Below are 142721 nucleotides of genomic sequence, written 5' to 3'. Positions count from 1 at the left end.
AAGATGGAAACACAAAATCCTCTTCTGCGTTTGAGATGAGGCCTGTTTTGGACCACTTCACTGTCATGGTAAACTGGGAAATTTTGTTAATGGGTAAAACGACAGAAGATCAGTGGGAGATGTTCAAAAATGAATTTTATGTGCTATAGAACCAGTTTATCCTAAGGGGGAAGAGCTTTATTTGCCAAAAAATAAACAGCCCTATATGACTAAAGAGATAAGAGCCAACATAAAACTAAAGAAAAAACATGCAAAAAAAAGCACAGATCTTGATAGTAAGAGCAAAAAAGACAGATTATGAAAAGAAATTTGCATAGGATATCAAAATTAACACAAAAACTGTTACAATTATATTAGTAAAATGAGGTAGTTGGGAGCATTGTGCGCCCTTTGAAAACTGATATTTTCAATTAACATGAGGAAACGGTGGGCATGTTGAATAATTACTTTGCACCAGTATTTGGAGTAAAGGAAGAGGTTAGCATTCCAGATATGGCAAGGAAACTAAAATTGAATCAGGGACAGGTATCCTCCAAAATTAATTTAAGCAAAACATCTCATGAGAAAATTAATGGCACTAAAGATGGCACAAATTCCCAGGACCAGAGAAATTCCATCCCAGGGTTTTAAAGGAAGGAAATAAGAACATTGTAAATGCCCTAACTAAAATCCTCTCTTTTTTAAAGTTTCAGGAACCGTTCCTTTAAATTGGAACATTGCACATGCCACTCTGCTATTTAAAAAGGTGAGAGAGGGAAACCTGGTAATTATAGACCAGTAAGCCAAACATCTGTTGTCAGGAAACTACTAGAGTCTATAATTAAGGATAAGGTGACTAAACACCTTGAACATTTTTTGTTGATCAGAGAGAGCCAACATGAATTTGTAAAGAGATCATGTCCAATTAATTTGATTGAATTTTTTTGAAGAGGTGACTAAAGTGGTGGACAGGGAAATGTCTATGGATGTTGTATATATGGAATTGCAAGTGGGCATTGATGAAGTCCCTCATAAAAGCTCTGAAGAAGAGTCATGCGGACTCAAAGTGTCAACTCTGTTTCTCTCTCCACAGATGCAGCCAAAACTGCTGAGTTTTTCCAGCAATTTCTGTTTTTAGCTCAAGACTGTTAGCTAAAGTTGAAATCATGGAATTAAAGGAAAATTATTGACCTGCTTAAGACATTTGCAAAGTGGCAGAAGTAGGGATAATGGGCAGGTTCTCGAATTGGCAGGATGTGACTTGTAGTGTTCTGCAGGGATCTGTGTTGGTGACTCAACCATTCACCGTATTTATTAATAATTAAATGGTAGGATAGAAAGCCACATATCCAAATCACCGATTACACAAAGATATGTGGCATAGTAAGCAGTGTAGATGGAAGCATAGAATTACAATGAGATATTAATAGATTAAGCTGAATGGCAAAACTGTGGCAAATGTAAGGTCATTCACTTTGGACCTAAAACGGATGGAACAAAGTACTTTCTAAATGGTGAAAAGCTAGAGATAGTGGAGGTCCAAAGAGACTTGGGTGTCCAGGTATGTAGATCATTAAGATTTCATGAACAGGCACAGAAAATAATCAAATATATTTAAACAACTAGAATACAAGGGGTAGAAATTATGCTACACCTCTTGCTAGAACACACATCGAGTGCTGTGAGCAGTTCTAGGTACCACACTTTGACAGTGGAGAGAGTGCAGCTTATATTTACCAGAATGATACCTGGACTCCAAGGGTTGAGGAGAGATTACCCAAATTAGCTTTGTATTCCCCGCAATTTAGAAGATGAAGAAAGAGGGATTTAATTGAAGTTTTCAAGTTATTAAGGGGAACAGATAGGATACATGGAAAGAAACTATTTCTGCTAGTTGAGAAGTCTAGCACTAGGGGGCATAGTCTAAAAATTAGAGCCAGTCCTTTCAGGAGTGAAATTAGGAAGGCTGCATCTATTGACACTTCAACACTAGGGGGTGCACTTCCCACACATCCTGTTATTTCCCCATTCTTGCAAGCAAACACCAGCAAAGCACAAATGCATTATATTTCCCTGCAATGAGGCGAGACGACCTTGCAGGCAGTCAAATCCATCTTCTGATTCTAGAGTTAACCTCCAGAGCTTTCACTCCGACAGATACCTGGGTGGCCTTGGAGAGGACACACAATGCACTGCTATGCCAGATAGGGTGACCAGACATCCCGGTTTTGTCAAGGCAGTTTGGGTTTTCACTAAGTGTTCCGGTGTCCAACAGTTTTCTCTGGATTGCTCAAATGTCCTGTTTTCAGTTCCCGAGTCCCTTCCCCTTTTACTCACTGATGCTCAGTTTGGGTTCTGCCAGGGCTGCTCAGCTCCTGACCTCTTTACAAATTTGTTCATATTCAAACATGGACAAAAGAGCTGAATTCAAGAGGTGAGGTGAGAGTGACTGCCCTTGACATCAAGACAGCATTGAACCGAGTGTAGCATCACAGAGCCCTGGAAAAACTGGATGGGAATCAGTGGAAAATTCTCTGCTGGTTGGAGTCACACCTAGCACAAAGGAAGATGATTGTGGTTGTTGGAGGTCAATCATCTCAGTTCCAGGACATGACTGCAGGAGTTCCTCAGGGTAGTGCCCTAGGCCCAACCATCTTCAGCTGCTTCATCAATGACCCTCCCTCCATCATAAGGTCAGAAGTGGGGATGTTCAGCACCACTCGGACACTGAGGCAGTCCATGTCCAAATGTAGCAAGACCTGAACAACATTCAGGCTTGGGCTGAGAAGTGGCAAGTAACATTTGTGCCACACAAGTGGCGGTAATGACCATCTCCAACAAGAGAGAATCCAACCATTTCCCCTTGACATTCAATGGCATTACCATCGCTGAATCCCCCACTATCAACATCTTAGGAGTTATCATTGACCAGAAACTGAACTGGACTAGCCACATAAATACTGTGGCTACAGAGGAGGTCAGAGGCTAGGAATCCTGCAGTGAGTAACTCACTTCCTGACTCCCAAAGCCTGTCCACCATCTATAAGGCACAAGTCAGGGGTGTGATGGAATCCTGTTCACTTGCCTGGATGAGTCTAGCTCCAACAACCTAACCTAACAACCTAAGAAGCTTGACATCATCCAGTACAAAGCAGCTCGCTTGGTTGGCACCTCATCCACCACTATAAACATTCACCCCTCCATCACTGATAAACAATGGCAGCAGTGTGTACCATCTACAAGATGCACTGCAGCAACTCACCAAGGCTCTTTCAGAAGCACCTTCTAAACCCACAACCTCTACCTCCTAGAAGGATAAGGGCAGCAGACGCATGTGAACATCACCATCTGCAATTTCCCCTCCAAGCCATCCACTATCCTGACTTGGAACTATATCACCGTTCCTCCATTGTCACTGGGTCAAAATCCTGGAACTCTCTAACAGCACTGTGGAGGTACCTACACCACATGGTCTGCAACAGTTCAAGAAGGCAGCTCACCACCACCTTCTCAAGAGAAATTAGGGATGGACAATAAATGCTGGCCTAGCCAGCAACACCCAAGTCCCATGAATGAAAAAAAATATAAAACCTGCCCCTCGCGTTCCATTTCTTATCCTTCAGTAGCACATCCACGACAGTTGAACATAACTTTTTTCTAAGAGTAGCTTCCTTTAAATTGTAAATTGTTAAAAAAGCCAGACTGACATCCAGAAATTGACAAATCAGCAGGCCTGTAACAAAAGTCTTCGGCTTCAGATCATGTGAGGGAGCTTCGTCCAATCAGAGAGCTGCGGCAGTTTCAAACCCAGGGAGGTGTTGTTAGTTACCAGGAACAGATGCCAGCTACAGAGAGATACCAGTTCAAACACACAAACACTGGCACCATGAGCCAGGCCCAGTCAGTGGAGAAAGAGGACAGGAGACCAATGCACAAGATGAAATCCTTAGCACCTTCCAGCAGTATGCTAGGGCAGGTGGACAGCAGCAGCCTGTGAGTGAGTAAGAGCCGGGGTGGGAGCGGTAGCCAATTCTGAGCATAGAGGCTGCGGTAAAGGCCTGTACAAGGCTGCACTGCCCTTCGATAAAAACAAAAAACTGCAGATGCTGGAAATCCAAAACAAAAAATAAAAAATACCTGGAAAAACTCAGCAGGTCTAGCAGCATCGGTGGAGAAGAGTACAGTTGACGTTTCGAGTCCTCATGACCCTTCAACAGAACTGAACTGAACAGAAGTTCTGTTGAAGGGTCATGAAGACTCGAAACGTCAACTGTACTCTTCTCTGCCGATGCTGCCAGACCTGCTGAGTTTTTCCAGGTATTTTTTATTTTTTGTTTTGCACTGCCCTTCACTGATTCCTCTCCACCCCCTTTGCAACCCCCACCCTCTCACTTTAAATGCAATTACATTAATACCGATCTCATGATATAACTGCACCCTAAAATTATAATACCAAAAATCAGCTAAACGTAATGCAAGCATTAACAGTTATGTCAGTCTGGTCGCAAGCTTTTCCCTGTTTTGATTATTACGTGACTATTTATGCCAATCGAGCTGTCATCACATGACCTCCTACCTTCAACTGCCCCTCCCCAGACTCCTGCCATTGGTTGCCCAACATGTCAAACATCACAGAGCCCACCTTACCAAGGCTTTTCGAGCTGCCCAGTTATGAATTCTGATAATCTGATCATCCTAGAGGCCTTCAGATAAGTGAATTAGGAAGTGCTTCTACACACAAAAGGTATTAGAAGTTTGGAACTCTCTTCCACAAACAGCAATTGATGCGAAATCGATTGTTAACTTTAAATCTGAGATTGGTAGAATGTTGTTAACCAAAGGTATTGAGGGATATGGGATAAAGGTACATGGAGTTAGGTCACAAATCAACCATGATCTCGTTAAATAGTGAAACAAGCTCGAGAGGCTAAATGGTGTACTCCTGTTCATATGTTCTTATCTTCCTAGGGTGCTGCAGAAAAAGATTTACTTTAAATCCAATCCATGCAGCATGTGACTTGAGAGCACCTGATGGTGACAGGGCACAGAGTATTAAAGTGTTCACACATCCTTTCCTTTAAGAAAGGAGCTTTAAGAAATAACTTGCCTTAGGACCTCACAAAGTAATCACAGGACATCACAAAGTGCTTTACAGCCTATGAAGTACTTTTGAAGTCACTGTTGTAATTTGGAAAAATGTGGCAGTCAATTTGTGCTCAGGAAACTCCCTTGCTTTCCTTTTAAATAGTGCCATCGGAACAGTGTAGAGGGAGATAAAATCTATATCTGTTGATGAAAATTCCCACCTCAATTCATTCATTTCCAGGAGATATGGTGAAACTCATTGCCACCACCGATCTTCCCTTTCTCCTTTAAGTGTTACCTTGGCTCAATAGCTAGAACTCTCAACCCCAAGTCAAAAGGTTGTGGGTTCAATTCCTGCTCAAAGACTTGAGCACAAAATCTAAGCTGATATTCCAATGCAAATACCCAGGGAGTGCTCCACTGTTGGAGGTGTGTCTTTTAGATGTGAAGTTTAAGTGAGGCCACTTTCAGGTGGAAATAAAAGATCCCATGGTACGAGTCAAAAAAAGAGCAGGATGGTTCTCCCTGTTATCCTGGCCAATATTTGTTTCCCAACCAACACTTGAAACAGATGGCAAAAACAAAATATCGAATATCTGAAATAGAAACAGAAAATGTTGGAAACATTCAGCAGGTCAGGCAACATTTGTGGAGAGAGAAAAACAGTTAACATTTCTAAAACAAATTAGCTGATCATTTTTGTTTTGCTGTTTCTTTGAGACTGCTGTGTGTATATGGGTCACACTCCACCCTGCTCTCATGCCCACATGTCCGTCCTTGGCCTGCTGCATTGTTCCAGTGAAGTTCAACGCAAACTGGAGGAACAGCACCTCATCTTCCGACTAGGCACTTTACAGTCTTCCGAACTGAATATTGAGTTCAACAATTTTAGGTCATGAACTCTCTCCTCCATCCCCAACCCCTTTTTTTCCCAATAATTTATATAGTTTTTTTCCCCACCTATTTCTATTATTTTTAAATGTATTTCCATCCATTGTTTTATCTCTACTTTTTAGCCTATTTTGATCCCTTCCCTTCACCCCACCCCACCCCCACTAGGGCTATCTGCACCTTGCTTGTCTTGCTTTCTAACCTTAATTAGCACATTCCTTAGGTAATATCACCACCTTCAACACCTCTTTGTCCTTTTGTCTATGACATCTTTTGGCTATCTCCACCTATCACTGGCCCTCTATCCAGCTCTACTTGTCCCACCCCCCTTAAACCAGCTTATATTTCACCTCTTTTCTATTTTTACTTAGTTCTGTTGAAGAGTCATACGGACTCGAAACATTAACTGTGTTCCTCTCCACAGATGCTGCCAGACCTGCTGAGTTTTTCCAGGTATTTTTATTTTTGTTTTGGATTTCCAGCATCCACAGTTTTTTGCTTTTATCGTGTGTATATGGGTGTTTATTTCATTTAGTTATTTATGTTTATTTATGTTGTGTTTCCCTACATAATAACAGTGAATACATTTCAAAAATTGATGCTATATAAATGCAATTCTTTCTTTTATTGCTCAATAATAGGAATAATGTATTTAATGTGCAAAAATGACAGTTTTCAACTTCAAATTCCATAATACAGCTCAAAATAAACACCCTTTTATCATTCAGACCTGCAAATTGGAATTTATAATTGTATTAACTCATAAGCAAAGTGTAGCGAAAATATCAATTAGTTAGAGGTAAACTCTCCATTAATAGGGCAGGAACAGGTGAGCTTTTAAGAATATTAGTATAATTTTACATTGCTTTTGTTTATAGTTGAGACAAAACTATAATATGGAAAGGATGGGTGGAATTTTCCATTCTGGAGACTAAGTGCGCTGGCGCTGGGGAAGTCGGCATGACTCCTGCTGGGTGGCTTGTCGCGGTAGATCATCCAAGTTTTAGCTCATTATTTATACATAAACGAGCAGCTCGTCAAATCTCGTGGTAGGGTGAGCTAGGATTCGTCCTCCCTGTCATTACCTCATGGGGTTGAAGGTCCGACTGCCATATTTAAACTGCACTCAGACACACATTCATTCTCTGCAGCCCAGGACTTGTTGCAGCAAGTGATGCCCCTGGGAAGAAACAAGCCCTCTGACTCTCAAATTCAGTCTGGAGAGACTCCTCCAGGAAGTTCAGGACTGGCAGGAGGCCCTCTACTCTCATGATGGAAACCAGCAGTCCACCAACCTCACCACGCAGGTTTGGGAGGAGGTCACCAGGGAGGTCAGCGCCGGTGGACCTCAGGAGAGGATCGCCCTGCAGTGCAGGAAGACGATGAATGATCTCATCTGCTCCATCAGGGTAAGGCATCCTTTTCCTCAATCTCAACTCACACTCTCATAAGGCCATCAGGCATTCACAGGGTTATAGTCAACTGGGATCTCACACACTATCAGCACAAGGGACATAGGAAAGTTGTGGTGCAGAAAGAGGCCATTCAGCCTATCGTGTTTGCGCCAGCCAAAGAGGAAAAAGAAACTAGCCGCTCATTTTAATGCTGACGTCCAGCATACCAATTGCCTTCCCAATTATTTGCTGTACTGGGATGCTAACTCTTTGTGTGCCTTATATGAGTACACCTAAGTGCCTCTGAACATCAACTTTTACAAGTTCAATGCTGATTCTCTCACACACACTGATTCTCTCACACATACTTCAATATCATAATCTCCTGTGACATCCTGCACAAGTCACATCTTCAGCCCTTACTGGGGACCACTCACCGCACACAGCTGGCATGCATGCTTATGATCTGTTCTTGCATCCGTGCTGCTCATAGTCTATCCATCTGTCTTTATGCAGGACAAGATCGCCCACTACAAGAGGGAGAGATCCCAGCTGGAGGAGGATGCCAGAGTTGAAGCACTCACCTCCTTCGAGGAGCTGGCTGGTGAGGACAGGGACCATTCCTGCACTGAAAGTGAGATCGGCATCTCCCAAGAAGCCAGTGAGGGTCCACCCACCTGCGGACACTGAGTGCTCTTTAATGTAGGTGATTGTCTAGCCAATCACTAATTATCTCTTCTCTCTATTATAGCCACCAGCAAGAAAAAGTGGAGGGACACTGCCAGCCAGCCCATAAACCCCACCACTAGAGCACCTTGGATGAGAAAGCTGAGGAAGCATCCGAAGAAGACCCGTCAATACGTTAACCTGCACCCTCCACCAGCACAGAGGCACACACCTCGGTGGGTCCGAGTTCTAGAGCAGGCTTGGGGTCACCAACTGATAAGCACAGCACAGAAACGGCTCCATAGCAGGTGGAGGCACTGACAGCCAAGTTCTCCGACACTCGGAGGACTGCTGGAGGCCAGGTCCCTGCCAAGTCCGACTCCAATGATGAGCCTCTGGAATCGGCACTCAGGGAGATGTTGGAGTTCCAAAGACAGGCAGAGGCATGGCAGGCAGGGTTGTCCGAGGCTGTCAGCAGATTAGAACGGAGGATGGGGGAGTCCATCCATGCTCTGTCTGATGTCATGACTCTGGCATGTGAGTGCATCAAGGTCACCACTGGAAGGGTGGTGTTCGCCATGGAGACCCTGGTCCAGCAGTACCTGCACACCATCGCTGTCGCCATGAGTGGGATCCATCAGTGGCCAGGCGAGAGGGGGACTGGGCACCTCAACCTCCCTGCAGGTGCTCCTTCTCCTCAAGGAATCAGGGAGGGGCCATCAGGCACCCACAGGCCAGACACCCCAGGGGCCTCAGCACAGGACACTCCAAGGGTGTGCAGCTGCCCCTGAGCAGGAGACCCTGATTAGGCTGGGGCCCTCTAGGCCTCAGGCCTCCAGATGATATTGTTTAAGTGATCTCAAACAACAGGGTGTAGCAGTCAGCAGGCTGCCTCCACCTCTGCTGCAGATGTTGGGGGATGCACCTAGATGTAGAGGTAGGATTAGAAAAATAAAGAAGTATTGAGAGAACAATGGTGGCATGGGTGTTCACTCACTGTGTATACTTTGCACATGTGTAAATATATTTTGCTTTTCTGCCTCAAAGTCTCAGTTCCAAGATCACCCAAGTGTAACTTATGCCACCCCTCCTCAAGTATCTCCCATCATGTCCCTCAGGTCTATGATGTCTTGCTCAATCTCAGCTCAGTCAGTCGCCTTTATGTCCACAGGAGCGACACGAAGAAAGCCAGTTGCTATATGAACATGATGATTGGGCAATTTGTATGTAAGACTAGCGTCAAAGGATCATATAATATGACCTCATGAATATAGATTTTGGAAAGTTTTTTGTATCCTAATGCTGCTGCACTGAACTCTGTTCTCTGTGGATGTTATAGGTTTTAATGGCGATCCACCTTGGCGTCATCCCAACCAAGTTAATTTTTTGTTGGCCTCCATGTAATGACTCAGGTTTGGGTATGGGTTAAAATTTAAGTAATTGCCAGGGACCTTAGTCTTTCATGCCAGCCTGCAACAATAAGCCATGACCGTTTTACAGCTAAACATTACCCCTATAATAGTTCCCACTCTCCACCTGCATGGTGCAGAACAATGGACCTAGTTAGCACTGGATAGCTCTTGAAATCTCTGCTAGACGGCCATGACTATGTGATGTTATAGGTGTGTGCCTGGCCTCATGATGTCGGCCTATTACATGTGAGAATGCTGTTCTGCACCTGAAGGTCTGGCTAGTGTGACTTGACATAATCCCTATGCTAGCTCTCATAAGGACAATCAACATGGTTATCTGATTGTGACAGTGCCATCAGAGTCCTCGGCTTCCTCATACATATCTCAATCTGCTAGAATGCAAATGTGGAGGCCTTTAATGGGATGAGAGTGAAGCTCCAGTACATCTGCTATGTGGTCTTTAGTATCAACTGAGTTACTAAGTAATTCGTAAATGTGTCGTAAATAGACCACATCACTCCTAGATGCCATGGCAACACTGGACATGAACTTGGGAAGCTCCCGATGAAGGTAGGGTCATCCTGACAAAGGCAGGGTCATGAGTGCTTGTCAATGATCAGACAATGATACGGCCTAGGCTCTCTGTGCACATAAAGGTAACCTGAGTCACAGGCTTGCATCCATGAATGACAGTAACAGATCACAGCATCCTGAAGAGCGATCTCATGCTCGGGACTCAGTATCAGGGTGAGGCCAGAACATTATTCATGTAGAGAGATGGCCTTTGGAGAGATGCGTTGTCCGCATTTAGATCAGCACTCAGAAGGTCAATCAATAACCGGTGATTGATGATTGTCCTCCTTGAGGTACCTTGCAATGCTCCAGGCATACTGCCACAAGTGCATTCATGTTTGCAGTGCTGTTTCTGTTTCTTGAAAGCTGCCATAAGCAGTGAAATGTTGGTGTGATGCTTGAAAGGATTGCACCATGTCTATTTGCTTCACAGTGAGCACTGGTGGAGTTCTTGTCCCATTACAGGACGGCCACATGCTCCAGCGGCTGCCTAGCCTTCCAAGGATGAGACCATCTCAACACAAGATTGTGGCTGCTCATTCTGAAATTTATGTCTTTCACTGAGATGTTGAGGATGACAAAGAAGGTGTTAATGTCTATCCTGCATTGAAGGGGCAGGTGCAATGGGCTCGTATGAGCTAGTCTTCTTCATTGCCTTGGAACCTTGTCACTATAAGGGTCACATGGGCATGTCTGCTACGTCTGGTCCATGCAATAGTCACTTCCTGTGGAGCGTCATCATCCTCGCCCTCTTTAATGTCATCCCTTTCGGTGATCCCCCTTATCAGAGGAGATATGCTGCTTCTCCATTTCTCCATGTGGCAACTCATCCCCCTTTGGAGCACCAGGTTGTGTAGAGCTCAGCTAACCACAATGATGCAGGACACCCTCTAGGGAGAGTACTACAGTGCGCCACCTAACTTGTCCAGACATCTGAAACGCATTTTCAACGTGCAAATGGTCTGTTCAAACAGGGATCGTGTTGCAGAATGAGCTGCATTGTACCTCCCCTCTAAAGCACTCTGTGGCTGCCGAATGGGCGTCATTAGTCATGTTTTTTGCGGATAGCCTTTATAACTGATGAGTCAACCCTGAATGTGCTGAGGGCTCTCGAAGATCTGTGGCACCTGTGAGTGACTCATGATGTAAGAATTGTACGAGCTCCCAGGGTATCTCGCACAGACCTGCATAATCTGCTTCTGGTGGCTACAGATCAGCTGCATGTTGAGAGAGTGGAAACCTTTTCTATTGATAAATCTTTGTGGCTGCTGCCAGGGAGCATGTCTCTGTGGAAGAATAGTTGAGAGAAATGATTGCATCTCACCCTACAATGATCAGCTTCCATCGGCAAGCTAGGGAGTTATTGTGAAGCCTTTGGGCTGCCCTCTGTCAGGAAGATATAATAATTTTCATAATATTATTGGAATTTATTGTAAAGTAGAATAGAGTCTGTGTCTATGTCTGTGTGTGTGTGTGTGTGTGTGTGTGTGTGAGAGAGAGTGAGGCTTAATTGAATTAAAGGCAGCTGGTCTGAAGCTTTGATGTATCAGAAGGTAAACTAGGTTTGAAATGTCAAGTAGGCAAACATAGGACTAAAGGGAACATCTGCATTTTTAAATAAACCAGACTAGCTTGGATTCAAAGGAGGGGTGAAATGTTGCACCTAGCCAGGAGAAGCTAAGAAACAGTGTATCTATTTTTCCCAAAGATTACTGGTAAAATTGGTACTATGAGAGATTTTTATTATTAGAAAGGTAAAATCCAAAGGCATAGCGAAACAATGGGAATTTGGATTCAAAGGGGAAAATATGGATAAAGGAGAGAAGGTTGTGTGCAAGGGAAGGCATTCTAAGATCTAACAACTGTGAAAAGTCTCTAGCATCTAAGCCTCAAGCTGCTGTCTACAAAGAGCTAAAGTTAAGAAAACTCACTTTGAATTCGACTGTTTCAGGGTATTGTGTGTTACTTTGCCTGGGCCTTTTAAAATGTATGTGTCTTACTGTTGCCTTAACAAAATTATAACTGGGGATTTAGAAGTCATCATAGTAGTAATTTGTAGATCTATGTATGTACTTAAAATCATTTCTTCTATTAATAAAATCTATTAATAATGGTTTAATTTAGTTTTGTAAGAAACCTATGGTGGTCTTATTTCTACTGAATTCAAGGCATGCATCTCAAAAAAATACAAATTGCAAAACAGTTGTGGCGGTTGTTTCAAGTTTCCCCCTGGAACTTGAGCAGCTCAGCATTTACCATTGAATGTGCCATAACACCTCATTACAGACATTCCATTCCCAGACCCTCCCTTGCAGCTGAAGCACATCTTGAAGGATCACAGTATCTGAGTACTCCACAACCCCCCACACCCCTGCCACCACTGCCCCAGGCATGACAGCACATTCACAAAGATAGCTGGATCTGGATGAGTACAGCCAGGCACTATGAACCTCAGTCAGGGCACCATCAGGCTGCCTCCTTTGGGGTGGACTAGAGCCCAGCCTTGAACTAATAACTGCAATCATTGAGCCACATATACCCTAAACCTCACAACTGCAATATGTAGGCTTGTCTGGAGCATGTTGCATATGTACTGTAGCCATGACCCCTTAATAGTTTGATCCTTTTACCTTTTCACATTCCTCTGTGAGGGACAAATGCTCAATCATACCAAATCTACATTTGGCCCAAGTCCTAATGGATTCTCGCAAGAATGTGCACGATGACTTAAGGTGCCAAAATCCTTTATCTGGCATTTGGCTCTTTCTAACATGTCTAGCTTAACCTTACTCTCCATGTCCTGAAGTGGTAATTATTAGGGTGCCCCTTCAATTGGCCCAAAAGTGCAGTAGTCGACTCCTTCCACAAGCCCTCAGACTCCTGCCCGGTGATTTTTTTCCAATTTATTTTTCAACTGCGTCATTCCATCAGCTGTCAAGATGGTGCTGCTCCAATTTTGAGACCAGCTTCCAACACTGTCCCAATGTCACCATTCTAGTGGCTCCTATCATCCTCAAAACTCATCATGTGCAAGTTTCCCCCCCTCCGATCACTCTCCTGCCTCCCCCTTTAACCCTGAGCCCATCATTATTGTAGTCAATATCCCTGTCCTTCCCCCTAAACTGTGTACTGTGGATGTCCACATGCCCCATGTTGACCTCACCCCTCACCATCTTGAGGCCCTGTGCCCAGTGACATACTGGGATTCCAGCCATGAGGCCATTGACTACCCATTCCTTACATACCAGTTCCCCATTTACAGGCTGCAGATTCCTTCCCTTCCTGTGACAATGCCATCTGCCGCCCAGTACCAAGCCACCAATGCCCAGGACGTAAATGTGTGAGGGACTGACCACATCCTGTACATCACGCTGTGCATGACTGACACACCACAGACAGGCCCTTCCCCTCCTTGGGGAGGGTCCAAGAGATGTATGCCAGGCCTAGCACTGTAGCATGGTCCGCATTGCCCAGGGCTCCCTAATATTTCTGACTCCGACACTGTGCTGCGAACTTCCCCAGGACTGCCTTAATTTTTGGTCCTGACTGTATGGTCTGCACTGCCCCAGGACTGCCTTTAAATCCAGGCCCCGACACTGTCCTAGGACAGGACAGCCTCTTCCTTTAACCCTCACCGCTGCCCACCATACACCACGCCTGTGCCCACCCCTCCCCACCCATGTCATGTATCTCTTTCCACCCTTTCCCTCCTGGGGGGCGCCAGTCACCCCACCACCACCCACCACCTCAGTCATGCACCTCTATCTACCCCTTTCCTCTCGGGCTCCAGTAACCATCTCCCCACCACTTAGTCATGTGCCTCTGTCCGCCCCTTCTCTTGCCTCTGACCCATCACCCCCCCCAGTCAAGTGTGTGTCTTCCACCCCACTTCCTGCTGGTCTTGCTTAAGCAGCCTTGGCATGGAATCGGAGCAGCTACGAGAACAGCGTAGTGAAAGATAGGCAAACTCTGCATGTACAAACCTTGAAGTCACTAGTGAAGTGCAATTCACCAGGTGCATGCCCATGCATATCCGGTCAGACTGATCTAATTATCCGCTGGTGGGGCAATTAGATTTGGAATGCGAACGTAATTCTGGTGAGCTGGGTTTTTAATGAGCATTTATGAGATGCAAAGGGATGCAAATGCGGTTCCTGACATGGAGCGGTGGGAAATTCAACCCGCCAACCTGTAAGTCCGGAGGGGAAAATTCCAACTTATTTTCTCTGCTGGCAGAATACTGACTTTTACCATCACTCCAATTTTTATCCCCCACCCACCACGATTCCTGGAAATCCCAACCAAAAAATCTAAATCTTGAAAAAGCCTGTCTTTTCCCTGTCATGTTCTCATCAGTGGCATTGGGAAAGGCTTTTAAGAAAAGCTTTTGAAATACAAATTTTTGTCACTGCATTATATCACCACATGAGTGCATGCATCAAAGGTTGTTTTACAACAGAGCATGAGTTTGGAGAGGAATAATAGAAACTAACAGTTTGGTGTGGCGCCTCTCCTACATGTTTGGCAAACCATTTGAAACAAGCTGGTAGTTGTAAAACATGAGATAACGCTGTATTCGGTAGGATGAGAATCATACACCAAAACAGCATAAGACAAAAGCCATGGTTTACTCAGTTAGAAAGAAGGAAAGAAAGCTGCATTCATGACCCCTGAGATGTGAACAAGCCTAGTGGTGCCATCTTCATTCTTTAAATTAAATCTATGCACAGTAGGATTTGGACTAACTTGGGCTATTCCATATGATTGGTTAGGGTGTTTAAGACAATAATAAAAGAAGTGAATTACCAAATATATTACCGTCCTTAGATGTACAAATTTATTTAAAGGATGAAGAAGGAATTATCAAACAAAACCCTCCATCAATAAGACAAAAACAGGTAAATTCCCCATCAATAGGACAGTCACAGGGTCTTTAACTGTCAATTTACCTATCAATAAAACCGCAACAGGTAAACTGACAGATAAACGCCCCATCAATAGAACAGTAGTAGGAAAATTGACAGGTAAATTTCCCATCAATAACACCTGTTATGATATGGCAGGTGGTATTTGCCAGGTTGACCAAGTCCACATGGGAAACTTGGCCACGTTATCACAACGGGTTTGCAATTTGTAATTATTATGAGATGTGTGCACAGAATTCAGAAGTAATAAGTCCACTAACACCTTTAGAGATTTTACAAATTAAATTAAATATTTATTAACAAAAGAAAAGCAAAAACACATACACAAGATTACAATTACATGGTTACTTAATATTACAGCAATTCCCAAAATTCCTAGTTAACCAGAATCCCAACTACACACCCACTTTAAGGCAACAGTCCAAAATAGATTTTAAATTTACACTGACAAGCCAGCAAGGTTACCACAAGCACCCACTTGACAGTGGAATTCCAAAGGCTTTTAACACAACTTTGGTTACTGGAACAGCAGACTTCTGCAAAGTGGCTAGAGGCTTTTCCCCAGTCTGTTTCACATGGTGTATCTTTCAGATCTTACACGGCCACACCCCATTGCCTTCCAAATCTTCTTTAAATATATTTTTCCTTCTTTGATTGGTAAATCCCATTGTTCCCACATGTCTTTGGAATTTACTTTTCCCATAATATAAAAACCTTTTAATGTTGTCATTATGGCCAGCCCTTTTGGGAAAAATCAGCGTAATAACCTGCCTTATTTATCTTGTTATTTATAAACATCCTATCACGTCCATTTGAAAACAAAATACATCTCCACTTATCATAAAATGCAAATTTCCTGCACACCCTATCTGCTGAGACTTCACCCTAGTTCACTCATTAGCATTTCACATGCCCTTTTACACCTAATTCTTTCGATATTTTCAACCTTGTAGTCTATCCGTCTCTAATTTAATTAAATCAGCCACACAGACAAAACCATCCACACACACCCACAAACATTTTACAATACCCCACAATAATATGAAAAGCATGAGTTTTGTGACACATCATATTAGGTAAACTGACTGGTTAATTCCCCACAAATAGGACAATAACAGAAAATCTCACAGGTAAACTCCCCATCATTAGGACAGTAATAGGTAAACTCTCCATCACTAGAACAGTAACAGGTAAACTGACAGGTAAACACTTCATCAACAATACCATATTAGGTAAACTGACCAGTTAATTCTCCATCAATAGGACAATATACAAAAAGTACCTGAGAAAGAGGTACAATAGGACAATAATAGGAAAACTGACAAGTAAGCTCCCTATCAATAGGTCAGTAATAGGTAAACTCAGAGGTATACACATCCCCATCAATGGAACAGTAACAAGTGAATTCACAGGTAAACTCCTCCCTATCAATGGAACAATAACAGGTAAACTCACAGATAAACTCATCCTCAATAGGACTGTAACAGGTAAACTGACGGTAAACTCCCCCTCCATAGGACAGTAACAGGTGATGGGAGGCAAGCTCCCATCAATAGGGCAGTAATAGGTAAACTCAGAGGTATACTCCTTCCATTTGCATGCCTCTAAGACATGAAAGAGATCATCAACTGTTAAATCAAACATTTTTTTTTGTTTATTTAAAAAGTGGACTTTGCTGAACCAAAAGGTGCAGGTCACATGATTCAGAAGTTGGCTACAGTTTCTGGAAATTTCCAACAGCAGTTACAGGAAAAAAGCTCAATCCTCATCCTTGTGGAATCTCACACCTTGCATTGTGAGGACACATTACAATCAACAAAACCAGGGACAAGCAGGTGATCTGTTTCTCCAGCCTGGTCCTATTACAAAGGGGAAACCATTGAAACTCATTATACTTGTAGAGGCACTAAAAGCCACCATTTATCACCTAAGGTGAATGATGGATTTTGACCAGAGGCATAAAAACTGCTCATTAGCCTGCAATTGACTCAGTAATGGGCAACGTCACATGACATAAGCTTCTGGCCTTTTCAATGTTTTAACATTACATGTTCAGACTCACAATTCAGTCTGCTGTTTAAACTCCAACCTGCAAACATCAAAGCAGGAATACAGGCTAACCAACAGTCTGCAACAATGGGGAGGTGGTGGGGTAGTGGAATTGTCACTGCACTAGTAATTGAGAGATCCAGGGTTGTACTCTGGGGGACCCCGATTTGAATCCCACCACAGCAGATGGTGGAAGTAAAAGTCTAATGATGACCATGAAGCCAATGTTGATTGTCATAAAAACTCATCTGATTCACTAATGTCCTTTAGGGAAATCTGCTGTCCTTACCTAGTCTGGTCAACATGTGACTCCAAATTCACAACAATGTGATTGACTCTTAACTGCCCTCTGAAATGATCTAGCAAGCCACTCACTGCTACAGAAAATTGGATAAGGAATGAAATTGGATGGACAAGCTGGCATTGACTTAGGCATCGACAATGGCAAACTCAGCCTTGTCAACCCTACAAAGTCCTCCTTACTAACATCTGGGGGCTAGTGCCAAAATTGGGAGAGCTGTCTCACAGACTAGTCAAGCAACAGCCTGACATAGTCATCCCCATGGAATCATATCTTACAGATAATTTCCCAGACACCACCATCACCATCCCTGGGTATGTCCTGTCCCACCGGCAGGACAGACCCAGCAGAGGTGGCGGCACAGTGATATACAGTCAGGAGGGTGTCCTCAACATCAATTCCAGACCCCATGAAGTCTCATGGCATCAGCTCAAACATGGGCAAGGAAACCTCCTGCTTATTATCATCTATTGTGCACCCCAGCTGATGAATCAGTACCTCTCCATGTTGAACACCACTTGGAGAAAGCACTGAGGGTGCCAAGGGAACAGAATTTTCTCTGGGTGGGGAATTTCAATGTCCATCACCAAGAGTGGTTTGGTAGCACCACTACTGACCGAGTTGGCCAGGTCCTAAAGGACATAGCTGCTAGACTGGCTCTGTGGCAGGTGGTGAGGAAACTGACAAGAGGTAAAAATATACTTGACCTTATCCTCACCAACCTGCCTGCCGCAGATGCATCTGTCCATGGCAGTATCGGTAGGAGTGACCACCGCAAAGTCCTTGTGGAGACGATGTCCCATCTTCACATTGAGGGTACTCTCTATCGTATTGTGTGGCATCATCACTGTGCTAAATAGGTTAGATTTTGAACAGATCTAGCAATTCAAGACTGGGCATCCATGAGGCGCTGTGGGCTATTAGCAGCAGCAGAATTGTATACGACCACAATCTGTAACCTCATAGCCTGGCACATCCCCCACTCTACCAATACCACCAAGCCAGGGGATCAACCCTGGTTCAATGAAGAGTGCAGGAGGGCCATGCCAGGAGCAGCGCCAGGCATAGCTAAGAATGACATGTCAACCTGGTGAAGCTACAACACAGGATTACTTGCATGCCAAACAGCATAAGCAGCAAGCGATAGACACAGCAAAGTGATTCTACAACCAACAGATCAGATCTAAGCTCTGCAGTCTTGCCACACCCAGTGGTGAATGGTAGTGGACAATTAAATAACTCACTGGAGGAAGAGGCTCCACAAATATTCCAATCCTCAATGATGGAGGAGCCCAGCACCTCAGTACAAAAGATAAAGCTGAAGAACTTGCAACAATCTTCAGCCAGAAATGCCAAGTGGATGATTCACCTCGGCTTTCTCCGGAGGTCCACAGCATCACAGATGCTAGTCTTCAGCCAATTTAATTCACTCCACACAATATTAAGAAAGGGCTGAAGGCACTGGATACAGCAAAGGCTATGGGCCTGACAATATTCCAGCATTAGTACTGAAAACTCCAAAGCTTGCTGCGCCCCTAGCCAAGCTGATCCAGTACAGCTACAACATTGACACCTATCCAGCAATGTGGAAAATTGCCCAGGTATGTCCTGTACACAAAAAGCAGAACAAATCCAACCCGGCCAATTACTGCCCCATGAGTCTACTCTTGATCATCAGTAAAGTGATGGAAGGGGTCATCAACAGCACTACCAAGCGGCATTTGCTTAGCAATAACCTGTCTACTAATGCTTAGTTTGGGTTCCGCCAGGGTCACTCAGCTGCTGACCAAGAGTCTTGGTTCAAATGTGAACAAAACAGTTGAACCCCAGAGGTGAGGTGAGAGTGACTGCGCTTGACATCAAGAAGCCCTGGAAAATCTGGAGTCAATGGGAGTCAGGGGGAAAGCTCTCCGCTGGTTGGAGTCATACCTAGCACAAAGGAAGATAGTTGTTGTTGTTGGAGGTCAATCATCTCAGTTCCAGGACATTACCGCAGGAGTTCCTCAGGGTAGTGTCCTAGTCCCGACCATCTTCAGCTGCTTCATCAATGACCTTCCTTCCATCTTATGGTCAGAAGTGGGGATGTTCGCTGATGATTGCACAATGTTCAGCACCATTTGCAACTCCTCAGATATTGAAGCAGTCCAAATGCAGCAAAACCTGGATAATATCCAAGCTTGGGCCAACAAGTGGCAAGTAACATTCATACCACACAAATGCCAGGCAATGACCATCTCCAACAAGAGAGAATCTAATCATCAGCCCATGACATTCAATGGTATTACCATTACTGAATCCCCCACTATCAACATCCTGGGCATTACCATTGACTAGAACCTGAAGTGGACTAGCCATATACTCTGGCTACAAGAGCAGGTCAGAGGCTCAGAATCCTGCAGTGATGAACCCACCTCCTGACTCCCCAAAGCCTGTCCACCATTTACAAGGCCCAAGTCTGGAGTGTATTGGAATACTCTCCACTTGCCTGGATGAGTGCAGCTCCAACAACACTCAAGAAGCTTGACACCATCCAGGACAAAGCAACCCGCTTGATTGGTACCCCATCCACAAACATTCATTTCCTCCACCACTGACGCACAGTAGCAGCAGTGTGTACCATATACAAAATACACAGTAAAAACTCATCAAGGCTCTTTGGACAGCACCTTCCAAACCCATGACTGCTACCATCTGGAAGGACAAGGGCAGCAGATACATGGGAACACTACCACCTGGAAGTTTCCTCCAAGCCACTCACCATCCTGACTTGGGAAGATATCGCCATTCTTTCACTGTCGCTGGGTCAAAATCCTGGAACCCCCTCCCTAACAGCACTGTGGGTGTACCTATACCACATGGACCGCAGTGGTTCAAGAAGGCAGCTCACCACCACCTGCTCAAGGGCAATTAGGGATGGGCAATAAATGCTGGCCTAGCCACATCCCGTGAATGAATAAAAAAAAACAAGTCTAAGCCTCCTCGAATTTTGTTTCTCTGGAAGATTCCTGCCATTGTCTGCCAAGTAGACCAAGCCTCTGTACAGCAACCTCATCTTGCTGTATCACTATCAACTTTAACGGAATTCTGCAAAATCCTGCTTCAGTTAGCTGAACTGTAGCTCCTCTGTGAGGGAACCCTCACTGGATTCTGACATTCTGGACTTTGGCAATCACGTGAACTGATATCCACATCTGTGATGCCTTTTCTTTAAGTTGTTCATAGTTGTAAAAACTGTTCTTTCCTATCTTCGTATTGTGTGCTTTTGTGTATGAATGAAGTTGCAACCATTTCCTGGGTTTGAATATGTGAATAAACTTTACTTCTGATTTAACTCTAAAGAGAGTTTACTGCAAGTCACTTTAAAAAATTGACTTCACAAAACATAAGGTTTGGGGAAATGCACCATAGCCTATTTCAAAAATTAAAACACCTCTACTTATGGACAGCTGGTGAGAAAATAAAGGAGTTCAGTTTTACCTCCCTCCACTGTCTGTAACACCATCAATGGAACAGTAACAGGTGAATTCTCAGGTAAATAGGCAGTAAGAGGTAAACTCACATATAATCTCATCCCCGTCAATGGATCAGTAGGAGGTAAACTCACAGGTAAAACCCTCCCCATAAATGGCACAGTAACAGGTAAACTCACAGGAAAACTGCCCATCAATAGGACAGTATCAGGTAAACTGACAGGTAAACTTTCCCTCAATAGTCTAGTATCAGGTAAACTTGTAGGAAAAGCCCCTATCAGTAGTAACTGTAACAGGCAAATTCCCCCTGAATAGGGCAGTAACACGTAAACTTACAGGTAAACTTCCTACCGGTAGGAAATAACTGATAAACTCACAGGTAAGCTCCCCATCTGTAGGACAGTTACAGGTAAACTCTCAATCAATAGGCTGCAACAGGTGAACTCACAGTTAAATTCCCCATCAATAGGACAGTAACAGGTAAACCCCCCCCATCAGTAGGGTAATAACTGATAAATTCACAGGTAAACTCTCCATCAGTAAGACAGCAATAGGTGAATCTCCATTATTAGGACAGTAAAGAAAAACTCACAGCAAAACTCTCCATCAGCAGGATAATAACAGATAAAACTCGTAGGTACAGTCCCCATCACTATGAAGTAACAGGTAAACCTCTCACCAGTAGGACAATAACAGCTAAAGACCCCATCAACAGCTCAGTTAGATGAACTCACCATTACACTCCCTGTCAGCAGGACAGTAACAGGTAAAATTACAGGTTGCCAATAGGACACTTTTACAGGTGAAGTCAGCTCAGCTCCGCGCAGTTCAGTTTGGCGGTTGCCTCCCGCGGTGCGCGCGCCTCCGACTTGCGCCGCGGTGAGGTCACTGGCGGCGCGGGCGAGCCGGCAGGCGGCGCGCGAGGGCCGCGCTTCCAGTTTTGGGCCGTTTGGCCTCGGGCGGCGGTGTGTCCCTGACTGGCGCGCACCCCGGGGCAGGAGGACCATGAAGGAGACGGAGGGTCTGCGGTACCGCCGGCTACAGCCGCCGCAGGTCATCTCGGACGAGTCGCGGGACGCCGAGACCAAGCACGTGAGGTAAACGGCCTGAACCGGGGTCCGGGATTGTCGTGGCCATTCCTGGCCATGTCACCGGAGCTTCGAGGCAGTGACCGTGTTGAGAGCCCCATGTCTGGGCTATTGCCCCTGTCTATTCGGGCGAGGGGGGCAAGGCTAATAGGATGGACGCAGCCAGTACATTCTGTTGCGGGTGGGGTTTTTAATAGGTTTCGTGCAATGGAGAATCCTGTTCAGTTGTTGTTGTTGCTGGCGGAGATACATGTGGTGGGGAGGTTAATATTTTTTTTCCTTATTCTTTCGTGGGGAAGCGGGTGTCGCATTTGTTGCCCATCCCCAATTTGCCCTTGGACTGAGTGGCCATTCCAGAGGGCAGTTAACCTGGAATCACAGGGCCAGGTGAGAACCAGTGGATTCCCTTCCCTAAAGAGGCATTAATGAACCAAATGGTTTTTTTTTTTAACAACATCATTGATCTAGGATCTAAAGACTAGCTTTCAATTCCAGATTTATTAATTGAATTCAAATCCCACAAGCTGCCGTGTTGGGATTTGAGCCCAGGACCCCCAAACCATTCGGCTGGGCCTTTGGATTACTCATCCAGTGACATAACCACTACACCATCTCCCCATATTTTATGTTTGCAGTGTATTGATTGACACTCAATGATGCATGTTGTTTGGGGGGGTGGAATATGTTATTCTTTTGTGAGATGTGAGTGTCGGGTGTTTGTCACTCAATGCTAATTGATTTTGAGAAGGCGGTGATAGGAAGTTGTCTTCTTGCACAGCTGCAGTCCATCTAGCGGTGGATACACCAACAGTGCTGTTCAGGAGTTTCAGAATTGTGACCCGGCGTCACTGATGGAATGGTGATTACAGTTCCAGGTCAGGATATTGGAGTTCCCACACATCTCCTGCCCTTGCCCTTCTAGGTCGTAGGTGTTGTGGAAGGATCCTTAGGGAGTTCCTGCGGTGCATCTTGTAGGTGATGCACACTTTTGCACTGTGTCGATGGGGTGCCAATCAAGCAGGCTGCTTTGTCTTGTGTTGTGTCAAGCACCTTAATCTATGGAGCTGCACTCATTCAGGCAAGGGGCGAGTATTCCATCACACTCCTGACTTGTGCCATGTAGATGGTGGACAGGCTTTGGGGAGTCAGGAGGGCAAGTTACTTGCTGCAGAATTCCCAGCCTCTGATCTGTTGTTGTAGCCACTGTATTTATGTAGCTAGTTAAGTTAGGTTTCTGGTCAGTGGTAACTTACTGGGATGCTGATGATGGTTAATATGGTTCATGTTAGGGGATTTGTTAATGGGTTGTATGCAATGCTGCATCTTTCCCAGCCATGTAATATCTTGTTCAGTGTAGAAATTGCATGTAGTCTACAAATGTTCTCCTAAAATGGGACCTAATTTCTATAATATAAATAGCAAATCCTGGAAATATTTAGTTCATGCACGATCTGTGAAGAGAGAAATGGAGTTAATGCTTCAAGTCAGTCCGACCTTTCGTCAGAATTGCAAAAGGGTAGATGTAACCAGTTTTAAGCAATATAGGGGTAATGAAAGAACAAAAGGGAAGGTCTGATAGGGTGGAAGACAGGAAAAATTGAATGACAAAAGGGATGATGGTGTAAGGCAAAAAGAAGTGGTGAAGGGACAAGTAAAGAAACAAGAGAATTGATCTAGAGGAGCTGTAAATGGCAGCAGCAGAATTATTACTAGTACGTGCTGTCTGAAAAAAGGGAGTAGCTATTCTCTTCTGAAATTGCTGCACTCTGTTGAGTCTCACAGGCTCTGAAATGCACATTTGAAAGACATGTTCACCAAGGTTCCGCTGAGCCTCATTGGAACAACGTAGGAGGCTGAGGACGAAGAGTGAAATGGAGAATTGAAGTGATAAGTGTCCGGAAGCTCAGAGCCAGCTTTGTGAACTGAATGGAAGTGTTCAACAAAACAGTCACCCAATCTATGTTTGTTCTTCCCAGTGTAGAGGCCATGTCGCAAGCACTGATTTACGATAAAAATTGAAGAAGTACAATTGCTGTTTTACCTGGAAGGAGTGTTTGGAGCCCTGGATGATGGGATAGGAGGCAGTGAAAGGGCAGGTGTCTCATCTCCAGCATGTGCCTGGGAAGGTGCTGTTGGATAGTGACTGAACAGTGGACCAAGGTGTTGTAAAGGGAATGGTCCCTTCGGAATGCTGAAAGGACATATATAGTATATCAATATATCTAGCTTCATTTTGCTATTTATTGTGCAAAACATAATAAATGAAATGTTCCTTCACTGTCGCTGGGTCAAAATCCTGGAACTCTCTAACAGCACTATGGGTGTACCTACACCACATGGACTGCAGCAGTTCAAGAAGGCAGCTCACCACCATCTTGGAGGCCAATTAGGGATGGGCAATAAATGTTGGCTTAGCCAGCAATGCCCACATTCCATGAAAGAATAAAAAAAAAATTTAAAATAAGAAATAGGAGTAGGAATAGGTTTACGGCCCTTAAAGCTTGCTCCACCAATTAGTAAAATCATTAATCTTCTCTCTCAACTCTATGCTCCTGCACTATCCACACATCCCTTTATCTCCTTAGTATCAAAAAAATTTATTGATCTCTATCCTCAGTATATTTGATGACTGAGCATCCACAGTTCTGTGGTAGAGAATTCCAGACTCTTGACCTTTGAGTGAAGAAATTTTACTTAGCCCCTAGTCTCAGAATAAGGAGTCAGACATTGTGCCTCCTACTTCTAGCCTCCCCAAGCATGGGAAACATCCTCTCAGCAGCCACAGGATATTGTTATTGGAGTTCTTTGGGACACTCCTGGATCAAACCATTTTCAGCTACTTTATCAATGACTTTCCCTTCATCATCAGGTTAGAAGTGGGGCTGCTTGCTGATGATTGAACAGTGCTCAGTTCCATTTGCAACTCCTCCAGATAATGAAGCAGCCCCTACCTGCATACAGCAAGACCAGGACAATACTCAGGCTTGGGTTGATAAGTGGCAAGTAACAATTCACATGTGCCAGGCAATGACCATCTTCAAGAAAGAATCTAACCACCTCATGACATCGACGCTGTTTGCCACTCCGAGGAAGTTATGGCTCAATATGATTCTCCAAGTGCTGTTACCACATCACGCTAGTAATTGACTCTTGCATTTTACCAACTACTTCTGACAGCCTTACTAGCTGATAAGTTCCCTGTTTTCTCTCCCTCTTTTCCCGAACTATGGGGTGTGTTTGCTATCCTCCAATCCATGGGGACCAATCTAGAATCTGGGGAATTCTGGAAGATCAAAACTAATGTATCGACTAACTCTGTAGCTACTCTTAATATCCTAGGATGCAGGAGATTTGTTGACTTTAAGTCCCATTAATATCTCCACCACTATTTCTTTGCTAATAACAATATCCTTAAGCTCTTCGTTTCATTAGACCTTGGTTTGCCACTGTTTCCAGAATGTGGTCTGTGTTTCTATTGAAGCCAGATACAAAGTATTCTTTTAATGTCTCTGCCATTTCCTTAACTCTCATTATAATTTCTCCTATCTCTGTCTCTAAGGGACCCGCATTTGCTTTCTTTAATTGCTCTTCCTTTTTACTTATCTATAGATGCTTTTTCAGTCTGTATTTATGTCTCTTGCTAGTTTACCCTCATTCTCTTTTCACCTTCTTTATCAATATCTTAGTCATCTTTTCATGAATTCTACATATGTCCCAAAGCTCAAGATTACTATTTTTGGCAATGTCATAAGCCTCTTCCTTTAATAGCATCTTTAACTTCTCTGGTTAGCCACAGTAGTATCACTTTTCCCACGGGGTTTTTATTCCATAAAGAAATATATATACCAGTATTTTATTTCTAGATTTTTAAAACTGATTTCAAATTCTCAAATGGCCATGATTGGATTTTATTCTACATTACTATTCCTATAATGAACTACTGTGCTATCATATGTTGATACAAGGGTACATTTAAGGTTGAAAGAAACAGAAATGGTGGCATTGATTGTGTGGATTTAAAATGGAGATTTCGGAAGCGGAATGTCCTGTTTTTTAAAAAATAAAGATTTGCATTGATATATTTGTGACCACAGGAGATCCCAAAGCTTTACAGCCAATGAATTGTACTCATTATTGTAATGTGGCAGCCAATTTGTGCACAACAAGCTGTCACCAACCACAGTGTGATAGTGAGTAGATAATCTGTTCTGGTGGTGTTAATTGAGGGGTGACAATTGGCCAGGAGCCCTATTCTTTGAAAAGTATCACGGGATCTTTTACAGCTGTGTGAGAGGTCAGGTGGGTTGATGTTTAATGTCTCATCCAAAAGCATAGCTGACAGATAAGGATCAAAGTAATTATTAGTAATTTAAAAGTAAATGATTAAGACCTATTATGGGTTCGTTGTGTTGCTTGCCATGTCTTACCAAATGGCATATCCAGTGTTAACATTCTACCTCAAAAAGGACAACAATTACTTGCATTTTTAATGTAGTAAAATGTCCATTGGTGCTTCAAAGGAGCAATATCAGACAGGTTTTACACCAAGTTGCTTGAGATATTAGGACAGGTGATCAAAAGCTTGGTCAAAGAGTTAAATTTTAATGAACATCTTAAAAGAAAAGTTTAGGGAGGGAATTCCATAGCTTGGGGCTTTGATAGGTGAATTTATGGTTACTAATGGAAGGGACAAAGGGAATTGGGAATGCTCGTGAGGCCCGTATTGGAAGACAGCTTTTTTTCTCCAGTTCAAAATAGATTAAGCTAAGGAAAGGTAAGGGTTCTAGTTTTTATTTAAAGTACATAAATTATTTAACTTTTTTTTACTGTATTTAACTTAAAGTAATTTTAACTTAACTTAAAGTAACTTAAAGTTATTTTATTCAACTAGAGGCATGGCAGGGCAGCTCAGTCCTGTATTATGTACCGCCTGCAACATGTGGGAAGTCCTAGATGCTCCTTGCGCTCTGACCGACCACGTGTGCAGGAAGTGCCGCCAGCTGCAGCTGCTTGAGCTCCAAGTTTCGGAGCTTGAGTGGCAGCTGGAGGCACAGAGGTGTATCCGCGAGGCTGAGTTTTTTTAGACGTGGTCACCCCACAGTTTACGGAAGTGCAGATAGAGAGGGAATCGGTGACCATCAGTCAGAAGAAAGGTGTCAGGCAGGTAGTCAGGAAATCCCCAAGGTGCATCTCGCTCGAGAAGCGTTTTTCTGTGTTGGAAAAAGGTGAGAGTGACGGTTCCTCTGGGGAGTGCAGCAACGCCCATGACACTGTGAGTGGTTGAGCTGCGTGGGGTGGGGGGGGCGGGTGGCAGGGAAGGAAGAGGGGAAGATCAATAGTGGTAGGAGAGTCGATAGTAAAGGGAACAGACAGGCGTTTCTGCGGCTGTAGACGTGACTCCAGGATGGTATGTTGCCTTGCTGGTGCCAGGGTCAAGGATGTCACTGAATGGCTGCAGGGCATTCTGAAGGGGGAGGGCAAACAGATGGAGATCATGGTACATATTGGTACCAATGACATAGGTAGAAAGAGGGATGAGGTCTTGCAAGCAGAAACTATGGAGGTAGGAAACAGATTACAAAACAGGACCTCAAAGGTAGTAATCTCTGGATTACTTCTGGTGCCCTGCGCTAGTAAGTATAGAAATAGGTGGTTAGTCTAGATGAATGCGTGGCTGGAGAAATGGTGCAGGAGGGAGGGCTTTAGATTTCTGGGACATTGGGACCATTTCTGGGGGCAGTGGGATCTGTACAATGCGGACGGGTTGCACCTGAACTGGTATGGGACCAAAATCCTTGCAGGGAGGTTTGCTCGTGTTGTTGGGGAGGGTTTAAACTAACTTGGTAGGGGGGTGGGATCCTGAGAGGAGGTTCAGCAGAGGGAGATGCACAGCCAAAATTAGAAGAGAGAGTAACTGAGTCTGGAAGGCATAGAAATTATAGGCCAGTTAAGGCACAAGGGAGCTTGGCAAGGTTGGATGCTATTTATTTTAATGCAAGGAGTCTGACGAATAAGGCAGATGAATTGAGGGCACAAATTAACACATGGACGTATGATGTCATTGCTGTCACAGAGACATGGTTGAGAGAGGGACAGGATTGGCAGCTCAATATTCCAGGATATAGGGTCTTCATGTGAGACAGGGAAGGAGGTAAAAGAGGAGGGGGTATCGCAATATTGATCAAGGAATCAATTACAACAGTAAGGAGGAATGACATTTTAGAAGGCTCCTCAAATGAAGCCGTATGGGTAGAACTTAAAAACAAAAAAGGAGCAATCACATTGCTGGGAGTGTACTATAGGCCCCCAAGCAGCCAGGGAGAAATAGAAGAGCAGATATGTAGCCAAATTTCAGAGAAGTGTAAAAATAATAGGGTAGTAATAGTGGGGGATTTCAACTTCCCCAACATTAACTGGGTTAGTCATAGGGTGATAGGTTTAGAGGGAGCGGAATTCTTAAAATGCATCCAGGAGAGTTTTTTAAGCCAGTACGTAGAAGGTCCTACAAGAGAGGGGGCAGTCCTGGACTTAATTTTAGGGAATGAAGCGGGGCAAGTGGTAGAGGTATCAGTGGGGGAGCATTTTGCAGATAGTGATTATAACTGTTAGATTCAAGGTTGTTATGGAAAAGGACAAGGATGGGCCAGAAATCAGTGTTGTTCTAAATTGGGGGAAGGCCAATTTTAATATGATCAGATGTGATTGGCCAGAGTGGACTGAGAGCAGCTACTTTTAGATAAATCTGCATCAGAGCAGTGGGACTCATTCAAGAAGGAAATAGGGAGAGTATAGGGCCAACATATTCCAGTAAAGACAAAGGGTGGGACCAACAAATCCAGGGAACCCTGGATGTCGAGGGATATACAGGATTGGATAAAGAGAAGGGAGGCTTATGGCAGACACAGAGAGCTCAAAACAGCAGAAGCCCTAGAGGAATATAGAATGTGTAAGGGGGAACTTAAAAAGGGAGTTAGGAGAGCAAAAAGGGGGCATGAAAAAAAATTGGCAGGTAAAATAAAGGAAAGTCCAAAGTTATTTTACAAGTACATTAAGAGTAGGAGGATAACTAGGGAAAGAGTAGGACCCATTAAGGACCATAGTGGTAATTTGTGTGTGGAGCCGGAAGACGTAGGTAGGGTTCTAAATGAATACTTTGTGTCGGTGTTCACAAGTGAGACGGATGACGTGGGTATGGAAATCAGGCAGAAGGACTGTGATATAATTAAAGAAATTAGGAGAGAAAAGGAGGAAGTTCTAAGTGGCCTGGCAGGCTTAAAAGTAGATAAGTCTCCAGGCCCGGATGAAATGTATCCCAGGCTGTTGAGTGAGGCAAGGGAGGAGATGGCATGGGCGCTGGCAATAATTTTCAATACCTCTCTGGCCACAGGAAAGGTGCCAGAGGACTGGAGGACAGCCAATGTGGTACCATTATTCAAGAAGGGAGGAAGGGATAAACCAGGGAACTACAAGCCAGTCAGTCTAACCTCAGTGGTGGGGAAATTATTGAAAGCAATTCTGAGGGACAGAATTGATCTACACTTGGATAGGCAGGGATTAATCAAGAACAGTCAGCATGGTTTTGTTAAGGGGAGATCATGTCTGACCAATTTGATTGAATTTTTCGAAGAGGTGACCAAGTGTGTAGATGAGGGCAATGCATTTGACATAGTCTACTTGGACTTCAGCAAGGCTTTTGATAAGGTCCCGCATGGGAGACTGATAACGAAGGCAAGAGCCCATGGGATCCAAGGCAATTTGGCAAATTGGATCCAGAATTGGCTGAGTGGCAGGAAGCAGAGGGTGATGGTCGAGGAGTGTTTTTGTGACTGGTTGCCTGTATCCATTGGGGCTCCACAGGGATCGGTGTTGGGTCCCTTGCTGTTTGTGGTATATATAAACGATTTAGACTTGAATGTAGGAGGGTTGATCAGTAAGTTCGCAGATGACACGAAAATTGGTGGGGTGGTAAATAGTGAGGAGGATAGCCTTAGATTACAGGAGGATATAGACGGGCTGGTCAGATGGGTTGATCAGTGGCAAATGAAATTTAATCCGGATAAGTGTGAGGTGATGCACTTGGGCAGGACAAACAAGGCACAGGAATACAAGATGAATGGTAGGCCCTGGGAAATACCGAGGATCAGGGGGACCTTGGTGTGCATGTCCACCAGTCCCTTAAGGTAGTGGTACAGGTAGATAAGGTGATTAAGAAGGCATATGGGTCTACTTGCCTTTATTAGCCAAGGCATAGAATATAAGAACAGGGAGGTTACGCTGGAACTGTATAAAACGCTGGTTAGGCCACAGCTAGAGTATTGCGTGCAGTTCTGGAATCCGCATTATAGGAAGGATGTGATTGCACGAGAAAGGCTGCAGAGGCGATTTACCAGGATGTTGCCTGGGCTGGAGAGTTTTCGTTATGAGGAGAGATTGGATAGACTGGGGTTATTTTCCCTGGAGCAGAGGAGATTGAGTGGGGACATGATTGAGGTGTATAAAATTATGAGGAGCATAGATAGGGTAGACAGGCAGTAACTTTTCCCCTTGGTGAAGGGATCAATAACCAGGGGGCATAGATTTAAGGTAAGGGGCAGGAGGTTTAGAGGGGATGTGAAGAAGAATTTTTTCACCCAGAGGGTGGTGGGAATCTGGAACCCGCTGCCAGAAAGGATGTTAGAGGCAGAAACCCTCATAACATTTAAGTAGTATTTGGATGTTCATTTGCGATGCCATGGCATACAAGGCTATGGGCCTAGTGCTGGAAAATGGGATTAGAATAGTTAGATACTTGTTTGACCGGCACAGACTCAATGAGCCGCAGGACTTTTTTCTGTGCTGTCGACCTCTGAGTTCTCTTTGAGATATAAAGGGTTGGAGGAGTTTGCAGACAGAGTGGAATGGGACCATGAAAGGATTTGAACACACGGATGAGAATTTTAAAGTTGAGACATTGCTACATTTTGAGCCAATATAGGTCAGTGAGCACCACATGAAGATACACATCAGCTCCCCTTAAGCCTACATTTTAAAATACCATAGATTTTTTTATCTATACAGAATTTTTGCCTTCCTCTGTAGGGATTGACTGCATTTAATACATTTTCATGATAGAATTCATGATGGTTGGATTATCTTGTATAATGCACATATTTCCTAAAATCATCACTGGAAAGTTACTTGAAAAGATGATGCAAAATAATTCTCCCTTCCTATACGATCTACAATAACCATTGCAAGTTCCTGAATATGTTTCTCTTTTAGTGCATACAGTGGGAAAGTTTTCCGGATAACCTTGACGACACTCATTGTGACAGTTCTGGCCCCATTGCTGGTGGCAACACTATTGCTGCAGTCGCCAATAAACCCTGAGCCTTTCAGGTAAGAATGTAATTGCCCCGGATCAGATGCTGATATTGTAGCCAGTAAGCTCCAATTGTACACAGCCAGCTGGAATAGGTAATGACATTACTTATGTTTCATTCACATGAATATGTTAAAAATACATCTGTGGGGTTCCCTGGTGCTTTACTGATACTGAGCCTTAATTACCAGAGATGGTAGGGTATAAGTGGTGTCAGTATTCCACAACTAGGGAGGAGACAGTATCATCCTTGGATCTTACTGCTTATCACTGTCCATGGATCTTTGCTGAAAAGTGAGCACATCACTATGGCAGCTGAGAGTATGGTTGGCCTGTGAATCCAATGTGGTGGAGCAGCCTGCCAATTCTTGCTGCTTGGACTTGAATATGGAGAAATGGCTGTGAGGAAACATTACTGGAGAGCTGCTGGTCAATGGAACCATTATCAGAATGAAGCAGCTCCTTCAGGAGAGTAGGTCTGAGAAGAAGAAATAAACAAAATAGCATGTTTCACCTGGAGAAAGCATCAAGTTGAGTGAGCCAGCAGTGTGCATGAAGGAAAATGCTAAAATGAAGGAAAAACATTTACAGGCAGTTAGCTGGGTTTGAAAAGAATTTAGTGTATAAAATGGAACACACGTGGTACTAAAATAGCATAATATTTGGTGCATTGCAAAATAAGGTCAGAACAAAGATCAGTGCTAACTAATATAGAGCATTAGTCGCAAAAGCAGTGTTGATGTAGGAGTACATGTACAGAGAGTGTAGGAGGTTTATAAAATACGCGTAGAATCATAGTGAAGGTCTACTTAGTGAAAATCTATTTGCAAAACAAAATTGATATAGGAACAGAGTTGAGAGGCAGCAAAGATGATTTCAGATTTTTTAGGGAAAATGAAGCTATATTCTTTCTTGAAGGAAGATGTGGGGTGATGAGATGTGATCCAAGTTTTTCAATATTGAAGAGAATCAAGTTTTAGTATCACTTTATACAAACTCAGAATGGGAGAATGAGAGAAGCTGTTTAGAAGTTAAAGTATGAATTTTATAATTTAACTACTTTAATTATGCTTGTCAACCAATAGAATAGGCTACTGCCTAGTAAAATGAAAAGGGTTCATATATTTGAGGTATTGAAAATGATTGAAGGATTTGATTGAGTAAATAGAGAAATTATTTCACCTGGTGGATGATTCCAGAACAAGGAGGCATAACCTTGAAATTAAAGCTAGAACGTTCAAACGTAATGTCAGTGAGCAGTCGCATAAAAAGAGTAGTGGAAATCTGCGTAAATGTGATGTCATTTACACAATTGTTTAAGTTTCAGTAGAAACCTAAATTTGCAAAAGTGAGCTGTTTCTAGTAATTGCTGTGATGACTACAGACTCTGCTAAATATGGCAATTCCACTAATGCAATTCAAGTGTATTTGCTATTTATATACCGCTGTACTTTTTTTTAAACAATTCTTTCTTTTTTAAACAAAGAATTGTTTAAAAAACGGAAGTTTAAATCTTTCTAGTTGATTCAGTAACATAGGGCAGGATCTTTAGGGTGGGGGGGGCGGGGCCCGCTCGCTGATGCGGGATGACGTCGGGCGGTACTTCCAATGTCACCCCGCGTCGTTTCAATTTTCAGGTCGGCAGGAGCGCAGCCGAATCAGCTGTGCGCCTGCCAACCTGTCAACGGCCTATTGAGGCCATTGACAAAGTACTTAATGTAATTCATAGACCTGCCCATCCAACCTTAAGGTTGGCGGGCAGGCCGGGAGCCCTGGCGGGCTTAAGAAAAAGCGTGAAACTTCATCCATGGGTGGGATGAGGTTTCATGAGGGTTTTAAAATTTTTAATAAAGGTTTGACTGAAATTGATGGACATGTCCCAACTCATGTGACAATGTCACATGAGGGGACATGTCAGGGAAATTTTGCATTTGTCTCTAACGTTTTTAAATTTGGAGCTGATCTCCCTGAGGTTGCACTTAGCCTCAGGGAGATCAGTGCACTCTCGGTTGAGGGAATCTCCCCCTGCCCGCATAGGGAGCGTGCTGGTGGATGTCATGCTAGGCCCGCCCACGTAAAATGGTGCACCCCCGATCGGGGGAGCTGATCGAAGGCGCTCCTGCCCGTGTCCTCTCCTGCAACTCCTCCCTCCCCCACCCCCTTTACGGGGGGAAAGATTCTTCCCATAGTCAGTTGCATCAAAGTTTGTTTGTCCTTCAAGTAATCCCTCTACTTCAGGCTATTTAGCTTCATGTTTGCTTTTTGTTCTGCAGTTACAAGGAACCTCCCCTGCTAACTGGTCCTTTGGAACCTAACCTTAAGCTGAGACAGGCTGAGCACTTGTTTGAGGACCAGCTGATTGGACCAGAATCTGTTGCACACCTTGGAGGTATGGACTCACCTTGCATAATTAAAAATTAAAACTGGTTATAGGGAGGAAAAGTTCTAAAGTATAGGAAGTAAATTCTTTCCATTATTACTCTTCAGGTCAATGTGGCCCTGGTTACTATAGAATCAAAAATCATACGGCACTGAGAGGCCATTCAGTCCATCATGCTTATGCCAATGCTTAACAAGAGTTATCTAGTTCGTCACATTCCCCTATTCTTTCCTCACAGCCCTGCAACTGTTTCCTTTTCAAGTACAAATCCATTTTCTTTTGAGCATTTCTATTAAATCTGATTTCACCACTCTTTCAGGCAGTGCATTCCAAATTATAACAACTTGCTGCATAAAAGAAAAATTCTCATCCTCCCCCACACCCCCGTTCATTTTCCAAAAATAAACTTGTATCCTCTGTCAGTGAGCCTGCTGCCAGTGAAAACAATTTCTCCCTATCAAAACCCTTTATAATTTTGAACCCCTCTATTAAACCTCCCTTAAAATTCTCCCTTCTAAATAGAACAATCCCAACTTCCCTAGCCCTCATTTCTGGTACCATTCTAGTAAATCTCTTCTGTGTTGTCTCCAAGTTCACGTTAGACAAGACAGAACCAGATAGTTTATTCTCGCATTGTTACTCCATAGTGATTTCTGTTGAAGGAGTGATGACAGCAGGATAGGTCTTTCAGATGTGATATAGGGCAGCAAACAGAATTTCACAATTGATTGAACTGTGGGGAAGTGCTTTGTGTATAATTTTTGGACATGGTTTAATCTGCTTTGGATGAAAAGTCTTAAACTTTACGATATAGTTACATGTGTCAGCTATAGGGAGCACTACAGTTTTGGGAGTCAGAGGCTCTAGGTTCGGGACCACTCCACAGACTTGAGCATGCAATCTAGGTGACACTTCAATGTAGCACTTGAGCAAGTGCTGCACTGTCAGGCACTGTCACACCTAAGCTCATCTCGGGTGGAAGTAAAAGATCTGATGGCTCTAATCAAAAATAAGGGAGATTTCTCTCTAGTGTCATGGCCAATGTTTATCCCTCAACCAACCTCACTAAAAGTAGATTATCTGAGAATTATCACATTGCTTTTTGTGGAGCTGTTTTGCAAAAATTGCCTGACATGCCTCCCTACGTTACAGCAGTGACATCACTTCAAAATTATTTTGTTTGCTGTAAAGCGTTTTGGGGCATCCTGAAGTTGTGAAAGCCACTATATTAAAGCAAGTTCTTTGTGTCTAAGCTACTTCTGAAGATTAGTGTAGAGAAGGAGGCCTTTCAGTCTATTGAATCCATGTTGGCTCTCTGTCATGTAAATAAGTAAATGTAAAGTAAAACCATAAGGTGTAATGATAGCACAGATTAAGGGAACTAATACTGGGACAGAATCTGTTTCAGAAATAAAAGGTTTTGTTGCGGTATTGGAGAAATGTTCCCCATCAATTTTCCTGCCTTTCTCTGCTTTTATCAGAGAATCTCTTCTGTCTTCTGTTTAGGAAACAGGAATAGCTGAGCTAATGCTACATCATGACTATCAGCTGCTGAGACTGGAGCAGATTCTTTGGTTTAGAGGTCCCTACTCATTTTTGTTTACAAGATTTCATAAATTAGTTATAAAATTTAAAATAAGTGCTGCCTTTCATAATCTAGTCTTGCCGCTGTCCATAACCTGGATTTTATGGATCATTCCCCATTATGCTTTTTTTTTAAAGTAAGGATGTTTTTTTAAAGATATTGATTGATTGTTATATTCCAAGCTGTTTAACTACAATAGACAAGCAGATATGAGGATTGGAATGTTATTCCATTTGCCTGAGGTGTGCAAATTATAAAATATAATGTAATTTATTTACTGTATCTAATTATGTATTTTATACATAATCAAAACATGCAAAAGCACTAACCATCATATTAAATTACAACTGTAGGATGCTAACCAATTTTTGCATATTTCATTGAATCACAGCACAGAAGGAGGCCACTTAACCCATCATGTCATGTTGCTTTCTGAAAGAATAATTAACTTATTAACTAACTCTAGCTTTTTCTCCATAGCCCTGCATTTTTTTCCTTTTCAAGTATTTATCCTATTTCCTTTTGAAAATGCATTTTGCTTTTTAAGCTTGGTGAAATGAGGGATTAAGTGTCTGGCTCATTCGTGCAGTTAAACTGCTAGATTTCACTTGTATTAACAGTTGTCTTGCAATTATCTTGAAAACATCTAAATTTTGCAACCTAGGTTACCATGGCAATTCTTCCTTCCAGCTGTTGCCCATGGGATTATGACCTAAAGGAGAAGAGATGGAGATAGAAAATCAATGCGCTTTGAAAAGAGAGTCAGTCAATAAGCTAACTGAAACATTAACGTCCTGAATTGTAGATTGGTTGGATCTAGAAAAAGTAAAGAAGCTACAAGAAGAGGAAGTTTTGTGGGAGGCCACCTAATGCTGACAAGGCTCATATTTGCTCTCATAGCCCATTGACTTGTTAGGTCACTTATGAGGATATGAGTAGTCAAACACAGGCTAGACTGGTGTTACATGTAAGTCAAAAGGGTGCACGTTCCCTTCCCTGAAGGACATTAATGAACTAGCTGGGTTTTTGCGACAGCTTTCATTTGGCAGCTGCTAGCCCACAATTGCCAGCTTTATTGAATTTAATTTCATAGCTTTTTTTTATTTGCTTTCATTCCTTCCTTTCTCTGATTAATTTTTACTATGTACTTTTTGTTTTTCTCTCTCCCCTTCTTTCTATCTCTTTCTCACCAGTTTGTTTTTTTCACCCTCTTTGTTTTTCTGCGACTATGGCTGGGGAGCTATATCAGCACTAAGACTTTAGCAAGTTGGCAGGGGGCAGAGATTTTACTATTTGTCCTAATGGACAGGGTGAGCTTGCCATTTCCTGCTTAATTATTAAGCACAATGAGCTGACTTGTGCAGAGCTGAGGCAGACACAAAGTTTGAGAGGCTGAAGCTTTCTTAAAACTGAAGACTTCCTCCCCCTACCCCTCCAAAAGAAAGATCCACATTTATATAACAATGGAATTCTCATCCATTCTGATGAGGTCATCAATCTGAAACATTAATTCTGCAGATTCTGCCTTATCTAAGCATATTTTTGTTTTTACTTCTGAATTCTCTGTTTAATTTATGGTCACCATCTTATATTGGTTTTTCTTTATTCTTTCATGGATGTGGGCACCGCTGGCTAGACCAGCATTTATTGCCCATCCATAATTGCCATTGAGAAGGTGCTGGTGAGCTGCCTTTTTGAGCCACTGCAGTCTGTGATGTAGGTACATCCACAGTGCTATTAGGGAGGGAGTTCCAGGATTTTGAGCCAGTGATGGCGAAGGAATGGCGATATAGTTCCAAGTCAGATGGTGAGTGGCTTGGAGGGAAACTTGCAGATGGTGGTGTTCCCCTGCATCTATTGCCCTTGTCCTTTTAGCTAGTAGAGGTTGTGGATTTGGAAGGTGCTGTTGAAGGATCCTTGGTGAATTCCTGCAGTGCATCTTGTAGACAGTACACACTGCTAGCCACCATACATCAGTGGTGGAAGGAATGAATGTTTAAGGTGGTGGATGGGCTGCTAATCATGTGGGCTGCTTTGTCCTGATGGTGTCAAGTTTCTTGCGTGTTGTTGGAGCTGCAGTCATCCAGGCAAGTGGAAAGTATTCCATCACACTCCTGACTTTTGTGCCTTGTAGATGGTGGACAAATTTTAGGGAGTCAGGAGGGTGAGTTACCTCCAGTTTTGTTGTTCCCCACAAATGGGAGCACTCTTTGCGCCTACTGTTATCAAAACCTTTCTAATTTTAAATGACCTCTATTAGGTCACCCTATAGCCTTTTATTTTCAAGAGAAGGGAGAACCAGCCTGTTTATCCTTTATAACCTCACATTCTAATACCTTCCTTGTAAATTTTTTTTGCACTCCCTCCAGTGACTTGCTATCCTTTTATAATATTGCCACAGGAATGGTAAACACTGTGGTCTAACCATGGTTCGATACAAGTTCAGTATTACCGCTCTACTCAATTCTATGCCTTGAGAAATAAACTGTAATGCTTGGTTTGTTTTTCAAAAGCCTTATTAACCGACTGCACTCCTTTTAGTGATCTGTGTACTCTCAGAACCTTTAACTCTTTTGACCAATTTAGTTTTATTTTCCAAATAATGCTGTTAATTGTATCAATTAAGGTTAAGTACATGAGGACATGACATCAGAAGAGGAGATTAGAAATGATATAACCGCATTTAAAATAAAGAGGAATATTTAATTAACTAATGGCACTAAAAAAGATAAAACACGTATTTTGAAAAGAATCTAGAGGACATAGCAGAGACTGCTGTTTACAATACTCAATAATTTGTTAGAAGAGGGCAAATTGTGCTAGAGAAATAGCATATGGCTAACCTTATATCTATAATTAAAAAGGGAGATAGAATGTTCCAGAGAAATATAGAACAGTTAACATTGGTGGCAGGAAAAATAATGGAATTCCTAATAAAGAAAATTTTTAAAAACCTAGAAACCAAAAATATAATCATGATTACTCAGCATAGATTTCAAAACAGAAAACCTTGTTTAACCAATCTCTTAATTCTTTGAAGAGGTAGAAGAGAGAGTTGACAATGGTCATACAATAGATGTAATATATCTCAATTTCCAAAAGGCCTTCAATAAGGTGCTGCTTAGAGACTAACAAGATCTGAACATGTGGAGTCAGGGGACAGGTAGCAGAATGGATAGCTAGCTGGCTGCAGGACAGAAAGCAGAGAGTAGGCATAAAGGTAGCTATTAAGAGAGCCAGAAGGTAGAAATGGGGTTCCACAATGATTCCTACCAGGGCCACTGTTGCTCACAATTTATTTATGATCTAGACTTTGGGATCAAAAATACAATTCTCTCAACTGGCAGATGAAATCAATTTTTATTGATAGGATGGTTGATACGGAGGACTGCAAAAGAAAGATTGTCCAGCACTGTATTTTAATCTGTTCCAATCTTATGAGCAATCTTTCTTTTAACCCTGTGTTTGCTACACCAGGAATTATGAAAGCCCTTTGTATGGCATTAATAATTAATGCTGATTTAGAGTCAGTTTAGTGATATATACTGTGCTTAACTTGAGCTAAATTGACACACTACTTAAATTTATTAGGCATAGGATCTTTTCAACTGATGGTGAGGAAAGGAACATTCATCCCACTCGTACTAGCCATACCTGAGTTGGCAGCGATCTTGCCTCTGAGGCAAAAGGTCATGGGCTAAAGTCCCACTCCAAGGACTTGAGTACAAAATCCAAGCTGACATTTCAGTGCAGTACTGAGGGAGTACTGCAGTGTCAGAGGTAGTCTATTTAAAGAAGTGTAAAAAGATTTCTCCTAGTTATGATCATTATTCATCCCTCAACCAATGTCTAAAAACACATTACCTGCCATTATCACATTGTTTTCTTTGGGAACTCGTGCGTTAATTGGTTGCTGTCTTTCCCTACATTACAACAGTGATGTACTTTTAAAAGTACATAGACTGTAAAGAACTTTAGGAATTCTTGAGGTCATGAACCTCAAATCCAAGTCTTTCTTTTATTTTTTATTAAAATTAAAGCTGAAGAATTGAATGATTGGGTTTCTAGTTTTGCTTTTTTCTAGGAAGTTCTTGAGTGAAGCTTGTTTGTAACTGATTTCTGTATGTGGGATCTCTGCAGATGTGATATTCACTGGTACGGCTGATGGACAGATTCTGAAAATAAGTGATGGGCAAATACACACCCTGGCAAGGATAGGCAAACTTCCTTGTGGTAAGGAACATGCAAAAATTAGCGCTTTTCTTGATACAGTTTAGGAGTAGCTTTTACATCAAACTGAGCTTAGTCAGGTGGTCCTGCAGTAATAGACCCAATATTTAACAAAATTGTCACTTATTCAAATAGCTTTATTTTCTGTTCTCTTTAGCCTCAACTTCTACTGTGTTAAATTGAACTGCAAAGTTGCTACTAAGTGCAAGTTGGGTTAACCTTGGAAAAAATCAATAGATATTCATGTCTAAATTAAAAATTGTGATTTGAGAATGTTTCATTCCTTCTCTCGCTTCCTTTACCACCTTGCTCTCCACTTGTGCTTCAAAAGCCACCACCCCCCTGCCATATCCTCCACACTCTCTCGATGTTACTGAAACCTTTTTCTTGCACCCAGGAACAAGAGAAGATGAACCAACCTGTGGAAGACCTTTGGGTATCCGTGTTGGACCTAATGGGACTCTGTATGTGGCTGATGCTTACTATGGGCTATTCGAAGTTAATCCAGTCACAGGTAGAGTATTTTAATTACCTGAAAAGTAACTGACCACCGAGGATGTGCAAGATTTCCATCTATTTGAGGTATGTTGCTTTCTAATGAGAGTGAGCATAACTTGGAGACCAAGAGATTGGAATGAGCTGTCTGTTCTTAGACTATAGACATAAGTTTCTGGAGTGGGACTTGAACCCATAACCTAGTGGCATGGGTGCCAGCAGTTGAGCCATGGCTGACATTTTTTGGCACTGCTTCTGAATCAAATGCAGTTAGAACACCTCTGTCTGTGTGCCCTATGGTGCAACTAGCTGGATCCAGGGCAATCTCACCAGCCTAATCGCCCTCTGTTTCCTCTTCTGTTCTAAGGAGCACAGAGTGAAGTCCCTCACTTGCACTGATTCCAATTGATCCCTGTATAAAATGGCCCCCATGATTACTTGGCTCCACAGTGAAATTTTTTGTGGGTTTATTTTTGCTGTTACCATCTACTTTTCCACCTCCCTTTTACTCATTTTCCAAGATGCTGCCCATGGCCATGTTCAAAAGATGGAGACCTGTGGAGGTGGAAAAGTAGATGGCAAGAATAAACCCCTGAAAAATGTTACCTGTTTTAATAGCACCTGTAATATATGTGAGCTGCTTCTATTGAACTGACTTTTGCTTTCATTGTGGAGCCAAGTAACCATGGGGGTCATTTTAAATAAGAATCAATTGGAATCAGTGTAAATGAGACTGGAATGAAAGAAAATTGGATGCAAACTATTGCCATTTCCATTGCTGCCTCTTTAGCATGATGTTATGCTCTCCATAACCGGATGGAGCTCCTGCTGATCACAAAGAAATGGGCAGGTAGTAAATCTGTCTTTCGAGATTCTCACCTGGTTTCCCACTGCTGTCCACCTGATTAGCAGCACAAAATTGGGTGCACAATTGCTGTAAGGTCCAGGCAAAATATAAAGAAACAAAAGAGGGAATCGGAAGTTCTAGCAAGAGCTCCACAAGTTTGTGGGCATAAATACAGCAAAGGATTGAAATCTTATAAACCAATTGGCAATTGTAAGTATGACAATTTAAAAGTCCAATCAGGAGGCACAATTTTTGGCGGGCAAGAATTAAAGACTTAAGTTGAGGTCAGTTTAGGCCCGTGAGATTTGAAATGATTCAGTGTAGTTCAAAGCGTTTAACTTTTTCTGTGGGGCAATGGGATAGAAGGATAGGGGTGGAGGGGGGTCAGGTGTTGGGATGGAATAGAGGAGGAGGGGAGAAACCAACAATTTCACTGTCTGATATTAGATTCCAATTTTTTTTTTCATTTACAGGATGTGGGCATCATTGGCTAGGCCAGCATTTATTGCCCATCCCTAATTGCTCTCGAGAAGGTGGTGGTGAGCTGCCTTCTTGAACCGCTGCAGCCCACTTGTAGATACACTGGCAGTGCTGTTAGGGAGGGAGTTCCAGGAATTTGACCCACTGACAGTGAAGGAACGGGCGATATTTGACTGGTGAACTTGCACTGTAGTATCTGCAATCCTGTTGCAGAGAAGTAAAAAGCCCAAGCCCCGTCACCAGATTGTGCTGAATAGAAATAAATGAATTGCAACATCCTCTCAGATATTTGGCTGTTTGCTGAAATGATAAGTCTCTGCTGGGCAGAGCCTGTGTACACCGTGCCAGCCATTCCATGTGTTGTTTCTTACACTTGTGATGGTGAGTGGTTTACAAGTTGTAAACCATTGTCTCATTAATTGTACTGTTTGTATGAAAGGGCTTATACTGAATATGCTGTATATTCTGAACTGTACAGATTCAAACAAAATTATTAGCACAAATGGGTCATTCAGCCCACCATGTCAATGCTGACGAAGCTTCCCATTCTATTTATCTTATCCTGTTGACATATCCTTCCATTCCTTTTGCTCTCATACTTACCTTTTATTTTTTTAAACTACTTGTTAATTCTAAAGAGCTCAATATTATAAAATGTTTACTTAAAAATGAATGTGGGTTCATTTTGCTATAGCAGCTTGATGAAAGTCTCCACTGAAAAATAGATGTTTAGAATTTAAATATCCACAAAGTGGAGGATGCGGTCCTCTGAGATCTTTAGCTAAATTGGCCTGCTTATATGTCATAGTTCCAATTATGGTCAGCACTTGCCTTTTCTATGTTTAATAATTTCAGGTGAAATGGAAATGCTGGTCTCTGCTCAGAAGGTTATCCAAGGCAAGAGAATGGCCTTTGTGAATGACCTCACTATCACACAAGATGGCAGAAAGATCTACTTCACAGACTCCAGCAGCAAGTGGCAGAGGAGAGATTATCGATACCTGGTTATGGAGGGCACTGCTGATGGACGGTAATGATTTTGGATTCAAATCACAGTTTTTATTGCTAGTTTGGAGTTGTGGTATTATTAACAAGTGGAAAGTTTTCTTTTTGTTTAGCATCTTTTCCTTTTAGCCCTCTCTCCTGGGTGCACTGGTTTGTGCTGGATATCCTCTACTATCTAGCCAAATGTACTTGCACAAACTTAGTGGGTGTAAACTAATTTATTAAGGAAGCATCATAGCCAAGTCTGACCTTCACAAAAGTGCCCTTTCTAATAGGGATTGCTGACTAGTCAGAATCTTTGCTTTTTCTCCATTATCCCTCTTTAGGAATAATGAGACATAATTGAAACGCACAGGCCAGTGATTGAAACTTGGAGCCTTCTTGGTCGCTATGATTCTGTGCCATAGAGGACACTGCACTTATTGGCTAACTATCCTCCTGTTCCTTTTTTCCTTCCAGTATGCAAGACTTTTCACTTACCTGCATTGAATTTCTGCTGTAATTGTACCCACATGCAAATAGAATCCCAGAATTACATACTCGTTACAGCTCAAAAAGAGGCTGTTCAGACCATTGTGTTTGCATCAGCTCTCCGAATGAACAATTCACCTTGTGCCATTCCCTGGCTTTCTGCCTGTAGCCCTGCACATTATACATTTTCAGATAACAGTCTAATTCCCTTTTGAATTCGTTGATTGAACCTGCCTCCACCTCACTTTCAGGCAGTGCATTCCAGACCTTAAACCATTCGCTGCGTGAAAAGGTTTTACCTTATGTTGGTTTTGCTTCTTTTGCCAATAACTTTAAATCTGTGCCCTCTTGTTCTCGATCCTTTCACAAGTGGGAACAGTTTCTCTCTATCTACTCTGTCTAGATCCCTTATGATTTTGAGTACCTCTATCAAATTTCCTCTCAGTCTTCTCCAAAACTGTTCCAACTTTTCCAATCTATCTTCATAACTGAAGTTCCTCGTCCCTGGAACCATTTTTGTGAATCTTTTCTGCACTTTCTCCAATGCCTTCACATCTTTCCTAAAGTGTGGTGCCCAGAACTGGACACAACACTCCAGCTGATGCCAAACTAGTGTCTTTTACAAGTTCAACATAACCTCCTTGCTCTTGTACTCTATGCCCCTTTAATAAAGCTAGGATACCGTAAGCTTTATTAATCACGCTGTCAACCTGTTCTGCCACCTTCAATGACTTATGCACATGTACCATACACACACCCTCTGCTCCTCCACACCCTTTAGAGTTGCACTCTATGCTCTTCCCACCAAAATAAAGCACTTATTGTCAAAGTCCTTCTATAACATCTTGTCTATTTCATCAGACTACTGTATATAGCTCCCTTCTCTCCTATTTGGTTATTATCTATGAACTTTACCAGTTTGCATTGCGTTTCTAAATACATGTTGTTTATTTAGATCATAAACAAGGGCCCCAGTATCTGCGTCTGATGAACTCCATTTAGCCAAGTCTGACCTCTCTCCCTCTGCTTTTGTAGCTATGCTCATTTCTAGATCCCTTTTGCCCTTCTAATCACCTTTTACCATTTTCTTGATAGCTCCTATATCCTAAGTGTTTTCCCTCATCTTTCTCCTTATAAACTTCCTGGACTTGTTTTTCCATTACATCAATGTTTTACTAATTATCCAGATTCTAATTTGGTTAACTTCAAAACGTGCTTTCATTTTGTCAAGGTTTTGACTTTTTAAATTGTCAAGGACTCAAATCCCATACCAGTAAAAGGGGGAAGAAATATAACATGACCAATGGTACAAAATGGTACTAACCACACCAGGTTCCAGCACTCCCTGGAGAGGGATTGGTGATTGTTTTGATCTGTGATGTATTTGCTTACATTTTGTCCATCACACAGCTGCATTGGTGTACAGGCCCTACTGCATATATCTGGCACCTTCATGCAAAAGTGAGGGTAGCACTATTACTGTATTGTACTATGTAATGATGTTCCTTCTGTGTAGTGAGCTTTTGCCCAATTGTTTCCAGAACCACTTTGAACTGCAGTTTTATTTATGCATTCGGTGTTTAGTATGAACTATAACTTCATCATTTTGAGGGGATTAGAAGGGCCTGTGAACAAAGGGGAACATATGTTTCATCTTGCATCCAATGCATCTTACAAGGTGTGAGCTGGTGAGTAAGCACAGCTATTTCTGCTGAAATAAACTGAGCGCTTGAGAGGTTACAACTGCCAAATTTGAAAATGACCTTAACAGGTATAAATAATGATTATTGCTTTTTAGCCAACATAAACAAATGAATATTTTAAGTAGCGGTGACTGGATTAGTTTGCAAATCTTTCTGCCCTTCTCTTCTCCCTGTCTAACTTTTGGTTTGTGATGTGGGAAGAATGAAAATACCAACAGACTGAAGTTAGTAATTAGATAGTTCTCAGGTTTTTTTCTCACCGTTTTTAGTCTCTTTTGAAATATTCTTAAACTGTTAATAATCCTGTGCCTCTTATTGCAGATTAATGGAATATGACACAGTAACAAAACAAGTGGAGGTACTAATGGATGACCTAAGATTTGCAAACGGAGTCCAGCTCTCTCCAGCTGAGGACTATGTACTAGTTTCGGAAACCACCATGGCTAGAATTAGAAGGTGGGAGTAAATTGCTGTGTATAAATAATGTATGTGTGAACAAGCCTATTGATGGATTAAGGGTATAATTGCAACTCAGTGTTATTGAAAGCAAATCTATCATATTCCTTTAAAATGCTCCCTGCATATTCTCTGCAATCTCCACAAACTCTATTACTCCAAATAAAATACACTCCGTATTGTGGAAAAGCTGATTACTGGACCTAAACAGATAGTGAGAGATACGATAGTAAGAGAACTTTGCATTTGCCCATTTTCCAAGATTGGCTGGTTGACCTAGTAAAGAAAAAATATCTGTAGAAATTACAGAGCCGCATAGTGGCTACAAGATGATAATCTGTTTGGAACATAGGAGCATGAGTAGGCTGTTTAGCTCCTCAAACCTGTTCCACCATTCACTGAGATCATGGCTGATCTATGATCTAACCCCATATTCATTAATACCTTTGGCTAACAAAAAGTTATCAGTCTCAGATTTAAATTTAACAATTGACCTAGCATCAGTTGTTGTTTGCAGAACAGTTCTAAACTTCTATCATTTTTTTAAATGTGAAAGTGTTTCTTAACTTCATTCCTAAAACTTATTCTATACTCTCTAGTCCTAGACTCCTCAATAGTGGAAACAGTTTCTCTCTGGATCTTATCTGCTCCCCTTAATATCTTAAACTTCAATTTACATTGCCTACATTGAAATTCACATGAGGTAGTTTTGCCCATTCATTTCATCTTTTAGTATACCTTTGTAATTTGATGCTTCCATCTACACTCCTTACATTGCCATCTGTCTTTGTCATTGGCAAATTTTGAATATGTGGCTTTTTATCCCATCATCTAAGTTGTTGATAAATACAGTGAATAGTTGAGGCCCCAACACTGATCCTTGTGGGATGTCACTCATCATATCTTCTTGCCAATTGGTGTACCAGTCCATTATCTCTACCTCTGTCTCCGGCTGCTCACCAATTACCTAAACAAGTCAATAATTTGCCTTTGGTTCCTTCAGTTTCAACTTTAGCTTACGGTCTCTTCTGAGGGACTTCATTAAAGGCCTTCTGGAAATCCATATGAATTACATCCATAGACACTCCCCTGTCACAGCTTCAAAAAAAATTCAATCAGAGTGATTAGGCATGACCTACTCTTTACAATTCCATGATAGTGCTCTCTGATCAGCTGAAAATTCTCACTAATCTCAGTCACTTATTCTTAATTATAGACTCCGTTAATTTTCTGAAAAAAAAGCTGATAGGCTAACTGGTCCTTCATCCCCTGGTTTCTCCCTCTCGCCTTTCTTAAATTGCAGAGTGATATGCACAATCTTCCAATCTCGAGGAATGGTTCCTGAATCTTGAATTTTAGAAGATTATAGTTAGGGCACCTGTGATGTTCTTGCCTACTTCCTTTAAAACCCTGGGGATTTGTTACTCTTCTTTGCCAATACTTTATTAATTACTGTTAAGTTGTTTCTTTTGCTCCCTACTCCTGATTTTACATTAGCTTCTTTGGTATGTCCACCATGCTAATCTCTTCCTTTACTGTAAATACTGATATAAATTAATGATTCAACATGTCCACCATTTCCTTATTTTCAATGACAGCATTACTGTTATAAGTTTTCAAGGGGCCTGCTTTGCTCCTGATCACACTCGTTACCTAATATAATTGTAAAAAATATTTGTGTTGATTTTGATAGCCTTCTAAGTTTCTTTTTGTACCTCTTACTATCTGTTTTGTCTCCCTTGCTGTTCTAAATATCTTTCTAATTCCCCAGGATCTGTGCTTTTTTTTGGTTTTATGTTGTCTCTTATCTCTAATCATCCATGGTTGGTGTTTTTGGCAGGTAGAGCTCTTGCCTCTTAGAGTATCATCTCATTCTGAATAATAAATTCTTTATTGAACACCTCCCACTGATCTTCTGTTAATTTACCCATTATCAGATTTGCAGTTTACTGTGGACAGTCCTTGCATCATCACATTGAATTCAGCCTTCCTTAAATCTAGAATCTTGATAGCTGTTGCACATTTCACCCTTTCAAACATTCTGTTGAACTTGATAATATAATAAATAATCATTATTAGATAAATATTCCTGCACTATTAGGCTGTTAATGAAGTCTGACTCACTATTCATTGCTAAATCTACATGACATACCTCTTTGTTGGTTCTAGGACATATTGTTGCAGGGAGCAATCCTGGATGCACTTAAGAAATGTACTACTTTTCTGACGTGCCAGTCTGCTTATCTCAAATCAGTAAAAATGTTAAAATCCCCCATGAAAACTACGCTGCCTTTGCTGCACACTTGTCTAATCTTGTCTTTTATGCAAGTTACCACTTCACAGCTCCTACCAGGGGGGGTCTATGCACAACTCCTGCTCCAGTCTCAAATCCTTTTATATTTATTCTACCCATAAAGCCTTCATTTCCTGCTTACCTCTCTTATTGTAGAAGTAATTTCATCTTTAACTATTGAGGCTACTCAGCCCCTTTATTTTTTTCCCTATCTTTTCTGCTATATTTAATACCCCATTCTGTGTTAATAGAATCTAAGCCTAGGACCTCCAACAATTTCTTCAAGCAAGATTCCTTTCTGTAAAACAGCCCAAAAATTGGTGACATGCGTCAGCCCATTTTACCTTAGCGATCTTTTTTCTCTCTAGCATTTCTTTTTTGCTAGTAAAGTCAATCCTTAACCTTTTCTCAGTCACGCTTTGTTGAATGTACATTATCACACAGAGAATGGTTAGCCACATAACAGTCAATGGGCAAACTTTTCTCTGAATGCCCCTTGTTTGGGATTTCCCGCAAAATGTTTGACAAGTAAAATCCCATCTCTATTGCTTTACGAGAGCCAGTGTTTTTGCTGCGAAGGTGCCCTTAAAGACCCTTTTTTATTTTCTTTGCTTCCTAGGCCAATGGACAAGGTTTATTCTTTCCCACCGAGAATATGATAAACCCTACTGTAATAGAATGTCCATCTAGAAGATTGGCATGTGAAGCATTACTAAAAATGGCTAACTTCATATCTTCATGATCACCCAAAGCTGGAAACTTAAGTGCACTTTTCTCTAAATTTAATGTTTTATTTGCTCTCAGAGCCTTCTCAACTGTAGCATGTTTTATCATAGTACCCAGTTCCAATACGTCATAACTAGCATCGCATCTAGTCTGAGTGCACAACCAGTTCAACTGTCCAATCAAACTTCTTAACTGGTCTATTTCTTTTTTGGATGCAGGATCCTCTTTTTGTGAGGACCTGACCTGATTTATTGGGATGCAATTGACTTTTCAAAATAAGACTCTTGATTTTGGTCAGTCCCGACTTACTCTTCTTAACGTCTAACCTTATATATTTAAAGCCGCCCAAAGCCTGACTTCCAATCTTGAACTCCTTAACTTTATCTCTTGCTCACTGGTTAAATTCTGCAGAACCTCCCCACAGAAGACCATCAATGTGCATCATAAAGATGTCTGCGAGTTTCTCCTTATGATACCAGTAGAACATTTCTGGGTCTGCTTTTAGCTGAGTACAACCTGTTTTCAACAGGATGAACCTAACTAAGAGAAACCTCACCCTTGATACATCATTCAACCCATAAACACACTTGTTTAATTTCCACAGTTTCCCTTCTATATCTCCAGCTTCTTTAGGTAGTTTTAAATACACTTCCCTTTGAAATTTCTCACCCTGCAAAAATGCAGTTTTTATATAAGTTGATTTACATTCCCAGGAATATGTTACTAAAAGTGCTAAGAAAATCTTCAAGTTCACTTTTCCTGCAGTGGGGGAAAGTCTACTCTGACATCTTGATCACCAAGTCTCTCTTCAAAACCCCAATCCACTAGTCTGGCATTAACCTTTTATGTGCCATCAGCAAGTACCTTTTTCTGTGCATATCCACTGTTTGATAAAGCTGGCTGTCCCCTATTTGGTAATTCATTGTATGCACCAAATTCTTCCCAACTCTTTTTGTTTGGTATCCTTTATCAACTTACCTCCTAATTTGTTAGTAGCCACTGAAACTTCTCAATCATAAGGGCTTCTAATTCTCATGGTATTCCTAGCCTGTTGTATGGTCTTTGTTCTTGTCAAGCTACGACCTCTACTCGCTCTCCTATCTCTTTCTGGACTATTGCTACTCTTTCTGTCCGTTCTACAATCAGAGTTCCTTTTGCAAGTCCATGAACTTTTCCTAGGGTGGTGATCACTTAACAGGCCTACTTTCAGAACTTGCACTGCATTTTCTGACCTTCCACATTTTTACCTCGTTTTGGACCTTCAGGATCTTACCTCCTGTCCCTCATCTTGCACAGTCAGCCGGTGTTTGTATTTGCCTGTGGCTTTTCCTGCTCTCCTTGTATTGGTGGCATCCCTCCATTCACTGGCCCCTACTGGCTCTGTTACTATAGTGCCAACTTTAGGTAATTATCCTTCAGGATAAATAGCTTGCACTTCGGTATCGCTTTGTCCATATTCAGTCAGCCTCTACCTGCCATAATCTCCTCATAATTGTCCAACATATGTGTATGTAAAGTGCATGGTGCCTCTTCACTTTCTATTACCTGTTCAGATTCTGTAAATGTACAACCAGTGCCAGTTGGGCTCGAAGAATGTACCCCTAACAGTTTGATTGCCATGTTGTAAAATTACTGTTTTCCCATCACTGCCTATAGTTTACCTGGGCGTTTGCACTCTTCCTGTCCTTCTCTTTTGAAATATATCATGTCCCCTGGATTAAAATTTATTTCTGATGGTCTTATGTGGTACTGTAAGGTCCGTCAAACTTTCTCTAAAACCTCAGCCTTGATTAATGCCCTCCATTCATGCAGGACATTCGAGTGCTCAGAAAAAATTGAACTAGTCATAGTCCCTTTCAAGGCTGGGGGATGATCCCACATCACCCTAGGTATTTTTGGATTTCTCCCGTAAACTAATTGATAGGGACTGTAACCCCCCCAACCATTTGAAGTGAATTCTTTGCATGGACTGCCCACGCCAGGGCAGAAGTCAGTTTGCAGCTTGGTTGTTCTGCTAAGATTTTGTGACACATCTCCTCAATTACGGTGTGATTTCTTTCACAAACCCCATTACTAAAGGAACTTTCTGCTGCTCTGTTCATTACTACAATGTTCATGTTTTCACACATACTTTTAAATTCTTCATTGGCAAATTTCCCCTGTTGTCAGCTAGGAATTTAGCTGATACTCCCAGTCCAGTTCCTATCCATTTTTCCACAATTACCTTTTTGTCTTTACTATTTTTACTGTTGACAGACTGAATACAGTTGCCATGTCTATGAAGTGTAAGAGAAAAATGTTTTTGTCCTTATCCCATAATGACAAGTCCATTACTACAATTTCATTAAAGTCTCTTGCTAATGAGGGACTCACTCTGAACGGTGGTGGTGACCTATATATTTTTTTCACAAATATCGCATTCTTACTGATTTCATATAGTGATATTCATCATCCATTACCCCTGAATCGTTTAGTAAGATTTTTAACCTATGACAAGATGGATGGGCAAACTGCTGATGTAGTTTTAGAACATTTTGCCTTTTTTCCTTTAAACTCCTACCCCCGATGTCATCAACACTTTAACATCGTGTTTAGAAGTGTTAGGTCTTGTTAAGGGGATACAATAATGTCCCAATTGCATAAACTGTAATTCTATAGATTTCTAAAAAGCAATTGCTTTATCTTCCATATCTAATTTCATTTGAGCCTTTTTCATAGACGGCTTAATCAACAGTAAGGATATTTCATTGGATGTGACATCTGTGCAGATCAAATGTTTTACCCAGGCTATTTTGCACGGAATCACCACTCTCTTTCGTGACTCCTAATGTGTTTTTGTCCCTAAACCTGAAGTAAAACTTTCATATTCCTTAGCCTTACTTCTGTCTTTACTACTTAGAGAATCCAGGTAACACTTTAAACAGTCCGCTCCACATACTGTGGATGTGTACCCAGCACAATTGAATGAGTCCGCATAGAACATCCATTACCAGACTAAAGTTTTTGGTAACCAGTAGAATTCCTTCTGACTGATCAGTATCGCCATCTTCCCCTTCCGAGCCTTCCATGACGTTCTATCACATAATGATATTTCGGGTCACACTTGAAAGATTTGTGGACCATTCTTCGGTTATTCCTGGGGTTCATTCTCCTGCCATAGTTACCCAATTCTTGTTATGTGTTAGAGCTAGCTGAAGGGTCCCCATTCTCATTCCTTTTGTTTGTGGTCCTTCTTATGCAGTGATTCCTGTGCCCCATATCTAAATGCTGCCAGCATTAAATCTTCCATCTTTTGTGTTACCGTTGAAGGTCCCATTGGTGCCATGAAAATGGCAAAAAAAAAAGAATGTTTCCCCAGAAATTTTTTTAAAGCTTCAGGCATCTGCTCCAAAAGCACATCTCTTTCTGAGAATCTAACTCCAGTCAAGTCCAATATCCATGTTTGATATTTCAACACAATCCAACAATGTGAAAACAAGCACTGAATAAGGGATTGCCAAATAGAATTTCTGCAATCTTGTATATGACCTGTTAAATTCCATGATATATTCTTCTATGGAATAACCGTCCATCCTTCTAAATTTATCAAAGTCTGACCATGCCTCTTATGCATTTAACAGACCATCTTTCTTATAAATTTTGTACATAAATTTTAACAGTTTATCTAAACCTTCCTCTATGTCCAATTGATGAGCCTCTAGCTCCAAAAATACTTTGTACCTGACCGTGCATCTGTTGGGAAATGAAAATGCCAAGGCCATACCTTGCTTTTTCTTTTGTAACAACTTAACCCATGTTTGCATATCCACTTCATTCTTCCATTGGTCATAAGGTTCAGCTTCACAGAACAACGGTGAAAAATCATTTCCTGATACTATACTCGGTTTCAGTCATTCTTCTCCAAAGTAACTCCAATTACAACCTTCTGCTTGAAAATAAGTCTTGGTTTATAATCTTCACCTTTAGGCCAACCATTCTCTGCAACCAATGGGATCCAAGCCAGTTGTTGAAGTCGAAACCAAGGCACAGAGCTTATCTTTACTGAGAGAGTTTATTGACATTGTTCAGTCTCACAGCTTCCTCACACCCCAGTGTCCCAGCTGTCCCCATTTATAGCTCTTTTTCTCTCCATAGCGTTTCTAAGCAGCCAGTAATTAAGGTAAACACATACATCCCTTCCAATCCATCAGTTAGGGAGGTGGAAGAGGGTTGTGGGTTCATGTCCCACTCCCGGAAACCAAGAACTGTGATTGTACTCGAAAAGAGTTGCAATCTGTGACTGTTGATAACTCGAAAGAGTATCAGCGTGGCCTCCCCCACAGAGGGAGCTCCACCACCTCCCCACCCCAAAATTGTCCTGAAGCATTTCAATGCTCCTTCTATCCCCATTTATACTCTTTCGAGTTATCAACAGTCACAGATTGCAACTCTGAGTACAATCACAGTTCTTGGTTTTCCGGGAGTGGGACATGAACCCACAACCCTCTGATTCAAAGGCGAGGGTGCTATGAACTGAGCCACAGCACAAAGTACTTAATTAAACAATGCCCTTCACCTGTGTATCCGAACAATATAAATAACAAACCATTAACATCCTGACTGTCTTGCAGCTATGCCTCAGTAATGGCTGCCATATCATATCCTCCAAGTTGAATTTGCACCTGAAATTCATTCAATTTGTTCCTTATGCTTTGTACTTGTATCCAAAGAGCGCTTTTTTTGGTCCACACACACTAACCTGTCTTTTTGCTCTAATGACTTCCTTACATGATTCTTATTTCTCTTTCCTGGTTTAATTATTTTACATCTTTAGATTTACTCTTACCTATAGTGCCTAAAACACAATTTCTAACTGGTACTCCACTCTTTTCCATTTCATTTATTTTTGAACTATCATTTATACTACCTTACCACCCAAACCCTTCACCCATTTACAAGTTTAAAGCCCTCGTGACAGCCCTATTTATCCTTTCCGCTAGGACAGTAATTCCAGTATGGTTCATGTGGAACTCATCCCAACTGTACAATTCATTCCTGTTCCAATGCTGGTGACAATAGGACTCCTTTCTCCGACACCATTCCACTCTCTTTCAGCCATGTGTTCAGGTCCCTAATCTGTTTATCCCTACATCAATTTGCACATGGTTAATAATCCAAAGATTGTAACTCTTAATGTCCTGTGCTTTAATTTAGCTCGTAGTTGCTGGTACTCTCCAAACATAACCTCTTGCCTACTCTTCCCCTATGTTGTTGGTTCCAGCACAGTACTCCCCCCCCCGCGCCCTCAGTTTTCCGCCCCCCCACCCCGCACCGTGGTCATATTCCTGCTGGCAAGGTAGCCTTGATATATATTCTGGCTGTCCTTCCAATAGTATTTATCCTTAACCTCACAGGTAGTATGTTCATTGTTCTTGTTGGATAGGATCAGTTTCTGTGGGTCCTCGTTCTCTATCTCACCTAGGTTCTTCCTTTCCACACTATCACAGCAACTCCATTCTGAATCTGCAACTCTGAGGGGTGATCAAGTCAGGAGTAAACTGTCTAGATGCTTCTCCCCTTCCCTTATGAGTCATAGTATCTCCAATTCGCACCCCAGTTTAGTGACTGAGCCAGAGAGATTCAAGACGGAGACATTTACTGCAGTTTCCGATGATGTTGAGATTATCCCAAGATCTTCCTTTGGGGAGGTTCATTATCAGCCAGGTAGGGCAACAACAAATAAGGGAAGGGGAAAAGCTGTGAAAGAAATAACCTTTTTTGGGTGTTTAAATATATTACGTTTGAAATTGACAGGGAAGAAAAGACCAGCCAGCCCATCAAGCCCTCCCACAGCATGATGGTTGAAGCATTATAACTTAATATTTCCGACCTCCCCAACACCCACACAGCCATATAATTTTCTAGGAAAGGCAAAAATTCAGAGAAAATTCTCGGGGCCAATGTGGGACAAAATACTGTGGAAAATTCCCCTCTGACCCCACCTCCCCCCCACCTCAGGCAATCCAAATTAGAGATCAGATGGAACATTTCTATACCAATACCTACCTCACTGCAGATTAGGGAAAAGTACAAATCCAATCCTATTGCCAGAAATAAAATGTTTGAAATTAATAGGATAGCATGAGTGGGGGAGGAGAGAGAGGAGGAAAACTAGAGGTTTACCTTGAAAAATGCTTGAGTAAGTAAATGGGTTTCATAACTTTGTGAAGCTTGATGAATCACTTTGCCAGAATTTGTCATGTTTTCCATATCTAATCTCAGACCCATAATCCTGTGACAAAGGTACATCGACTATTTGTTTTCATTAAGTGAAATTTGTTTTAAGCAGTAGTTTTACATCTGGGAAAGGATTGGCTCTTTCCAGTAGAGAGCAGTGTGACACCTCTGCTGGCAATTGTTGATGTTTTGTCGGTTGTCCTTGTAATAAGTAGTTTGCTGTGTGATGTCCTACTCTTTTCCCATTAAAGGACAACTCATAAACCTATTTATTTAAAAACAGGTGTTGCTATTAAGCAACCAAAATCAGTAATTTCCTGCCAATCATTTGAGGTGAACCAAGGAGACGAAAGACTTTAATTTGCCCATTGCTGCCATGATCTGAGTACAAAATTAGGCCCTAAACTGGGGCAAGCACCTGAAGCTGCAACTTGCTGTGCTCTCTGTTCTTGTATTGCCCTGGCAGGACTGCCAGTCTGCTTAACCACAAGAATAATTAGATATTAATTGGCAAGCTGGTGCTTGTAGATTTGCATCATTAGTGAGCAGGAATAATTTTAACAACATTATATGTTTACACAACACTAGCAGCACTCAGTGCACATGGGTTGATGTGTTTCCATTGCTGTTTTTATAATTTATGGGAACCTTTCATTGTGTTGGCATTGATTTCATCATACTTTATGATGTGGATACCCCACATGTGTCATGTGTCTTTAGAACATATGAATATTACAGTTCGTCCATTGATTTTACAGAACAGAAACAGGCCATTTGCCATTTGGCCCAACAGGTCTGTGATGTGTTTATGCTTCACACTTTAAGTTAATTTCTGAATGCTTCTTTGCATCACCTTCAAAGTAACCCCAGGTTAAGTATAGCACAAAGCCAAAAAGAGAACTGCTTTGACTCTTCCCTAATGATGTCTTAACTTCAACTTGAGAATCTTTATGTAGTGTTTTTTTTAATTATTTGGCTCCAGGAGTTTGTTCTTAGAGCTAGTTTAATTCCAGATGAAGCACAGTTTTTTGGTTTGAGACTGGTCAAAATTTTTCACAAAGGTGTCACCCTTGGCTCAGTGGTAACACTCTTGTCTCTGAGTCAGAGGCTGTGGATTCAAGACCCACCCTAAAGGCTTGAGCACATTAATTTAGGCAAAGCGCTGCAGTTCTTCCTGTGTCCTGACCAATGTTTATCCAACATAATCCAGCATTACTAAAACAGCGTATCTGGTTATTATCATATTGCTGTATGTGGGACCTTGCTTTCATGCAAATTAGTTATGTTTTTCTACCTTGCAGTAGTGACTATAATTCAAAAAAATGTAATTGGCTATAAGTGCTTTGAACCTTGTGATAGACACTATAGAATTGCAAAAGCAATATATTGCGGATGTTGGAAATCTGAAATTAAAACGGAGAAAATGCTGGAAACACTCAGCAGATCAGACAGCACCCATGGAGAGAGAAACAGTTAACGTGTCAGGTCAATGACTTTTCATCAGAATTGGAAAAAGATAGAAATGCAACAGGTTTTATACAAATATAGAGACAGGAAAAGAGGGCAGGAAAGAACAAAAGAGAAGGTCTGTGAGTGAAGGACAGGAGAGATTAAATGAAAAAGAGGATGATGGTGCAAGACAAAAGGAGATAGTAATGGGACAAGTAAACAAACAAAAGATATGGCTGGAGGAATTGTGGATGAGAAAAGCAGGACCATCACCAACTGCTGCTGTCCAAAAAAAAAACTGAGCAGTGGTTATGATCTGAAATTGTTGAACTCGGTGTTGAGACCAGTAGGCTGTAAAGTGTCAAACTGAAAGATGACTTGCAGTTCCTCTGGCTTATGTTGAGCTTCGTTGGAAGAGTGTAGAAGGTAGAGGGCAGAAAGTCAGTGTAGGAGTGATGCAGAGAATTAGAATGACATACGTCTGGAAGGTTTGCTAGTTTGCTGTGACCCCTTGAGTATAAGAGTCACCTTTCTCTAGTGTAGGATATTTATATCTCACCCTAGTCTAGAACAGATAAATGGGTAGTTAATATTAAATTGCAAGTGGGGAATAATAGTGACTATAGGCAGAAGTGAATGGATTGATTTAATCGGGTGAGAAGATCCTTTAAAAAGGACTAAGACCCAGTAACGAGAGAATTGATATTTATATTGTGCTTCTAACAATCTCAGTATATCCCAACGAGCTTTACAGCTAATGAAAGTTCATACATTTGAAGCGTAGTCACCGTTGTCAGAAACGCAGCAACCACTTTGCACACAGCAGTGTACCATCTGTTTTACTAATGTTGATTGAGGGAGAAATATTTGCAGGACACTAGGGAAAATAACCCTGCTTTTCTTTGAAATAGTGCCTTGGGATCTTTTACATCCACCTGAGATGGCAGAGAGAGCCTTGGCTTAACATCTCATTCGAAAGACAGGACCCCCGGCAGTGCAGAACTTCCTCAGTACTGCACTGAACTGTCAACCTAGATTAAGTGCTCAAGTTTCTGAATTGGGCCTTGAATCCATGAACTGACTCAGGTGGTAGTGTCACCAACTGAGCTGTGGCTGTTACAAGGTGGAAAGTAATGTTAGCTGGTTACTAAGATACTGCTTCATTTAAATTCTGTATCTTTTCCAGGTATCACATCTCTGGATTAAGAAAAGGAGGACATGATATATTCTTTGACAATCTTCCTGGTTTCCCCGACAATATCCGTCCAAGTAGCTCAGGAGGCTATTGGGTAGGCATGTCAGCACTGCGTCCGAATCCTGGCTTTTCTATATTGGATTTCCTAGCTCCAAGGCCTTGGCTTAAAAATTTGATTTTCAAGGTAAGAAATGCTTCAGCTTAAGACCTCTAATCAACAATGGACCAAGAGATCTATAATAAGAGAAGGGTACAGGACTTCCAGATGCTGCTACTTGGTTCAGATGTGTTTATCAAATCTGTGCAGTACTATGGGACATTTTAGCTGACCTAGTTCTAAATTTTGGTCCCCAATTTGACAGCCCTGTAAAGAGACATCCATAATTATCTTCATTTTTGAAATGCTGTAACACTATTATTCCTTGCTCTTGCTCAATCATTTGTACAATATCAGATTGCTATTATCCTATATTCACACCACTGTTACTCCACCCTGAGTACTTCTGATACTTGCAGGTGGTTTTTTACTGTGAACTGTAGCTGATCCAAACTAATTTGACTTTGTTTGAGACTATGCAACAGTTTAGTGCACTGTTTCGATGGCTACGCATTACTGAATAACTTCACTGTGGAATTCCCCTTTCGTCTGTGGCTGCAGTTTCTAAGCACACCCCCCACCCCCCACCCTCACGCCGGCCAAACATTGGTAAAGGCAGTTAAACAAAACTCAGGTTAGTTTTTGGTGGTAGTTGGATTTTGGCTGTTTATGAAATTGTATTTGCAGCTGCTTTTGTTTTTAATGATCCTGTTTGAAGCTTTTTGCCAGGCATTTTTTTGTTTAACAATCGGCTCCCCTTCTTGTCCTTTTCAATGAATCCCTTCATCCTGTCCAAACTTCCACTGCTTAGACATCTGTGGATATATAGATAATGTCAATGCCAAAATTTGCTTGACCCAGAACTAGGCTATGAGCCTTGTTTGGATGGCTTGCAATGGATCTACCCCTGCATTTATACACCCTCCAATGTTAGCTCAATTCTTTCTTCTGCCTTCCCTGTGTTTTTTCTTAGAAAGGGAAAAGCTAACCCAGTTTCCGAGGAATGCTGAGTCCAATACCAATTGATGGTAACAAAATCCTCTGCTTCAGTATTGTTACTCCGATGCTTGATGCATTTTTTGATTTTCAGACCATTGCAAATTTCCAACAAATCTTCATGCCTTTTGACATAACTGAGAAGATGGGCTGTCCAAACAAGTCACTTCTAACTATGTCATTCAAATCAATCGCATGCTGTGGCATAAATGCCTATGCCCAGTAGTCCTATGTTACTGTGCATCATTGCTTCACTCTGTAAATCAGTTCTGCAAACGTGGATGGTGGTTTTTTATCTGCTGGAGAATTACTTTAAAAATAAATGACAACTTAAGGATAAGATTGAATTTAATATTGTTTTGAAATACTAGATACTTGGGAATGATGTTTTCAGGCTCTTCCTAGAAAATTCCTTTGAAGAATGCAGCAACAAATGTGTCCCTACTTAGAAACAAAACTGCTACAAATGGACTTCTGAAAGAGTTAAGATAGACCTTTGTCACAGTTGAACAGTCATCTCTAATTCAAGATCAAGTTCTTTATGCCATAATTAGGAGCAGCTTTTTGTTCAGTTTAGCAATGGGGAATACAGCTTATAAGATGGTTTTAGTGGTGGGCTTGAATTTATTTCAAAAATCCTTCACGATCCTGCCCTTTCACCTCTTGAGACCTGTGAACTGGATTGCAATGTAAATTGGGGAAGGTTGACTCCATAATGATTGAGCACTGCCTGTGAGAATTAATTCTTGAATCTGTTTTCAGCAGATATTAGCCTGCCAGCCTCCATAAGCTTGAGCTTTTCCAAAATTCTGATGCCCATATCCTAACATGCACTAAATCCTGTATGAAGAATCATCTTGGACCCACTGCAGTATTTTGCTTTTATTATTATGTACCAAATCCTGTTCACTTGTCACCCCTGTGCTTGCTGATCTACGTTTGGCTCAAATTTTAAAATTCTTATCCGTTTTCATTGGACATGGCCTTGCCCATCCCTACCTCTCCAACTTCCTCTACCTGTACAACTCTCTGAAATAGCTATGCTGCTCCAATTCTGGGCTCACGTGCATCCTTTATTTTCATTACGATGCTCAGTCGTATTTTGCTATCTAGGCTTTAATGTCTGGAATTCTCTCCTTTAAACCTTTCTGCCTGTCTACCTCAATCTTCTTTAAAACACTCAGTAAAACATGAAATAAGAACAAAAAATGCTGGTAAAACCCACAGGTCTGGCAGCATCCGTGGAGAGGGAAACATTAACTGTGTTTCTCTCCATAGATGCTGCCAAACCCTGCAGAGTTTTTCCAGCATTTTTTGTTATTATTTCAGATTCCCAGCAGCCGCAGTATTTTGCCCAAGCTGTTTGTCATCTATGCTAATATCGCAAGTGACTCGGTGTCAGATCTTATTTGGTGATGCTTCTGTGCAGCTCCTTGGGATGCTTAACTACATTGGACAAAGGAACGTAGGACTTAGGAGCAGGAGTAGGCCATGTACTCTTCGAGCCTGCCCTGCTGCCATTCAGTAAGATCATGCCTGATCTGGTTATGGTCCCAGCTCCACTTTCCTGTCTGCCTCCCCCACCCCACCCCCATAACCCCTGACCCCCATGTCTGTCAAAATTCTACCGAACATCGTCTTGAATAAATTTAAAGACCAAGCCTCCACTACTTTCTGGTGAAGAGAGTTCCACAGACAAACGACCCTCTGAGAGGAAAACATTCTCATCTCTGTCTTAAAAAGGAAACCTCTTATTCTTAAACCATGCCCCCAGGTTTTAGTCTCCCTCACAAGAGGAAAAAACACCCTCCGAGTATCCATCCTATCAAGTCCGCTCAAGATCTTACATGTTTCAATGAGATCACCTCTCATTTTTCTAAACTCCAATGGTTATAGGCCCAATCTTTTCAACCTTTCTTCATTAGGTAAGCCCTTCGTCCCAGGAATGAGTCGAGTGAACCTTCTCTGAACTGCTTCTAAAGCAGTTTTTTTTTTCAAATTAAGAAACCAAAACTGTACACAGTACTCCAGATGTGGTCTCACCAAGGCCCAGTACAACTGTAGTAAAACTTCCCCACTTTTATATTCTATTCCTCTTGCAATAAACGCCAGCATTCCATTTACCTTCCTAATCACTTGTTGTACCTGCATAAGAACCTTGTGATTCATGTACCAGGACACCGAGAACCTTCTGTATCACTGAGTTTTGAAATCTTTCTCCATTTAAATAGTACACTGCTTTTCTATTCTTCCTACTAAAGTGGAGAAGTTCACATTTCCCCATGTTGTACTCAATCTGCCAAATTTTTGCCCACTTACTTAACCTGTCTGTAACCTTTTGCAGACTCTCTACCTCCTCTTGACAATTTACTTTCCTACCTATCCTGGTGTCAACGGAAAATGTAGTTGCCATGCATTTGGTTCCTTCATCCAAGTCATTGATTGTAAAAAGTTGAGGACGCAACATTGATCCTTGTGGCACTCCGCTAGTTACACCTTGCCAACCTGAAAAAGACCCATTTATCCCTACTCTCTGCTTCCTGTTAGCTAACCAATCTTTTATCCATGCTAATATGTTAGCCCCTACACATGTGCTCTTATCAAAGGTTACTAAACAAGATGTGGCATCTTATCAAATGCCTTTTGGAAATCAAGTGCACCACATCTACCAGTTCCCCTTCGTCCATCTTGAATATTACTTTGTCAAAAAACTCTAATAGATTAATTAAACACGGCTCTGCCTGATCACATGATTTTTAAGTATCCTGCTATAGCCTCTTTAATAATGGATTCTAGCACTTTCTCTATGACAAATGTTAGGCTGACTGGCCTATAGATTCCTGCTTTCTGTCTCCCTCCTTCCTTGAATAAAGGTATTACATTTGCTATTTTCCAATCCGCTGGGTCAGTTCCAGAATCTGAGGCATATTGGAAGATTGCAACTAATGCATCTGCTGTCTGTGCCACTACTTCATTTTAAGATCCTTGGATGTAGGCAGTCCAGTCCTGGGGACTTGTCAGCCTTTACGTCTAATAGCTTTCCTAACACCTTTCCCCTGGTGATTGTGATTGTTTTGAGTTCATCCTTCCCTACTAAAATGCAAGTTGTTGCTAGGATGAGGTAAATTGTAGGCAGCAGCTGTGAGGACACTTGGAAGGACTCTGGAGAGTCCATGAAGTTATAATCAAGTTTTGTTTTTATTTTAAAGGTTTTAAGTCCATTTTGATGAATTCAACACTTGTGCTTCATTGTCATTGATTTTTGTCTGCCTTAGCACTTAACCTGCACAGGGATTGATTTCAATTTAACATTTGTTTTCACAGATCCAAGTGTTTAATTTTCAGGTCTCACATATTGAGTTGTTGCAAATGCCTCAGCTTCTGCAATTCACATATTCCCAACTGGCGTTAATATTTTGATGTAATGGATATCTTGGGGAAAATTTACTTTAATTTTAGAACTTTATTTTTGAAATAGTGAGAGAGCCAGGATGAGAACCTAAGATGTCTTGATCGTCCCTTATATCAATTATACAATTCTAGCTTTAATAAAGCTGTCCGAAAAGGATTTGTATTCGCAAGAGTTGGCCATTGTTTAACCTCGAAGTCTGCTACTAACTGTCCTCAATATGTGACTTTCTGATGTGTGAATATTCTTCAAACAGGTGCATTAACACCTTCATGTTCCACTTTACTTAAACAGGCTGATTGGTATCTTGTCCATGTGATAAAGTACTGGCCCACATTTGTGTGTTGTCCCCTAGGCCCATCATGGCTCTTGTCTTAACACAATCAGTTCCTCCACGCTTTTGTGTTTCCTTTTGCCTGAAATGACCCTGGATAAACTTTCCACTTCTATCCTAATTCCAACACCATTTTGCTGTTTGTAGCCTGTTTGAACACCAAATCTTAGGAGACTCCAGCACATCTCAAACTTCAATCAAAATATTTGGTTTCATTGGAGCATAAGATATTTATATATCAATCCCGTCTCTGGCTACCAAATGATTAACTTTTAGAGTAAATGCTAGTTGTGAAAAATAAGTAATTATTTTAATATCATGTCACTTCAAAACAAATCTTTCGATATAAGCTTTTTCTTTTGGAAGCCTTTTGTTGTAAATGTAGACATTTTTTCTATGACAGAGACTGAAAATGCTAGAAATACTCAGGTCTGACAGTGTCTGTGGAGAGAAACTAGAGTACTAGTGAATTAGTTTCAGGTTGGTGACCAGTTGTCAGAACTGGGAGTGCTTAACATATCTGGCAGTTTTTAAGCAAAGCAGGTAAAAGGGAGGAAAGAACAAATGGGGAGGTTTGTGATGGAGTAGAAGAGATTAATAATAAAAGGGATGACAGTGCTAGGCAATAAGAGATGGCAAGTGGGACAAGTAAAGAACCAAAAGATGCATTTGGAACCAACAACTGCTTTGTCACTGTTTTCCTACCTTGCTGTTGTATTTCTAAGCACTGTTCTGACAAACGGTCACTGACTTGAAATGTTGGCCAGAATTTTACCAGCCCAGGGTGGTGGCTTAAGAAGTGGGGGAATGGACGGTGAAATGCTGGCAAGCTGCATCACTTCCAAGCTGACGACTCTGAGCTGTACCACTTCTAATGTCAGTATATTCTTCCCAAAGTATGATGCCCAGAAATGAAAGCAATACGATCTACTCAGAACTTTGTACACCTGTACCAGAGCTATAACTCCTTTAAATTCCAGTCCCCTTGAGATAAAAGGCAACATTCTATTAGCTTTTTAATTTTTTTTTCCTGTTTGCTATCTTTTTGTGACTTCTGTATTTAGATCTATAAATCTCTTGCACCACAATTACCTCGCTTCTCACCATTTTGAGAATAATCTATCTTTCTCGGGTTCAGTAAGGATGACCTTGCATTTCCCCACATTGAACTCCATGTACCACAATGTTGTCCATTCACTTAATATATCAATGTCCTTTGCAACTTTCTGCACTTTCCAGTAGGGGTTCCTGGAAAAGTTTAAGAAAGGGAAACTGGCTTACTTAACCCCTCACAACACAATCCTTCAGGTGAATGGGGTGGCAGAGAATGGGTGTATTTTGTGGAGTGTGTGATGGTAAGACTTGCCAGTGCTACAGCTGAAATGAGTTAAATCGTATGGAACAGTGCATGGACTCCTCTCCCCCCCCCCCCCCCCCCCCACCCCAACAATGCGCTCCCTGTGCGGGCAGGGGTGGGGGGGGATTCCCTAAGCCGAGAGTGTGCTCTTTTGCGCATGTACGTGAAAGAGCAGCCTCAGGGAGATCAGTGCCAAATTCAAAAATGTTAAAAATAGAAAAATAAAATTTCCCTGACATGTCCCCTCACTGTCACATGAGTTGGGACATGTCCATCACTTTTAATTAAACTTTTATTAAATTTTTAAAAACCTACATGAAACCTCATCCCACCCGTGGATGAGGTTTCATGCTTTTTCTGAAGCCCGCCAGGGCTCCCGACCTGCCCACCAACCTTAAGGTTGGACGGGCAGGCCCTTTAACTAGTGCAACTACTTTTTAAATGGCCGACTGGGAAATCCTGCGCATACTTTCTGAAATGGTGCAGAGTTATAAGGAAGTGAGTTTGCATTTACTTAATGCCTATTGCAGCCTCAATGGCTCAGATTTTCAGCAATGAAGTATCTTTTTTGAAGTATAATCATTGTAGTTATGTAGGAAACAATGAATTTGCACAGAGCAAGGTCCCACAAATTGATAATGAGCAGATAATCTGTTTGTGAATTGGTTGGGGCTAAATATTGACCAGGATCTCCCCTGCTCTTTGCCCTCTCTTTGAGAGGGCAGAGACGGCCTCAGCTTAACATTTTATTCGAAAGGAGATTTGTATTTGCAAGAGTTGGCCATTGCTTGCAAATTTATTTCATAGTAAGTACTACTTTCTTTTTGACCTTGAAACTTGCTACTAACTGTCTTTGATATGTGACCTACTGAGGTGTGAATATTCTTCAAACTGGTGCATTAACACCTTCAGGTTCCACTTATCCCCTTAAATTAAACTCTCTCACTGCAGTATTGACAGGGTGCTGCAATGAGAATATCAGCCTGGAATATAGGCTCAAGTCTCTGGAATAGGTGAATCCAAATCCTTTTCACTCCAAGGCGAGAGTGCTACTACTGACGCACAGTTAACACAGCTATACAGCTTGAGCTAGTTCCAGCTTCGATCCATTCTGTGCTCTGAGTTAACTATATGCTGGGGCTGCATTGAGAATGCTAGATTTAACTTCTAAATCTCAAAAGTTAAGAATTGATCAGAGTTGCATCTTCTGATTGAGGCCTGGGGCACTCTGAAGTGCACGTGAGGTTATCATCAGAGGGCCCTGGAACTGTACCCGAGAATAAGCTCTAACCCAGGCTTGTCCAAATTTTTTGCTTGGGGAGCCACATTTCCATTTTTCTCTCTCTCTCTCTCTCTCTCTCTCGAGGGTCAGATGAGGACATTTTGGAAGGATAAGGTTTGGCACAACAGTAAACCGAATTTTTTTTTTAAAGTTGTACTCAGAAAAGAAAAAATTGCTGAGTGAAAGTAAAGCAATGTCAAAGCAAGAAATTGATATTTTTAATAAACAGTAATTAATAAAAATGACCAGAATGAGGGGTTCAGTGTGTGTGTGCCAGGCCTACTCCCAGTCTCGGGGTGCTCATTCACTCACCCATTGTGTGAGTGTGTGTTGGTGTGTGGTGCTGAGTGAGTGAGAAACCCGAGACTGGGAGTGAGGAAGACAAGCGCACACTGTCGTTCCCACACGTCCGTCCACCTTCCCATTAGCGTGCCTGCTGGCCCGCCCCTTTCGCATGCCGGACAGCGCCCACCCTTCCCTCAAAACCTGCTGATCAGCTATTGGAGGGAAGAACAAGCCCGTCATTGGATGAGCAGGCACGCAGCATTTTTTCAAAATTCTAGAATGTCTTCAGCCGTCGAGCCCAAAGACGTGGCTTTCTGGATTAAAATGCCTTGGGGGCCTCATCCGGCCCGCAGGCTGGAGGTTGGACACACATGTTCTAACCCTTAGCAGTAAAGTGGGAGGCGTTGCTCCATTGGCAAGGGAATTTTAGGGTTAGAAATTGAAGAAAAATTATAATTGGTCAACTTACAAATGTGTTTTATTTTAATTGGGTGGTTACATCCTTGACCCTGAGGCTCAACTTAGAGTTTGATCTGTTGATATTCAGCAAGAATGGATTGGTGGGGAAATGCTGGAATTCGATCAAAATTGGTTCTATATTTCTATTTTTGTTCAGTCCCACGTTCATGTGTCTAATTTATTTATTCATTGGTCCCAGCTATTACACAATTTTATTTACATGAAATCCATTTGAGAGGAGAGGCCGTTATCTTCTGTTTTTTTTCTCTTGCAAAATGCTTAACAGTAATTATGAAGTTCCAGTTTATGGTCTTTGTACCCTTTTTAGCTGTTCAGTCAGGAGATGACCATGAAGTTTGTGCCCAAGTATGGCCTTGTACTGGAGCTGAATGAGGATGGATCCATCAGGAGGAGCTTCCATGATCCTCATGGAGTGGTGGTGCCCGCAGTTAGTGAGGCAGACGAGCATGACGGATACCTGTACCTTGGTTCCTACTACTCCCCTTTTCTCAGCCGGCTGAATCTCAACGAGGTTTAACATCGTAGTGTGGATTGAAGAGATTTCTGCTGAAGGTCATTCTACAAAAGCTAATTTAGAACATCCCGCCAACTGATATATAAACAAAACGTATTTGGAAAGGTTACCATGCTTTGAAGATCATAAACATGAATGTTCAAAATTTAATTTTTCTTGAGTTTGTCCTTCGAGATCAACAGGCTTCCTTGATGGATTGTTAAACCTGACAATGAGGAAGGATTTATTGGTCTGTTAATTATCAACCAGTTCATCGCTCTGAAGTTAGGTTAATAAAAGTTGATAGAATTAATACATTGCACTAAGCCTATAATTGTACCTATTTTAAAAGTGTAGCAATCATATAAACCAATTTTGTGAATTTACACGATGAACATTATGGACTTGGAAATTTACTGTTTAAGCGTTGAACTGCAGTGTTTGTAGTTTTAGTAATTCTTCTGCTTAATAATGTGACAGGTTTTAGGCTCAGTTCAATTGAGCATTGGATTTAGTTCAGTTACAGAGGATACATGTGGGTCATGCTTCATGGATTTTTAAATTTAGGAAAGACACCAGGAACTTGTTGACTGTGGGGAAAGATAGAATTAATGATTTGCATTCCAAATGGTGGCTCAGTGTTAATGGGCTGATATTGGTTGATAACCAGTCCTATCTGTTAACCTTCCAGTACTTTTCTCCACTTTAGTGTAGTTTCAGGGATTAGAGATTTGGAAAAATATTCCCTCATTTTCCTGCCCACTGCCACATGATTGCAAACATGTGGAACAGACTAGCAATGAAGATAAATTATTCATAGCTAATTGATGTCTTTAAACCGTTTTGAGATGCTATCATACTAAATTGTTTTTTCCAGCGAGGTTTCATGTTTCTTGAAATAGGGATCCGCGGGTGATGGGTGAGATAGAATTTACATCAAACTATGCTGATTTGATGGACTAAATGGGATTTTCTCTTACCAAAATTTGCCTCTATGTACTGCTGTTTTGATCGCAGCATTCAGGCTACCTCAGATTGATAAAGACGTACAGGTACAGAAGCTGTCATTTCAGGTTCCTACGAGTTGGGCTGCTAAATGTTCTAATTTTGCAAGTGGTCGCAGCTATCACTGTTGTAGACAGCGGTGGGTCAGACTGGTGGCTGTTCTCCATTCGGACACTGGCTTGTCGTCTTGCTGCTTATTGTTTTCAAAATGAAGTTGAAAAATTCTTGAAACTGTTGCAAACCTGTTCTGTCAGCAGTACTGCTGGTCATGTGCACAGAAGAATGAATGAAAAGTGAACTTGCTGATAACATTTTTCGATTGCATGACTGGGTATAAGCAAGTCATGGTATGGTGTGATACTGCATTATAAATTGGATCTGAATGTGTTTTATTTGTCTACCAGAATATCTGTACTGAAGATGGATGGACTTGTTGTGGCTTATCGTTTAGTTATTGTCAATGTATAAATTACAGCCTGATGCTGAGAGGAAAGATCACTAACCACATTCCCAAATGATTTAAATCAAGTTCTCCAGTCTGTCTCTGTAAGACAGTTGGTGTGACATTGCAGGATTGTATTTCTAGTCATTAAGATGTTCCAGACATCTAGATTTATAAGACTGCAGCATGTTTGTTTTACATTGCTCATTAAAAAGAATGACCATGCAGAAATGAGGAACTTCTTTTTCTTCAGTGTTTCATTTTTTGTTTAATAATGTAGCACTAATTGTTGCATCTTGTTTGTGGAATGCCAGGATGTAATGACAGCCCCACAATTCCAGGTACCTGCGGACATAATTTCAGCAGAGGAGCAGAATCCATTAGGGGCCTCCTGTCATTTTGGCATCACTCAAAATCTGACTGAGAATTGGTTGGAACATTTCTATACCATCCCACCTCAGGGCATGACATTAATGTTCCCGGTGGGATTCCAGGCTTCCTCACAAAACCTTATATTGCTGTGTGAAACAAGTGTCTGCCATAGCTCAGTACTACTCTCATTGTTCTGAATTAGAAGGTTGTGATTTCAAGTCCCATTTCAGACACTTGAGTACATAATCTAGGCTGATACTCCACCATTACTGACTGAAGGACTATAGTCCGAAAAAGCTGAAATACTCTGGCAGCATCTGCGGAGGTAAAAACAGAATTAATGTTTCAAGTTGTGACCACTCGTCAGAGCTGTCAGATGTAGAATCATAGGATAGAATCATAGAATGGCCTATCATGTCTGCGCCAATCAAAAAATGAGCCACTCCGCCTAATCCAACTTTTCCAGCATTTGGTCTGTAGCCCTGCAGGTCATGGCACTTCAGGTGCTCATCCAAACATCCTTTAAATGAGCTGAGGGTTTCTGTAAGTGGGCAGAGACGGAACAAGGGAAAAAATAGTCGAGGTAGGGAGAAATCAGTTCTCTGGGGCGGGAACAGGCTGAAACAATGGGTCTACCAGGGCAGTCTTGGGAATGAGGAAGAAGTGGGATGTTCTTGGATGGGGTTTGAGAGGTTAGAGGATACGTAGGGAAGATCTCCAGAGGAGATGAGGTCAGGGATAATTTGGGAAAAGATGGATTGATATTTGGTGGTGGGGTTCTGATTCATTGGGAAGGAGGAGGAGATGTCAGAGTTAGCTTCTGCGAGGTAGCGGTTGGTTCACCAAACAACAGCACTACCCTTGCAGGCAGGTTTATTGTCAATGTTAGTATTGGACCTGAGAGAATGAAGTGCTGCAAATTCAGAGGGTGATAGATTAGAATGAGTGATGGAGCAGAAAAATTAAGACAGCGAATGTCACAATAGCAGTTCTCAATGGAAAGGTTTGGAAAAGGTAAGAGGCCAGACAGAGGGGTGCAGGTGGAAGACAAATTGGAAGACAAGAAAGGGTCTGCTGTGCAGGGTAAAGACTTGCCAAAGAAGTAGGCATGAAGGCAACGGAAGAACAACTCACTGGCTTGCAGCGATTGTCATTCATTGAGATGGCATAAGCAGAGGCCTTTGGTGAAGACTTAGTTCAGGACTAGAAAGGGGAAAGTCAAGGATGATCATGAAATGGCGAGGGTCAGATTGGAAGAAGGGATAGGGTTAGACGAAAGTGAAGAAGGACAATCCAGTGCAGTGTTGGTATCTATGAGTTGACCAGGCTTGTGATCCTTAATGCCTGAGAGGAAATGTTTTATGTTAAAGCGCCAGGTGAAGTGAAAGATGAAATGGAGTTGTGGACCAGGACAGCTTTGAGATGGTGAGCTGATGCTGCTGAAGAGGAGGTTGAGAGGGTACATGTGGTAGCATAGGCGACGGAGCAGTGGTTCAAGGAACGTTCAATATCGTGTAGGTATCTGTAACTGGGTGGAAACGTGAAGGTTAGAATTCCAGTTATAATTCACGTAGAACAAGTCTGAGCTGGAAATAGTTGCTGAGGAAAGAGGTGGCTATGAAAACAAGTTTTGTCTGATACGTGATCAAACACGAGAAGAAGTAGAAAACAACGAAGATCAACAAAGTAAAAGCTACCAATGAAAATCCTGTTGGAGAGAAGAGCAGAAGCTTTTCGGGAGGTGGGTGGGCATTCCTAGAAAAGAAGTGACAGTGAATTAAAGCTAATACAAGAGCAAAGTGCTGGAAATCTGAAATACAAACAAAGTGCCGGAAGTACTCAGCAGGCTGGGCCTCAGCTGTGGAGAGAGAAACGGACAAGGGGTTCACAGACCTGAAAGGTTAATGCCATTTCCTACTCCACAGATGTTGCCAGACCAGCTGAGAATTTACAGCATTTTCTGTGTTTATTTCAGATTTCCAGCAGTTACAGTACTTTGTGAAGTAGTGTCAGACATGCTGTCTTTCAGATGAAATGGTAAACCAAAGCCCTATCTTCCCCCTCTGGTGAACGTGAAGCATCTGGAACTACTACATCTGGAGGAAGAGCAGAGGAGTCCTGCCTGGTATCCTGGCTGACATTTATCTCTTGACCAACATCACAAAAAGATTATCTGGTCATTATCTCAGCTTTTGACCACAGGATGTCTGAAAGCACTTTACAGCCACTTTTGAACTGTGGTTACTATTGTAGGGAACATCACAGTCAATTTTTGCACCACACCATCAAATAGCAATGAGATGTGTTTCCAAACCCACATAATGTGATTGACTCTTAATTACCCTCACTCAGTTACTTTGCCATCTTTTTGGGGCAACTAGGGATGAGTAATAAATAGCAAACTTTCCAGTGACTCCCACATCCAATAATGAGTAAAGTAGCAGCTTTTAAAATGCAAGTTGTAGTGATGGCAGAATAGTGATAACATTGGCCCAGGAAAGATGTTTTCTTATTCTCGGGATCTGAGCGTCACTGGTGTTACTCATCCCTACTTGTCCTTGAACTGAGTGGTTTGCAAGGCTACTTAAGAGGGCAGTTAAGAGTCACACACACATTGCTCTGGGTCTGGAATCACGTAGGCCAGACTAGGTAAGAGGCTACCCTGATGATGTTTTTATGATGTAATTATTATTAATGAAACTAGCATTTTTTTTCCAGATTTATTAATTGAATTTAAATTTCCCCAGCTGCTTTGGTGAGATTTGAACAACTAAGACAGGCTTCTGGATTTCTAGTCCAGTAACATTACCAGTATGCAACCATCCACTGCTACTCACCTCCCTTTGATGCTGAACAGTTAGAAGGCCTTTTGCAGGAACAGCACCAAAGATCAGGGGGTGGGTGGGAGGCCATATTTGTGGGTGAGACTAATTCTGTGGAGCCTTTCCCAAACTTGAAATGCCTGGGGATTAGGGTTGCCACTCCTCCAGGATTAGTCTGGAGTCTCCAGGAATTGAAGATCAGTCTCTAGTACAATGCTGTGTGCAACCCTGGAGAAAAATCATTTGGGATAATTGCTGTTAAAGTTCAGAGGGGAAGTGAAAAATCTGAGGCAGAGAATGAGAAACTGGCAGCCCACATGAAAGGGGGTCCAAAAGTTTTCTATAGGCATATAAATAGTAGAAGGGTAGTAAGCGGTGGGGTAATTAGGGACCAAAAAGACACATGGAGCAGAGGGCATGGCAGAGGGGCGTGGCTTCTGCGTGAATTCCCTCTGCTGTTGTCTCCAAGATTTCCTGCGCTGAGTGAGTTTGGAAGGATCCTCCATCGAAAAATTGCCCAGGAAAACTGGAGGAAGGTAATTGGGTATTATTTTGTCTGATCATTCCGACCTTGATCGGAAGATTTGGGCCATTGTTCCACAAAGTAACAGGTGGGCCTCACCTATTCACCATTGAAGGCTTACAGATATATCATTGACAGAAGTCTTGAATTAGAATCATAAAATAGTTACAAAAGGAAAATGGGCCATTCGGATTGATGAGTCCATGTGGGCCCCCTGTAGGAGCAATTTAGCAAGTCTCACTCCCCTGCCCTTTCCCTGTAACCCTGCAATTTTTTTTTTCTCTTCAGTTGCTTATCCAGTTCCTTTTTGAAAGCCATGATTGAATCTGCTTGCACTGTTTTCGTGCAGTGAATTGCAGATCCTAACCACTCACTGTGTAAATATGTCTTTCCGCATGTCACTTTTGGTTCTTTTGCCAATCTCTTTAATCTGTGAACTCTGGTTTTGACCCTCTGCAAACTGGAAGAGTTTCTCTCTATCCACATTGTTCATCTCTCTTGTTTTTGAACTCCTCTATCAAATCTCCCCTGAAACTTTTCTAAGGTGAACAATCCCAGCATCTCCAATCTATTCACTTAGTCAAAACCCCTCATTCCTGGAATAATTCTTGTAATTTTTTTCTGCACCCTCTCTAAATCCTTCCTATCCTTCCTAAAGTCCGCTGCCTAGATTTGAACACAATAGTTCGGCCTCAATTGGAATAAGTTCATGTTTCATAAAGGTTCGTCATAATTTCCTTGTTTTTGTGCTCTATATGCTTCCATTTATAAAGAATGCCCCTTTAACCACTTTTTAAAACTTACCTACCACCTTCAATGATTTGTGCACATATAACTCCTCCAAGGTCTTTGTTTCTGCACCCCCTTTAGAATTGTATCTCATTCTATATCGCCTTTCCCTGTTCGCTCTTCCTAAATGTATAATTTCATTTTTAAAAAATTTAATCAGCCATGTGTCCTCCCATTCCGCCAGCCTCTCTTTGTCAGTTTAAAGTCTAACTGTCCAACACTACCCTCCTCACAGTATTTCTAAATTCTGCGTCATCTGCAAATTTTGAAATTGTGCCTTGTACACCCAAGTGTCATTAATGTATAATCAAGATAAGTGGGTATACTGACCTCTGGGGAACTCTACTGTATACCTGCCACCAGTCTGAAAAGCAACTATTCACCACTACTGTTTTCTGTCACTCAGTCAACTTTGTATTCACACTGGCGCTGTCCCTTTTATTCCATGGGCTTCAACTTTAGCAAATGCTTTTTGGAAGTGCATACAGACCAAATCAACCAGATTTACCTCATTAAGCCTCCTTGTTACCTCATCAAAAACTCAATAAAGTTAGTTAAACACAATTTGCTTTTAACAAAGGCATGCTGACTTTCCTTAATCCAAATGACAGTTAATTTTGTCCTGGATTATCATTCCTAAAAACTTTCCCATTCATTGAGGTTAAACTGACTGGTTTGTGGTTGTTGGGCATTTGCAATTCTCTAGTCCTCTGGCACGGACCCTGAATCCACCCTTACTTCCCTCAGTATCCTAGAATGCAATCCATCTGATCCTGGTGACTTATCAACTTTAACGACAGCTAAGCTTCCTTCACTGCCCTGGGTGAAAATCCTGGAACTCCCTCCCTAACTGTACTATGTATGTACCTGAACCACACAGACTGCAGAGGTTCAAAAAGGCAGCTCACTACCACCTTTGCAAGGGCAATTAGGGATGGGTGATAAATGCTGGCCTAGCTAGCAATGCCCACAGCCCATGAGTGAATTAAAAAAAAATACCTCCACTTGATTAATTTTTAGCCCATCCAATGTCTCAACTACCTCCTCTTTCACTATGACCTTGGCAGCATCATCTTTGGTAAAGTACACATTTCATACCTAAGCCATGCCCTCTGCTCCATGTGTCTTTTTGGTCCCTAATTACCCCACCTCTTACTACCTTTCTACTATTTATATGCCTATTGGAGACTTTTGGACCCCCTTTCATGTGAGCTGCCAGTTTCTTATTCTCTGCCTCAGATTTTTCACTTCTCCTCTAAACTTTCTACATTTAGCCTGGTTCTCAATTGTATACCAATCTGGCGCCTGTCATACATACCCTTTATCTGGTTAATTTTACACTCTATCACTTTCTTATCCAGCAAGCTCTGCCCTACCTTATCCCATGGTGGTATTTTACTGTGATTGTACCTGAACTATCTTCTCTTTAAAGGAAACCCATTGTTCTGTAACAGGTTTGCTTGCCAATATTTGATTCCAATTTACCTGGGAAGGATCCATTCACAACGCACTGAAATTGACCATTCTCCAATAAAATATATTTTACTCTAGATTGCTCTTTGTCCTTTTCACTAGCTTATCTAAACTTTATGAAACTATGATCAATTGGCTTTGGGTTTCTTTTTTTGTGCGTCTCCTTTGTATTCAAGTGTTAACAACAGAGGAAGGGTAGGTTTTTAAAAATTCATTATGGGGTGTGGGCACCGCTGGCTAGGCCAGCATTATTGCCCATCCTTAATTGCCCTCGAGAAGGTGGTGGTCAGCTGCCTTCTTGAGCTGCTGCAGCCCCTGTGGTGTAGGTACACCCACACTGCTGTTAGGGAGGGAGTTCCAGGATTTTGACTCAGCGACAGTGAAGGAACGGTGATATATTTCCAAGTCAGGATGATGTGTGACTTGGAGGGGAATTTCCAGTTAGTGGTATTCCCATGTATCTGCTGCCCTTGCCCTTTTAAATGGTAGCGGTCGTGGGTTTGGAAGGTGCTGCCTAATGGAAGGTGCTGCCTAAGGAGCCTTGTCAGTTTCTGCAGTGCATCTTGTACATGGTACACACTGCTGCCACAGTGTGTCAGTGGTTGAGGGAGTGAATGTTTGTGGAAGGGTTGCCAATCAAGCTGGCTGCTTTGTCCTGGATGGTGTCAAGCTTCTTGAGTGTTGGAGTGGAGAGTATTCCATCACACTCCTGACTTGTGGCATGTAGATGGTGGACAGGCTTTGGGAAGTCAGGAGGCGAGTTACTCGCCGCAGGACTCCTAGCCTTTGATCTGCTCTTGTAGCCACAGTATTTATGTGACTCATCCCATTCAGTGAATGGTAACCCCCAGGATGTTGATAGTGGGGGAATTCAGTGATGGTAATGCCATTGAATGTCAAGGGGCAATGGTTAGACTCTCTCTTGTTGGAGATTGTCATTGCCTGGTACTTGTGTGGTGCAAAACTTACTTGCCACTTGTCAGCGTAAGCTTGGATATTGTCCAGGTCTTGCTGCATTTGGACATAGACTGCTTCAACATCTGAGGACTCATGAATGCTGCGGAGCATTCTGCAATAATCAGCGAACATCCCCACTTCTGACCTTATGATGAAAGGAAGGTCATTGATGAAGCAGTTGAAGATGGTTGGGCCTAGGACACTACCATGAGGGACTCCTGCAGTAATGTCCTGGAACTGAGATGATTGACCTCCAACAACCTCAACCATCTTCCTTTGCGTTAGGTATGACTCCAACCTGCGGAGAGTTTTCCCCCTGATTCCCATTGACTCCAGTTTTGCTAGGGCTCTTTGATGCCACACCTGGTCAAATGCTGCCTTGATGTCAAGGGCAGTCACTCTTATCTCACCTCTGGAGTTCAGCTTTTTTGTCCATGTTTGAACCAAGGGTGTAATGAGGTCATAAGCTGAGTGACCCTGGTGGAACCCAAGCTGAGCATCAGTAGGCAGGTTACTGCTAAGCAAGTGTTGTTGATAGCACTGTTGATGACCCCTTCCATTTCTTCACTGATGATCAAAAGTAAATTGATGGGCGGTAATTGGCTGGGTTGGATTTGTCCTTTTTGTGTACAGGACATACCTAGGCAATTTTCCACATTGCCGGGCAGATGTTAGTGTTGTAGCTGTACTGGAACAGCTTGGCTAGGAGCACAAGTCTTCTGTGCTAATGCCAGAATATTGTCAGGGCCCATAGCCTTCTCAGTATCCAGGGCCCTCAGCCATTTCTTGATATCACGTGGACTGAATCAAATTGGCTGAAGACTGGCATCTGTGATGCTGGGGACCTCCAGAGGAGGCTGAGGTGGATCATCCACTTGGCACTTCTGGCTGAAGATTGTTGCGAATGCTTCAGCTTTATATTTTGCACTGGTGTGCTGGGCTCCTCCATCATTGAGGATGGGGATATCTGTGGAGCCTCCTCCTCCAGTGAGTTGTTTAATTGTCCACCACCATTCATGACTGGATGTGGCAGGACTACAGAGCTTAGATCTGACCTGTTGGTTGTGGAATTGCTTGGCTCTGTCTATCACTTGTTGCTACGACACAAGTAGCATTCTGTTATAGCTTCACCAGGTTGACCCCTTTTTTTTAAGGTAAGCCTGGTGCTGCTCCTGGCATATCCTCCTGAACTCTTCATTGAACCAGGATTGATCCCCCGGCTTGATGGTAATGGTAGAGTGGGGGATATGCTGGGCCATGAGGTTACAGATTGTGGTTGTATACAATTCTGCTGCTGCTAACAGCCCACAGTGCCTCATGGTTGCCCAGTCTTGAGTTGCTAGATCTGTTTGAAACCCATCCCATTTAGCATAGTGATAATGCCACACAACACAATGGAGGGTTTCCTCAATGTGAAGATGAGACTTTGTCTCCACAAGGACTGTGTGATGGTCACTCCTACTGATACTGTCATGGACAGATGCACCTGCAGTGGGCAGGTTGGTGAGGATGAGGTCAAGTATGTTTTTCCCTCTTGTTGGTTCCCTCACCACTTGCCGCAGACCCACTCTAGCAGCTATGTCCTTTAGGTACATCGGGGTGAGTCCAACAGAAGATGGGGCAAGCACATATGTGCCAGATAGAGCTTTCTTAAGCTACGTTGATGACATTACACATAAAATAAATGAGTTACAATTATGTAGGATCTCAGGATGTCCCAAAGCACTTGAGCCAAGGAAGTACTTTTGAAACGTACTCACTAGGAATGGGCAATAAATGCTGGCCCAGCCAGCAAAGCCCACATCCTGTGAATGAATAAAAAAAAACTGTTGTAATTTGGAAAATGTGACAGCCAACAAGAACTCATTATATAGTGGCTTTAAAGTAGTAAGTCATCCCAAAGTGCTTCACAGAAGTGTTATCAGACAAAATTTGATACTAAACCACAAGGTGTTATTAGGACAGGTGAATAAAAACTTGGTCAGAGAGTTAAGTTTCAAGGAACTTCTTAAAGAAAGAGATGTCTAGGTGGGAATTCAAGCACTTAGGGCCTACACACCTGAAAGCATAGCCATCAGGGGTGGACCGAAGGAAATGGGGCACAGTGGCAGATAGCCGAAAAGTGATAGAGATGGATAATGTATAGTTCATATATAACTTGTTGCCACCTTGTATTAGGCACTGCAAAACAAAAAGAATGCTTTGTTTCTGGACATTATAAGACGCAACTGGATGATCTTATTTCTTTCCCTCCCAAATGTGGCTTTGAATTACTGAAGTGAGCTCTAACTGCAGGATTAAATGAAGGCTTAAGTGACATGAAGCAAAGATCATCAAATTAACCTTGGATTTGTTTAGATGGTTTCAGTGCATGTGTTGAATTCAATGCAAATTGCTCATGGTAGGAAGAGGCCACTCTCTTTCCTTTAAGAACCTTCACCTATGTGGCCCACTGGACTAACAAGGGCGATTAGTGCTTGCAGGGAATGGCAGTCAGGTTACCACTAATGCAAACAATTTTTTTGGTCAATTTCAAGGCGATTGAAGATGAGCTGGGTGGCTATGATCTCTGAAGACACACTCCCTGCAAGTACAGCATTGCAACCGTTTTAAAAATTCACCACTGGATAGAGACATATCTCTGCCTCAGCAATACAAAGCTCGATTTACTGCTTAATGATTCCATTCAAACGACACTACAGTCAATCAGCCTTTAATTAATTTTATTCAATTTATAGTAGTAAAACACATAATCAACTCATTGGAAATTCTTGCACTTGTTCAGAAGAAGCAACACCCTCAGTTCTTGGAAGAAAATGAGAAAAGCTCTTGAAACACTCAACTAGAAAAGCTAATTCCAACTTTCATAATAAAGTAAGAGCTTGCATTTACTGAGTGTTTCACAACCTCAGGATGTTCCAAAGTGCTTTACAGTCATTGAAGTGTCACTCCTGTTATAATATGGAAACATAGCAGTCAATTTGGGCACAGCAAGGTTCCACAAACAGCAACATGGTGAACAGAGAACAAAAACAAAAATACCTGGAAAAACTTAGCAGGTCTGATAGCATCCGCGGAGAGGAATACAGTTGACATTTTGAGTCAACTGTATTCCTCTCCGCAGATGCTGTCAGACCTGCTGAGATTTTCCAGGTATTTTTGTTTTTGTTTCAGATTTCCAGCATCCACAGTATTTTGCTTTTATCTTGGTGAACAGATAATCTGTTTTAGTGATGTTGATTGAGGGATAAATGCTTGAAGGACATCAGGAAGCATTCCGCTCCCCTTCTTCAAAATAGGAGCATTGGATCTTTTAAAACCATGCAATAGGACAGACAAGCCTCAGTTTCATTTTTCACCTGAACCACGGTCGCTCTGATGATGCATCTCCCTGCAGTGCGACTTGAACCCACAACCTACAGATTCAGAGGCAAGAGGGTGTCATCACTGAGCCATGGCTAACACCTTATGAATAGCTTCATGAACCTTTGTAACTTTACCAGCTTTGAAAACTCCATGTAAGTAAAAGAGAGCATATCCAAAAATATTGAGCATACACAGGGCCAGTCAGCTTCGGGTAACAGAAAGGCAGCCCAATGCTCAGATGTATCCTTTAAAGATCTTGAATGAATTGTGCATTTCCAGGGGCAGAAATTCCTCTTGGGTGGTAGCATAAGACTATATTTGATACTACCAGATCATACAAGCAGCCACATGTGCATAGCTTTTGTTGACTGTTACTTCTGGCTTAATGGGTGACACTTCTGTCTCAGAGACGGACAGTTGTGGGTACAATTCCCAATCCAGGCGTTTGAGAACATAATCCAGGTTGACACTCCCAGTGCAGTATTGAGTGCTGCATTGTTAGAGGTGCTGTCTTTCAGACGAGATGTTAAACTGAGGCCTCGCCTGCCCTCTTAGATTGATGTTAAAGATCCTTTATCTTTATTTTGAAGAAGAACAGGCCCGCAGATTACTTGATCGTTTTCGCATTGCTGTTCAGGAGACTGCACAAATTGGTTGCCACAATTCTGATGATACAACAGTGGCTACATTTAAAAAGCCCTTTCTTGCAATGTAATGCCCTTTGGGATACCCTGAGCTTGTGAAATAAATGCAATTATTTTTTATTTAACACTGCTATTAACCCATTTGAAATAAGGCGATTAATATAATTAAAGCAAGGAACGCTATTGCAAAAACTGAATGCACTGCTTCCAATACCAGCAGATATATTCTCCAAGGTCCTCCAAGGAGGAGCTCTTCATGAATTGTGCAGGAAACTGGATCTTCTCCTCAACACTTCAGACAGCAAAGAGAAAGTGTGAAATAGGAGAGTATCCCTGTAGAAAGCCTTCAAACCGTGGGCCAGGGAAGGAGAAAACAGTCCTAGAGATTTCACTGGCAATTTAGAGCAATCACTTTCCAACTCTGTTTCCAAGAAGCAATCCAGACTTCAAAATGACAAGTCAATCTCTAAAAAAGAGAAGTACAAGGTTAGTGGGAGACAGTGCAAGAACAGTAATAAGCTGCCATGGAATGAAATTACAAAAACATCAATTTTATGGAACATTGCAATACGTATAAGTGTACAACATGGAAGATTACAATTTGGTCTATCATGTCAGTTTTAGCTTTTTGAAAGAACTTTCAAATTAGTCCCACTCCCATGTACTCAGTAGCAATTAACGCTGTGAAAGCTTCCATGGTTGAGCATGGTGGTGACAACACCAACTGCCATATTGCACTGTGCAGGGGTAACTCTGCACAATGAATGCCAGATATGGATTAATGCTAATACAACCATTAACAACAAAAAAACCCCCAGAGCAAGGTGCAGAACGTCCTTTATCAAGTTCGACCATAAGGGCTGAAAAACACCGAGGAGCTGGAGGCATGAAATTTAAAATTAATGAAATGCAAAATGAAGGAAATACAAAGTTAGCCACTTGAATTTCAATTTTATTTGTACCTCAAGTAGAAATATACCTCAATTGCAGTGTATAATATCTGTGCAAGTACTGTCCAATAAACCCTTGAAACACTCAAAATTACAGAAATATTTAATTACTGAGTATGAAATATAGAGGACAAACAATGTTTGTTTTTTTCATGTGAAAGGCTAAGGAAGTGGTCAGTACTAACACGGAAATGAAATCCACAATTACCACCAGTATAAAGCTTGTAGTCCCATTCTACTGGGTGGTGCAGAAAATTGATTGAAAAAGAAGCATATGATTGCTGATGAGTTGATAATGCCAATGGCCTTCAAAATCGTAAGGGAAATGTTTGGAGAGCAGGAGGCAGGCCAAGCAACTGGAACAGTTATCAATGTTAAATGACCCTGTCAAACGACAGTTTTGCAATGTATTGACTGTCTTTGTAACAATGACTTGTTATGCAACTTGATAAATCCACACGAGGCATTTCTAAAATGTCCCATTTACTCACCTACACTTGATACTTGTGGACTAAAGCAATAAAACAAGACTTCTTGTTTTGCAAAGAGCTCAACAAAGTCTAATGACTTATTCAAGTTGTTAGATGATTTCATAACTTCAGTGGCACACAGCTGAACAAATTGCATTGGGGTCTGCACTGATGGTGCTGCAGCAGTAATTAGAAAGCATCTGGAGTTGTGCAAAATAAAAGCCAGTACACCTTGAGCTATTTGGAACATTGCTTTTTACACCAAGAGGCGTTTGCTGTAAAAGATATTGAACCAGGTTTTCAAAGTGTTTTCAATACAGCGGTAACACTCGTTAATTTTATTAAACCAGGGCAACAAATTCCAGCCAGCTCCCAGGCGGCAGAGGTGGAGGCAGCGGGATGGGCTGGTAAAATAGCAGGCAGGCAAGTCAGGACAGCACCCCGTCATTATCCTGCCACCAGGAAAGATTTCAAAGGCCTGCTGTGAGGTGGCTAGTCTCCCCACTTTATGGAGGCAGGTAGCCGATTAACATAATTAAGGCCCTAATTAAGGGTCGTCATACGGGGCTGTCAGCATTTTGCTGACAGTGGAACAGCCCCCCTCCCCCGCAGGGTGTCGAGGCCCCCAGCTTCATGGACGTGGCCTCCTTGCAGCAGCCTAGAGTGTGTGAGGGTGGGGTGGTGGTATCAGACTCAGAGGTTCCACAGTCTGTAGTTGTGGCCCCTCCGGCCCAAACGATTCCTTACGGATGGGTTTCCCCTCTGTCCTGCAGGGCATTTGGCCTCCTAAATTAAAGTGTTATTTTTCTATAGACCTGGCTTGAAGGTGCCTCCACTTGCACCCCCCCCCCCATCCACTTAAACCCCCCTAAAACCCTCGTCCCTCCACACCCCAAGGTCTCTTGCCTACCTCAGAAGTGAGCGCCTCTCCCTGTGATGCTGCTGAGGCTTAAGAGCTTCTGGTCCTTTAATTAGGCAGCATCAGGAGCCTGCCTGTCATCCTTCTTAACTGAAGGCTGCCAGTGGTGAAAATCACTGAAACAGCCTTGCTGCCTGCCAGTACGGGCTCACAACCAGCTTTTTGACTCATTGTTGGGGTCCCGAGGCCCATGTTAGAATTCAGTCCCATGCATTTTGCTGCACTTTGTGAGGAAGTGAGTGAGAGCACAATTCCTTGTTCATGCATACAGAGGTGAGGTGGCCATCTCAAGGCAGAATGCTTATCTGTATTTTTCATTTCAGGGAAGGGGTGCGCGCTTTCTTAGCTGGTAAGAAACCTGAACTTGACAAAGTGATGAAAGAGTGAGCTGAGGTTGATTAAACTATGTTCCTTACAGACATGTTCAATTAAATTACTCTGCTGAATAAAACTGCAAAATTGGAGAACTTTTTACCTGGTGTGAAAAAAATTGATACATTCAAAAAGAAAATAAGTTTAGAAAGTACTTTTCTTTAAGGGGGTGGGAAGAGGGCGGATAATGGATAAGTTTGAGCTCTTATATTCTTTGATATGGGGGAGGTGGTGGCGTTGTGGTATTGTCACTGGACTAGTAATCCAGAGACCCAGGGTAATATTCTGGGGACCCGGGTTTGAATCTCGCCATGGCAGATGGTGGAATTTGAATTCAATAAAAATCTGGAAGTAAAAGTTTGATGACCACCATGAAACCATTACTGGTTGGTTCACTAAAGTCCTTTAGAGAAGGAAATCTGCTGTGCTCACCTGGTCTGGCCTACATGTGACTCCAGATGCACAGCAATGTGGTTGACTCTTAAAAATTCCCCTCCGATTTAAGGATGGGCAATAAACGCTGGCCTAGCCAGCGATGCCCACATCCCACGAATGAATAAAAAAACTTCAAGAAAAAGCATTGATTTTGACATCATCAAACCATAGCTGGCAGTACTAGTCAACGCTTATTTTCCAGAACTCACAACAGAACAATCTTGCAGGCTACAAACCCCCTTAGTGAGAATTCTCATCAAAGTGTCGCATCAAAGCGATTTGAAGACTCCATTGATAGTTTATCAATCAGCTCCCTCAGAAGTTCAGTAAAATGCTGCTGGTGACATTTTGATGTGAGTGCTCCAATGAATACAGCACTGTTTCTTCTGCAGTGCTGAAGGTGTTGGACCCATTTAATACAACCTCTACTTTTGCAAAGCTGGATTTTCAGCAATGACAAAGAAAACAAAATACTAAGCCAGGATGAATATTGAGCATGACATGAATGTGCAAGTGCTTGTTGGAGATACTCCCACACCTTGACAGAATTAGCACCAGGAACAAATTTCACTTTATGCAAGTCAAACTAAAATATGTTTAATTGTACAAATTATTTTTAGTACAAAAATGTCTTACTGGGGTCTGCAGAATTTTTAAGCGATGTTGGAGGGGTGGGGTTCTCAGAAGCATACAGGTTCAGAGCCCCTGCTCTAGCTCACCTACTGTTAATTTTGGGCTTCATTTTAAAAATAAAAGCGAATATCTGGACTCCCATAAAAAGTTCAGCTAAATTCCAGATCCTGGCACGGATAATTTTAAGGTGTCACCTTTTATTGTCCGTGATCAAATATATTTGTATGTGGAAGTGTGTATTTCTTACCCTAGGAGTGATTGCGTCAATTTTAAATAACCTAGCAGCAAGCTTTTTGTATTTAAAAAAGGAAAAAAGTTATTTATTTTTCCCACACCCTTTGCCCTAAAGGTTAATAAAATAATGACACTTCCTCACACATAAAATTAGTTACAGGTGAAGATAACAGCAGTAATTATAAAAATGGAATTTAACTCAATGTATGTTTTGGTGCAGGCCTGTTGTTTCGCAGTTGCATTGTTACATTGCAATGAAGGCTTTGAAACTCTTTCGAGTTATCAACAGTCACAGATTGCAACTCTTTCGAGTACAATCATAGTTCTTGGTTTCCAGGAGTGGGACATGAACCCACAACCCTCTGATTCAAAGGCGAGGGTGCTATGAACTGAGCCACAGCTGACACCTCAAGTTGCAGAGATATTTCAGCAGCTGTAATGGCCCCCGAAGTTGATCTGCCAGAGGCCGGTTTCTCAGGTAGGCTCAAGGTCAAGAGAGAGAGAAGTTCTTTGTTTTTCTTTCAAGTACTGCAGTTTGGCACTTTAGCTGTCCAATTGCCTACGCTAGTCTGACAGCTTTGTTTGCCCTGGATTCCTCCTCTCTCTGGAATTCTGTCTCTAAAAAATGTCTTTGCAAAGCAGTTTGAAGTTTCTGCTATACCTTTAGCAGGGAACCAAGATAGCCACTGTTATCATGTGACCTCACAGCAGCGTCACATAGTCCCAAATAAGGTAATGTGATCATTTTAATTACAGTCTGAATCCTCCCACCTGCAGTTTTTTTAAAAAAAGTGGCCAAATTTGCATTCTTACAATGTTGGAGTTTCATTTACCTTCTGGTCTGACAAGTGTTGAGTCAATATCAAAGTAAAGATTGTCTTTGTCCTCTTGAAAGTGAACAGCTGGATCCACAAAAACTGTCTGGTAGCTTAGAGCTATTTTGATTTGCAGCCTTTTAAAGTGTAGCTTTTTTCGGAAAAATATGTTTTTTTAAAAAGAGTCACAATATCATCATGGCCACGATAATGTGTTGGTTATATTGTTTTTTTAATTGCTGCTCCTCAAGCGCACAAATGTAATTTTAAGTGCAGGTTGGTTAATTCTCATGCATCAATGCTCCTGATGCAGCAGTGTGTAGGAGACAGGCATTAAACAGGAAATTAGAGATGCATGTAACATGGGTGCTATACAGTAATCATGGGTGACTTTAATCTACATATAGACTGGACAAATCAAATTGGCAATAATACTGTGGCGGATGAATTCTTGGAGTCTGTACAAAATGGTTTTTTAGACAAGTACGTCAAGGAACCAACTAGGGAACAGGCTATCCTACATTTGGTTTTGTGCAATGAGAAGAGGTTAATTAATAATTTTGTTGTGTGGGGTCCTTTAGGGAACAGTGACCATAACATGATACAATTCTTCATTAGGTTGAAAAGTGAAGTAGTCCAATCTGAAACTAGGGTCCTAAATCTAAACAAAAGAAACTACGAAGGTATGAGGTGTGGGTTGGCTAAGATAGATTGGGAAACTTCTTAAAAGGCATGACATTGGATAGGCAATGGCTAATATTTAAGGAACGAATGTATGTATTACAACAGTTATACATTTCTTTCTGGTGCAAAAACACAACAGGAAAAGTGGCCCAACCATGGCTAACAAAATAAATTAAGGATACTATTAGATCCAAAGAGGAGTCATATAAAGTTGCTAGAAAAAATAGCAAGCCTGAGGATTGAGAGCAGTTTAGAATTCAGCAAAGGAGGACCAAGATATTGATTAAGAGGGGAAAAATAGAGTATGAGAGTAAACTTGCAAGGAACATAAAAGAGGACTGTAAAAGCTTCTATAAGTATTTAAGAAGAAAAAGATTGGTGAAGACAAATGTAGGTCCCTTACAGGCCGAAACAGGAGAATTTATAATAGAGAACAAGGGAATGGCAGAACAATTAAACAACTACTTTAGTTCTGTCTTCACAGAGGAAGACACAAATAACTTCCCAGAAATGCTAGGGAACCGAGGATCTAATGAGAAGGAGGAATTGGAGGAAATTAGAATTACTTAAAAAACAGCGCTGGAGAAATTAATGGGACTGAAAGCCGATAAACCCCCAGGGCCTGAAAATCTACGTCTCAGGGTACTAAAGGAGGTGGCCATGGAAACATTGGATGTATTGGCTGTCATCCTCCAAAATACTGTAGATTCTGGAACCGTCCCAACATATCGGAGGGTAGCAAATGTAACTCCACTATTTAAAAAAGGAGGGAGGGTAAAAAAAAAGGGAATTACAGACCGGTTAGCCTAACATCAGTGGGAGGGAAAGTGCTAGAGTTTATTATAAAGGATGTGATATCAGGACACTTAGAAATTATCAAGGGATTAGACAAAGTCAACATCGATTTATGAAAGGGAAATCATGTTTGACAAACCTACTGGAGCTTTTGAGGATGTAAAAGGCAGAATAGATAAGAGAGAACCAGTGGATGTGGTGTATTTGGATTTTCGGAAAGCTTTTGGTAAAGTCCGACATAAGAAGTTAATTAAAGTACATGGGATTGGGGTAATATATGGGCATGGATTGAGAATTGGTTAGCAGACAGGAAACACAGCTTAAGAATAAATGGGTCTTTTCAGAATGGTAGGTGGTGACTAGTTGGGTACTGCAGGGACCAGTGCTTGGGGCCCAGCTATTCACAATATATATCAATGATTTGGATGAGGGAACCAAATGTAATATTTCCAAGTTTGCTGATGATATAAAACTAAGTGGGAATGTGAGTGGTGAGGAGGATGTAGACAAGTTGAGTGATGGGCAAACACATGGCAGATGCAGTATAATGTGGTTAACTGTGAAGTGTCCACTTTGGCAGGCAAAACAATGGCAGAATATTATTTAATAGATTGGAAAATGTTGGTGTACAAAGGGACCTGGGTGTCCTTGTACACCAATCACTGAAGGCAAGCAAGCAGGCGCAGCAAGCAGTTAAGAAGGCAAATGGTATGTTGGCCTTCATTGCAAGGGGACTTGAGTACAGGAACAAGGATGTTTTACTGCAACTGTGCAGGGACTTGGTGAGACCACACCTGGAATATTGTGTGCAGTTTTGGTCTCCTTACCTAAGAAAGAATATACTTGCCATAGAGGGAGTGCAGCGAAGGTTGACCAGACTGATTCTTGGGATGGCAGGATTGTCGTATGAGGAGAGATTGGGCAGTCTAGGCCTGTATTCACTGGAGTTTAGAAGAATGAGAGGGAATTTCATTGAAATGTGTAAAATTCTGACAGGGATGGACAGACTGGATGTAGGGACGATGTTTCCTCTGGCTGGGGTGTCTAGAACAAGGGGTCACAATCTCAGGATACGGGGTAAACCATTTAGGACTGAGATGAGGAGAAACTTCTTCACTCAGAGGGTGATGAACCTGTGCAATTCTCTACCAGAGGGCTGTCACTGAACATATTTAAAAAGGAAATAGATAGATTTCTGGACTCTAAAGGCGTCAAGGGGTATGGGGAGAGAGCAGGAGTATGGCATTGAGATAGAGAATCAGCCTTGATCACATTGAATAGCAGAGCAGGTTTGAAGGACTGAATGACCTACTCCTGCTTCTATTTTCTCTGTTGAGTATCCATCCCCAACTGTGACCCAACATTAAATTAACTACTACAATTGCATTGGGGAGTGTGCTACATTGTTTGTTTAATTCTCTTGTTTATCTCAGTGATCCTGCAGTCCAGTGTATTTTGTGGTGTTCAGCTGTTCTGTGTTTGATTATGAATCTAGTAATTGATTTGAGCTCACAGCGCTTGATTGGTTAAGCCTGGGTGTGGACTCAGAGGAAAGAAAACAGACACACAGAAGTTATTAGAAGCTGAGCTGTAAGTATGAGTGCAGACAGCTTGTGATTGCAGTAATATTTTAAAACTCTTGTAAATAAACCTGTTGCACACTTAGAAACTAGTATCATTTCTGCTTTGCCCTGGGATATATAAAATATACACCACACTTAACAAGCCCTTGTTATTGTCTGTGACATAATCATGAAAAAGTATGAAAATCCTCAGCTTCTAATTTTTAACGACCTCAAACTTATTATTGAATTAGTTTAAATTACCAATATTTAGCCAAAGTTATAATTAGTCATGATTACTATATAATTTTCTATATAAATCTTACTGCAGTGACACACAACACTGAAACCTTTGGATGTACCTGGACACCCTTCTACAAGGTAGGAGTTACTCTTTTGCTAACCTATTGAAACAGTCAGAACACGTAACTTCTGAGCCCAGCATTTGACTGCAGTTCATGCTGATGGAATGATAGCCTGTTTTTGTAAATCTGATACTTGAACTTGAATAGCCTCAACGCAGTATTTAAAAGGCTAAGAGCATGCAGCATAAAATGTCCTGCATAATTTGGCATCAGTTGGTAATCTTACTCTGATTCCATTGGATGGCGCAAGGAAATGGAAAGTGTCATACCTGGCGCAGTAAAAATTGGGGCTAGGGTAATTGTTTGGGCAGCGTAAAGAGTGTTACTACATCCAATTGTACTACATCTGATTTGGAGACCCAAATGCCAACATTGGTTATCTTAAATGGGGAAAAGTGCTTCACTTTTCAGTGATACTGATCCCTCACTTGACAAGCATGACATTTACTGGGAATATCAGAGACAGGCTTTTTAGGCGTTTTGGCCTTTCTCTGACCCTAAAAGGGCTTGTGTTTTTTAATATGTGAGTAGGCTTTGATGTTTCAGCATGAGAACGGTTATTGTTAAAGTATGGAAATTAAGTTAATTCCCTTGGCAGATTTTTAAATTCAGGAATAAAAGCAAAAATACTGTGGAGGCTGGAGATCTGGAATAAAAACAGAAAATGCTGGAAAGACTCAGCAGGTCTGGCAGCATCTGTGGATTGAGAAACAGAGTTGCATTTGAGTCCAATACCATATTGGACTGGAAACATTAACTCTGTTTCTCTCTCCACAGATGCTGCCAGGCCTGCTGAGTTTTTCCAACACTTTGTTTTAACTCCAAATTCAGGTCCAGATAAAAAGGAGGGAATTGTCTTACCTTATTCAGTGGTGGACGTGTTTCAAATGAGCAGTTCTTGAAGTTATATGGTTTTCCTTTCCGACATACTGTTCTTCCAATATCAACGTTTAGAAAATACTTCAGTCCAGCAACAATCTTTAAAAGAAAATAGGTCGATTTTTATATCTCCTTGGAACACAGTTGCTCAAGCTGTATAGACTGGATTTATTCTTGAATCACTGATAAAGTGCAAAATTAGTGTGCAGAGCAGCAAACTTCCATCTTACATCTAAAACAAAGAACATTTAAAATCTTTAGATTCCTCTAATTTGTCTGCAGAAATTGTTGCATACATGATCAATTGCAAATCAAAGAGAGACTAAATCACATTTAACTCTAAGGTAAAGACAGAAAGTCATCTTTAAGACATTGCCAGTTTGATTCAGAACATTCAGAAGCAGTCCGTGGCCACATGCAGAAAAGGCTTGGGCTGACAAGTGGCGAGTAACATTTGTGCACATAAGTGCCAGGCAATGAGCATCTCTAACAAGATAGATTCTAACCACTTCCCCTTTGACATTCAGTGGCATTACCATTGCTGAATCCCCCACTATCAATATCCTGGGGGTTACCATTGACCAGAAACTGAACTGGACCAGCCATATAAATACTGCGGCTACAAGAGCAGGTTAGAGGCTGGGAATTGTGCAGTGAGTAACTCGCCTCCTGATTCCCCAAAGGCTGTCTACCATCTACAAGGCACAAGTCAGGAGTGTGATGGAATACTCTCCACTTGTCTGGATGAATGCAGCTCCAACAACACTCAAGAAGCTTGACACCATCCAGGACAAAACAGCCGGCTTGATTGGCACCACATCCAGCACTTAAACATTCACTCCCTCCACCACCAAACGTAGAGTGGCAGCAGTGTGTACCCATAGACATGATACACTGCAGCAACGCACCAATGCTCCTATGACATCACCTTTCAAACTTGCCTCTACCACCTAGAAGGATGAGGGCAGCAGATGCTTGGGAACATCACCACCTCCAATTTCCCCACCAAGCCACGCACAAGCTGACTCGGAACTATATTGCCATTCCTTTACTGTCGCTGGGTATCATGAAGCTATTAATGTATATATTATTGGAAAATGTTTTTCTTTTAAAATGGAGGTTTGGTCTATGGGTGTGTCTTAATTGGATTAAAACCAGCTAGTCCGCTTGCTTTGATATGTACTAGTTTTGAGAAGTAAATAGAGAGGTAGAGTGCATTTGCATTTTTTGAATAGACCATTCAAGAAGTGGGGTGAAAACTGACACCTATCTAGCAGATACCAAACAATATGTTTAGATTACTAGTAAAATTGGTACTTTGAAAGGGGTTTTAATAGTTAGAAGAGGTTGGTGATACAAGGAGAATTTACATTCAATAGGCTGTGGTAGGTATAACTTCAGCAGTTTTCGGGTGTTCAGAGCAGAGACAATGTAAGATCAAAAGGCAGCTGTAAGCCTCCAACTGGCTCCACAGGAATCGAATTGAAAGGAACCTCATATTGAATTCGTAAGGTGAAAATGCTTTGCCTGGTGCCTGGTTAAGCCTATGGGTTGCTGTTACCTTAATGGAGATTAGTTTGGGAATTTGTTATAAGTTATGATAGTAGTAATTTGAAGCCATGTGTATATATATTTTAACCTGTGTAAATTAATAAAATGTTTCATTTAGTTTAATGTAAAACTGGTGGTCTGATTCCTAATTTAGAGTTGCATCTCAAACATAACACTTAAAATTATAGTTTATGACAGTTGTTTAAAATTTCCCTCTGGGATTTTTAAATAACTCCATTTTATCAACTGCATCGGTCATAACACTGGGTCAAAATCCTGGAACACCCCTCCTACAGCACTTGGAAAGGAAAGATTTGCAGGGCTTTGGGGAAAGAGCAGGGAAATGGGACTAAGTGATAGCTCTTTCAAAGCATAGGCACAAATGGGCCAAATGGCCTTCTTTTGTTCTGTATGATTCCATATCTGTGTCTGTGTACATTATATTAGTTTTCTGTCCCACAACACAACATAGATAATGCTCATCTTTTGGGGGAGAATTTTCTCCCTGTCGGGCGGGCTGGAAGGGAGCGGGACTGGGCGCGGGCAGGCGTGCAGCTGATCACCGCCCACAATCGGCTGCACGCCACCATTTTACCTGAGCGCTCCCTGTGTGGGTTAGGGGAGGAGGGAGAGTCGGGGCCTGCACTCTTTTGCGCATGCGCGGGAATGAGCACAGAAATCTCCCTGAGGCATGGAGCTGCCTCAGGGAGTTTAATTTCATTGTGAAAACCTGAAAAATATTTTTGAAAAAAATTAATCGGAAATGTCCCCTCATGTGACAGTGTCGCCCAAGCTGGGACATGTCTATGAATTTTATTAAAAATGTTTATTGAAGTTATAAAACCTTCATGAAACCTCATCCCACCTATGGATTGCACAGAAGGCTGTGGAGTCCAGGTCATTGAGTGTATTTAAGACCGCGATAGATAGGTTCTTGATTGGTAAGGGGGTCAAAGCTTATGGGGAGAAGGTGGGAGAATGGGGTTGAGAAACTTATCAGCCATGATTGAATGGTGGAGCAGACTTGATGGGCCAAATGGCCTAATTTCTGCTCCTATGTCTTATGGTCTTATGATGAGGTTCCATGAAAAATGTGAAGGCCGTCTGGGCCCTTCGCCTGCCAGGCAACCTTAAAGTTGGACGGGCAGCCCTGAGAAGCAGTTTAATTAGTTAATTAATGGCCTTAATAGGCCTTTGACAGTTCGGCGGGCATGCAGCTGAATCTGCTGTGCGCCTGCTGAACTGAGGATTGGAATGATGCGCTGTGACATTGGGACGCACGCCCGACGTCACCGCGCGTCATTTTACGCGTTGGCAAGCGGGGTCCACCCCCAAAACGCTGACCAGAAGGTTCAGGCCTTGGAATATTCACATACAACTACTGGAACAAGTACAAGTATAGATAAAAGAGCAAGGTGACCTAGATACTGCAGATGATGTTGACCATGTTAATTATCTGTGGTGTTTGGTAGGGTTCCAGTGATTATGTAGGTGGCTGCTATGGTTGATCTGCACCCGAAGGTTCTGTTGTAAATAGGACAGAATTTAATTGATTTTTGGACAAGTTGCTGGTTCGGGATTTCCTCTTCTTATGTTTCCTCTCTGCCCCTGATGTGCACTTGCTTTCGAAGGAGGCCGCACCAGTTTAAACTTGGTTGCACCAGGTGCAGCAAACCTGGTGAGCTTCTCCCAGGACTCGGTGGATATGAAAACTCATAAGTAAAGCCTTCAGGATGTCCTTACATACACACGCATGTACGAAATGGAGCAGGAGTAGGCTATTCGGCCCCTTGAGCCTGCTCCACCTTTAAAAAGATCATAGCTGATCTGATTATGGCCTCAAATCCATATTCCACCTACCCCTCGTAGCACTTCTTTTGACTGCCATTGAAGTGTATCCCAGGCCCAAGCTCTCCATAGAAGATTCAGTTTGGTAAGCAAGTGTCAGGCATTATGGCTACATGACCAGCCCAACTCAATTGTGACTGTCTCAATATAGTGTGAATGTTTGACAGGCTCGAGTAAGTACCTCAGTGTCTGGCATTTAGAACCGTAGGGCACAATTTTAAATTCCATGGGCGGGTGTGCGCCAGACCCGATCGGGTGTAAAATAGCATGCGCTGACGTTGGGCAAGCATCTCGATGTCATTGCGCGCTCGCGCGATATTTCAGTCGGTGGGCGCGCGCGAGAGTTGCCAGTACACCCGCCGACAATTAAGAGGCCAACGGGCAGGATGAGGTTTCCACAATTAAATAAAAAGATAAATATAAATTTTTGGGCAGGATTTTTATTCTGTTTATGTTATTGTGAGTGAGTCCCATGTTGGGACATTTTTTCAGATTTTAAAAATCTTTCCTTTTGATTTTAAAATTGTTCAGCTCCCTGCCTTCAGGGAGCTTTCAGTGTGCCCTTCCCCACGCATGTGCAGGCTTTTGCGCTCGTGCTCCTCCTGTCCCCACCCTGGCAGCGCTGAGCTTCTCAAACGTGCCTTTCATGCTGGCTGGCTGTCAATTGGCCAGCCAGTGTGAAATCGCAGTTGGGGGCTGATCGCAGGTGGTGGATCGTTTCCCGGCTGCTCCCAGCCTAGCTCATTGACCCAAAAATCCTGCCCATAGAAAAGTTACAGCACAGAAAGAGGCCATTCAGCCCATCGTGCCTGCGCCAGCCGATAAAGAACATTTTTAAAAAAACTAGCTGCCCATTTTAATCCCACCTTCCAGCACCTGGTCCATAGGCTTACAGGTTACAGCACTTTAGGTGTAGGTCCAAGCGCCTTTTAAACGAGTTGAGGGTTTCTGCCTCCACCACCAAACCAGGCTGTGAATTCCAAACACCCACCACCCTCTGGGTGAAGAAGTTTTTCCTCATGTCCCCTCTAATCCTTCTACCAATCACCTTAAACCTGTGACCCCTGATGATTGATCTCTCTGTTAGGGGAAACAGGGCATCCCTGTCTACTCTATCTAGGCCCCTTATAACTTCGCACACCTCAATCAGGTCACCCCTCAGCCGTCTCAGTTCCAAGGAAAACAAACCTGGCCTATCCAATCATTCCTCATAGCTTCAATTTCCAAGCCCTAGCAACATTCTTGTAAATCTCCTCTGTACTCTCTCCAGAGCAATTATGTCTTTCCTGGAATGTGGTGACCACAACTGTACATAAGATCCCAGCTGTGGCCTAACCAGTGTTTTATACAGTTCCATCATTACATCCCTGCTTTTGTACTCAAAACCTCACCCATTAAGGAAAACATTCCATATGCTTTCTTTACCACCTCATCCACCTGTCCTGCTACCTTCACAGACCTGTGGACATGTACACCAAGGTCTCTCACTTCTTCTACCCCACCCAATACTTTTACAATACAATTTATTGTGCATTCCCTAGCTTTGTTTGCCCTCCCGAAATGCACTACCTCACTCTTCTCTGGATTGAATTCCATCTGCCACTTTTCCACCCACTTAACCAAACCATTGATATCATTCTGGGGACAACAGCTCTCCTTTTCACGATCAACTACACGGCCAATTTTTGTGTCATCTGCAAATTTCCCAATCACGTCACTCACGTTTAAGTCCAAATCATTAATATATACAAACAGCAAGGAACCCAACATTGAGCCCTGTGGAACACTACTGGAAACCATTTTCCATTTGCAAAAACATCCATCAAACATTACCCTTTATTTCCTGTCTTTGAGCCAATTTTGAATCCAACTCGCCACATCCCCCTGTATCCCATGGGCTTTTACTTTTCTGACCAGTCTGCCATGTGGACCTTGTCAAGTGCCTAAAATCCATGTAGACAACATCTACTGCACTACCCTCATCAATTCTCCTTGTTACTTCCTCAAAAAATTTGATTAAATTAGTAAGACACCACGACATTTCCCTAACAAAACCATGCTGACTATCCCTGATTAATCCGTTCCTTTCTAAGTGAGAGTTTATCCTCTCAGAATTGATTCTAATAATTTGCCCACCAATGAAGTCAGACTGACCTGCCTATAATTATTTGGTCTATCCCTTGCACCATTTTTAAATAATGGCACAACATTCAAACCTCCAATCCTCAGGTACCTCCCCAGTATCTAGTGAGGATTGGAAAATGGTCCACAGAGAATCCGCTATTTCCTCCCTGACCTCCTTTAACAGCCAGAGATACAATCCATCTGGCCCTGGTGACTTATCCACTTTCAAGGATGTCAATCACTCCGGTACATCCCCTATCACTATGCTTATTGTATCTAATATTTCACACTCCTCTTTAAGTAGAATATCTGCTTTATCCCCCTCCTCAGTGAAGACAGAGACTTCTCTGAATTGTAGCAATGTAGAGTAGTTATGAATATCTAAACTGTGTGTCTTCATTTTGAAATGTGGACTGTTGGTCAGTTTAGGAATAGAAGAATCGAAGATTGTGCTTTCGTATGGCACTTGGACATGATCCTTCTTACCTGTACCTGTGCTTTATGTATTCTATGAACTTTAAACAGGAAGATGTCATTTGATTGGTTGTTGTAGCCATAGATTGCAATCAGGGTGGCATTTTGAACTCCAGAGTCAGTTGTGTTAATATCTCTGGGAACTCCTGGACCAATGGGAGCCTTTTCTGTTCTGCGAACGCCTGGAATGTTACAAGAAACAACAGCGATGAATGAAACGGGGGAGGGTCTACATGCCTACGCGATGCAATAAAATTACTTGTGCTGTATTATCACTGCAGCAGGTTACTGAACCTGGATACTTCCCAAAATCAGGCATTTGACATTCCTCTCACCAATAGTATTTTTAAAACAGGCCTTCAAGAGAATGGAGAGGAGATTTGCCATACTGGTACCAGGGATGTAGGACTTCACTTATGCAGAGAAACTACAGCAGCTGGGATTGTTCTCTTTAAGACAGAGACAGTTAAGGGGAGACTTTTAAAAAAATAATAAAGATGATCAAAATTATGAGGGGTCTTGTTGACTAGATAATGAGAAACTGTTCCCACTGGCAGGAGGGTCACTGACCAGAGAACACAGATTTAAATGATTGGCAAAAGAACCTGAGGTGAGGTGAGGAGGCCACAAATCACAGGTGCTGATAGGCAAACCCTCCCACCCCCAATATGCACACTCATCTCACAAAGCTGTGTGCCAGACACCCTAACGTGTAACAATAACCCAATGGGCTGTGTGGTGGACTTAAACCTATGAGGAACTAAGGAGCTGAAGTTCCACTCCTGTGTAGCAGGGGGTGCGAGCCCTAGCACCTTGCAGTGCCCCATGTGGCATGCTTCCTATCAGCATCCATCCAGATGAATGGCCCTGATGCTCCAGGTACTCCGATGAGTTGTACACCTTTAAAAACAGAAGAAAAATACATTCTAGTAGACACATAGCAACCAGAAGTTTTAAAACAGTCCCAACTGAACTTTGACAAGATCAGCCTGAGTCTCGAGGGGAACTAAGATTTACCGACTAGGCTTTGGAACTCTGGTTAGGTGTATTTCTGGAGGTTTCAATCACATGGCCTTCTGCCTCAAACTGCTCCCTACTCTCTCACTGTTGGTCAACTCTTCAGGTGCACTGCTCTCCCACGTTCAATTGGAAAGGAGGAGAACAGACTCTTGTTATCCAGTTGAATTAACCTTGAAGGTTCATCAAAGCCTCCTCATCCCCAACTCAGTCTCCAAATATTTTTATAACAGGTAAAGTATTCAAAGAAAATGCAAAAAAACAACGTACTGTAATACCCCCATGATTTTTCTGTTTGGTTGCTCGCAGCAGTGACCTGGAGATTAATCTTCAATTCTTGAAGACATCAGGACAACCCTATCTCAGGCAGGAAAGCTGCCTATACCCTACTTGTAACTGGTACCAAACCCATCTACCCATCACCACTGTGGCCACTGACCTACAGGAGCTCTGCCAGCATTGACCAGTTTGACCAAGTGATTTGCTTTTACACTACATAAATGCTACATAACAAGTGAAAGCAACCTTGCTGAATAGCAGGAATATGCATGGAGAGGGGTGGAGGGAGAAAAAACAGTTTGAAAACAAGCAGACAATAAACAAAGTCTTGACTATGATTTTGCAAACTGTGCACAGCAGACAAAACAATTTCTGAACAGCATGTAGCACTCAATGGAATTATCAACAGCCAGTGGTTGTTGAGGGTTAATTACATGATTATACTTACTGCCATTGATCATAAGGTTCATATTACAGCTGCAAGTTTAGATACAAGGTCAATGTGATATTTGAATAAAAACTAAGTGGAATCTCTATGGACTGTTAATAGATTACTATGTAAATTGTCAACTCCTCGATCAGACGGTTAATTAAATACCATTGGAAAAAGGGTCACATCCCACTTTTATTGTTGGACATAAAAATTAATTTGATTACAGAATGTTTCTCATTAAAAATCAACTGCGCAGGTATATGATGCATTACTAGTGAAGTATTACAATTAAAGAAGGGACAGTATTGTCACAGTGTTATAATGATTGAGGTAATAATAGGAGAGGGATTTGGTAGAAGGAAACCAATGGATTTGGTGGAAAGTTATTGAGTATGTTGAAGGTTAGACAATGCAGCATCAATTAAGCTTGCAAATTCATTGTTGTTGGGAGTTCAACAGCACAGAAACAAACAGACCATTCAGCCCAATGCTCATGTTTAATACTCCACACAAGCTTCCTCCCACTATTCCTGCCCTGCCTCTGCCTCTGCATCATCCTCTTTACTTTCACCCCCTAAAGACATAAATGTCCTTAGCTTCCATATTCCATGTGGCAACAAGTTCCATATTCTCACCACCCATCATGTAAAGAAATTCTTCTTGAATTCCTTACTTGGTTGGTTTGTGGTCATACCATTTGCGGGTGTGGAAAATCCCACCCAAAAGTGAGGAACAGTAGCACATTCTGACATAGAGGTTTCACACACTGCTGCTTGGGGGAGGGGCTAAGAAAGTGGGGCGGGGCTGGAATTTTGAAAAGTGGATTTTTGAGCACTTCAAATAAACTGGACACTAAGTTGCTGCTTAGTTACCGGATAGTGATTTGTGGGGCTGATAAAACCAGTGAACTAGAGCTGCTGGAGCTCAGAGCTGATATCGCTGACAAAACCTTCAGTTATGAGCTTTCCAAATACTGTAACACAAGTTTTAATGAGCTGCAGCAGAAGCCACATCCTCTCTGATTCAGTGAGAACAACGCATTTAGTCACTGCTCTGACACCTCTGGGCCTGGCTGCTGCTGCTGCTGCTGCTGCTCTCCGCCAGCTCCAACTATTGCACATAGCACAGACACACAGAATTCAAACATAGTCAGTAGCATCCAATAATTAGTGATAAAACAAGAGATATAAGTAACTTGCCATCTGAATGGATCAAACCGAAAGTGAACAACACAGAAAGCAGCACTCCCAACATTGTACCCATCTTATAACCAGTCTTGCCACTTTCTTTTTGACCTTTTCATTCCAGATCAGGAGGTGTTACCCACAACTTATCCATCATTTGGTGTTTCCTGATACAAGCATATGTGTTATCCAATGAGAGCTCTACTTTGAAGTTGTGGCTTCCTTATTGGTGGGTTCCTGCCACACTAGCCCAGAAACTATGGGTGGGACTTTAACTCAGCAAAACCAATTCACTTGCAGAATCAAAACCTGGTCCTATGTTTTGCTTAGACCAGGTTTGTATTTCTTTGAGTATAGAAGATTGGGGCGTGATCTAATTGAGGAGTTTAAGATGGTTAAAGGATTTGATAGTGTTAGGAACTAGAGATAGATTAAGTAAGTTATATTTGTATTCGTGGCTGTTAGGAATTAAGTTTAATTTGTGTTCCTGAATTTATGTGTTAAGAAAGGGAGAACTTGAGTTTTAGTTTCGCTTCAAAAGATGCCTGCATTTTAATGAGGTTTATGATTCATGAAGGGGAGTTAAAACAAACAAACAGGGTAGAAAAAAACTGTGCTGTTGCCTAGCAACAGGGGTCCAGAGAGAGCGGCCCCACACAGACACAAAAGCCAGAATTTTCCAGCCCTTCAAGCCGGCGGGATCTTCTGGTCCTGCCAACGTGAATGGAGATTTCAATGGCTTGCTGGCCCCAACCTGAGGGAACCCGCCGCGAGGCTGCTGGAAAATTCCGGCCAAAGAAACTGAAAGCAGTTTGAGTTCAGTTGGTCATTCAGCTCTAAGGTGAAGGGAACAGTTTAAGTCTCTCTCTAGTTGACATACCAGCACACTGCTGAGGAGGATAAGTCTAAGAATCTTAGATGAGTTGCTCTAAAGTTAAAGTAACAGTGAATAGCAAGTGACTTCTGGATCTCAAGGGAGATCCCAAGTTGTCAGCAGTCAACTGAGAGAGGGAACTGCAGGGAGCAGGTCCTAAAGGAAAAAAAGAAAGGCTCCAAGCTTAAAGGGAGAAAGCTGCAGGACACCGACCTAAAGCAAAATAGGCTTACAAGAAGCCAGAAGATCCAAAGAGACAGCTGAAGGTCTGTAACTCTTTACTACAAGCATGTGAAGCCATGGTGTTCTGTTGACATGGCTGAGGCTGAGAGAGAGTGCGTGGAAGGAAGCTTGAATACACAAGACGATCTGGGGAGAGGAACATTGGAAGGAGAATTTGAGACCCTGGAGGTGGACTCTTGTTGATGGTGTCCAAGAGAAAGAGTCATTTGGGAGAAGATTCTAAGGTTGATTCTTCAAGAGTGGAGATTTGAAACCCTCATGTGAAAGATAGAGTTCAGTGAGACCAGTTGGCTCACTGTGTGACAAGTGTCTGGGGGGAGTTGATGAGGGATCAATAGCATCTGTTTGGGGTGGCACCTGCCACTTGGTTTCAGAGTATGGTGTGTCTGACCACAGGTCGCCTAATGGTTTACTTGAACTTGTGTTCTTACTGTGAACATTAGAGTGTAAGATAGCTTTTGTAATTTGTGTTATCCTTACGAATCTATGCATATCTGTAAAGATATAGTTGTGGGTGAAGGAGCATTGTAATATAGTTCATCTGTTCTTGTTTACTAAATGTTTTATTCCTTTGTTAAAAGTTCATCAGCTGACTCCTGTGACTCTGTTCAGTAGCCACTCTCCACGTTTCTAAACAAAAAATAAAAGTCAGGATCCACCAAGCCATCTGCCTTGTCCAGTAGTAACATTAGCTGGAATTGTAACAATAGGCCGGATAGAGAGAAACTTTTTCTTTGAGTGGGAAATCTATTCCAAAGCCAAATAGTGGGGTAGAATGCAACTTTGGACAGGAGGGTTATCTGCTTTGTTGCTGTTCAAAATAAACTGCAAACTTTAGTTACCATAAATAACTAATATACACCCCAAATTAGAAAACTAGCCAAAACTGACCAGCAGCTTCAAAAACCTGACACAACTCCCAAAATCTTAATACTGAGAGTTGGCTCTGAATAAAAGCTTATGACATTTGAGTGCAAACAATAGTGCTGAAAGTGCACTGGGACATGGATTTGTAACTTCCTTTCATTTTAAGCACATGAAAGCTCCAAGAACAATGGATATATTTAAGGTACTAGGGAGCAGAATTTACGCTTGTATATACTAGTAATATCAACATAATCAGGGTGGATTCAACCAAGCCAATACAAAAGATCAGGAAATGTAAAATGTCAATGAGTTTTACCTAAAATCGCTTCCTTTTGTGTTTATCGTGATCTTTTCCGCTGGTTTAAATTCATTTCACACAATTTGCTTGAATCAGGCCCCATCCACAAAACTGGCCACATACTCAGGTCAAAATTGCAAACTCACCTCAGGGGAGCGCATTAAATTCCACCTCTTTAATCTAGCTCTTTGTGATTTTACATCATAATGGAATAAGTAATAATTGGAAATAAATAGCTTTCAATTTAGAGTCAAATTTCTAGCATAAAAATATCTGTCATTCAAAAAATAGTTGGCCATCCTGTATACAGCAGAAGCCTTGAAATAAAACCCGCCTGCCTAAAGTTAATATATATTCCTTTACCGAACTAAGGGTGTTCAGAATGACAGAACATTAAAATAGCCATTCTTTAAATTTCATTGCATGAGGCCCATTTGAGGAAGAGATGTTTTCAAACTCCAGTTCTGAAGAAGGGTCATATTGGACTTGAAATATTCCTCTGTGTCTCTTTCCACAGATGCTGCCAGAGCTTTTCCAGCACCTTCTGTTTTTATTTCAGATCTCCGATATCCACCGTATTTTCCTTTTATGTTATCAAATTCTAGATTGACACCAACTGTTGCCATATTCTAACTAGAACAGTGTCTTATTTAGCCACTTTAGGGATACAGTGTGTTGGCATCTTACCTGAACTGACCGAACCGCCCAATTAGCCCTTATTGCATAGGATTATTTTATCACATGTTATTATTGTCTACTATGTTGAATTAATGTGGTTTAATGTTGTACAATATTGGAATGAATGAATAATCAATGGTCCAAATTAGTCACATGTTCAAAAAGGGATAGTGCCTGTTTGGATAAGTAGTGTTCTACAGGATCACATCTACACTCTGTTCTCTGGATCTATAATAGCAACTTCATTTATAATAGCATCTTTAACAGAGCAAAATGTCTGAGTGCTTCACAGGTATGTAATCAGGCAAAAGACTTGACACCGAGCCAAAGAGGGAGACATTCAGACAGGTTGACCAAAAGCTTCGTTTGAAGGAGTGTCCTGAAGAAGAGAGAAGTAGAGAGGCAGAGAGATTTATGGTGGGAATTCCAGAGCTTAGGACCTAGGCAGCCGAGGACTTGATTGCCAATGTGGCGTAAAGGAAATCGGACACAGAGGCAGTTGGTGGAATGGTGGCAGAGATGGGTAATACATAGTCTATGACTTGCAACGCCAAAGCACTAATGATGGGTTGAAGGAAGTTGACAATGCAATAAGAGGCCAGAATTGGAGTAACATAAAGTCCTTGGAGGGCTGTAGGTTTGTAGCATGTTACGAAAATGGTGCAGGGTTGTGAGGCCATGAGGAGAGTTGATTATGAGGATAAGAATTTTAAAGAAGTTAAGAAAACAGGCAACTGGTCTCCAGATAAGCTCAAGTTTATGAAGGGTTGAGGCTGAGTGGTCAGCCAGGAGAGCACTGGAATAGTCAAACCTTAGGTAACAAATACATGGATGAGCATTTGGCAGTGATGTTCCTCTGCACTGTTAAAACAGTTGTGGTTCATTCATGGGAGGTGGCCATTTGGACATAGGACTGAAGGGCTGCCTCCCAACATAGACCAGCATGAATTACTTCTATCAGGAAAAGGGGGGAGAAAATTACTTTAAAAAAATGAAATTTTGGCTTCCACACATGCGGAATTTAATTTTCTAAATGCAAAAATAGCTCATTGTACAGCTGAACTGTCATTGGGCCATAGACCCTCCTTTAGCTGCTTTGGAATCTTTGCAGAAGGGATGTTATAGGAAGAGCATGATCTGGAGGTATTGATTCACATGATTTTGCAATTGTCTTTCAGGTCAGAGAAAGACAGAAAGATCAGAGATGTGGAAATACCAATCTAGAAATTGCTGCTGGTGATAACAGTGGGCAAACACTTTTGCACAATATCTTTTCCTGCTATTTTGCAACTGATGTTAACTAATTTATTTTGAATTCTTTTTGGGAGTAGCCAACACAGGAATGTCATACAAGGAGGAGGCGGCAGGGAACTGGAAATTGTTGATATGATGTAGGGCTTAAGAAGAATCGCGGATGTAGGTAGGAAGAGACTGGACAAGGGGAGAGAGAATGGAGTCAAGATAGGAAGAAATGAGTTCCATGGGGCAAGAACAGGCTGACATGATCGGTTTACCAGGACAATCCTGTTTGTTGATTTTGGGGAGGAGGTAGAAGCGGGCTGTACAGGGTTGGGAGACTATGAGGAAGCTGTGGAGAGAAGATCTCCAAAGTTGATGAGGTCAGCGACAGTTCTGGAAACAATGGCTTGATGTTCGGTGGTGGGGTCATGGTACAGGGGGAGATAGGAGGGAGTGTCTGCAAGTTGGCACTCAGCCTCTGCGAGGTAGAGGTCAGTACACCAGACAACAACAGCACCACCCTTGTCAGCAGGTTTGATGACAAAGTCAGGGTTGGACCTGAGAGAACGGAATGTGGCAAGTTCAGAAGGAGACAGGTTAGAGTGGGTGAGAGGAGCAGAGAAATTGAGATGGCTGATGTCACCCCGACGGTTCTCAATGAAAAGATCAAGAGTTGGTAAGAATCCAGAGGGAGGGGTCCAGGTGGAGGGAGAACACTGGAGGTGGGTGAATGTTGTACAAGCACTTGCTGAAATCACACAGTAATTGCTGGACTCCTGGAAACTGTACATAGACTTTATTGGCCTTGGCTCTCTGACCTCTAGCTCCCTGACCTCTAGCTCCAGCAGGTGGCAAAATGCTTTAAACTTGAAATGTCGCTATCAGTGCAGTGATACTTATAATGAAAGAACTTGCCTTTCACAACCTCATGGGCCAGAATACAGGGGAGAACTTCTCTGCTCTTCTTTGAAATAATGCAGTGGGATATTTCACCCTGCTGAGGGTGAAAATGGGACTCTGGTTTAACATTTTATTTGAAAGACAGCCACCCTAACAGTGCAACATGGATTACATGCTTAAATCTCTGGAGTGGGCATTGAACCTACAACCTTCTGACTCAGAAATGAGAGGGCTATCAATGAGCCAAGGCTAAATTGCAAAGTCCAAGTCAAACAATCTAGACTTAGGAAGGGGATGTGAATGACATCCACCATGAAGAGATGCGTCTTGCCCAGTTATGTGCTTACAACCTGTGTGAAATATATTGTTGAGAGGTAGGATGGAAACACAGGTTCTGGTTGACTTCACAAGTTCAAGGTATGTCTCTGATTCTCAGGGGATCTTTTGAGGAGATGTACACATTTTCGATATTTCACAATATATTTTAACAACTTCCAATAATGCTGTCAGGGAAGTGGCTTGAGTAGACCCCTCCCTCTAGCCCGCCTTCCCAAAAAAGCATTTTGATCCTGGTATTAGCATAAGAATTGTGATTGATGAATGAGACTGACTCTGAACAGACGTGGACATTATTGAATAATTGTTGCAACAGCTTTAGTAGATCATTAGTATTCTCCAGTTTTGTTAGGCAAAAGTATGAAACTGATATCTGCCTTCTCTGTAATTTCTGTAGGCAACTGTGACCCATGTGGGCTGAACAGAGGAACTAGTTGGTGAATACTAAACAAAACATTAACATTCAGGGCATTTTAAACAAGCAAAACTGTTCCTTGTTAGCTTCTGCCCTGACAAATTTGCTCCCTTTCTCTTTTTGTTCCTCCAGTAGCATTAGCAGTGGTTCAGTGATTACACTCTCACTGCTGAGTCAGAAAATTATGGGACCCCATAATAGGTGAGCCTTTAATTGGCATGGATGCGTGCTCCTTGTCCAATTAAGAGCAAAAGGTAGGCTCTTGAAGCTGAAGGGCTAATCAGAGCCCTTCAAGCTTCAGAGGAGTACATGGCTGCAGTCTAAGGAGGAGGCAGTGGCTTAGTGGTATTGTCACTGGACTAGTAATCCAGAGACACAGGGTAATGCTCTGGGGACCTGGGTTTGAATCCCACCATGGCAGGTGGTGGAATTTGAATTCAAAAAATCCGGAGTTAAAAGTTTGATGATGGCCATGAAACATTGTCGATTGTTGTAAAAACCCATCTGGTTCACTAATGTCCTTTGCGGAAAGAAATCTGCTGCTCTTACCTGGTCTGGCCTACATGTGAATCCAGACCCCCACAGCAATGTGGTTGACTCTTAAATGCCCTCTGAAATGGCCTAGCAAGCCTCAGTTATATCACAATTGCTACAAAGTCTCTAAGGAATGAAACCAGACAACCCTGTTGACCCCGCAAAGACCTCCTTACTAACATCTGGGGGCTTGTGCCAAAATTGGGAGAGCTGTTCCACAGATGAGTCAAACAACAGCCTGACATAATCATCCTCACGGAATCATATCTTACAGATAATGTCCCAGACACCATCATCACCATCCCTGGGTATATCCTGTCCCACCGGCAGGACAGACCCAGCAGGGGTGGCAGCACAATCAGGAGGAGTTGCCCTTGGAGTCCTGAACATCAACTCTGGACCCTATGAAGTTTCATGGCATGATGTAACCAACCTCCTGCTGATTACCACGTAGTAATCCTCTTCACCTCAGCTGATGAATCAGTGCTCCTCCATGCTGAATACCACGTGGAGGAAGCACTGAGGGTGGCAAGGGCACAGAATGTACTCTGGGTGGAGGAATTCAATGTCCATCACCATGAGTTGCTCCACTACTGACCGAGCTGGCCAAGTCATAAAGGACATAGCTGCTAGACTGGGTCTGCGGCAGGTGGTGAGGGAACCAACAAGAGGGAAAAACATACTTGACCTTGTCCTCACCCACCTGCCTGCCGCAGATGCATGTGCCCATGACAGTATTGGTTGGAGGGACCACAGCACAGACTTTGTGAAGTCTCATCTTCACATTGAGGATACCCTCCATCACATTGTGTGGCACTACCACTGTGCTAAATGGGATAGATTTTGAACGGGTCTAGTAACTCATCTATGTGGCGCTATGGGCCATCAGCAGCAGCAGAATTGTACTCAACCACAATCTGTAACCTCATGGGGAGACTTTTCTCCCTGTTGGGCGGGCCAGTTGGGAGCGGGAGCGGGCGAGGGTGGGCCGGTTGGGAGCGGGTGAGGGTGGGCACGGAGCCGATCACCGTCTGCGATCGGCTGCATGCCGCCATTTTATGTGGGTGGGCTCATGCAAAAGAGTGCAGAAATCTCCCTGAGGCACAGAGCTGCCTCAGGGAGATTAAGTTTAGTTTTAAAGTTTAAAATAAAGAAAGTTCAAAATCATTTACACATGTCCCCTCATGTGACAGTGTCACATGAGCTGGGACATGTTTATGAAATGTTTAAAAAATATTTATTAATTTAATAAACCCTTCATGAAAACTCATGCCATCCATGGATGAGGTTTCATGAAAAATGCGAAGGCCGCCTGGACTCTTCGCCTGCCCGCTAACCTTAAGGTTGGATGGGCAGTCCTGTCAATTTGGTTATTTAGTTTATTAATGGCCTTAACAGGTCTTTGTTCGCCAGGTGTGCAGCCGACTCCGGTGCATGCCCTCTAAATGGAAGATCAGGATGACGTGGTGATGTCGGGACACACGACCGACTTCACCGTGCGTCGTTTTATGTGTCGGCTTGCGGGGCTGAACAGAAAATTCTGCCCCATGGTCTGACCTATACCCCAATCTAACACTAGGATAAAAGCAAAATATTGTGGATGCTGGAAATCTGAAACAAAAACAGAAAAGGCTGGAAAAATTCAGCAGGTCTAACAGCATCTGTGGAGAGAAAAACAGAGTTAACTTTTTGAGTCTGTATGACTCTTCTTCAGAGACTTGATACGTTAACTCTGTTTTTCTCTTCACAGTTGCTGTTAGATCTGCTGAGTTTTTCCAGCACTTTCTGTTTTTGTTACCCCAATCTAACGTTATCATCAAGCCAGAGGATCAACCTTGGTTCAATGAAGAGTGCAGGAGCAGTACCAGGCATACCTAAATGTGAGGTGTCAACCTGGTGAAGCTATAACACAGGACTACTTGCATGCCAAACAGCATACACAGCAAATGATAGACAGGGCTAAGCAATTCCACAACCAACTGATCAGATCTAAACTCTGCAGCCCTGTCACATCCAGTCGTGAATGGTGGTGGACAATTAAACAACTCACTGGAGGTGGAGGCTCTACAAATATCCCCTTTGTCAATGATGGGGGAGCCCAGCACATCAGTGCAAATGATAAGGCTGAAGCATTTGCAACAATCTTCAGCCAGAAGTGCCAAGTGGATGATTCACCTCGGCCTCCTCCGGAGGTCCCCAGCATCACAGATGTCAGCCTTCCGCCAGTACAATTCACTCCACGTGATATTAAGAAACAGCTGAAGGCACTGGATACTGGAAAGGCTATGGGCTCTGACAATCATCTGACAGTAGTACTGATGACTTGTGCTCCAGAACTTGCCTTGCCTCCAGCCAAGCTGTTCTAGTACAAACTGGCATCGACTTGACAATATGGAAAATTGTCCAGGTATGTTCTGTGCACAAAAAAACAGGACAAATCCAACCCAGCCAACTACCACCCTATCAGTCCATTCTCAATCATCAGTAAAGTAATGGAAGGGGTCATCACCAGTGCTATCAAGCGACATTTGCTTAGCAATAGCCTGCCTACTGATGCTCAGTTTGGGTTCCACCAGGGTCATTCAGCTTCTGACCTTATTACAGCCTTGGTTCAAACATGGACAAAAGAGCCGCACTTCAGAGGTGAGGTGAGAGTGACTGCCCTTGACATCAAGACAACATTTGACCGAATGTGGCATCAAGGAGCCCTAGCAAAACTGGAGTCAATGGGAATCGGGGGAAAACTCTCTGCTGGTTGGAGTCATACTTAGCACAAAGGAAGATGGTTGTGGATGTGGGAGGTCAATTATCTCAGTTCCAGGACATCACTGCAGGAGTTCCTCATGGCAGTGTCCTAGGACCAACCATCTTTAGCTGCTTCATCAATGACTTTCCTTCCTTCATGGGGTCAGAAGTGGGGATGTTCGCTGGTGATTGCACCATTTGCGATTCCACAGATACTGAAGCAGTCTATGTCTAAATGCAGCAAGCCCTGGATAATATCCAGGCTTAGACTGACATCTGGCACTACACAAGTGCCAGGCAATGACTATCTCCATCAAGAGAAAATCTAACCATCCTCCCTTGACATTCAATGGCATTACCACCACTGAATCCCCCACTATCCCCCACCAGAAACTGATTTGGACCAACCATATAAATACTGTGGCTACAAGAGCAGGTCAGGGGCTAGGAATCCTGTGTGAGTAGCTCACTGTCCCCAAAGCCTGTCCACCATCTACAAGGCACAAGTCAGGAGTGTGATGGAATACCCCCCATTTGCCTGGATGAGTGCAGCTCCCACAACACTCAAGAAGCTTAACACCATCCAGGACAAAACAGCCCACTTGATTGGCACACATTCACAAACATTCGCTCCCTCCACACCAATGCACAATGGCAGCAGTGTGTACCATCTACAAGATGCACTGCAGCAACTCACCAAGGGTCTTTCTACAGCATCTTCCAAACCCATGATTTCTACCATCTAGAAGGACAAGGGCAGCAGGTAGATTGGAACACCACCACCTGCAAATTCCCCTCCAAGTCACTCACCATCCTGACTTGGTAATATACTGCCATTCCTTCACTGTCGCTGGGTCAAAATACTGGAATTTCCTCCCTAACAGCACTGTGGGTGTACCTACAATGCATGGACTGCAGTGGTTTAAGATGGCAGCTCACCACCACCTTCTCAAGGGCAATTAGGGATGGGCAATAAATGTTGACCTAGGCAGTGATGCCAACATCCCATGAACGAATGTATATAAACCAAAGCTTTTTCTCATTCATTCATGGGGTGTGGGAATTGCTGGCTAGGCCAACATTTATTGCCCATCCCTAATTGCTCTTGAGAAGGTGGTGGTGAGCTGTCATCTTAAACTGCTGCAGTCCATGTGTTGTAGGAACACCCACAGTTATGTTAGGAAGTGAATTCCAGGGTTTTTACCCAGCGGCAGTGAAGGAATGGTGATTATAGTTCCAAGTCAGGATGGTGTGTGACTTGGAGGGGAATTTGCAAGTGGTGGTGTTCCCACATATCTGCTGCCCTTGTCTTTCTAGGCGTTAGAGATTGTGGGTTTGGAGGGTGCTGTAGAAGGATCCTTGGTGAGTTGCTGCAGTGCATCTTGTGCTGTGCACACTTCTGCTACTGTGTGTCGGTGGCAGAGGGAGTGAATGTTTAAGTTGCTGAATAGGGTACGAGCTTCTTTAGTGCTGTGGGGGCTGCACTCATCCAGGCAAGTGGAGAGTATCCCATTACACTTCTGATTTATGCCTTGTAGATGTTAGACAGGCTTTGGGGAGTCAGGAAGTGAGTTACTCTCCTCAGAATTCTCAGCCTCTGACCTGCTTTTGTAGTCACAGTATTTATATGATTGGTCCAGTTCAGTTTCTGGTCAATGGTAACCCCCAGGATGTTAATAGCGGGGGATTCTGTGATGGTAATGCCATTGAATGTCAAGGGGTGATGGTTAGATTCTCTCTTGTTGGAGCTGGTCATTTCCTGGCGCGAATGTTACCTACCACTTGTCAGCCCAAGCCTGGATGTTGTCCAGGTCTTGCTGCATTTGGACATGGGCTACTTCAGGACCTGAGGAGTCAGGAATAGTGAAAGCTCAACATTGTACAATCATCAGCAAACGTCCCCACTTCTTACCTTACGATGGTGGCAGGCCAGGGTGCCAGTGCCCCAGGCAGGACTACAGTCTGCCTGGGTGAGGCTCACAGACAAAGACCACCCCATAGAGGGGCTCCTGCCACACCTCCCTCAATCCCCCACCCGCGACCCCCATGCCAGAGTGGTGGTCCATCTTATGATGGCGGGAAGATCATTGATGAAGCAGGTGAGGGTGGTTGGGCCTAGGACACTACCCTGAATCCACTACCCCGAGGAATTCCTGCAGTGATGTCCTGGGACTGAGATGACTGACCACCATTAACCACAACCATCTTGCAGTACAAGTAAAGTAACTGGGAAGGCACTTCAACAAGATGGAGCCCCCTCAGCCACTTTTTAAAACATTAAGTAAAACAACACAAAAAGCAGGCGGACCACCACTGTGGCATGGGGGTCGTGGGTGGGGGATTGGGGGAGGTGTGCCAGGAGCCCCTCTAAGTGGTGGACTTTGTCTGTGAGCCTCACCCAGGCAGACTGTAGTCCTGCCTGGGGCACTGGTATCCTGGCCTACCGCTGGGTGCCTGCCTCCAGGCAGTTAATCTGCCCTCCCCATCGTGCCAGGAAACTGGAGGCCAACTGGAAAATCCATCCTAAACTTACAAGGCTCTATAATTGCCCGCCTGCCTCATGGCATCCCTCTGACCGGCACCGGCATTTTTGGCCCCCTATCTCCGTTTATGACTGAGGGGAGGCCCGAAAATGCAGCTGACCCTCCCACTGTCAGAAGTTCCATCTTTTGGATGAGACATTAAACTGAGACCCTTTCTGTCTTCTCAATGGGCATCAATGATTGTCTTGTTATTAATGGCACTACTATAAAGAGGAGCAGGGGTGCCCTGGCCAATATTCATCCCTCAGTCAACACTGCAGAATTATACGATGACAGAATAGTTACAGCGCAGAAGGAAGCAATTTGGCCCAGCCCTTGGCTGGCTCTCCACAGGGCTATTTACCTAGTGCCATTCCCCCGCCTTCTCCATGTAGCCCTGCACATTCTCCTTTCCAGGTAACAATCCAATTCACTTTTGAATGCCTCAATTGAACCTGCCTCCATCATGATCTTGGACAGCACATTCCAGATCATAATCATTTGCCATGTGGAAAAGTTTCTCCTTATGTCTTCATTGCTTCTTTTGCCAATTAACTTCTGTGCCCTGTCCTTCTTGATCCTTCCACCAATGGAAATAGTTTCTCTGTATCTACTCTGTCCAGATCCCTCATGATTTTATTTACCTCCACCAACTCTCTTCTCAACCTCCTCCCCTCCAAGGAAAACAGTCCCAGCTTTTCCAATCTCTCTATGCAGCTAAGTTCCTCATCCCTGGAACCATTGTTGTGATATTTTTCTGCACCCTCTCTAATGCCTTCTCGTCCTTCCTAAAGTGTGGTGCCCAGAATTGGATGCAATACTCCTGTTGAGGCCGAACCAGTGCTCTATACAAGTTTAACATAACTTCCTTGCTTTTATACTCTATGCCCCTATTAATAAAGCTTAGGATGCTGTGTGCTTTATTAACCAGTCTCTCAATTTGTCCTGCCACCTCCAATGATTTAAGCATGCTCACACTCAGGCCCCTCTGCAGCTGCTCCTCCTGGAGAATTGTATTTCATATTGTCTCTCCATGTTCTATCTACCACTCTTCTGTACATTACATTTCATCTGCCATTTGTCCACCCATTCCACCAACCTGAAGTTCTACACAATCCTCTCAGTTCACAATGCTTCCAGGTTTTGTACCATCCGCAAATTTTGAAATTACTGAAATAGATGATCTGGTCATTTATCTTGTTGTTTGTGGGAGTCTATTCTGTGCAAATTGGCAGCCGCATTTGCCACATTATAACACTGACGATTGTTCAAAAGTACCTAATTGGCTATGAAGTACCTTGGGATAGCCAAGGAGAGGTGCTACATGAATGCAAATATTTCTTTTTCTTTTCCATTCCCTACATAATTATGTGATTTAAGCAGATGACTGCCTTCAGGTCTCTCTCTTAGTGCAGCACCATAACTGCTCTCTGTATTTCTGTTCTCTTTGTGTGCTTGTTGTCTAGCTACCTCCATCTCAGTGCACAGCCCATACTGAGACTATCATTCTGTAAAGCGTTTATATTTCCTCAGTTAACAGTGCAGTCTCTTCAATGTCTTCCAAAAATATATCTGTGGCAAAGATTACCCGTAGTGGAATTAGAAGGAAGTTTAACGTGTCTAGATGAATCTAATTTAATGAAAGCCAATGCAGGAGATGGTATACACAGTACGTAGAATTACATATAGCCCGGATCTTCCAGGAGTTTGGGGATGGTGAGTGGGTAAGGGGTGAATGGGGAGTTTTGGGTGGGGTTGGGGGTGGGGCGTGAAGTGTTAATTGTTCGGGTTTAGCTTTAAATTAATTTTAAGGCCTTCCCAATACAGCATGTGCATGTATTGTAACTTTCTCAGGGTCCGGTGTGCAACAGCGGCAAATACCTGAACATTTGCGGCTGTTGCCATCGGAAGATCCAGGCCATAATATTTGCATATTTTTTTTTTGGAAAAATATACTTTATTCATAAAATATCTGGAAGAACATACCAAACCATTTCAAAATCACCATCACAAAGGTACAATCAGGTTCAACTTTTACAACATGTATCACGAGGTGCATCAATACAATAAATGAATATTACAATCATTTGCAGACATTCATTTTCAGCTGTACAGCCTGAGGGGCTCTAAACAGTTCCCAGTCCCTCGGTGCACTGTGGCAGAAAGGTATTAGACAGCGACCCTTCCCCATTGCGCCTTTGCGGTGGCTGCCCCAAGCCATGATATTTGCATATCAGTAACAGGCCATTTGGCTCAATGGGTCTATGTTGGTATTGATGCTCCACACAAGCCTCCCAATTTACTTCCTCACACCTTATCAACATATTCTTCTATCCTTTTCCCTCTCATTACTTACCTAGCCTCCCCTGTTCTGATGAAAGCTCACAACCTGAAACATTAACTCTGTTTCTCTCTCCACAGATGCTGCCAGACTTGCTGAGTATTTCCAGCATGTTCTGTTTTTACCCCATTAAAGGGATCTATGCTAATTGCCTCAACTGCTGCATGTGGTAGTGTGTTCTACATTCTCATACTCTCTGAGTAAAGAAATTTCTCCTGAATTATTTATAGGATTTGTTAGTGACTATCTCATATTTATGACCCCTGGTTTTGCCTTCTGAGAAGTGGGATGCGATTTTTAACTTTCAGGTTAAAACTAGTGATGGAATTGGGTGGTTTCATAATGGGCAGCCCAATTTGGATTATCTGAGTGCCAAGTTATAACTATACCCAATTATCCCTTAATAGCCCAATTAGCTCTTGACTCAAGTAGTCATCATTGCCTGTGCAAACTTTCATTGGCCAAGTCATAGATTTCCCAATGTTTTCGATCACATTTTCTCTTGAAGAATGATGATCCAGATTAAGCTAAAGAGAAGGCAAGGTCCAGAAGGTACACGAGTATTGATTTGTTCCCACAATCAGCTTGAGAAGTTGGCTGGAAGAGCTTGAAGTTGATCCGTGGTGCAAAATGCAAGGAAACATGGTTCCACACCGAGCCATTAAATGTGGCATATGTAAAAATCAACTCAGATATGAAAAAATCTTTCAGAAACAGTGGCAGGAGCAGGTTCAATCGTAAATAGCAAATAATTGGACCAGTACTAGGAAGGGAAAAAATTGGGGTGCTCTTTCAACGAGCTGATACAGGTATGATGGGCAAGTTGGCCGACTTCTCTGCTGTAAGATTCTACAATTCAAGACTGAGGCCCTGTTGTGTAAGTGCATTTTTCATGCATGACCCAGTACAGTGAAGATGAAGTCTACCCTGCATCAATTTTAAAATGGATCCATCACCTCAAAGTTTAACTTCCAATACAAGTCAGACTCCAATTTGGGGTGCATGATCAATTGTCACCTTGTAATTACACCCTCCTAACTGTGGAAACAGTTTCTCTCTATCTGCTTATCACAATTTTAAATACTATTAAATCTACTCTTAACTTTCTGTGCTCCATGGGCAGCAATTTCCTTTTCTTTCGTCTCTCCACATGACTTAATTCCCTCATTCCTAATATCATTCTAGTATATCCCCTCTGCATCATCTTCTTGACCTTGACTTTCTATTGCTAATCATACTTAAGGATAAGGCTTATGGCAATGGGGTGGGGGTGGTGGGGAGCATGGAAGTAGAGTTAATTGTAGAAATTGAGTTGCTTTGTAGAACAAGTTGAGGAGCTGGGAGATCCACAATTGAGCAGTTACAGCACCACTACTAGCTATTGTGTGTAATTGCAGAGTGTGAATGCACCTTTTTGTGTTGAAATTTCCATAATTCAAATGATCTTTTCAGGCACCTGCCCAGCATTTTCTGTTTGTTTTATAATCAGATATTCTGAGTGTTTGCCTTCAAATAATTGATTACTCCTTACAGCTATTTTTTTTCCCTATTTCATTCCAGTGTCCTACATTCTCAGCCTCTTCACCATACTGAAAGTCTCCACATTTTTCAGTCTTGTGTCTGAGTCCCAAGTAAAATATTTGTGATTTGACATGTGTTTTGCATCAATCTTTTTTTGCTTTGAGGGTTGTTCCTGTGAATGGCACTTTGCTGAATTGTTTTTTAAACAGCTTGAAAATGTACTTCCACGGTATGATAATTCACATGCCCTCACAAGAATCTGTGATTCCATCTTTCCCAGCTAATTTTTCTCATTGCTAAGAACACAATTCACACCGTATGATTTTGAAATGGAATTAATGGAATGATGGTCTTGCTGCTATTTGCAGATGTTGAAAAGCCTGTTGTGTACTTTCAGAATCTGCTATTTTAATTTTTTTTTTGCTATCTGATTCTTGTATCCCTGAAAGGAGAGGATTATAACTGAATTTTATTCAGCAACCGCCACTTTCTCAACTTCCCTCCAAAAAGGCCCCAGCATTTTTATTTGTTTTCGATTATCCTCCTTTTGACTCCTCAATCAATGCCTGTCTCCCTCCTTCAGACTCCCATCTGCAGTTAAGAGATTGAAGATCTAAGCAGCCCTGCAGTCTAACCGAGAACTGACAGAAACTCATCCGATGAAGAGAGAGGACATTTGTCATGCTGTGCTTATTTCTAATTTAGCTTTTATGGTGAAATTCTGTGTGTTGAGGTGCGATGAGTCACTGCTGGATAATGGAATATCTTCATCACACAGTGTCAGCATCAAATACTTCCAGTCCAAATGCAGTATATCCAGTAATACTCCTAATCCTCTCCAACTGAGAAACGTTCTGAATTGTTTCATTCCCCACGCGAGCAATCTTTATCTCTTCTCTGAAGGAGATTGCCAACTTTGTGCTGATTTATCATAGCATCACAGACATTCAGCACAGAAGAAGACCTTTGTCAATCATACCTGCATCACTGCTGCCTCCATATCGGAACTACTCCTCTCTAATCGCATTTTCCCAGCTCTCTTCCAGCACCGTTTAATCATTTTCCTTTTCAAATGTTTAATTCCTTCTTGAACTCTGTGATTGGTTCGGCTTCAATAGCCATTTGCAGTAATTTATTTCGCATCCTGATAATCCTTTACAGAAAACATTTATGCTATTTATTAATATTTATTCCTACATTACAACAGTGATTGCACTTCCAAAATGTTGTACCTCATTGGCTGTGAAATGCTTTGAGATGTCCAATGGCAGTGAAAAGTGCTATATAAATGCAAGTTTTTTTTTCTCTTTTTGCCTTTTATATGGGTTTGGTATTAACCTTAAGTTTATGCCCCTTGCCACAAATGTACATAGGGTGGAAATAATCTTTCACTATTTTGTCATTCCGATCTGGAATGCGCTGCCAGAAAGGGTGGTAGAAACAGATTCAACAGTAAGTTTCAAAAAGGAATGTTTGTGTACTGGAAAAGGAAAAATTTGCAAGGTTTACAGGAAAACGCTGGAAAACTAATTGGACAACTCTTTCAAAAAGCTGGCACAAAGAGAATAGGACAATGGCCTCCCTCTTTGCTGTATGATTCTATGATTTGCTCTTTCATTCCCAATTTTCAACATTCCCGTTCAATTCCAACCTAACCTCTCCTGCTCTAGGAAATACAACCCAACTTTTTTCAAGTGATTCACTTTGTCCATGAGGCAAACCTCCTGCTCACTTGGCCCTACTCCCGCCAAACTGTTAACAACTCAACTTCCCTTCTTGCTCCCCATGCTAGGTAATAAGAATAGGGGTGGACTGTTTAGCCACTCTAGCTTGTTCTGCCTTTCAATGAGATTGTGGCTCCATACACTCAACTTTTCCCAATATTCCTTAATACCTGTGACTAATAAAAATTGACCAATCTCACATTTAAAATTAACAATTGATGTCGCATCAATTGCCTTTTGTGGAAGAGAGTTCCAAATTTCCACCACCCCTTACATGAAGAAGTGTTTCCTAATTTTACTCCTGAAAGATTTGGCTCTAATTTTTAGACCATAACTCCTAGTCCTTGACTCCCCGGTGAGTGGCAATAGTTTCTCCCAAACGACCCTATCTGTTCCCTTTAATATCTTGAAAACTTCCATCAAAACATCCCATAACATTCTAAATTCCAGGGAATACAACCCAAGTTTGTTTAATATAAAAGCAGAAAATGCTGGAAAAGCTCAGCAGGTCTGGCAGCATCTGTGGAGAGAGAAACAGGATTAATGTTTTGAGTCCAGTTCAGTTCTGAAGAAGTCATTTTGGACTCAAACGTTAACTCTGTTTCTCTCTCCACAGATGCTGCCAGACCTGCTGAGTTTTTCCAGCATTTTCTGTTTTTATTTCAGATTTCCAGCATTCGCTGTATTTTGCTGTTATCCAAGTTTGTTTAATCTCTCCTCGTATTTTAACCTCTGAAGCTCAGGAATCATTTCAGTAAATCTACACTGCATTTCCTCCAAGGCCAATATACCTTCCTAAGGTGTGGTGCCCAGAACAGCCTGCAGGTGTGGTCTGACCAGGGCTTTGTTACAGCTGAAGCATGACTTTTACCCCCATTATTCTAATCCTCTAGATATAATGGCCAGCCTTTAGTGCTGAAGCAAGGTGTTTGACCTGAACTGTTAACCCTGTTTCTTTCTCCACAAATGCTGACTTTTTCCAGCACTTTCTGTTTTTATTCCTGACATTTTAATGATTAGTGTACCTGGACCCCAAGTCCCTTTAGACCACCGCTGTTTCTAGCTTTTCACCGTTTAGAAAGTACCCTGTTCAGCCATTTCTTCTTCCAATGCAGATGACCTCACATTTCCATACATTGAAATTCATTTGCCACAGTTTTGCCCATCTATTAGTATCATTTGCTTTCAATACCATGGGCTTCAACTTTAGCTAACAATCACTCGTGGAAGACTTTATCATCCCTGGATTTCCATATAAATAACACCCATGGACATTCCCTGTCCACTACTTAAATCACCTCTTCAAAAAACGCAATTTAGATCATCGAGCATGAGCTTCCCTTTCCAAATCCATGGTGACTCTTTCTGTTAGTGTCAACTGTTCTCTCTCCTCAGGTACTGCCCTTTAAATTTGCCATTGCCACCCCCTCAAAAAGACCCGTAGTTGGCCCCGTGTCCTTGCAAGCTACCGTCCTATTTCCACCTTCCTTTTCTCTCCAAAGTCAATGGCCGGGATTTTCCGTGCTCACCGGCGTCGGGCATGTTTGATGGTGCGAGCGGACAATATGGCGAGAAGGCCAAAAGTCGGTTTCACAACATTGTGAAACCAATTTGCGATCATCTGTTCCGCCACCGATGACGGGCCATGCTCCCCACCATCGAACGTTGGGAGCCTCACTGTAATACATCAGCATATAATTATAAGGCCAGCCGCTGGACTCATCCCACACCCCACACCCCCAGCTAGATCGTTCACCCATGATGGCATGATTTCCCGGCGACGTGTTTCGCCATAGCATGTATAAAGTGTGCACTTGGCGGGCTGCACTTCACCCAGGACTTCAAGGTTTGTTTGCCTACCTCACAGTCATCAGCGCCAGGCTTCACAGACAGCACAACATCACTTTTAGGGGGGGCTTACTGGTAGGTCTCTACCTATCAGATCAGCCATATATGGTTGGCTTTCCAATGGCTGCAGGGCTATGTCTTGCTTGGGGAATGGGGATAAGTGGCCTCAGGCAAGGGAAGAGGCTGCAGGATGAGAGCTGGACTGGGGAAGGAGGGTATCCCAGGGTGTGTGGGGGCACATGTTGATCTGTACAAGTTGCCCCCAAGATGGTGAGGACTGAGGAGGCAGTCTCCAGAGGCGATGAGGCCAGATGGATATGTGAGGGTATGTGTTGAGAATGGGCGGTGATGCCCCTTGAACTGGCAGGAGTGAGATGCCAGTGAATGTGTGGTGGGCTTTGAGTGTGGGAGTTTAGAGTGATGAGATGGTTGCCATACGCTGGCTGCACAGATGAGATCATTCATCCTCTATCTGCATTGGATGGTCAACCCCTTCAGTGCAGCATTGGCACTGGTCATCACTGCCATCTCTTACCAAGCCAGTGTGGTAATGTAGCTGTCCCTTCTGTGGCCAGAGCAGGGCTGGAGGACATCACAGCGGGTTTCCATGATGTTCGAAAGGCACTCAAGGGCTGCAGTCTTCTTGCCTTTCCAGGCCATATCTTCTTTGCTGCAGTCCTGAGCTGGAAGCACTGAGTGCGGCTATAGTTTAAATATGGCGCCAGGCGTGATGAAGTGGGGAGGTGATGGTGTGGCAGACGAATTGGAGCGCACCTGCCATTGAAACAGTGTGTATTCTGGGAATGCATAATTAATGCTGCGGGTTTGGGGCAATACAGTGTGAAATGCCACTGCACTGCACTTAGTGCAAAATCTGGGATGATTCCACCCAACATGTTGTTGATTCCCAAATCCATTCCCATCTTTCCTGCAACTCCCACTTTGAACCCTTCCAACTCCTGCCACAGAACTGAAACAGCCCTTATCAAAATCTCAAATTACATCTTATGTGACTATGACCATGATGAACTATCCCTCCTCATCCATTTTGATCCTGTCCGCAGCCTTTGACATGGTGAACCACATCATGCTCCTCCAATGCCTTTCCTCCATTAACCAGTTGGCTGGGGCTGCACTACTTGGTTCTACTCCTATCTATCCAGTCATAGTCGGAGAATCACCTGCAATAGCTCCTCTTTCTTTTCCTGTGCCATTAGCTCTGGAGCCTCCTAAGGATCTACCCTTGGACCACCACCCCCTCCCGTTTCACATCCATATTCTGCCCCTCGGCAACATCATCCTAAAACATGTCAGGTACTTCATGGGCACTGTCAAACTGGGCTTTCCTCACCTCCTCCTCCTGAGCTCTCCCCTGCCTCTCATTTGCCACTGTGGTGACCAGTTGAGGAGGGATAGGATGCCTTCCCTCTTTTCCCAATCCTTGATTGGTCACTACAGGTTTTTTTTAAAAAGCATATGCTTGCCAGTTCAATGAGTGTTTAACTGTTTATGTGCTGTGACTATAAAAGACAGAAACAGACAGGTTTTTTGAGATTATTTAAAAAAAAAGTATTTATTTGTACTTAACCTGGTCTAAGATAAGTAATAAAAACACTCCAATTTTCACACACACACACACACACACACACACACACATACATACACACTCGAAGTTCACTCATACACACAAATAGGTTGCAGGGTGGAAGGATAGATTAAGCGATTTAAAGTCCACTAAAGTTAAAAGGTATACAGCTCTTGAAGGTTGGTGACTTGGCTGGCTTCAGGATGAACTTGGTGGTTCTTCTGGATTTGGTGTCGAGGCAGTTTAAACAGGTGAATGATCTATTCTTCTGGAGACAGCAGCTGTGGGGTTGAGTTCTTTAAAAAGGTCTCAGCCTGTGGAACGTGAATAGTCAAAATCAGCAAACACGGTTCAAAACTTGTTAAATTGGATGTAGAGAGAGAGGGGGGCGGAATCCACTCAGGGTCTTGCTTCTTTAAGTCTCATTTGTTTGTACTCAGGTCTGCAGGGAAAACAGGTGCTTAAACACACAAAGGGTTAGCTGGCTTGTCACATGACTATCTCTCTCCAACTGCCCAGTGACCCAAATATAGTCATGGTTAGTGGATTCTAGTTGCCTAGCCATTAGATTATGTGTGGGCAAATTCCATTCATAGCCAGAGTCTCATCCAAGTGATTATGTCTGATGGTTTGTCTCCCCCACGCAGTTGAATACCCAGCTGATTGGAGCTTTGGATACTAATGGGATAGGGGATGGCCCCATTCACACTCATTCAAGGAAATTATTCCTGGTGAGGCTTTGCTGTCAGTTGTCTCCATTTCAATGGCTTTGGAATGTAGAAGGCACAGTGATGCAAATGTTTAGCTATCTATGATTGTGATTTCAAGTCATTGGAATGTGGCTTTAGTTTTTTTAAAAATTCAATAAGTGGTTTCCAGCCAATAAATTCATAAAGTCATTTTTTTTAATAAAGCATGGCTTCATAACATCACATTGTTTGTCTGGCATCCAGTGTTGGCTGAGAAGAAATTTTCTGTACGTAAATATTGGGAACAAAGAAGCCATTGTCTTAGTCCCCACTACAATCTCCATCGTCTTGCCACCCCCTTCATCCCTATCCTAGAAAAGATGTGATGTTTGTCTAACTGTTCACAATCTTGTCATCCTAATTGACCCTGAGATAAGCTTTCAATTTTCCATTCCCATAACCATTCATTCACCAAGATCGACTACTTCCACCTATTTAACATCAGCCGTCTCTGAACCTGCTTCAGCTCATCTGCTGCTGAAACCCTCTTCAATGCCTTTGTTACTTCTACACTCGACTATTCCAATGCTCTCCTGGCTTGCATACTGCTTTCAACGTTCTGTAACCTTTAGTTCATGCAATACTTTGCTGCCTATATCTTAACTTCCACCAGGTCCTGTTCACCTGTTATTCCTGTGCTCTCTGAACTATATTAGCACCCAATCTGGAAACACCTTGATTTTCAAAACCTCCTTATCTTTGTAACCTCCTCCAGCTCTACAACTCTACAGTCTTAGTTTTACTTTTACTTTGAGCAGAGCACACAAGCACAGCTCTGATGTCTTCAAGCTTTACACTTATGTATAATTGTTCTCATGTGCCTTGTCTTAATAAATTAACCCATAATGTGTTTACCCAATCCCTTATGAGTGATTGGTGCCTTATGCCTTGTGCAGTAAATAAGCCCAAGGTATTAAATCGTTATTATAACATGACCCACTTTATCTTTCTTTCCTCCTTTAAGATACTCTGTAAAACCTATTTCATTTACCAAGCGTTTGGTCATCTATCATAATAGTTCTTGCATGTGGCTCAATGGCAAATTTTATTTGATAATGCTCCTGTAAAGCACGTTGGGACATTTTACTATGTTAAAGGCACTTTATGAATGTAGATTGTTGTTGATATGATCCTAGACAATTCACATTGCATACTTTGTAAGGTTTGCTTTAAAGTGGTATCCAAACTGCAAGGAATGGTCGAACTTTGGCCTAAGCAGTAACTTGTACAGAGCTCACATCACTTCCCTCTTTTGTATTAAACGCCCTTATATACAAAAGCTAGAACCTCATTTGCCATTCAATGGCCTTTTCCACTCGCCTTCTTACCTATAAAGACTTCCATTCCAAATTTTCGCTTTTCCTCCATTCCATTGAGAATTGTAGCACTATTCAAAGTGCATTTCCATTCTGTGCTTTTTCTTAAAATGTAAGGCTAATTGTTGCATTACTTCCTCTTTGGCTGCACCAATTCCTGTGTCGTAATGGCCCAGTAAGAAGAGGAGGAGACATGACACCCAGTCTCTGCCCTATCTTCATGTGATGTGCATTTCCCCTGACAAGGGGTCAAATGAGAAAGTTCAAAGAACATGGAAGTGATGCAACAGTGCCATCGTCCTGTCTACAGGGTCATTATGCTGATACTGTGCAAATGATTCCCAAATATAATAGGCATCCAGGATTGCTAGTGGCAAGTTGCAGACTGGCATTCATACAGTGGGGCAACACAGGATTGTTAAGTTTGAGACCATTCCTGCTCCAGTGTTTTTTTTTTTGTTTCTTGTTTGCTTGCACTTAGACTTTCATTAACATTTGCAATAACTGCTTTACTGATTATTGACTTGAATTTTGTGATAGGAATACCATTGAGTCTATCGCCCTCACCATTACTATACACTAACTCAGACAGCAACTTTCAGAGTCTGTATATGTGCAGTGGAAATATGGAATTTACTGTCTGATTCGTCTTGTTAATCCACAAAGTTCGTTACACTGATGCCTTACTGATAGATTTGGTATTAAAACATAAAAAGGGTGTGAAGTTGTGGTACTTATCCACTAGATACGCATTCAACTCTCCTGAAAAAGTTCAGGCTGGTACATTTAAGTGCAAATAAAACTTTCACAACGTGAAAAACTCTTAATTATTGCCAAACAACCTTTCTGGAGCTGAAAAATTGATTTTGCAAGTGTGGAGTTGCGTTCCTTTAGAACTCATGGTTGGAGATTTTAAGTTTTAGAAGTATTTTTCTCCCATCTCTTTTGTCTCTGTCTCTCTTAATTTCATCTTTTGTTCCATCTCTTTATTTCATCTTGTGTACATGGTTTTGCATTGAATTAAATATACTAATTCATACTTCCTGGTTTCGACTCTATGGGTGAAATTCTCTACTGATGGTCCCAGCTAAAATGATGGAACCTGCAGTGGTCTGGGAACACAAATACTGAAGGAACTGGCTTTGTTTGGTTGTTTATCTCGGTCAGGGCGTTAGAATCCTGCTTGTGGACTTACTGACCAAATCCGAGAGGTGGGTGGGATCAAGCACTGGATGTGCCAATGAAGGCTCTCTGTTTAAAGGGACCCCACGTAGGGGTCTGAATGGCTGCAGGAAACCTTGTTGCGAAGGAACCAAGCAGTTGGCTGATGGGAGGCTGCTCCCTGCCGCAGTTCTCAAACTCATCGCTAGAGGTCACGATGGATGCTGCGAGGGTCAGGGGAGGGTGGGAGGAAAAGGCCAGTCATCCCAATGAAACAGGCCTGGTTGGAGGTAGCAAAGCCTGTCAGCAGCAGGAGTATGCTGCACAGGACTTGGATTCAGTGTCGTAAAATATTTAATGACTTCATTAGGACCGGCAAGGTGAGTATCATTACCACTCTTAGGTGGCAGCCATCACTCCATCACCTCCTTAATGTTCACTTGCATTGGACCCCTCTGGCTGACTCGCCTTGGAGGTTTTTTGCTTTATTCTTTCATGAGACGTGGGCATTGCTGGCAAGGCCAGCATTTGTTGCCCATCTCTGTCCTTGAACTGAAAAGCTTGCTAGACCAATTCAGAAGAGTTAAACACTTCGATGTGGATCTGGAATCACATAAAGGTCAGACCAGGTAAAGATGGCAGATTTCCTTCCTTAATTGGCCTGCGATTGGCTCCACACCGCCATTTTACGCGGACGGGCCAATTGAAGCCCGCCCTGTGTGAATTACAGCCCCTGAGGACAGCGGGAGCAGGCGGGCAGCAGTGGGACTGCAATGACCACCAGGTCCAATGGAGACCCGGGGGCCTGTTTTAAAAAACTGCTGCAGCCTTTCAAAGGCTGTGTATCATGGCCAGTGGAAGGGCTTCCCAGAGCACTGCTGGTGAGCAGGCCAGGCACTGTGGGGGCACTGTGCCCCTCATTTTTCAGACGATTGCCACCTCGAGGAGGTAGCAGCATGGTGGGAGGTCCTCGTGTCCCACAACGGGAGGAGGAGGCCCCCCCCCCCCGACATGACCAAACGTACCTGGGAGGAGGTGGCGGAGATAGTGAGCTCCCACAATGTGGTGCGACGCACGTGGATCCAGTGCCACAAGCTCTTCAACGACCTCTTGCGCTCGGAAAGGGTGAGTACCATGTTGGCATTGGTCACTTAACACAGCAGGTAGGCTTTCCCCCATGGCCGCCGCCCCCCCCATGCCAGTCTGAGTGTAGTGGCTGCATTGAGTTATTGACGGCATGTGTCCTTCGCTTGGTGGGCCAGCAGATATTGCCCATGTCGAGGTCACCCTGAGAAGGTGGTGAAGAGATGGGTTCTGCACCCGCAGCATGTGGTACAGAGACCACCATTATTGTTTTGGGGGCAACCTGCTGGAGCTGCCCCTAGGCGCAGTGCTGGAATTCCAGGACATGTCCAAGTCAGGGTGATGTCATACTGGGAGGGGAGCTTCAAGGTGGTGTGGCACTGATCGATCTGCTACACTCTGCACTCCATGTGCTTGCGCCTCCTTAGCGATGGAAGGTTAGACCGTGTGGTGCCAAATGTGATGTAGGCAGCATTTGGCCAAGGGAGGGGTTGGGGGGAGGCCGGGACAGGCCTGGCATCTTTGTGTGTGTTCAGCAGCAGCAGGGTGAGGAGGCACTGGAGCCCTGCAATGTCCCACTCTGGTTGGGGTGGGCCGTCCGCGAAGAGAATCCAGGTACAAGTAGCACTAATCAATGCTCTTCTCTCCTTTTCAGGAGAAGAATGCACATAATGCCGCCGAGCAGGTGAGGGCTGGTGGAGGGCCACCCCAGGTGGCGATTCTTAGCTGGTTCAAGCAGGAGGCCCTAGATGTGGAGAGGCGCCATGTGCCCAGGTCCACTGGTGTTGGTGAGGCTGGGGTGCCACGGGCAGGTATGTTTGCCGACCACTGAGGTCACCATTAGTGTCCCAGCAGCCATGGCAGTGCTGAATGCTCAGTGATTGAAGTTTGCAACATGGTTTGACCATTGCTTATGGAAGGATGAGCGCATAATGATCCGGGGGACAGGGATGCACAATGACACTGTCTCCACATTAACTGATCCAATGTCCTTATTCTTCCTTTCAGCATCAGTGGAGCAGGGTCGGGAGGAGGAGCAGCAGAGGCCCCTTCTCACAACTGAGGGCCCTGACGTCTTACCAGAGTCACACCATCTCTGCCAGGCAGGCACCAGCGCAGTTACTAGCACCTCGATGAGAATTAGATCATCAGCTAGTGCCTCGGGGCACAGCGATGAGGGCAATTCAGTCACTGGAGGAGCTGGCGGAGACAGAGAGTGCCCATGGTGCCAGCAGTCGGAGGACTACAGGAGACCAGGCACATGCTCAGTCGGTGGCTGATGATGTGCCTCTGGAGTCGTCCGCGATGCAGCAAATGCAGGAAATGTGGCCGGGTGTGCGGGAGCATCTGGGGGAGATACATGAGGCTATGCTTGGCTTGGTCTCCGTGGTGGAGGAGTCTACGCGGACGATCGCCAAAGCAATGAGCCACATGTCCAAGCGCCACTCGTCCTCCATGGAGAGATTGGCGACTCTCGTGGAGAGGCTCCTCCAGGAGACCCTTCAGGGCTTCCTGGGGATGCGCTTTGACCACCAAGCCTTCATATCGGCATTGACCTCAGCTTGTTAGTGCCAGTGTGGGAGATGGTAGGGCACTAAGTTTCCCAGCTCAGTGCCATCCATCCACGGTGAGCAGGGAGGTCCGAAGCGACCTTACGTCAGCGCAGCAACTGTCTGTTGTCTCTGTGAGCTCCTCTCAGGGCGCTCTGGATGAGGGCAGCAGCTCCTCCGCCCCTCTGCCAGTGACTGTTGCATCCGATGAGGCTGCGACAACTGGGGAGATGCCAGCTGTGGAACTGGCAGCTCCCTCACAGGCGGGGCCAGCACAGGCTCCACAGGCCAGAGGACGTCCGCCAAGGTCATCGAGGCCAACAGGACAGCAGAGTGAGCAGGCTGTCTCAGATGCCACTCCCAGCAAGGGGGTAGCACCAAGATGAAGCACCCAAAAATGTAACCATAAGGCACCTTAGGCACACCACGGGTTTATCACTGGTGCTTTTGTGTTGGCCCGAGATGAGGTCTTTGTGAGTTGGCGTAATGTTGAACACCTTTGTCATCTTGTTTTCTTAAGTTCCTTTTGTTATACCATTAAATTCAGGCATGTCACCATGGCTGAGGGTGCCTCTTTTCTTCCGCAGGTGGATGGTTACCAATAATGTTATGAGTGATTTGTGGGACATTCAGCTTTAGTGACAAGGCCCTATCCAGGCAGATTTTGCACTCAGGGTATCGAGTATGGAGCCTGCAGCCCAGGCTTGTCCTGGAGGTCCATCTGTGGTTTGCTAGCTGAAGGTTCGTTGGATTAAAGCCTCCCGGGTGTCCCTGCCTCCCTGCAGTGTGCCCGGGTCAGCGTTTACCCCCTCAGCATTTCCCTGTGTGTGCTCATCCTCGGAATCACTGCTGGACCCATCGTGTGCAGCGGCAGCCACTGCATCTGCATCATCTTCAGTCACAGTGTCCCCCCTTTCCAGTGCAAGATTGTGGAGAATGCAGCATGCAACCACTATCAGTGACACACGATCTGAGGGGTGCTGGAGTACGCCTCTGAATGGTCCAGGCATCAGAAGCGCATCTTGAGAAGACCGATGGTTCTCTCCACCACAGCCCTTGTGGTGCCCTGGCTCCTATTGTAGCGCTGCTCAGCTTCTGTTCTTGGATGGCGGAGAGGCGTCATGAGCCACCTTCTGAGGGGATAGCCCTTGTCACCCAGAAGCCATCCATCCAGCCAGGCTGGAGCACCAAGAGCCCCGGCACCTGGGAGTGTCTGAGGATGTAGGCGTCGTGGGAGCTGCCTGGGTACCTTGCACAGACTTGTAGAATCAGCATCCTGTGATCACACACTATCTGCACGTTCATGGAGTGGAATCCCTTCCTGTTGACGAAGGCTCCGGGCTCACCTGCCGGCGCCTTGATGGCCACATGTGTACAGCCTATTGCACCCTGGACGCGGGGAAACCAGCAATGGCCGCAAAGCCTCTGGTTCACTGTGTCTGGCTTGCCTGGTCCCAGTGGTAGTGGATGAAGGTCAATGCACGTCTGAACAGAGTTTCTGTAACCTGCTTGACACAAGTGTGGACAGCTGATTGGGAGACACCGCAAAGATCACCCACCATCCCCTGGAAGGAGACAGAGGCATAGAAGTTGAGGGCAACTGTGACCTTCAGAGCCGCTGGCATGGGGTGTCTGCCCACACAGTTAGCGGAGGTATCAGGGCCAATCATCTGACAGATATAGTTCACTGCCTCCCTTGAGAGATGGAGCCTCCTTCGGCACTGCACCTCCGTCATATTGAGGTAGTTGCTTCGCCGCCTGTATACCCTGGCAGCAGGATAGTGGCGTCCTCTGCGGCCCCTTCTGCCTTGGACTACCTCTTGGCCCTGCACCCCTTGTAGCTGTGCCTCTCCTCCCAAAGGTGGCTCCCCTGGAGGCTGAATGTGCACTCCTGGCCTTCTCCCTCTTCTAGCCCTCCCTTCCTCCTCAGAAGACGTGCCTCCAGTGGAGAGCTCAACTCCCATTCCCAGGCTAAGGGAAGGCCTCCTGAAACCTGCAGGCCCAAAAAAGATTCTTCACTACAGAGTCCAGACAAAGCAGCTGGTATATGTTTTGACGTATTGTAACTCACACAGGCAAGTATCAGTAACTTTGCAAATTAAATATTTGACAGAGCACAGTCGCGCCCCCACTGAGCCCTCTTATCCTGCCTGTTGCTGAGGTTTATACAAATATCTCCTGCCCGCTGCACTCGTGCGATGACCTGAAGATTGCACGGGCGCCGAAAAATTGCTGACAAGGGCCTTAAGTGGCCCGTTAATTATCGGGCGGGTGCGCTATGATATCCGATGCGTGCCCGCCCAACGAAATATGGTGTGCAGTGACATCAGGACGCTTGCCCGACGTCACCACATGTCACTTTACGTGTTGGCATGCGGGTCCTGCCCCCGCACACCAACGGGAAAATTCTGCCCTGGCTTATTAATTGCATTTAAAATCCACCAGCTGCAGTATGTGGTACCCATGTCCCCAGAGCATTAGCCTAGGCCTCTGGATTACTACTCAAGTGATATCACAGAATCACAGAATTGTTATGGTGCAGAAGGAGGCCATTCGGCCCATTGTGTCTGTGCTGTGGATCTCCAAATGAGCATTATGACCTAGTGCCATTCCCCTGCCTTCTCCCCATACCCTTGAACATTGTCTCTATTCAAATAATCATCTAATGCCCTCTTGGGTGCCTCGATTGAACCTGCATCCACCTCACTTCCAGGCAGTGCATTCCAGACCTGAACCATTCATTGTGTGAAAAAAAATGTCTCACATCACATTTGCTTCTTTTGCAAATCACGTTAAATCTGTGCCCTCTCATTTTTGATTCTTTTAGGAGCAGGAACAATTCCTCTCAATCTACTCTGTCCAGCCCCCTCATAATTTTGAACACCTTTATGAAGCCTCCTCTTAGCCTTCTTCTCTCCAAGGCGAACAGTCCCAACCTCTCCAATCTATCTTCATAACTAAAGTTTCTCATCCCTGGAACCATTCTTGTAAATCTCTTCTGCACTCTCTCCAATGCGTTCACATCCTTCCTGGCGCCCAGAACTGTACACAATACTCCAGCTGAGGTCTAACTAGTGTCTTATATAAGTTCAGCATAACCTCCCTGCTCTTGTACTCTAAGCCCCTAATAAAAAAGCCCAGGATACTATATGTTTTATGAACTACCCTTCGTTTGTCCTGCCACCTTTAATAACCTATGCACATATACACCCAGGTCCTTCTGCTCCTACACCCCCTGACAAATTGTACCCCTTATTTTATATTGTTTCCCCATGTTCTTCCTACCTCAAACTTCATCTCCCATCTATCTGCCCACTCCACCAACTTGTCTATGTCCTTTTGAAGTTCTATACCGTCCACCTCACAGTTTACAATGCTTCCAAGTTTCATATCATCCACAAACTTTGAAATTATCTCCTGAACACCAAGATCTAGATAATTAATACATATCAGAAAAAGCAAGGGTCCCATTACCAACCCCTGGGGAACTCCACTATAAACCTTCCTCCAGCCCAAAAAATATCCATTGGCCATTACCCTTTGTTTCCTATTACTTAGCCGATTTTGTATCCATGTTGCTATTATCCCTTTTATTACATAAGCTATAACTTTTCTCACAAGCCTGTTGTGTGACACTGTATCAAATGCCTTTTGAAACTCCATGTACACCACATAACATCATTACCCTTATCAACCCTCTCTGTTACCTCTTCAAAAAATTCAAGTAAGTTAGTTAAACATGATTTCCCCTTTAGAAATCCATGCTGGCTCTTCCTTATCAACCCACAGTTTTCCATGTGACTACAATTCTATCCCAAATAATTATTTCTAGAAACTTCCCCACCACTGAAATTAAGCTGACTGGTCTGTAATTGCTGGGCTTATACTTACAACCTTTTTTGAACAAGGGCGTAACGTTTGCAATTCTCCAGTTCTCTGGCACCTTCCTTGAGTCTAGGGAAGACTGAAAGATTATGGCCATTGCCCCTGCAATTTCCACTCTTACTTCTTTCAATATCCTTGGATGTATCTCATCCAGTCCTGGTGCCTTGTCAACTTTAAGTGCCGACAATTTATCCAACACTTCCTCCTTATCAATTTTGAACCCTTCTAGTGACAGAGTTTCCTCGTCTGCCACCATGGCCTGGGTTGCATCTTGATAAAGATGGATGCAAAGCGTTCATTTAAGACCTCAGCCATGCCCCCTGCCTCCATGTGTAAATTCCCTTTTAGGTCCCTAATTGGCCCTACTCCTCCTTTTACCACTACGCCACCATCTCCCCTACTTCCACATATTCTTTCCTCTCCAGGCCCTTCCTCAAATCTCCATCTCAACACACCCAACTAACCTCACCCTGATCGTATTGACCTCTTGCACACATTGTCCACAGTCACCTTCCTCAAATGTTCACCCTCCATCTCAGCACTCACATCACTTCCCACACTCTGAACTCTCTGCCTCATTTCACTGCAGGAGAAGAGAGCCTCTTCAGGGAGAGGCAGAGAACAGGGAGTGGACCTGTAGCCATTACCACTTTGACTGCATTGAAGGAGGCTGCCTTGGAGATCAGCAAGGTGGCACACATACTTGGCATTGGTGATGGAGAGATGGAGGGGCCCAGAAACCTAGGTCTGGATTTTATATGCCCCCGCTGGGCGTGTTTTCAGTGGGGAGGGGGCATGTAAAATCGGTCAGGCGCCCAGCCCACTACCTTCCCACCCACCCTCGAAGTCACCCCATAACATGGTGGATGAGTGGGTGCCGAACTTGGTAGTCCGCCCGCCATATGTAAATGAATAATTAAGGGTCAATTGAGCTTGTTAACAAGCCAATTGACCCCAATAGTAAACTGCCCATGCCATAATACAGTTGGCATGTGCAGGCAGGCAGGAGAGAGTGTTGTAGGGTGTTGGTTACCATTTGGTAGGTCTGAAGAAGACTTTGTGGTCATATGTAGGTTAACTGTAAGTCCTAGAACTATTTATAAATGTACAGTAAAGAGTACAAGCTGTGAGTTGCTCTATGCTTGCTGGTACACACAGCTCTGTCCAACATTAGGCTGACTCTGAATGCAGAGCATGTGCTCTCTTACATCACTATGTGGGCAGTAATGTACTCAGTCCCACATTAACTCTATATGTGCCAGCCCCTTATACTACACCCCTCCCCCCCCAAAGTCTTTGACGAGTGCATTTTAAGTGATTATAGTTTACCTTATGTCTTACATTGTTATTACTCTCATACATTTACGTTGTCATTATTACATTATCACTACACCATCTCCAACCTTCAAGCCCTTGAATTCAAAGTTTCAGGCAGCCTCAAGGCTTTATTACCCTTCCATATCTCGTTCACACTACTGCCGGAGGAATGGTAGGTTCTGTCGCTGCTGGTTCTTTCTGTGGGTTTGAAGGTTGTTCTGGCATACAAGGGTACCAATTAGGAGCAGGAGTAGGCCACTTGGTTCCTCGAGCCTAACCTGCCATTCAATAAGATCATGGCTGATCTGATTGTAACCCCCACTGCACATTCCTTCCTTTCCCTGATAACCTTTCATCCCCTTGCTTATCAAGAATCTATCTACCTCTGCCTTAGAAATATTTAAAGGCCCTGTTTCCACTGCCTTTTGAGTAAGAGAATTCCAAAGACCCATGACCCTCTGAGAGAAAATAATTTCTCCTCATCTCTGTCTTAAATGGGAGACCCCTTATTTTTAAACAGTGACCTCTAGTTATATATTCCCCCACAAGAGGAAACATCCTCTCCACATCCAGGATCCCTCAGGATCTCATATATTTCAATCGAGTCACCTGCTACGCTTCTAAACTCCGGTGGATATAAACCTAATCTGTCTGGGTATCTGGATATGTTTTCATTCTTTTATCCATTCTTTCGTGTTGAACTGCTCTTGGTCGGTCCAGCTGTTGTGCTGATCGGTGGTTACTACTCTAACTTGTTTCTTGCGAAGTGGACAAACATTGTGCTTATCTCCTTGTCGCTTTTTTCTCTTCTTCCATCGTTGTGTGGGTCGTTGCGATGTATGTTTTGTAAATAGTTCTAAGAGTCAATAAAGGCTTACATTTAACCTATGTATGACTACAAAGACTTCTTCAGACCTACCGAACGGTTACCAACATCCTACAACATGGTGGCAGTGGTGGGATTCTGATCCATGGTTACATTTTTAAAAGTGTAGGTTCTGCTTCAAGAACTTTCCGAATTTCAAGATAGTGCCACTGTTCATTTGGAGACAAAGGGATTTCCTGTGTTGCCGGTTTTGACGGGCTCTACTACAATGGTGATCGTGCTCAGCTTGAAAATAAAATTCAACAATGGCCGCCTGGACCGGCTGCCTGCAGAATTCTCTTGTTCAGCATTTTACTTTAAAGTTGCAAATGTGTTGGATCCTGGCTTTTGTCTGATCTGAGCTGAGTTTAGAAGTTGCAGCTCTCCCAGGTTATTTAATTAATTTTTTTTCCCTGTTTCGGAGCACGACTCAGGGGTTGGGTTTTAGCGGTGGGTTTTTTTCCAAACTGCACTTCTGACTCTGAGCTATTTAAAATTTTCCCAGCTTTTGCTTTATCCCAGAATTTAAAAGTTTTCACTCGTCCCAACTTGGACAGCTGACTCTGCACTCTGGGATCTGAAGCTGGACTTCCAAGAAATCCTTGGGTCCTTTGCTGCAATAAGGAATTTTTAAATATTTGCCTTCAGCTTCCAAGCCTTTCTTTGGAGCTTTGTCCTTGCAATTTTTCCTCTGTGCCTCTGTTTCTGGAGCTTCTTTTCAGGTCAGACAGCTTTGCTGAATTTTTTCTCAGTCTTCTAGCATCTTAGCTTTTCTCTGCATTTCCTGTGAGGTCTTGAGTTTTCCTACAATTTGCCACCATGAGTGTATTGGTCACTGTTCGGTAGGTCTGAAGAAGCTTTCGTAGTCATACGTAGCTTAACTGTAATCTTTATTGACACTTAGAATTATTTACAAGTATACAGTAGAAAGTACAAGCTAAGAGTTGTCTCCATGCTTGCTGGTACACACGGCTCTGTCCAACACTAGACTGATCCTGGGTGTGGGTCATGTGCTCTCTTACTGTGTGGGCGGTACTGTACTCCGTTCCACATGGACCCTATATATGCCAGACCCTTATACTGCAGTGGGCAGCCCATTTTAAAAAAAGGGGTTTTTAAAGGACAAGAAGGAAGGTGGTTAGTATCTTTGGGGGCAGTCCCTTTAAGATTTAACCCTTTCTTCCTTTCTCTCTGCCTGCTCTCCAAAACCACCCCCTGCACCCCTCCCTCAGCTGGCCAAACCTTCCCCGTCCAATATCCCGGACTGACCTCACTCCAGGATCCATTGGGCCTTCCTCTTGGGATTGGCTGCAGTTCCAGAAACGCCCACTACTGAGCTCTAGGCACTGCCAACTGGATTGGCTGGCAGCTCCTGAGGGCGGGACTTCCTTCCCAGTGAGGGATGAAGTACTACTGTGATGCAGAGAGGGCACATGGCAGTGGGAAATCTCCTCAAGGTGCTCCCAATTTTCAGCCCTTGCCCCACCCTCAGGCAGAGCCCTTCAAGCTGCCTCCTGCCTCAATGGCTGAGTGTGCCCCTGTGCAGGTGGGGTAATCTTTCCTCACAGCCTCCAAAACCCAGCAGACATCTGCCACGGGCAACTCAGCTGTTAGAGCAGGGGAACAAATGGCTGCTTGCAGCTCCACTGAAACAGCAGTAGGACTACAGGGAAGTAATAGAAAGTGTAAGAGGAAGCCACCTTAGTGACACATAGGGATTCATTTGGGTGCTTATAACAATGTTAATGTATTAATAATAATCTTCATCTCAATTAAAGCATAGCTTTGTGTGGACTCATCATTCTCATGGCCTCTACTTTGCTGCACCCTTCATTCACCCTGGACAGTTTCCTTCCAGTGAACGGTCTGATCGCCCTTGATGAGGATGAAAGGGTGTGAGCGGGAAGCTTGGCTGGTTGACTGTTGGATGAATTGTGTCTTGGCCAGGGACTGCACAGGGTTTCTGATGGGACTCTCAGATGGCTGCCCTCATGCGTGGATAAGTCCGCCTCGGGCTTCTCTGGCAGCCAGTTGTGTGGCTAGCTCAGTGGTAGAGTTCCTTCCAGGAGCCAGCACTGAGGCTGTGGGGCGGACTGAACATTTGTGGCAAATGAAAGTGGTGATGAATGAAGCAATTGTGGCAGCTGTCTGGACACCTAGTGTAGACCACAACTATCATCACACAGGAGCAGGACTACAAAGAAGTAATAGACCATCTTGTGGTGATCACAAACTAGTTAGACATTGAGGGAGCAGAAGCCACCCTGAGTCATGAAGAGGTCTGGCTGATCTGAGGGCACCTAGATTGATGTGCACAATCAATCAGCCCTGGACCTGTAGCAACCCTGTCAAAGCTGTGAAGCTGACAGCCTCTGTGTTTGCCTCATACGTGGCAAAGCTGATATAATTGACAACCTTAGCAAACAAGGCACCGATGCCCTAGGTGATGGACTAATGGGCACCTGACTGCAATATCCTGGAGATGTCACCAGCAGACCCCTGGAAGGAGCCAGAGGCAAAGTAATTCAGGGCTGAGGTGACCTTGATGGCCACTGGCAATGCGTGCCTACCTGGGAAGAGCTCTAGTTCCAGGAGGCTGCAGATTTCTGCTACGCTGTGTTGTGATACCCTGAACCTCCTGAGGCACTGTTGCTCTGTCATATTCAAGAAACTCACCTTCGGCCTATTTAACCTATTTTAGGGGTATTGCCTCCTTTGAGCTGAAGCTGTCTGTGGAACAAAGCTGTGGCTGTGGAGAAAGCAGCCGTTCTTGTTGTTGCTGATAGTGTGGCTTGGGGTGCTGGTGAGACTGCTCCTGTTGCTCCCTTCAGGGGTCTTTTTTTTTGCAAAAATATACTTTATTCATAAAATATCTTCAACAACATTTCAAACCATTTCAAAATCACCATTACAAAAATACAATCAGGTTCAACTTTTACAACGTGTATCACGAAATGCATCAATACAATAAATCAATATTAATCATTTGCAGACATTCATTTTGAGCTGTACAGCCTGGGGGGATTTAAACAGTTCCCAGTCCCTCGGTGCGCTGTGGCAGAAAGGTCTTAGACAGCGACCCTTCCCCATTGCGCCTTTGCGGCAGCTGCCCCAAGCTTTAGTGCGTCCCTCAGCATGTAGTCCTGGACTTTGGAATGTGCCAATCTGCAACACTCGGATGGGGACAACTCTTTGCACTGGAAGACCAACAAGTTTCGGGCAGACAAAAGAGCGTCTTTCACCGAGTTGATGATCCTTCAGCTGCAGTTGATGTTTGTCTCAGTGTGTGTCCCTGGGAACAGCCCGTAGAGCACAGAGTCCTGTGTCACAGAACTGCTCGGGATGAACCTCGACAGAAACCACTGCATCTCTCTCCAGACCTTCTCTGCAAAGGCACAATCCACAAGGAGGTGAACAACGGTCTCTTCCCCACCACAGCCACCTCGAGGGCAATGTGCAGAGGGGGTGAGACTCCCTTCAGGGGTCTAGGCGGCTGCTGCACAGGTTGTTCCATGCTGCAGTAATTGCCTCTGAAACCAGTGAATTCAGACAGTCAGCACCATCCTTTCACTGTGGCTGATCACAAGCTGGTCGATTTCAGTCTTTAAAGTCCTCTATCAATTTCAGTAAGCAATCACTCCATGCTGTAATCTCACCTTGTGGACCCCAGAGAGATTGTGGAATGTGAGTTGTCTGTTAAAGCCAGAGTGCAGGGTTAAAGAGGCAGTTAATTGGGTCTTTTAATATTTTAATTAGCCGACAGCTGGACAAGGGAGAGTTTCCCAGTTTGCCTCTGAATCTGCCCGGGTGAAACATGACTGGATGATAATTTGATGCTTCAATTGGATTGGTTAAGGAGCAATGTTATTGTTTCCTTGTCCACACACACACATAGGCTCACTCACACACACACATGCACACACACACAGGCTCAGTCACGCGCATACACGCACACACACATGCACATACATGTACACATTCACACAGACTCTGTCCCACATATACACACACACGCACAGACTCACTCACTCACACATGCGTGCACACACACACACACTCTCTCACATACACACACACACACAGACTCTCTCTCTCACACATGAACACAGGCTCTCTCTCACACACAGACTCACAGACTCACAGACACACTCACTCACACACACACACACACACACACATACACAGACTCACTCACATGCACATACACACACACACACGCAGAAAGACTCACACACACAGGCACAGACAGACACACACACAGACTCAGACTCACACACACACGCAGACAGACTCACTCAAACACAGACACACACACACTCACTCACTCACAGACACAGACTCACACGCAGACGCACACACACACATGCAGACAGACTCACACACAGGCACACACACACTCAGAGACACAGACTCACTCACACACACACACGCAGACAGACTCACTCAAACACACACACACACACATGCAGATAGACTCATACACAGGCACACACACACACGCGGACAGACTCACACACACACGCGGACAGACACACACACACGCGGACAGACTCACACACATACACACACACGCGGACAGACTCACACACATACACACACACGCGGACAGACTCCCTCACACACAGACACAGACACATACTATAGGTTCCTTATAGTGGCAATGCTCTGGAAAAAATGGCCGATGACAACAAGCTGACACTCCGAAAGCCTGTAACCAGTTGTAAAGAAAGGTGAGTGATGTTTCTCCACTGCTGACTGCAAAATCCAGGCCATTTTGTCCTGTAGCTCCTTTGGTGCTCTCAGTGGGTTTCCCAATGGAGATTCCCAGGTGTGTGTGATTGTTGGAGATGGAATTGGACAATCAGCAGAGGCTTTACCAAGCAGGGCCAAGCATTGAGCTCACTTTCCTGAGTCTCTCCAAAGCTCAAGCTTACTTCACCGAGACTTGTGTGATATGGGGATGTGCGCTTGGTTATTATGACCTTGTGTTGTATCTACTGAGGGCGTCTCACCTCCAATCCAACATTAATGTCTGATCTGTCGCAGTTGCTTGAACATAGAATAATGAAAATCTGGCTAAGGAAATCTAATTGAGCCCAAGGAGAACGGTGGAATTAGATTTGACTTTAGCACTCTGCAAACATGAGTGCACATGGAGCAGTCCTGCACATGTTAAAGCTACCATGAGGTGAGATGAACATCGTCTGTGATCTTGAAAAACTATTGACCAGATTTTGCTCATTAATGTCTGCATCCATGAAATAAAATAAATTGTTTAATATGCCCTTTTCCAATCCACACCATCATTTTGGTTCAAATGACCTTCATATTGGTTACAGAACAATTTGTTCTGATACATTCTATTTAACTTAATTCACAGTTCGGTAACAAGGGAATAAGAACATGAGAATCATAGAAATGGATGGCACAGAAGGGGGGCATTCGGCTGACTGTATATGTGCCAGTCGAAAACAGCTGTCCAGCTTAATCCCACTTTCCAACACTTGGTTTGTAGCCTTGTAGGTTACAACACCTCAAATTCACATCCAATTACTCTTTAACTGCAGTGTTTTTATATCTGTATTGAATAATCATTATTATGGTAACATATACTGTCACTATATAATTAAAGAGGAGGGAAAGGTATGAGTTAATATTGTAATTACCATGTAATTAAAGTATAATTTAAAGAGCAAACCTGCATTTAGGTAACACCTTATGGTGTCTCAGTATATCCGAAAGCCCTTTACAACCAATGAATTGCTTTTGACGTGTAGTCTCTTTTGCTATGCAGGAAGACATGGCAGATAATTGGCATACAGAAAGGTCTCACACGCAGCAATGAGATAATGACCAATGAATCTGATTTTCAGGGTGCTACTGGAAGGAGGAATATTATGCAGGACGCACAAAGAACTCGCAGGGCTATAGGGAATGCAGGGTGAGTGGGAGGATGGGACTAATTGGATAGCTCTTTCAAAGAACTTTTACACTGACCTAAACCGATGTTGGGACCTTGCTTTAACATCTCAGCAAAAGAGAGAAGCTTTGACGATACCACACTGTCTCAGTGCTCTGAAAAAGGGTCATACGGACTTGAAGCATTGACTCTGTTTCTCTCTCCCCAGATGCTGCTGGACCTGCTGAGTTTTTTCCAGCATTTTCTGTTTTTGTTTTCTCTCAGTCCTGGCCTGGAGTGTTGGAACAGTTGAAGAATTATGAATGGATTTCAACATGAAAGCAGTGTCCCTTAAACCCTGACACAGAGGGACCAGGGCTTTGATCAGGTATCCACTAAAACTCGCTTTCTCAGCAACATCTCTTTCCTTAGCCTCATCAGGCCCTTTAACAAACTTTTTTCTCTTCCTTTCACATGCCAAGGCTTGCACTCTTCAACAGCTCTTAGATAGCAGCACAGCTATAGATCCTTCAGTCCCTCCACTTTCCCCTGACCTTATGCTTCTTTCCATCTCACTCTTTGCTGTGTTTTCAATATCCTCACTGACCTTCAACTTTCTGACTTCATATGATCAGTTCTCAGCAAAAGCCTCAGCTTCACCTCCTTCTGCCTCACGTCAATGAACTTTGAGCCCAGCACGATGCTGAGCTCTTCTTCCATTACCTTCACCTCCAAGCCCACTTCTTCAGCCAGGAGTCTTCCTTCTGCAGAATGGACCCTTTCACCATCTTCATTCTCATTCCACCTGGACCCCCTGGCCTCTTATTCTCTCAAGCCCTTTTCCATTAGGAACTGTTGGCATAACATTGGCCATCTCAATATCTCTACTCCTCTCACTCACTCTAAACTATCTCCCTCTGAATTGGCACCACTCTATTCTGCCAGGTGCAACCCTAACATTGTCATCAAAGTGATTGACAAGGGTGGTTGGTTGGTGCTGGTTCTTTACCTAATGGAGGCTGAATGCCAACTCTCTGACATTTCCTTCCACTGCCCCTGGATCATAATCTCACCACTGAACATCATACTTTAATTTCCCAGATGCCATTGACCTCATCTTCCTTGGAGATCTTCCACCCATGGCATTCAACCTCATAGACACCTACCCCTGCAAAGCTCATCCTTCCCAAGGCCCACAAACAGAACTGTCCTACTAGATCCATTGCTTCAGTCTGTTCTTCCCACACAGAGTCTATTTCTTCCAGTTTTGACTCTATCTTTTCTCTGCTTGCCCAATCTTGTCACACTTAACATCCATATCTCTTCTGATGCCCTCTCCCACTTTAACAGTAACTGCTTTCCTGGCTCTAACAGTCTCCTTTTCACTGTGGATGCCCAATCACTCTAAACCTACATCCCTACCAGCATTGCCTGCTTATTCCTTCAACTGAGGCCCAACCTGTCACCACCCTCACCCACCTGACTGAACCAGTACCTACATTGAACAAGCTCTTCTTTGGATCCTCTAAAGGTGTTACTATGGGGATCTGTCTCAGTCCTGGCAATGCCTGTCTTTTTGTGGGATGTGCAGAACAGTTTTTTGTCCCAGTCCTACTCAAGTCACCCCCCTCATCTCTTTTTCCTATACATTGATGACTTCTTCCTTCTGGAACATCCTGGTCCACGCTTCAATTACCTCCAACACTTTCTCCCATTCCTATGGCACCTTTCTATGCAAGCACAGGAGATGCAACACCCGCCCTTTCACCTCTTCCCTTCCCACACCATCCAGAGCCCCAAACATTCCACCCAGATAAAACAGTGAATTACTTGAAATTCTTTCAATTTATTATACTGTATTCATATCTCATGATGCAACCTCCAATATACTGAGGAGGCCAAATTCAGATTGTGTGACTGCTTTGCAGAACACTCCTGTTTGGTTCGCAAGTGTGACCCCACTTAGCTTGTCATTTTAATTCTCCGCCCCACTCTGACACTTGCCTCTCTGTCCTTGGCCTCCTATGCTGTTCTAAAGAAGTTTAACAGTGTTGTGTTTTTATAATGATATAAAAGGCACCAATCACCCATAAAGGATTGGGTAAACATGTTGTGGTTTCATTTATTTAGACGAAGCATGTGAGAACAGATATACATGGATAGAAAGCTTGAAGACATCAGCAGCAGAGCTATGTGTGCTGTGTTCTGCTCACAGGCCCAAGTGAAACTGAAACTGGATCACATGACACACTTCCCCTCTCGCAATGGCATGCTACTATCCCTCAAAGGCATATTACAACATCCCCCTTTCATTTTAAAGATACTTTTCCCCATTCCAAAGAAGCATAACTATTTACAATACATGTTCAGTTACCATTACGTAAGTGTATAGGACTGGTAAAGCTATGAGTCTCTAAAGCATAGAAGTAATTTGCTGGCACACCCTGATCTTGTAATGGTAACCATGTCTGGCTGATTCTTTAATTGCTCACAGTGACCTGTGAGATTGTCATTCTTGGATGTTGTTCCTAGTTGCATTTGCGATCTTATCCTCGATGCAGTAGGACTGTGGTTGAGGAGCTGGAATGGATCTGATTTGTCCTTGGTTACGCCTCACCATTATGCCTTTGCATGTAATGGCTTCATAGAACCTTGGTTCCAAACAATTCCTTGTCGCTTCGGCTGGCTGCCACGTACATTCTATGGGATCCTGGATGCGAACTGTTGTCCCAACTGTAAACTTAGCAATTCTGTACCTGCATTTTTATTGTTGGCCATCTTCTCTTGCACTTTTGGGTTTATTTATTTAGATTAGGCACATGGGAACAGGTATACATGGGCATAAAGCTTGAAGACATCAGCAGCAGTGCTGTGTGGGCTGTGCTCTGCTCGCAGGCCAAAACGAAACTGAGACTGGATTACATGATACACTTCCCCTCTAGTGATGGCATGCTGCTATCCCTTAAAGGTATATTACAAAAAACAGGAGCTTGAGTAACAAAACCTCATTTTTCAATTAGGTATGTTACAGCGTTCTGGACTCAATATTGTGTTTAATAATTTCAGATCATAACCTCTGTTACCAGTTTTTTGGACAGCAGAATCTGATAATGATTCTGCTATTTCCGTTTCTTCTAGATCCATTTCTTGTTTTTTAACTTGTCCCATTACCACCCCCTTTTGCATCATCATCCCTTTTGTCATTTAATCCCTCTTGCCTTTGACTCTATTATAAACTTTCCCCTTGGTTTTATTCTCCCATCCCACCTTTCTCAGCCTCTGTACTCCTTTCCACAGATACTGCCAGACATGCTGAATATTTCATCACATCCAGTTTTAATCTCAGATTTTCAGCATCCACGGAATTATTAATGCAGTACATTTTTCTTACTTCCTTAACTTCTGAATGCATTATAAGTATCTAGCCAAGCATTATAATTAGATTAGATAAGCATCATCCAATAAAACAAAGTTTGGTTTCTTAGCGAGACATAAACTAGCCACTCTTGTGCATTGGGAAGTTTCTACAAACTGGATGCTTCACTCCCATTGGGCTTAAAATGTTCAGTTTAGCTTAATGCAATTGACATAGTTGTTCACTCAACCACCTAATGACTACTTGCTTACACAGAGCAGATTAAGCCAGTCTTCATAAATCTTTAACAGCCATCTTCTGGACCCTACCAAGAAATGGGTCAATCTTTATAGATCCATGTTGCTTGCTGCTACAAAATTGGGTGGTTTTTGCCAGTTGAAAGGTCATTCTGCGTTGAAGTTCCTTCCATCTCCAAAAACTATTGAGCAAGAGACCTGAAGAGACAAAGCAAGAGAATCATCTTAAACTTGAAAGGAAAAGTATGAAAGAGTCAGGTTGGAATGATTAGATTAGCTTTATGGATGGCAAATTTATGACTTAGAGCTCCCATGAGACTTTCGTCTGCCAGAGTGTAAATTGTAAATTCAGACAGGCATTGCCAATGACAGTGTACCTGGAAGTCCTGGGGAATGTGTGACGCCAGGTTTCTATCCCTTATCAGGCGAGGCTTCCTGTCAGTAATGTGATGCCATGGAATGTTCTCCCTAGTAATAGTCAGAAAATGAAAGCTTAAAAATGTATAAAAAGAGGGCAGAAAGAAATGGTGAGGAAAAAGGAATTAGGGAAACATTGGGACAGGACAACAAGCCAAAAAAAACCAAGGAGCCGCAATTTCTAAATGGGGGCTGCACCATCTCCTGCTGTCATCAAATGAAAGTTTCTGAAAAATGTGCTTTAATTCAATGCTTATTTTGGATGTACACAATTAATATTATCATACTGATGCTGTTCATTCTGTTTGAGTAGTATTTAAAAGAAAGAAAAACTTGCATTTATACAGTGCCTTTCGTGATTACCAGCTATCCCAAAGCATCTTACAGCTAATGAAGGACTTTTGAAGTGTAGTCACTGTTGTAATGAAGTATAGTCACTGTTGTAATGAAGTATAGTCACTGTTGTAATGAAGTATAGTCACTGTTGTAATGTAGCCTGCAGTACTGTAAAACAACAATGTAAAAATGACCAGATTATCTGGTTTAATGATATTGTCCGAGGGATAAATATTGGTCAGAACACTGGATAGAATTCCCCTGCTCTTCTTCAAAATAGTGACATGGAATCTTCTACATCCACCTGAAAGGGCAGATGGGGCCTTGGCATTTTGTTTTATCTGAAGGACACAGCTCAAATTGTGCAGCTGTCCCTAAATCCTGCACAGGGCGTGTCAGCCTCGATTATTTGCCCAAGTTTTTGGAGCGGGCCTTGAACCCGTCACCTCTGACTCAGAAACTGCGGAAGGCAGAAATTATTATTAACATAGTATCAGTATTTAATACTAATCATAATTGCAATGAATGAGGTGGAAACTCATAAACATAGATGGGATAAGAATAATTTAAAACAATTCTCGCCCTTTCCCACAACCGCACTTTCCTTTGAGACACTTCTTAGCTCCTACGTGACACATCATATTAATTGCTATTTAGTTATTATAAACTGATATAAAATGAGTCAGCAGGCAATTTCTTTTGTTAATTTTATTACCATCTGTCTCCTCTCAGTCTTGCAGCTGATTTCTCAGCAGATTGCAGCTGGAAGAAAATAACATTTTACTTAGGGTTTTGGTCCAAAAACCAAAGGGACCTAAAAAACATTTGTCTCCCCGCGACGAAACAGCTGTAGTAGAACACGATGATAGCATGTTCGTTTCTTAAAAATAGCAGAAAAGAATGTTTATTTGGTGCTGAAGTTTCAGCGTCCTGTAGCATGGAATGTTGGCATTGTGTGCTCATGGTTCCCTATTGGTGGTCAGCTGTCAGCTGTGGCTCAATGTCACGCTCTTGTCCCATTGGATAGAAGGCTGTGAGTTCAAATGCCACTTCAGTGATTTGCGGAGATAATCCAGGTTGACACTCCCAGGGCATTTCTGAGGGTGCTGCACTGTTGGAGGTGCTGTCTTTTGTATTTGATAAACCAAGGCCCCTGTCTGCTGGCTCAGGGGGGAAGAAAAAGAACCCATGGGACTATTTGGCCATCATCCCATTGTGTGTGCAGATTGCGAACATCTATAAAACCATAAGACGTAGGAGCAGAAGTAGGCCATTCAGCCCATCGAGTCTGCTCTGCCAGTCAATGAGATCATGGCTGATCTGATAATCTCCAACTCCACTTTCCTGCCTTGTCCCCATAAACTTTGATTCCTTTAATGATTAAAAATCTGTCTATCTCAGCCTTGAATATACTTAACGACCCAACCTCTACAGCCATCTGCGGTAAAGAATTCCACAGATTCACTACCCTCTGAGAGAAGAAATTCCTCCTCATCTCTGTCTTAAATGGGCGACCCCTTACTCTAAGATTATGCTCTCTGGTCCTAGACTCTCCCACAAGGGGAAACAACCTCTCAGCAAATACCCAGTCAAGCCTCCTAAGAATCTTATATGTTTCAATAAGGTCGCCTCTCATTCTTCTAAACTCCAATGAGTACAGGCCCAACCTACTCAACCACTCCTTGTAAGAAAATCCCTCCAGACCCGGATCAACCTAGTCAACTTTCTCTGAACTGCCTCCAATGCCAGTATATCTTTCCTTAGATAAGGGGACCAAAACTGTTCACAGTATTCTAGGTGTGGCCTAACTAGTGCCTTGTATAGTTTTAGCAAGACTTCCCTAGTTTTATGCTCCATTCCCTTTGAATGAAGGCTAACATTCCATTCGCCTTCCCTATTAAATATTGGATAAGGGGGGCATTTTCAGGATGGCAACCTGTAACTAGTGGAGTGCCACAGGGATCAGTGCTGGGGCCACAGTTATTTACAATATATATATTAATGACTTGGATGAAGGAAGTGAATGTACCATAGCTAAGTTTGCAGATGACACAAAAATAGGTGGGAAGGCAAGTGGTGAAGATGACACAAAGAGTCTACAGAGGGATATAGGCAGGTTAAGTGAGTGGGCAAAAACTTGGAAGATAGAATATAATGTGGGAAAATGTGAGGTTTTGCACTTTGGCAGGAAGAATGGAGGAGCTGAATATTATTTAAATGGAGAAAGACTGAAGGAAGCTGTGGCACAGAGGGATTTTGGGATCCTCGTGCATGAATCCCAAAAAGCTAGCATACAAGTTCAGCAGGTAATAGGGAAGGCAAATGGAGTGTTGACCTTGATTTCAAAGGGAATGGAGTTTGAAAATAGGGAAATCTTGCTAAAACTACACAAGGCACTAGTTAGACTACACCTAGAATACTGTGAACAGTTTTGGTCTCCTTATCTAAGGGAAGATATACTGGCATTGGAGGCAGTTCAGAGAAGGTTCATTAGATTGATCCTGGGTATGGAGAGAGTTTTAATGAGGTGAGGTTGAGTAGGTTGGGTCTGTACTCATTGGAGTTTAAAAGAATGAGAGATGACTTTACTGAAACATATAAGAACCTTAGAGGGCTTGACAGGGTAGATGCTGAGAGGTTGTTTCCCTATGTGGGAGAGTCTGGGACTTGAGGGCATAATCTCTGAGTAAGGGGGTGCCCATTTAAGACAGCGATGAGGAGGAATTTCTTCTCTGAAGGTAGTTAACCTGTGGAATTCTTTACCACAGAGGGCTATAGAGGTTGGGTCGTTAAGTATATTCAAGGCTGAGATAGACAGATTTTTAATCAGTAAAGGAATCAAAGGTTTTGGGGAAAAGGCAGGAAAGTGGAGTTGAGGGTTATCAGATCAGCCATGATTTCATTGAAATGTGGAGCAGACTTAATAGGCTGAATGGCCTACTTCTGCTCCTACGTCTTATGGTCTAATATGGTCTTTTTTGACATCTTCACCACAAAAATCGCAAGGTAAAAAGTTGAGACAAACAACTGGACTCCCCACGCTAAAGGTCAATGAGGTTAAAAAAAAATACGGTTTGTAGATGTGTTCGGTTTTCGGATATACGGATAAAGGGCACTTGACCTGGAGCTAAATAAATGCGATTCTTTCTATTTTCTTTTACTAAATCTCTGAAATTTTATGTATACTATCAGTTATTGGGACATTGTATTTGTTGCTGCGTTGTAGGTTAGAATGGAAGTACGAATTCGGAAAATGCCCGGAAGCAAGGCATTATTTTTAATAATTTAGTCAATGTAAGATTCTGATGTATGGGGGATGGTGGAAAGAAATGTCAAGCTGTTGTAAAAGAGTAGGTTAGGAGTATTCTGACCTTTAGCTGATTAGAAGCTTGGATAAGCATTTTCAGCTGCTGAACTCTATAACGAGATAATAGCAATGATAAAGCACTGTGTTATGTTAACTACGCTAGCTACAGGGTCTCCTGCTTAATGAATAAAAACGTCTTGCATGAGGGATATGTAAGTTAACAATACAGTAATGGACAATAATGAAATAATGGTAAATCAATCAGATCAGTAATAAAATAATGGTAAATTCACCAGATAAAAGCAAAATACTGCAGATGCTGGAAAGCTGAAATAAAAACAGAAAATGCTGGGAAAACTCAGCAGGTCTAACAGTGTCTGTGGAAAGGGAAACAGTTAACGTTTCGAGTCTGTATGACTCTTCTTCAGAGTAAACTAACCAGGATGGCTAAGATGGGGTTTCATCCCACTCAAGGGTAAACTAATCGGTCACCTAACATGGCACAAAAATAAGGTATAAGAAGAAGAGTCTCGTGACTGTCAGAACACCAACCAAGAGAAGAGAGCATAGCCTATGGTGAACAAGAATGCAGTAGCAACAAGAACGGAGTAGGAGACAGCACACCAATCAACTGGAGAGTCTGGAGCCAGTGCTCATAAGAACAAATTGTGCCTATTGCC

The 142721-nt window shown here is 42.9% G+C and overlaps 2 protein-coding genes and 1 long non-coding RNA gene across 8 annotated transcripts; 2 read left to right on the top strand and 1 right to left on the bottom strand.

Moving 5' to 3' along the window:
- Positions 1–21637: 21637 nt before the first annotated feature.
- On the top strand, positions 21638–67139 carry apmap (adipocyte plasma membrane associated protein). Of its 6 annotated transcripts, none has more exons than XM_078556644.1 (9): positions 21638–21842; positions 31095–31211; positions 33468–33583; positions 39300–39392; positions 39787–39903; positions 42067–42241; positions 44712–44846; positions 56717–56909; positions 65273–67139. In XM_078556644.1, the coding sequence occupies exons 1-9, from the start codon at positions 21751–21753 to the stop codon at positions 65480–65482; spliced, it is 1248 nt and encodes a 415-aa protein (XP_078412770.1). In that variant the 5' UTR covers positions 21638–21750; the 3' UTR covers positions 65483–67139. The 6 variants fall into 6 exon arrangements, with proteins under 6 accessions (XP_078412770.1, XP_078412775.1, XP_078412773.1 ...); XM_078556648.1 differs by lacking the exon at positions 65273–67139 and adding an exon at positions 57800–58053 and having other exon boundaries at positions 21644–21842; XM_078556645.1 differs by lacking the exon at positions 21638–21842 and adding an exon at positions 24726–24972.
- Positions 67140–76389: 9250 nt separating this feature from the next.
- On the bottom strand, positions 76390–95999 carry LOC144689513 (cystatin-F-like). The gene is made up of 4 exons (XM_078556654.1): positions 95890–95999; positions 92974–93143; positions 86947–87063; positions 76390–78317 (listed from the first exon to the last, which is right to left on the bottom strand). Exons 1-4 carry the CDS (start codon positions 95951–95953, stop codon positions 78240–78242), a joined length of 429 nt encoding a protein of 142 aa, XP_078412780.1. The 5' UTR covers positions 95954–95999; the 3' UTR covers positions 76390–78239.
- On the top strand, positions 82275–88602 carry LOC144689514 (uncharacterized). Its single transcript, XR_013578657.1, has 3 exons — positions 82275–82342; positions 86052–86101; positions 87492–88602. It is a non-coding gene; the product is annotated as an uncharacterized LOC144689514 (long non-coding RNA).
- Positions 96000–142721: the final 46722 nt, after the last annotated feature.

The sequence above is a fragment of the Cetorhinus maximus genome, chromosome 14 (genome assembly GCF_964194155.1).
Source record: "Cetorhinus maximus chromosome 14, sCetMax3.hap1.1, whole genome shotgun sequence".
NCBI lineage: Eukaryota > Metazoa > Chordata > Chondrichthyes > Lamniformes > Cetorhinidae > Cetorhinus > Cetorhinus maximus.
Note: the sequence above shows the minus strand (reverse complement) of the source record. Positions and strands in the feature narration are given on the sequence as shown.

What these genes read in the sequence shown, in the direction of transcription:
- apmap (XM_078556644.1), top strand. Translation starts at nt 21,751, where the DNA reads ATGAAGGAGACGGAGGGTCTGCGGTACCGCCGGCTACAGCCGCCGCAG. An exon ending in GCCGAGACCAAGCACGTGAG is followed by an intron (nt 21,843 to 31,094) that starts GTAAACGGCCTG and finishes TTTCTCTTTTAG; the next exon opens with TGCATACAGTGGGAAAGTTT. An exon ending in CGAAGTTAATCCAGTCACAG is followed by an intron (nt 39,904 to 42,066) that starts GTAGAGTATTTT and finishes TAATAATTTCAG; the next exon opens with GTGAAATGGAAATGCTGGTC.
- LOC144689513 (XM_078556654.1), bottom strand. Translation starts at nt 95,953, where the DNA reads ATGGGTACAATGTTGGGAGTGCTGCTTTCTGTGTTGTTCACTTTCGGT. An exon ending in TACATAAAGCACAGGTACAG is followed by an intron (nt 87,064 to 92,973) that starts GTAAGAAGGATC and finishes TTTCTTTTAAAG; the next exon opens with ATTGTTGCTGGACTGAAGTA. An exon ending in CACGTCCACCACTGAATAAG is followed by an intron (nt 78,318 to 86,946) that starts GTAAGACAATTC and finishes TCTCTTTTTTAG; the next exon opens with AGATTGACTTGTCATTTTGA.